Source organism: Carya illinoinensis, chromosome 4, assembly GCF_018687715.1.
Source record: "Carya illinoinensis cultivar Pawnee chromosome 4, C.illinoinensisPawnee_v1, whole genome shotgun sequence".
In the NCBI taxonomy this organism is placed as follows: domain Eukaryota; kingdom Viridiplantae; phylum Streptophyta; class Magnoliopsida; order Fagales; family Juglandaceae; genus Carya; species Carya illinoinensis.
The window spans coordinates 39,505,751-39,649,929 of NC_056755.1; the positions used below are offsets into that span (position 1 = coordinate 39,505,751).

General features: G+C 36.7%; 4 protein-coding genes, 3 long non-coding RNA genes and 1 pseudogene across 14 annotated transcripts; all 8 read left to right on the forward strand.

Moving 5' to 3' along the window:
* The first annotated feature begins 18,501 nt into the window (after positions 1-18,501).
* Positions 18,502-20,030, forward strand: LOC122306828. Its single transcript, XR_006241539.1, has 2 exons — positions 18,502-19,005; positions 19,111-20,030. It is a non-coding gene; the product is annotated as an uncharacterized LOC122306828 (long non-coding RNA).
* Positions 20,031-26,432: 6,402 nt separating this feature from the next.
* On the forward strand, positions 26,433-54,760 carry LOC122306496 (annotated as a pseudogene).
* Positions 54,761-66,286: 11,526 nt separating this feature from the next.
* On the forward strand, positions 66,287-68,164 carry LOC122306827. 5 transcript variants are annotated; one of them, XR_006241536.1, is made up of 5 exons: positions 66,287-66,434; positions 66,568-66,641; positions 66,829-67,093; positions 67,295-67,647; positions 67,753-68,164. It is a non-coding gene; the product is annotated as an uncharacterized LOC122306827 (long non-coding RNA). The 5 variants fall into 5 exon arrangements; XR_006241538.1 differs by having other exon boundaries at positions 66,850-67,093; XR_006241537.1 differs by having other exon boundaries at positions 66,291-66,641; positions 66,768-67,093.
* A 24,621-nt stretch (positions 68,165-92,785) lies between these two features.
* LOC122306497 (putative pentatricopeptide repeat-containing protein At5g59200, chloroplastic) lies at positions 92,786-95,027 on the forward strand. Its single transcript, XM_043118926.1, has 2 exons — positions 92,786-93,107; positions 94,459-95,027. The coding sequence occupies exons 1-2, from the start codon at positions 92,786-92,788 to the stop codon at positions 95,025-95,027; spliced, it is 891 nt and encodes a 296-aa protein (XP_042974860.1).
* A 14,729-nt stretch (positions 95,028-109,756) lies between these two features.
* LOC122308146 lies at positions 109,757-111,594 on the forward strand. The gene is made up of 2 exons (XR_006241934.1): positions 109,757-110,149; positions 110,994-111,594. It is a non-coding gene; the product is annotated as an uncharacterized LOC122308146 (long non-coding RNA).
* Positions 111,595-118,977: 7,383 nt separating this feature from the next.
* Positions 118,978-119,465, forward strand: LOC122306498 (pentatricopeptide repeat-containing protein At1g31920-like). The gene is made up of 2 exons (XM_043118927.1): positions 118,978-119,104; positions 119,161-119,465. The coding sequence occupies exons 1-2, from the start codon at positions 118,978-118,980 to the stop codon at positions 119,463-119,465; spliced, it is 432 nt and encodes a 143-aa protein (XP_042974861.1).
* Positions 119,466-120,665: 1,200 nt separating this feature from the next.
* LOC122306796 lies at positions 120,666-121,982 on the forward strand. Of its 2 annotated transcripts, none has more exons than XM_043119311.1 (3): positions 120,666-120,995; positions 121,271-121,619; positions 121,725-121,982. In XM_043119311.1, the coding sequence occupies exons 2-3, from the start codon at positions 121,294-121,296 to the stop codon at positions 121,777-121,779; spliced, it is 381 nt and encodes a 126-aa protein (XP_042975245.1). In that variant the 5' UTR covers positions 120,666-120,995; positions 121,271-121,293; the 3' UTR covers positions 121,780-121,982. The 2 variants fall into 2 exon arrangements, with proteins under 2 accessions (XP_042975245.1, XP_042975247.1); XM_043119313.1 differs by having other exon boundaries at positions 120,666-120,916.
* An 18,781-nt stretch (positions 121,983-140,763) lies between these two features.
* Positions 140,764-142,300, forward strand: LOC122306797. Of its 3 annotated transcripts, none has more exons than XR_006241525.1 (4): positions 140,764-140,925; positions 141,113-141,374; positions 141,578-141,926; positions 142,032-142,300. XR_006241525.1 is itself a non-coding variant. In XM_043119314.1 (3 exons), the coding sequence occupies exons 2-3, from the start codon at positions 141,601-141,603 to the stop codon at positions 142,084-142,086; spliced, it is 381 nt and encodes a 126-aa protein (XP_042975248.1). In that variant the 5' UTR covers positions 140,766-140,925; positions 141,578-141,600; the 3' UTR covers positions 142,087-142,300. The 3 variants fall into 3 exon arrangements, 1 of the variants encoding a protein (XP_042975248.1); XR_006241526.1 differs by having other exon boundaries at positions 140,765-140,925; positions 141,134-141,374; XM_043119314.1 differs by lacking the exon at positions 141,113-141,374 and having other exon boundaries at positions 140,766-140,925.
* Positions 142,301-144,179: the final 1,879 nt, after the last annotated feature.

Here is a 144,179-nt window from a genome sequence, read left to right on the forward strand (position 1 = left end):
CAAATACATACAAGACAAACCTGGAGTTCTTCTTCACAAATTTTAAGTTGTTCAGAGTAAGCTTTCCCTTTCAGTAAACATTTATACAGCTGCAGAATATTGACACAAGGCGACCATTCCCAAGCAACTGATATTTCCTAATAGCCAATTTAGAAACAAGGTAATTATATTGGTCAACTGCATTTGATCGTATGATGTGTCTTTCTTTAAAGCAATCAACGCATCCTCCAATTTCTACATTTATTAATCAAATTTAGAGTGAGGACATGAAGGGCATTAAAGGACTTGGAGTGGTGATAAGAGGAAAAATAATGGAACAATACTGGTGCTAAAATATAAGTGCTGTATGATTGAAACAAGTTAAATTTGATTTTTTCTATAAATCCATACAAGTTTCTGCTTCTCTTCTACCCTCTCCTCCATCTGGGAAATCAAACAAAACAAAGAATATCGTAGTTTCTTTTGCCAACAAAAATAGTGGTTTAAAGATAATACATAGAATGTTGCCAGACAAGCTTATGAGAAACCTCAGTTTGATGGTGATGGGCATGCTAATTGTGTGTCCCAGGTAAAGTAGACTTTTAGTCTTTTATTCACAAAAGTTTTGGTACACCTTAAAAAAAATTAGGAAGTATTGCTCATTAGCATCAGGCAACCAATTGTATGCACAACTTGGGTAACAATATCGATCAGTCAGTAAAAATATGGATGTGATTCTCATATTTCAGATCATAAAGAGATAAATAACCTTATCTTTCAGTTCATGATCAAGCCTATGAGTTGATCTCTCCAGTTGTTCCTTTACTTGAAAATGGCAATGAGACAGATGTAAGCTAAAAGTTTATTGACACATTATAAAACATCAACAATAAAATCTAAAATTCTGTGCTTTCTAGCTGGTTGTTGTAATCATCAATTGATTCGGGTGAAAGTTCCATGCCATACTTGACTTTAACATCAAAACTGCAGGGGAGAGTTGTGTTAGGGGGAGGAGATTGTTACAATGACATGAAGCTATTGCTATGCACAAAAGTTCAGTGGTTTATCATGAATTTCATCTAAATAGACGTAGAAGCTACTCAATAGGTGATCCAATAAAATTAATTCCATGTACGATATTTAGTTTCCAAATATATTCAAGCTTACCACCTAAGTATCAAGGTATGTTCAATCTAGACATAAAAATCAGCTACGTAGCCTACATACAGCCTATATTACCAATGTGTTCCTAGGATTATAATTAACAAAGTTGTGCTCCTAGGATTATAATTAAATATGGTTAACCAAGGTATACTTTATCGCTACAAGAAAAAGCGTTTTTTTTTTTTTTTTTTTTTTTCCAAGGAGGCTCTTCATGGAAACAAGTATGTTTTTTGTGGAAAAAATGCTGTTTCACAAATTTCTTTTGTGTGAATTTTATGGGATATAAGTCACCGCAAAAAGTATTATATCCCATGAAAATTTTAATTTATGGGGAATATATGCTTTTCTTCACGGTACATTCCGTGGCATGAGTCTTCCACCACTTGCGCCAAAAGCCAATTTAATTTCTTTATGATTTATGGGAATTATATGCTTCCCATGAGAGCAGTTTGTGGCTATTAGTATTACCTACTAAATATATCTGTGGGAAATTTGTTGTGATTGATGTTTGTGCTACATGTCGTATGGTCTTTTCCTTGCCGAGTTTATAGCTGGAAATGCACAATTGCTATGCACAAATCTTGGGGAAAATATTGCAAGCATGACTTTGGTTTCATTTTTCATCACCAACACACCATAAATGGAAAATATGTAATCTCCATGAACAGCTTTGGTCGGAAATTTGGCCTGAATATAAGATGACCTTATTTATTCCCAGAAATATTTGCTCCTAAGAAATAGTTAATTTACATGGAGGTATCTCGTGGCAAATAGGTTTAATTGAAGAATTTATATATTTTTCCATGAATGCTATTTTCTGGGTAAAATCAATTTTTGCCCATTAAGGTGGTCCCATAGATAATATTTTTTATTATGGACATTTCGCAACAATTTGTTTAGTAATTTACATAAAGACCTGTTTGACTTCCATTTGGTGATACATAGGGCAAATATAGTTCTAAAATTTTAAACTCAAAGAAACTATAACATAATGGATAATTCAATATTTACAACATTCCCACATGTTCCAATGTTCATTTTATAGATTGGAAATACATTCATATTATTGAATGGGAAGGACAAGAGGGCCATCGGCATGATTATGCACACTAGTTCCATAACCCATATAACATTTATATTTCTACATTTCAGTCATCTAACTTGGCTCCAAATAAAATCTGTGTTCATGAATATTCTTGAATTAGACAGCTCAACCTGATCTGCCTAGATGAACTTGTTGTAGCCTTTACATCCACACATTTTAGATATGGTTGACCTGAAAAGATAGCACAAAAAATTCATTACTCATCTATCAATAAGCCTAGATTCACATATATATATCTCCCTTAATATATACTACTCGTGGATTTACAATATTTGGACCTCATGTATGTATATGGTATTACATACATCAAGTTAAATCTATAAACCTGCTATAGATATATTATCCATGAGAACTCAGGAAAAAAAAACCCTTGTACTCCAGCCAATACATGTTTTCCCTAGAAAGGGTCAAATTGGCACATCCTGTTAGTCACCTCCTGATTAATAGTATACAATAAAGTACACCATAATGTCTTATGCCATATATAAGCTAGAAAGTTTTATCGATCACCCTCAAGGATTTTAACGCCTTGTGTAAAGGCCAACTTAAAACATATCATACTCAAAAGCATTTTACCAAGAATTTACAATTAACTATTGCAGGTGATAAGCTCTACCCCATATATATTCCAGTTTCATTGTCTGCATATCTATCTCAAAAGTCAACAACAAGTCAGATCAATAATGACCAACAATTCAATCTCATTTTTCCTGACATGTTTCTCCCTATAATCCTATGCTCATTTACAAGAGATTAATTGGATGACATCTCGGTAAATGCATGTAGTAACAAAAAATCTGGCAAGGCAGTGTCTAACACCATTTGTATGGCCTGCTGACCATATGGTTTCACAACATTTGCAATTGAACAATTATATCCCAACTCTCCAACAAATCAAAATCAAGTATGATTTATCACATCAAGATATATATTGTAATACAATTAATAATTTTGGTAGCTCCAATTATTGTAGATTTGGAACCAATATTCCTAACCCAAACATCTATATTAATCATCTTGCATATCCAATAAAATCACCATAGTAAGCATACCAATCCTCATTTTAACTTTTTGCATCAATTACTTAACTTCATGAAGTTTTAATTATTTTTTGTTTCAAACGCCTTTTGGTTCTACTAGACTCCAGATATTAAGATGTAAAACATGTTTGTTAATAACAACATTATAAAAATGCTACCAGCCAAGTGTTTTTAACAAAGATGGACATATTGACCAATAAAATTAGTGACTTTTATCCATCCAGCTATTTATTCTCCCAAATACACCAGTCAAGTATGGATCAATTCAGATATTATAAACAAACATTTTGGGTATTTTAAGATAGTTATAACAACATCGTGAGCTATGAACTTATGGAATAAACACTAGTTAGTTATCTGAAAGTAACTATTTACCGTCACAGGATCTTTTGCTCCTATCCAGTAATATTTGGTTTATTCTGTTAGTGGTTGCCATTTCATATTTCAACTGTGACCCTTCAGTGGCCTTCCATCACATAATTGGAGTTTGGAATACCCTAGTGAATGCAGCTACCTTAATGTTCAATCATGTATCCTTGTCAAAAAAAGAAAAAAGAAAAAAAAGAAAAGGACAAACAAACAACTTCAACTTGAGGGAAGTGAAATGACTCAGATAATGAATATATATGAAGAGCCCTACAAACCAGCATTATCATTGTATACTTTGAAGTTAGTGACAGACTCACATTATGAAAATTCAACCTGATGCTCAATATCACCAAACCTTTGTAACTACTTCCACGTTGATAGTGCATTATATATAGAGTAAATACAAAATATGCTGACATTTTACTATTACCACTCTTTTTTTTATCAAAACACCCTAATCTACCCACACCACCCAGCAAAACATTGGCATTTAACTTATTGGCATCTCCATAGGGGGAACAAAAAATTCAAAATATCCCTATAACTCCAAAAAACTAGCCACCAACAAGAGACGCCTAAGCATCTCCTTGAGTCTCTCGTTGAGACTCCTTACTTGATTCCAACTATGATGATATCGTGTTCAATTGTTTGTCATGCTCAGAAAACTGTCTATGCAGAGTAGCCATATCACCCAAAAGTGACTCTAGTTGAGTCTTGTAAATGTTTGCACAATTCTTGATCCTTTCATTCTCCTTGGCCACACGTATAAAAGACTTGTTCTTTTTCAGTGAAGGGCTAGGCTCAAGAATGACTGAGTGGGCCAACCCTTGTCTATAGCCTGATCTAAACCCTAAGACCTATTTGAAAACATCGGCAGCAGGTTCATCAACATCTTCTTTTGAGTCTTTCTCATTCAACATTTCTATCATAAGATTATGAAATTTCACAAAGATAAATATCATTTGAAAACCTATTAGTCATGAGGAATGATGGATTAAATAATTGAAAATCATCTCTAGATCAGCTAACTCACATAATTGTGTTCAACTGCTGCATTGATTCATTTCTTCTTCTCACTTGACCAATGTGTTTCTTTGTAAAATGCAATCATATTCATTGCCTCCTCACTCTTCAATTAAAATTTATGTTGCAATTAGGCTCAAAGTCCCCTTTAATGATTACACATTACCTATATTAATGAAAGCTTGTGTTACATTCTTTTCCAATATCCTGACAAATGAACAAATAATTTCCTTCTCCTCGTATGTTTCACCTTCTATTTTTTCCTATTATTTTTTTTGATAAGTAATATTAAAATTTATTGATGTAAAGAAGGCATAAGCCAGATACACTAAGAGTATACATGTGAATACACCGCTTTAAGAGATAGAAATTATTACAAGGAAATCATGGAAGTTGAGACCATTTAACTCTAAAGCCATGGCCCACAAAAACAAAGTCTTCCATAAAAAACTCCAAAATTCTTTTACAGGTCTTTCTTGATCCTCAAAGTGCCTATTGTTTCTTTCACTCCAGATTCACTATAAGATACATATGGGGGCCATTTTCCACAGTGCTACAATCTGTGTTGTCCCTGAGATCCCTCTCCAACTTGCCAATAACTCAGCTATCCTTCCTGACATTGTCCATGCTAACCTCATCCTGCTAAAAAAATGATTCCAAGTGTCCTTGGCAAATTCACAATGTAGGAGTAAATGATCTACTGTTTCCCCGCTCTTTTTACACATACAAAACCGATCCATCATTATAAGACCACGCATTTTTAAATTGTCAATGGTTAGGATCTTCCTTAAGGTTGCTGTCCAGACAAAGAATTCCGCCTTAGCAGGTGCTTTACTCCTCCATATGCTCTTCCACAGAAAGTTAGGCAAAGGTGGGGCTGTAATAGTCTCATAATAAGAACCTATTGAGAATTTCCTTTTCTGAGATAGACACCAAACCAACTTATCTTCAGTTGAAGCATAAAGGGAGATGTAATGGAGCAGGTTAAAAAACTCCACCAGCATACTCACTTCCCAGTCATGAGCCTTCCTAGTGAGATTTATGTTTCACACTTGGGCATCATGTGTAGTACCCCACAAGTTTGCCACCTTCGCATCTTTTTCCCCTGCAATGCTGAAAATAGTAGGGTAAGTCGCCTTAAGAGCCATATCACCCACCCACACATCATTCCAAAAGCTGATTCTCTAGCCATGCCCCATACATAGCCTGGTGTTGCTAGAAAATACCCCCAACCTTTTCTTATATGCTTTCATAACCCCACACCATATGCCCCCTTCCCTTATTAGAGTACCAACCTCCCCTTACACTCCCATACTTTGCATCAATTACCCCTTTCCATAGTGCTTCCTTCTCTTAATTATAACGTCACAACCATTTCCCTAGTAAGGCTTGATTAAAAAGCCTCACATTGTGAACCCCTAAACCACCTGCACGCAAAGGTGTGCACACCTTGTCCCATCCAACTAAATGAAATTTAAACTCATCTCCTATGCCACTCTACAAAAGGTCATATTGTAGTTTTTCAATCTTAGAGGTAATGCTAGCTGGAAGGGGGAATAGAGACAAGAAATAAGTGGGAAGGTTAGATAACGTGCTTTTAAAAAGTGTGAGCTCCCCCCTTGGATAAATACAATCTTTTCCACCCAGCCAACTTGCGTTTTAATTTTTCTAGCACCTCTACCCAAATTGTTTTAACTTTGAAAGATGCTCCCAAAGGGAGGCCAAGATAACTTAATTGGCAAAAAGGAAACCCCACACCCCAAAATGCTGGCCAACTCCCGAATATTACTTACATCCCCCACCGCCACCATTTCTGTCTTCGTAAGATTTATCTTTAAACAGGAAGCCGCTTCGAAACAATAGTAAAATGGCCTTCAAAGATTGAATATGCCCTACATTATCATCACAAAACAACAGCGTATCATTTGTAAATAATAGATGGGAAATGGTAATGGGCCTATGAAGATTTCCCACTGAGAATCCTGAAAAGAAACCACCTGCTATAGCGGCTCACAACATCCGACTTAGAGCCTCCATTACAATCACAAATAGTAGAAGTGATAGTGGATCTCCTTTTCAGTGAGCTATTAAAGAAACCCACAGGTTCACCATTTACCAATACTGAAAACCGAGTTGTAAATATATAATGACGCATCCATCCCTTCCATTTTTCCTATTATTAGTGTTTCTATGAGATTGCTCCTGAAATAATTCGAAATAAATTATTTTATGGACTTATACTTTTTGATCAATCCACAACACAATGTAAATTTTGCCTAGAATACTAGCTGCTATACCAGGAAAAATAATTCACCATATCATAATCCCCAACTTCCCCCCATTAACACAAGTCAGGCAGTACCTTGAATGAGCTGTTGGACCACCTTGAACATAGCCACTCCCAATCATGTGGCTCCATCGATGATTTCCAACCAGCTAGTGCCTATGCATGTGATGCATATTTTAGGTAGTGCTTATTAATTTGTAATGGTATGCATTGTACTTGTCAGCAAGTGCGTTTACCGCAGTTTTGTGATGGTTTTCCTTTGTCCAATCCAAAACAAAGTTTGCCTGCAAAGGCATTGCATCATAAACACATGAATTGTTGTCACTCTAAAAATCATAACAAGCAAAGAAAATTTTAATGTTGTTAAAAGTTTATTTGTTCAACCCTTACTCTAACACGATTGATGAGCTCGTGCTTCTCCTTATCGGGTATCACACTCCAGCTAGCATTCCTCATATCCGCATGTACTTTCACCATCCAACTCACTCAACTACTGAATACAATGGCATTTTTGCATGATGGACCATTGTGCCTATCCTTTATATTTAAAAGGATCTTACCCAACTTTCGTAGCCATTCAAAGGCAATACCCTTTGTAGGCCCTCTGCCTTATTTTTTTTTAATGTGTGGAGCTGTAATAAAAGTGTTATTAAGCTGTAGTTATTAATAAGAATTATTGGTTTGATATTATAAATATCAAAAACTTGTTACGACTTCCTTTCTACATAAGTATTGTAAATGCCAAACCTATGATGTCTCCCCCCTCATTTCCTTTTATTCTACAGCTTGTATTACGTTATTCACAACCACTTTTGGTACTGCTTCTGGTGCGGCATCAACTATGGGATCCTCTTCATCCATTAGGTCTCTTTTTGGAGGCAGCACATTTGGAACTTCGTCAATAGTGCTTGATATTTTGAGTGGACGTCGGACTCGTCCCCTCCATCCTCTTTTTACAGAGATCACCATTAGGTTATTTTCCAGTAATTACAAAAAATTATCATCAATGTAAGTTGTCTCATAACCACATATAACAGAAGTTATCACCACTATACCTAAATATGTGTTAGTTTTTTCTAAAATTTATCTATTCCTAATTGCAATGACGAAAAATTACATTAAAGTATAACTGACTGTCCATTATGTGCCTGAAAATAGTTATGAGTTATTTTTGGTAACAAAATATCCATATGATTCAACACTTTACCCTAGTTCTGTAACACATTTTCTCTAAAACAACAACATATAGTTCAATATTTTGGTGAACCTAGTTAACAGAATTGGAGATTAACTATTCTGACTACTTTAGTACATGATTCAAACATCATGCTATTTGAATGGCTAGATTTTAAAATCACAGCCACAGTGAAATTCATTAGAAGCTTGTTGGGATAATTTGAGAAGAGAAGTTTATTTTGGGGTAGGTGATGGCTCAAGCAGCAGGTTCTGGTTTGATGCTAATTTGGTGTGCTGAGACTGCACAGGTGATGGCTTAAGCAGCAGGTTCTGGTTTGATGCTAATTTGGTGTGGTGAGACTGCATAGGTCCTGAGGTTTTCCTGAATGTCTTCAGATTGGCTATTAATCAATCATGCTTCTATTTCTTCATTGATGAGTTTTTTCTAATGAAGAACTGCATTGGAATCTTTGCTTGTATTCGAACTGTTCAGGAATTGCCAAATCTTATAGGAGGTTACTGCTTTCTATGATATGTTTCCAAATGCTAGAATTACTGGGCAAAATGGCATTATTGATTCTTTTAATTATTTTTATCATCCCTTTCCCATTGACCGCATCCATTAATTCTATCTACATCTATGCTTTTGAGTAAACACAATGGTTGGAGGTGTTCATCATAGTGAAATGCCCATTTGGGAGGGGGGGTCCAAAAATGTTCTTAGTAGTGGAAGATTTATAAAGTTCAGATATTTAGACCAAAAATGTTCTTAGTAGTGGAAGATTTATAAAGCTCAGATTCATAAACATTATCTTGCATGTATCTTGTAGCTTTTTCCTACTTTGTTGCATGCTACCTTTTTTCTATGAATTTATTTTTCTTCCTTTCTTTCTTTGTCTTGTTTTTGTTTTTGTTTTTCTATTTTTTTGTGTGCTTCTTGTAAGAGTTTTGAGTGAATTTATAGTCCCGATTTAATCCATTAATTGTTGGACAGATTTCATTCATCCAATTGAACTAATGGTTTAAGGTTTTTCCTAAATATGCTTGCAATGTTTGGGGGGTCCAAAAATGTTCTCAGTAGTGTCAAGTTTTACAAAGTTCAGATTCATAAACACTGATACTTTATATTTCAACAGCTCCTGCTAAGCATAGATTTCACTTTTCATTTATCAGAATGCTTATTATGCATATTATAATTGAAGATGTCCTACCCTTTTGGCCTACTGGAACAATCATTTCTAAGTTAAGGGACAAATTGGAAGGGAAATGCCTTTTTCTGTTGAAAAGCAGCTTTCTACAAAATAATATTATTTTATCAACATCAATTTAACAAACATATATGTCAAGCCAAATGATAGAATTTTATGCAATGAAACAGATTCTCAAACCCCCATCCCCCACACCAATAGAGAACAGAAAATGCTATATACTACATCATCCATCCTATCTTACTGTGATAATTTGGCATTACCTAGCTATCAACCTTTAATTTGTTATATTAAAGGGATCGTGTGATAAAAGTGGAACAAGATGTGGCATCTAGCATAACTAAAAGAGAAAGGGACAAAGGAAGAAACGATTGTGTATGCAGGGCAACACTGTGTGTGAAATCAAAATTAGCATTAAACTAGCATTCCCAGGCCACATTCTTACAGTAATCTTACAAACATCACTAGATTAGGAAGGAGGAAGGGATATCTTAGGTAAAGTGAAAAAAAAATAAAATCATAGAATTCAAATCTTCAGGAATAAAAAGAAAACAAAATAAAAAAGATAAATATGTGTTTTTGTACCTTTTAAATCATTTGCTTTATCATGTTGCATCTATATACCACAGAGTTGATAGCATTCAAATGGTTACTAGGGCACAGGGAGGGTCGATGGCAATGAGGGTGCTGGGCAGAGGAAGGGTTGATGACGACTAGACAACTAGGTAGGGGATGGGCAATACGGGGGTGGGGGTGGGGGAGAGGATAGGCGACGCCCAGGGGGGAAGGAGAAGAGGATAGGTGCTGTAGTCAGCCTAGATCTGGTTGCTATAGTCTGCTACAAAATTTGGCAAAGGAGAAGTGACTTGATTTTCAAAAATAAATTTTGTGGCCCAAAAGCACTCATTAAAGTTGCGATATCTGATATTGCAGACTTCTCCTTGGCTAAGTCAGAGCCTATGGCAAGGCATGATGCAGAGTTGTCTCCAGTCGAAGGGATCTCCTGGAAACCTCCAGCTCCTACGTGGCTCAAGGTAAATTTTGATGCCAACTTCCTCAAACTAGAGCTAAAAATGAGGATGTGTGTTGTAATTCGAGATTTAGAAGGAGACCCACAAGTAATGTTGGCTACCAAAAAGTGTCTGTTTCCTCGACCTTCCTAGCTGAAGGTTATGCTCTCTTAAGAGCCTTTTGTCTATGTGCTAAACCGGGAATAGTTAAGGCTGAGTTTGAGGGGGATGCAAAGATGGTCATAGATGCAGTCAATGATCATACTCCAAATTCCTCATGGTCTAGGCAACTCATTGAAGACCTCAAGCAAGTGCTAGGGACACATTCAAGCTGGAAGCTATCTTTTTTCAACAGGGTGGGCAACAAAGTAGTACATGAATTAGCTAAACTAGCTTTTTATTCTATTACTGAAACTATCTAGATGGAGAAAGGGCCGCATGTGGTTGCACTGATCACTGATTTTAACAAATCTTGTAATAGTTGTTTATGAAATGTTAGAAGTTTCATTTAAAAAAAAAAAAAAAACAAAAAAACAAAAAAAAGGCCTATCTTGTCTTTGTGATCGAGTCATTTTCCTTGGCCAACAATTCATTTGTCCCATTTTTTTATATCTTATAATTGATACATTGTATTTATGTATATTTTAATTAAATAAATTATTTAATTAATTAAGATTATGGGCTTTCTTGTTTTAACATTTTGAAGATTTACGTGGCATTATTTAACTACTTTTAACTGTTAAATTTATTTTAATGTGTTTTCTTGTCATTAAATATTGTTGGTTTTTTTAAGTTGCTCTTTATTCTAAATTATTTTGTTGTTTTATTATTAGATTTTTATTTTTATTTTTTATTTAGTCATTGCGTTTAAATTATTTATTTAACTCGCCATTTTGAAATTATTTTCGTCAGATTAGTTTAAAGACCCAAATTAAAAAAACTGGATCTTATTTCTTTTTCTTCATTTTTGTTTTTTTCTTCTTTTTCTTTTCCCTTCTTCTCTTTTTCCTTCTTTCTTTTTATTCTTCCTTTTCCCTCTATTCCTCTCATGCGCGATGTCCCGTCTCTCTCATTTCTGTCTATTTTCTTTGTCACTTCCAGCTCGCCTCTTTGTGCCGGCGTGGCCAACACTACCCCACCCAATCTCTTCATTTCTAGCCAGTGACCCTTCCCTTCCAATCTCAGCCCCTCTTGTGCCACCATTAATTGCCACGAGTGAACCCAAGCCGCGACCAACTTTCATTCTAGCATCGCCGTCGTGCCACCGTTGGCCACTAGATTTTTACCATACCACCGTCGGCCCTCCAGCCATCCAAACCACCTTTCCTCACCTTCGATCCGCCACCATTGAAGCCCCTCTAGCTTAATCTCCAATTTGTGCTTTTTGGCCTTCAACCGTGGTCCACACTGCCACCCACGGCCGACCACCACTATGATTTGCTTCACCGACACCTCTAAACCCTTCCTTAGCCAACCCACGTCTTTGTTGGTCTCTGTTCAAAATTGGATATTTTGAGACCCACGTCAATAGTCCAAATTACACTGTTACATTGTTATGCTGCCACTTCTTGCACCTCCTTAGCGCTCTAAAAATTATATTTTATCACTGTAAGTAATTTTTCAAAAAATTTCTTGAGATTTAAATATATTTGTGTACTAACAAATTTTCTGCAGTCTAGTTGGTTATGTCGGACTAGGAGTCCGAGTAGTATGGGGGTTAGGTTGGATTTGAGGAAGGATTTGTTATTGAATTGAATTATGTTGTGTTTGTTGTCATGATTTTTATTGCACTATGGCATGCATATTCATGTGTTGTAAATGAAAACTGAGTTTTCATGTGAGAAAGGAATTTGAATAGATTTGTAATGAATGATTGGAAAGAATTGAGAGAGAGGAAAATGGACTGTAGGGATGGTGGTAAGCAGGGATGGTGGTAGAGTCCCGCCTACAACAATACTTTGATAGGTACCCCTTGTGTGGAAAGGAACTGTAGGGATGGTGATGAGTAGGGATGGTGGTAGAGTCATACCTCTGATTCTCGCCTACGGTACACACGGTGGGGATGGTGGTAGTCCTGCCTACAGTGAAAGCTATAGGGATGGTGATAAGCATGGATGGTGGTAGTCTCGTCTGTGATTCCTGCCTATGGTGCATGCGGTAGGGATGGTGGTAAGCATGGATAGTAGTAAAGTCTCGTTTGTGATTCCCGTTTATAGGGTTTGATAAATGGATATGCTGGGCCATTTTCTGAGAAAATGGCAGTTTATGGTTTAATGGATACGAGCACAATTTTTTGAAAAAATTGTGGATTTTATGATTGGGCTATTTTATGAAAAAATGGCGAGTTATTACATTTTAAAGGAATGGTTTTGGGTCGTATACGTGTTTCATCATGTACATGTATGGTTGTTGGATGTATTAAGGTATTTTTATCTCTTGGGTTGTTTGGTTGATTACTTGCTGAGAATTATAATCTCACGGTAATCGGTACCCTGCGGTATCTTTTTATGGTATTGTAGATTTTGATGCAGAAGAAAATGTTGAGTTTGAGGGATTGGCTCCACTGGAGGAGTGGCATGTGATCACTTTGGATCATAGGTTGTGTATCACATTTTGCCTATGTAAATATTGTTTTTTACTTTACATTCGATGGATAGTTGTATAATATTTGGAATACTTTTATTTTGATATGCGTGTATTTAAACTTCTGTTACTTAGTTGACTAAATGCAAATTACCCGCTACGACTTTTAGTGTACAATTTTTGCATCTTACACACACTTAGATCACTTATCGTTATGATATATGACCAGTATTGTCATCATCCCAACATTACAATTCTTGCATTTCCGTATGTGGGAATTAGGGGCATCACATTATACATTATATATTTTGCTATAGATTAAGTGCAAAAAGAAAATTATATATGAGATTTAAGAGCTAAAAGATATTTTCAACAACTATTAAAATTGTCATTGTGAAAAAAGCTGATAAAATAAAAACTAGGTTAAAGGAGACATAAAGTAAGATGAAGGGGAAAAGTCATAAAAATTTTGCAATTTCCATAAAAATTCCTTATTTTCTTTTCAAAATTTCAAATTCCTATTTCAAATTCACCTATTAGTTCTTTCTCTCCCTCACACTAAACCTCCTCAATTAGATCATTTTTCTGATAACCAGCATTTTGAATCAATTTCACCCGATCCTCTCTCAACTCCTTCATAAAATACCAATCAGTCCACCATCCCTCTTAGAAGATCTAATCGTGTTAGGAAACTTCCTTGATTTTTGCATGACTATCACTGTCAAGTAGTCACTAGCAGCCCTACTCAAGTATCATCTTTGTCTTCCACTAATCATCCACTTCATAAACACTTGTCCTACTCACATCATTCTCCATCACTAAAAATTTTTGCAGTTTCACTTTCCCTCTTGTATGGACCAAAAGCCTACAAAGAAGCTGTGATGTCTCAGCATTGGTTAGCAGCAGTATAGTTTGAATTAAAGGCTTTAGAAGAAAATGGAACATGGACAGTCATTGGTTTACCTTCTGGAAAGACCTCAGTTGGTTGTAGGTATGTTTTTAAGATCAAGCTCAATTCATATAGGTCTGTAGAGAGATATAAGGCCAGGATGGTGGCCAAGGGCTACACTCAAATTGAGGGATTCGATTATCAAGAAACATTTAGTCCCGTAGCTAAGCTTACTACTATTAGAATTTTTCTAGCCTTAGCTGCCATCCATAATTGGCATTTAAACAAGATGGAAGTATATAATACATTCCTCAATGGAGACCTTGATGAGCAAATACATATGGATCTACCTCTAGGTTATCAGATCAACTAGGAGAATCATGGTGAAAATGAAAGGTTAGTTTGTAGGCTGCACAAGTCATTGTATGGCCTTAAGCAGGCCTCTCCAAAATGGAATTCAAAATTTTCTTCTTTCATACTTTCTATTGGATTCCAACAATCTAAATCAGATTATTCTTTATTTACAAGGTTAGATGAGAATGGTTTTGTTGCTCTGTTGGTGTATGTAGATGACATACTTATTGGTAGTTCAAATATGTCAACTACCAATGCTGTCAAGGCACAATTGAACTCATAATTCAGGATCAAAGATCTGGGGTAGGTGAAATATTTCTTGGGTTTGGAAATTGCAAGATCGAGGTCTGGAATACATATATGTCAAAGGAAGTATACTCTTGAAATCCTTGGGGATTCTGATCTCTTGGGATGCAAACCTATCCACACTCCCATTGAGAATGTTGGTTGGGCGATTGATCTATTTAATAATCTATAGACCAGACATTACTTACACTGTCCATTTACTTAGCTAGTTTATGGACAAACCAGTAGAGGTACATTTGCAAACTGCTCATAGGGTATTAAGATACTTGAAAGGTTCTTTAGGGCAACATATTTTCTTCTCTGCTTTGTCAATTTTGCATTTGAAAGCCTTTAGTGACTCAGATTGTGTAGCTTGCCCAGAGACAAGAAGATCAGTTACTAGGTACTGCATATTCATTAGGGACTCTATGATTAGTTGGAGGTGTAAAGAGCAAGTAACAATTTCTAGATCCTCTACTGAAGTAGCGTATAGGGCATTAGCCCACACAAGTTGTGAAATTATTTGGATCATTTCTTTATTAAAAGACTTCCAAATTGATCATACTAAAGCTGCAACATTGTATTGTGATAGCCAATCTGCTCTACACCTCACAAAACTCAGTCTTTCATGAAAGGACTAGACACATAGAGCTAGATTGTCATTTTATTCACGAAAGGGTTTCAACAGGAATCATCATGCTAGTTTATTTGCCTTCCAAGTTTCAGTTAGTTGACTGTTTTACCCTTTTTTTTTGAAAGAACATACCTCTGTATCTTATATTCATTCATCTGTATTCATTACAGTTTTGTCCTTCATTACATAGTATTGAATACCTGCAGGACCCTCCTCTATCCATATTTGTTCCCCATTTACAGTTAAGGAAAATTTTGCAAGAAAATGAACTACTCTGTTACATTCTCTATATGTATGTATAACCTTCCACATTGGCTTGTTCCTCAATATATCCTTAACATCTTCTACCAGCTGACCATGCCATTCCCAATTAGACTCAGGATTATTAACAGCCTTAACTATGTTCAATGCATCTCCTTCAAACACTACCTCTGTCAAATTTAGATCTGCACAAATCCGCAAGGCACACCATAATGCTTGAAGCTCAGCTACCAAAGGGTTGCATACATTCTGCTTTTGAGAGCGCACAGATACCATAAGGTCCCCATTCTCATTTCTTATCACTACACCTGCTCCCATTCTCCCTTCTTCTAATTTTAATGCTGCATCCCAATTTGCTTTTATTTGGCCAGTTGTAGGAGCTGTCCATCGACACAGGTCTCTTTGCCTTGCTCCAACCATTTGGCACCTTGCATTTTGTTTCTGAGCTTGCTGAAACTCAGATAAACTGGCTGCAGCTTGCCTGAATATCACATCAGGCCCTTCAAATTTATTCTCAAAAACAAAGAAATTTCGCCTTAACCAAATCCTCCTCAACACTACAGCCATAAGCTCCAATTCCTCTTTCTGCAACTTTTCACGCCAGTCTGCCCATAACTCTTGCATATCTCTTTCAGTAGATGCCCACTTATGCACTGGGCTTGCTTTGTCTGCCCATACATCCATAGCCCCACCACAACTCCATAGAGCATGTGTAACTATTTCCTTCTGCAATTTGTATATTGGACAGAAATAATCCTTAACAACCTTCCTGCAAGCCAGATTCCACTTTGTTGGTAAGCAATTATTCAGTGCTTTCCATACAAACATCTTCACTACTCCAGGAATGTTCAATTTCCATATATTCTTCCAAATGTCTGTTACACCATTCGATACCTCCCCCTTTCCTCTATGCTTCCTACTCATCTCTAAGTGGTATGCACTTTTTACATTAAACTGTCCATTTTTTGTAGGGGCCCATATTAACTTATCTGGTTTACCAGAAGGACTAATTGGTAAACTGCAGACCAGTTTTGCCTCATCTTCATCAAGAATTTCCCTTATCATCTCCTCTCTCCATGTCTTAGTAACCCCATCAATTAGATATTTAACCTTTGCATCAACTGGTAAAGAGTGTCTGGGAGATTGAATTTTGAAAGTAGACAGCTTAGGTATCCACCTATCACCCCATATATTGATATTTTCCCCATCACCAACTCTCCACACCAATCCTTCCTTTAATAAATCCAAGGAACCCCATAAGCTTCTCCACATAGTTGAAGGCCTGTAACCCAAATTTGCATCTAGTAATTTTCCATGCCTGAAATACTTCTCTCTCAGTATCCTTGCAGCCAAAGATTGTGGATTCACTAGCACTCTCCAACATTGCTTGGCCAAGAGAGCCTTATTGAAACTCTCAAGCTCTTGGAATCCCAATCCACCACCATGTTTCTAGACCCCCATCTTAGACCAACTTCTCCATTGTATTTTATTATCCTCTTTCTTATAGCCCCACCAAAACTTTGCCATCTATGCTGCTATCTCCTTACATAACTTCTTTGGAAGTTTAAAAACATTCATGTAATAAGTGGGGATAGATTGTATAACTGCCTTAGCAATACTTCCTTCCCTGAGGGAGACAAGAATTGATTTTTCCAGTTTTGAAACTTCTTTCACACTTTGTCCTTGATGACTCTAAAAGAGTTATACTTCGATCTACTAACTGTAATTGGCAAACCTAAGTATTTTTCACAACAACTCTGCTGTCTAGCCCCCATCTCTCTTATAATTCCTTCCTTCATAGAAGCTTTGACTTTAGGACTAAAAAACACTATGGTTTTCTGTTTGTTGAGGCTCTGACCTGAAGCTGCTTCATAAGTCCCAAGAATATCCATTATCTTCCTCCATTCCACCCAACTAGCCTTCCAAAAAATGATGCAATCATCTGCAAATAACAGATGGATAACCCTTAAGCCTCCTCTAGCCACTGCCACACCTTTTAGTTCTGAACTACTTTCTGCCTTATTAAGCAAAGCACTTAGTCCTTCAGCACACAAAAGAAACAAATAAGGAAATAATGGATCCCCTTGTCTTAATCCTCTTGAAGGCACAATAGTCTCCCCTGGCTTGCCATTAACTAACACAACATATGTGACAGATGATATGCATTTCATTATCAACCCAATCCACCTTTCACCGAAACCCATCTTCCTCATTATTGCCTCAAGATAGCCCCATTCTACCCTATCATAGGCCTTAGCAATATCTAGTTTTAAAGCCATACTCCCACCCTTACTTCTTTGCCTTGAATTCATAGAATGAAGTACCTCATAGGCTGCAATCACATTATCTGAAATTAACCTCCCTGGTATGAAGGCACTTTGACTTTTTTACCCTGGCTTTACCTATTGCTATCTTGTATTTCTTGTTGTCCAAGATAGCTATTCTCAACATCTATGCCCATCTTAAAGGAGAGTCTCAAACTTCATCAAAAGGATTAGAGAAATTACTTGAGGATGCACTAACTCTACCGACAGCCCCACCACCGAGAAGACTTCCCACTTAGTATCAGGATAGTCTCTTGTTGCCACCAAAAGTTTGTTAGAATATTCCCTTTTTACCTGCTTCTAGAATTAGTCTGTTATTCTTCCTTTATCTGCAACTCCTCAGATTTCAACAGCATTTGGGAGTCCTATGGCTTCGAGAGGGAGTAACATAGTCTGCGTTTGAAAAATGTCCAATGCATATCCCGTAAACGATCCCAGTGCTCCCCACGAATAGGCTCTGTTGAACGAAGTCATTTTCAGGTAGCTAAAATGGGATTGGCTTTGCTGTTCATTCAAACCTTACTTAAGCTTATTGGAAAGATGCTTTTCAAACAGCATCTTATTTAATTAATAGGTTGCCGACAAAAATTTTACAAAATCAATCCCCTCAAAAAGGCTTAGAATATAAAACCTGATTGCGTACATATATGAGTGGGCACAACTTTTTTGACTTCTGCTGTTCGTCTGTGGGTCGACACAATCTTCTAGATATGGGAGGCACTACTGCCGTTCCAATCTTCTAGAACGAATTTTGCTCAATTTCCGCACCCCCCCCCCCCCCCCCCCCAATATAAATTTCTACAGCCGGTCCCTCGGAACCCAAGGCCCGTCTCCTCGCTCTCTCTCTAGCATGCTCTAGTTTTCCACTTCCTCTAACCTTTTGCAAAGCACTGCAGCGTTATCAACAATTATATATATTTTACCATTGATGAGTCCGATCTCATTTTTTGTTTTGCAGTTGTTTGTTTAATTTGTTGGAGATCCAATAGTGAAACCTTTCTCGAGAAACACCAAACTTGAGAACCATTCTGAGGAACCACTGAAGGTTGTTGTGGAAGTGGAATATGGCGACTTTCCAGGCAAAGTACTTCTAACAATCCCACCGGGTGAGCACAATTACATGCGCTACGCCGATTTGAGGATTGAATACAATGGTGGTCGTCTAGTAAAAGTGCATTTTTACTTCGGAGATCGGCAGACGGAACCGATATCGACATCGCAGATAAGGGATCATGCGAAAATCAGATTCTTTAAACGCGAGGATGGAGCCATCGCCTACAATCTTATCGAAGGGAGTATGATCCAGATGAACGGGTAATTCCCTTTATTTTATAACTTGTTCAGATGAGAAACCTAGTAAAATTATCGGGGATGGAATTTTGATTGAGAGATATTGTTCTGTTATGTTTTGAGTTACAGGATAGTTATCTCGATGAAAGGCACGGTGAAAAAGATCAAGTCACTACTGATGTAGTGTTAGGGACCTCACCAATGGCACGATGGAGGCCGGCGAGGGAGCTCTAGAAGATCTGGGTTGCTGCGAAGAGAAGGAAACCTGGTAAGGGATCGAACTGAAGTGAAGTGATCTGGAAGTGAAGCCTTGTGAAACTAGCCACGACGTCATTGAGAGTTCAAGGGACAGAACGCACCGTTTGAAGACGCTTGAGTAGCGTTTGAAGACGCTGGAGTAGCTTGAAGACCTGCGAATTAAACACTACGTTTCATTTATATGAAAAATTTGGGTGCTGTGACCCTTCCTTTGAGAGTAGAGCTAGAAACGGTCGGGTGTCTAACTCATATTCACACCGGCCAATAGGAACACAGCATGTGACAGGTGTATTTGTCTTACACACATCTTATTGTAAAAAACCTTGAGATTTTCCCTTGTCGCTCCTGATTCTTCCTATCTTTTGATTATCCTCTCCCCGATTCTACCTCTCTTTTTTCGTTCTGCTTTTCTATTTTTTTTTCCTGCTTTTCTGTTTCTTTTTTTTTTTCTTCTTTTTCATTCGGTTCTTCCGATTCCACACGTTTAAAGATCTAATCCATTTTCTGGACCATCAAAATCTTATACATTTTCTAGACCCTTCCGATTCTACCTCTCTTTTTTCGTTCTGCTTTTCTGTTTCTTCTTTTTTGTTCTTTTTCATTCGGTTCTTCCGATTCCACACGTTTAAAGATCTAATCCATTTTCTGGACAATCAAAATCTTATACATTTTCTAGACCCTTCCGAGTCCCTCCTCCATTGAAACACATACGTACGATGCATAATTTGTTCAAAAGTCTTATAATTGTCAAAATGTCTTATAATTGTCATTTTCTTTAATTAGATAATTGAGTACTGTTTTTGAATATCAGGCCGCGTAAATGCTTAGAAGAAATTTCAGAATTTTCTTCTATTTTGTTTATACCAATTCTTGCTGTGTATTCATTCCATGGTGATTTGTTATGAACCTGTGTAAATGCTTGTTATGATGAACCTAATAAATGATTACTGTGATGTAATAGTGAATGCTTGTTGTGATGTAATGAGGAAAGGTTGGATTGCTGGGTTGGTTTGTTGTATTCAGAAATGGGAATGGATGCAAGATGTTTGATAAAATGCTCAAATGAGCTGATTGTATGATCCTGATCAACCCCTGTGGAATAACCAACCCTCAGATTCTTCAGAAGCTACAGGGGATGAGGCCGAGGGACAAAGTTTTTTTTTTTTTTTTTTTCAGAAAGAGGGGGGGGGGGGGGGGGGGGGGGGGGAGAGAAAAGATAAAACTGGAGAAGAGAGGAGTTGTAGTCTCCGGCGCAGTCTGGAAAAGTACTGATCTGCAACATGCGGCTCTATTCACAATATTACATAAATTCATGTCTGGCATGTTGTTATTCGCTGGTGTAAAAAACCACTTGACACCCGACCAGCTCCAAGTGCTTCTCTTGCTTTTATCTTTACGCTACTTTTGATATTCAGTGTTGCTTTATCTTCATACGAAACAATTCTGTTACAATTCTAGCACTATATTTAGGGAAAAAGACAAACGAAGGCTAGTAGGCACAAACCAGAATCTTCATTTGGGAGGTTGGGTTGCCTCGAACAGACCCATGTAACATTAGTTTCTCATACTCCACGTAACATTAGTTTCCAGTCGACCCATGATTATCACGATGTGGACTTATAAACGGGTCTATTTTGTCCCAAAACTCAAATTTCAAATCTTAATCCGTAACTCTTTTCTCTTCATTACCTTTTGTTAGTGTTAGGGACTAAATTGGTTGGGCCTGACCCTTTAAAAACCTATCATTAATAATAAAAAAAGAGATAAAAGTAAGAGATAAAATATAGAAGAGATAAACTAAAAGAAATTGGTTTAGACTCCTAAAAAGAAAATGTTTCACAAGGTAAATTGAACTATATCACTTTAAGAAAGAAAACAGATCTCTATAAAAGGAGGAGGTAACAACAAATGAAGAGCACTCTCTACAAGCTCTATACGTGCGACTTCTCTATATCTAAACTAAAATTTTCGATTGTATTGAGCAACATGTGAGATCACGAGAGATTGTAAAATCATCAATCAATGTGGATTTTGTCTCAAAACAATCCGTAGATGTAGACTTTAATGCTGAACCACAAAACTCCAATGTTTTTCTTTATTTATTTTTATTTACTTATTTATTATTTATTTTATGCATGAATGTGAAGAGCATCTTATCAATGATGTCTGAATCAACATTGTAGGTTGGGGATAATTCTTTCCTCTATTCCAGTCTGTTATACAAACTTGATAAGTTTGACCCTTTGAAAACCTATCACTAATGATAACGGAAGAGATAAAGTATGGAAGAGATAAGCTAAGGAAGAGATAAACAAAAAAAGTCGACTTAGACTCTTAAAAGGAAAAAGTTTCGTAAGGCAAGTTGGACTTAATCATTTAAAGGAAAAAAAATAGATCTCTATAAAATGAGGATATCTCTACAAATGAAGGGGACTCTCCACAAGCTCCCTGTGCCACTTTTCTATGCCTAGACTAAATTCCTTCATTGTATTGAGTGACATGTGAGGCCATGAGAGATTGTAAAATTACTAATCATAGTGGATTTTGCCTCCAAATAGCCTGTGGACGTAGACTTTTATGCCGAACCACGTAAATCTCTATATTTTTTTATATACTTATTTATTATTTATTTTATGGATGAACGCAATGAGCACCATATCGACGACGTTCGAATCAACATCGTGGGTCGGAGATAATTCTTTCCTCCATTCTCGTCTGTTATTTGAATTTGATTGGGTTTGACCCTTTGAAAACCTATCATTAATAATAAGGAAAGAGATAAAGTCAAGAGATAAATGAGAGAAGAGATACGGTAATGAAGAGATAAACTAAAAGAAGTCAGCTCAGACTAGTCTCTCCATTGTATTGAGTGACATGTGAGGTCATGAGAGATTATAAAATTACCAATCATAGTGAATTTTCCCTCCAAACAATTCATTACGTATGCTTTTATGTTGAATCATGTAAATCTTTATATTTTTTTTATTTGCTTATTTATTATTTATTTCATGGACGAACATGAAGAATATCTTATTGACGACGTTTGAATCAACATCGTGGGTAGGGAATAATTCTTTCCTCCATTCCGGTCTAATATGCAGATTTTAGACATTAACACCTAGTTTTGCAATTCTTTTGACCAACTATAATCACTTAATTAATCAATCATGTCACTTTATTTCTAGAAATTTTACACACAGAATGACGTATGGTAAATGGTACTATCGATTACACTAATTACTTTTCTAACCAGATGAGAGCATTAGTATTGGTGTTATTGATCTCACACAGTCACAGTCACACTCACTACATACAGCACTAATTACAGGTCTTTCCACTCTTGACTATTTGCCTGGATCGCTCCAAATGTCACAGTCAAACAACTCTTTTAGGATATTGAAATTTGAATTAGTTGTACTTATATAATGTATTCAGCAATTTGTAATGTTGATACAATGTCATTTCGAAGCAGTTATTTGTAATGTTGATATAATATCCTTTGGACACTTTTATGTTTATAATTTTGTAATTGTTTAGCCTCTAATTTTATAATAGCTTATTTATTATTATTAATTTATCAGGTAATAGACTAGTAGTATGTAGTAGGACTTCATTAGTTCATTTGCTCTAAATTTTATATCATGTAAATTATTTTTATTCATATAAATTTAATTACAAACTTTTTTTAACATTTTTGTTGTTAATTTTTGGGCCTAAAAGGTTCTGGGCCATTTTGGACATATTTTAACTATTTCTAGGCCAGAAACAACATTTGGGCCAAAGGCACATTTTTTGTGTTTTTTTTGGAGTGCCGAGGGGGGGGGGGGGGTTTGTGGGCAAATGTACTCCTTCTCCTGCATCCTAATATCCTAGATATGGTACCCCACTCCTGCACTTCGGAGGCAGATGATGGGGAGAAAATCCTCACCCCCGCATGGGCAGGGGTGGAGTCCAGGAAGGGGCTACCCTACCCGATACCTAATTGCATGATGCTCATTTGCATATGGTCGTGACTAGTGTCCAATTGTCCACTGAGGACATACTATATATTCAAACGGTCAAATCTCACTCATTCACCGTAAATGGAGGTTAGATACAAGAGGGTTACTCATCATCCTACACCATACATTTTATATATTTTAATATGATTTTTTTTTAATAAATTTTTAGTTTTATTATTTATTTTATTTTATTTTATTATTGTTAAACTAATGGAGTTGTTATACTTATAATCCATACATCACATATTTGTTATAGAAAAAATTAAAAAAAAATTTAAATAGATATTGTATGTGGTGTGTGGGGTTGATAGGTAGAATGATTCTTGATACAAAAACGTTTTTAACTCATCTTATCTTATTTATTTAATTACTATAATTTTTTAAATTGACACATAAAATACGATAAATAATTTAATTTTTTAAATCTTAGAACAATAATAATATTAAAAAATAATATTCTAATAATATTTTATTTAATTCTCAACTTTTATCACAACTAATTTTAGAGCATCAGCATCCGGATGCCTATACCATTAAATTCTCTAAATTTTAGTAAAAAATTTTAACTTTTTGACAAAAACCCATCTCCATTAGGTTCCCTATTTTAGGGAAAGAGACTAGGATTTGATCAGTTGCTCCCTAAATATGGGGAGCTACTGTTCATTCATAATTTTTTTTTTTTAAATAAAGATTTTATTCTAGTCCATAAAACAAAATTTTCTTCCCATCATATATACTTTCTCTCATATTCAAATTTGTTATAGTCCAAATTTGAAAAACAAATGTCACCATTGAGATGATGAGTTTTTTTTTTTTTTTTAACCATTTGTGAAAATATGAAATTTTAAATATTATTTTTACAAAAGTACTAATTTTAAAAAATATTATCATTTAAATAGATAAGTAGTTAAAAAAAAAAGTCGTTAAAGATGAAAGATTGACAATATAGGTACAACAAATAATTAAATAATTATGAAAATATGAAAAAAAAGAGTTAAATTTTATTCCGCAGATTCCGCAAAAGGAAAAAAAAGAAAAAGAAAAAAAAAAAAGAGCTATTAAAGATGTACAAATGAACGAGTAGAAAAAAAAATAGAGAAAGATTATTTTAATATAATAGAAAAAGAATAGAAAGTGAAACGTAGAAGGTTTTGGAATGATGAGTAAAATTTAATAAAAAAATTTAGAAAAAATGATTTTTAGCTAAAATTTGAGGAAAAATCTATTCGGATGTGAATGTGTTCATCTCAACTCACTACCTAAATCTCCAAAAAATCAAAATTGACAATTTCTTTCATATATCCCAGGATTAAAGATCTTAGATGCTTAAGTTTAAATCAAGATTCTATATTTTATTTAATTAATTAAATATTTTATGCTTTGAATTTATTTTATTGAAGTGTAGTTTGAATTACACATGAGAAGTGCTAAAGATGTAAATCACAAAATTCATTCTTTACACCAATTTACGTTTTTTGGCATGTAATATTTTCACAAAAGGAATCAAGAACTAAGGTCTTAATGCTGTCCTAGTTTTATTTAAAAAAAAAAAATCCAAAAGTTTGAGTTAATTTGATATGTACAAGGAAACAATCACACGTGACTTACCTCTCAACCTGCCCAAGAAAAGGACCAAGCTCGGCTCTGAATAAGGTTGGACAGACTTGGGAATTCTAGCAAATAACCCCTGCCAATTATACGGAAATTCTCTGTTAAAAATGGCAATTCGATAATTTTTAATGAATGGCAATATATGTTGGACGAAATATAAAGCTACTTTTTCATTATTAATTTGAACTTGAATAATAATAAAAAATTTAAAATAAAAAAGAGCTGAATAGGGAGTTTGTGGTTGCGTCCCACTCCCACCATAACCCAACACACGAGTTTGTCTCTAGTGCCACCAGATGTAAAAGTATTTGGCTCTAGGCCACCCAAACTCACAAAATGGTTTTTTTTTTTTTTTTTTTTTCTTTCCTTTTTTTTGTTAATGCCAATACTCCTTGCCAAAATTTAGTCACTAGAATAAATTTGTACACAATTTCTGGGTTCAACAACAAAATGAATGCACATAGTTTCAATGATCAATAGAGAGCAAAAGAAGAAGGTAAAGGTAGAGTTCAGACAACCATGAAAATGGGAAATGCAGAAGTTCTGATATCAATTGATGAAACATTTAAAGTAAAATCATGTCTATCTATTATCATAGAATGCTTAAACCGAATAGAAGAAAAAATACCTCTTCCATGGTTAGAAGATGAGCTAGCCATCACTTTTGTGTATCCTGAATAATTTGATCATATTTGTTTGTTGAGAAGACTTTTACTCTCTTCTCTCTGCGATACAAATGGCTCTCATAGGGTTTAATGGGCCAACTCCATTTATAGATATATATAGAGTAAGAGTGAGGGCTTCCTCAAGTGCCTAGTAAATAGCCCAGCCCAGGGCTCACATTATGATTATGCTAGTCCACACATAAAATACAAGAAGCAAGCCACTAGACAGTATGCCTTACAAATATGAAAGCTTGCACTCAAAGTCTAAGCTTCTGCAACAATCAATTTTCAATTTAAGTATAGAATCTCATTGATTCAGCAAATCGATTACATTTATGTTAATTGTATCATTTGTTACATTGTATAGAAGAAGACAATCATGTGGATCTCTCAAAATTGCATCTTTCTATTTTTCAGTGACTTCTACCATATACATTATGAATACAAAATATACTTACTGGTTTGGTGTGTTAGCCAAAACCATTTCTCTACAATTTTGTTCTAAGTTTCACCTTTGAATTAAAGAGCTTTTAAAACTTTTGCTAATAATTTGGAAATTCTTATAAGATCAGACTAAAAGTAAAACCAATTTCTTCAAGATAGGAATCTCTTACACCATTTCTAAACTCCGTTTAAATATAACTCCTTAAACTACCACCTACTTTACAATCATGCATTTCAAATTATAAAAACTTATAATATGCCCATTTTTCTAGTTAATTAAAATGATAACATTATTTCATATCCCAAAATCTAAATAAATAAATAAATAAAGATTTGTAACAATGACAAAGAAGAGTACGTGGCTACGCAATAGTCGACGTTGAAAGCATGAAGCTCGATATGTTATTGGATAAAATAAACAGGGAAATGTGAACTTCCAAAACGGCAATACCCAACACCATACCCAGAAGCAATGGTTGCTCCTTCATCCCTCCACCGCCTCGGATTGCCCTTACTTACAGAAAATTCCCCCCTAAAGAAACCCACCTCCACCACCACCATTTCCACGATCGTCGCTGTAGAGATTTGAAAAACACAAGAGCAAGAAGATGAACTTTTGTATATTCTGCAATAATGAATTTGCTGTGTACAGTGATGAATTTATAGAGAGAATAACCTAACACCTTCTCCTAAAAGAATATTCGAGCACTTGTAGTGCACTATAGAGAATCATCTAATTGTGCAGAGTTAGTTACTGATAACATTTCAGATAAAGACACCTCAGCCATGCCTTAGCAAATCAAGCAACAATGCTCCAGCTCAACAACACACGAGGACATCAAGCCATCTTAGCTACAAGAACCTTCTGGAAATGCTTCTTTATAATTCTGTTTTGTGATTTTGTTAGAATATTTTTGGTTCTGCTCCCTGTTTGTAATGCATGCTTTCCGTTGCTAGCATTATTGGACAGCTAGCTGCGGGCAACCTGCACACCACCTGTTTGTTAGAATACCAACCTGCTGCATACGTGCTCTTCTTTATAAATAAGAGCACTGTGTAAACCTTCGATCAATGAGAAATGAACTTATCAATTCCTTTATTCTAACATGGCATCAGAGCCACTCTAGACAAATGTCTCCCATAGAGGAAAATACCTCCCCACCTAAAAACCCAGATCCGAACCCACCCTCACCTTCCTTTCTTCCTCACCTCTCTCATCTTGTCTCGGTTAAACTCACAAATGAAAACTCTCTGCTATGGCGAACTCAAATGGTTCCCTATCTAAAAGGCCAACGCCTTTTTCACTTCGTAGATGGGTCAGCCTCTCCCCCTTCTCAGTTCCTTCCAAGAACCACCACCCTCAACCCTGACTATCTCACCTGGACGCAAACAGATCAACTCATTTTAAGTGCCATCATTTCATCTCTTTCCGATAACCTCATTGCTCAGGTTGTTGGCTACCCCACTGCTCGAGCTGTCTGGTCAGCTCTTGACAACTTTTTGCTTCTCAATCTCATGCTCGAGTCACCCAACTTCGTTACCAGCTTGCCACCGTTTCAAAAGGTTCCACCTCCATCACTGAGTATTTCTGAAAAGTTAAACACCTCTCAGACACAATGAGTGCTGCTGGAAATCCCTTAGACTCTGCCCAATTTGTATCTTACTTACTCGTAGGTCTCAATAGTGATTATGATGCCTTTGTCACTTCCATTACCACTCGTATTGAACCTCTCGCTCCTGAAGAACTCTACAGCCTCCTACTCACACATGAAAGCAGATTATCTCATTCTACTCATCTTCCCACTTCTACAAATGTTTTAGCCAACTTCACCTCAAGTTCTCCTTCCTGTGGCCTTGGTTTCTATCATGGCAGCTACCGTGGAAATAATCGTGGCTGAGGAAGAGGTCGCACCAACACTTTCTCCTCTCGCTCTTCCTCTCATAATGCCTCCCCTCAATTCTCTTCTCTTCCCCACTTCAAACCCACTTGTCAACTCTGTGGGAAAGTTGGACACCTTGTAATCAGCTGCTATCACAGATTCGACCATGCTTACCAAAAAGATACACTGAAAAATCTTTTCGCCCACTACACAAGCTCTGCATCTTCTTCTGACCAATCCTGGTACCCTGATACCGCTGCCACAAATCATCTCACCTCTGATTTAGCCAATCTTAACATCCATTCCTCCCCTTATGGTGGTAATGAACAGATACGGGTTGGTGATGGCTCTGCTCTACCGATCTCCAATATTGGTGACTCTGTTTTCTCCTCTTCTTCTCATTCTTTTCTTCTTAAAAGTCTGTTACATGTGCCTAATATTACCAAAAATTTAATCTCGGTACAATAGTTTTGCCATGATAATTCTGTGTTTTTTGAGTTTCACAATTCTCATTTCATTGTGAAGGATTCCAAGACAGCGACACCTCTTCTCCATGGTCCCACGCATGATGGTCTTTATGCTTTTCCAGCTCATTCTTTCTCTCCTCAAGCACTTGTTGGCGAGCGCACCACCTTATCTCAGTGGCACTCACGACTTGGTCATCTATCTCTACAGCTTGTTCACAGAATCATTTCTCATAATTCCCTTCCTATCTCTACTCGTGACCCTCCATCACTCTGCTCAGCTTGCTGTCAGGCCAAGAGTTCTCAACAGCCTTTTCGAGATTCTCAGCAACACTCTACCAAACCTTTGCAACTTATTTATAGTGATGTATGGGGTCCTGCCCCTGTTCTTTCAAGAGATGGTTTTCGATATTATGTTGCTTTCTTAGATGATTTTACTCATTACACTTGGTGGTTTCCTTTAATTCAAAAATCTAATGTTCTTCAAGTCTTTACTCATTTCCAACGTCAAGTTGAATTATTTTTTAATTCAAAAATTTTGTCATTACAAAGTGATTGGGGAGGTGAATATCGATCCCTTCACACTCTTCTTAAATCAAAAGGAATTTCACATCGACTGTCATGTCCACGTACGCACCAACAAAATGGTGCTGTGGAAAGGAAATATTGCCATATCATTGAAACCGGACTCGCACTTATGGCTCATGCATCTTTAACTCAACCTTTTTGGGCTGATGCTTTTCACACTGCCGTTCACCTCATAAATCGTCTCCCTACTCCCATTCTTCATTATCAATCACCCTTTCAAAAATTATTTTCCAAACCACCTGATTATAAAATGCTAAAAGTTTTTGGAAGTGCTTGTTGGCCTCATCTTAGGCCATATAATCATCACAAACTCGACCTCCGCTCCACACAGTGTTTATTTGTTGGGTACAGTGACTCTCACAAAGGCTATCGCTGCCTTCATCTTCCTTCTGGCCTGGTATATGTTTCTCAGGATGTCATTTTTGATGAGCACCGGTTTCCACTTGCCAATAACACCACCTCCATTCCATCAAACCATAATCCCACACCTATACTAGCCCTACTCCCTTCTATTCTCGGCCCACTGCCCACATCTCTCATTCAAATCCCTCCAGCCCCGTACCCCTGTCCAGCATACCAAGTAGGCCCATTTCAGCAAGCCCATCCACTTCACATTACACGGCCTCTATTCCATCCTCTTCAGTATTGCGACCCACAACCCTAGCAAGTCCATCTTCCCCTTCATTCTCTCCAGAATCATCCCCTGTTCCATCCTCATCATCACAGTCACTACCTCCAGATCTAGCACAAATTCCAGAACCCATCATCACTAGATCACAGACGAACTCTCTTCGTCCTTGCCAATTTACAGATGGAACAGTGCCATGGCCTCCTCCCCGTAGCTTTCTTACCATTACTAGCTCCATTCCCAAATCCCCCACTTCATTTACAGAGGTAGCTAAATATCGACCATGGCGACAAGCCATGTCTGACGAATTTTAAGCTCTTTTGCAGACAAATACTTGGTCTCTCATTCCATCATCCGGCACCACAAATCTAGTTGGTTGCAAGTGGGTCTTCAGCACCAAACAACGCTCGAATGGCTTTGTCAAACGGTACAAGGCCCACTTGGTTGCTAAAGGATTTCATCAACAGGAAGGTATTGACTTTTCTGAAACTTTTAGTCCAGTTGTTAAGCCCACTACCATCCGCACCATACTCTCCATTACTGTGTCTAAAAATTGGTCCCTTTGTCAATTAGATATTAATAATGCTTTCCTTCATGGGGACCTCCAAGAACAAGTCCATATGTGTCAGCCTATTGGGTTTATCAACCCAGATTACCCAAATCACGTGTGTCACTTGAACAAAGCCATCTATGGCTTGAAACAAGCACCACGTGCTTGGTTCTCAAAGTTGAGTAACTGACTTCTTGAACTTGGATTTACATCATCCCTTGCTGACCTCTCCCTATTTATTTACAAACACGGCTTAGTCAAAATTTTTCTTCTGGTATACGTAGACGACATCATCCTCATTGGCTCCAGTTTGGATGCCATCTCGTTTGTCCTCACCTCACTCAATATGTCCTTCCCAGTCAAAGACTTAGGCCCACTGAAATTCTTCCTTGGTCTCGAAATAAATCCCTTACCCACTGGCCTCCACTTATCTCAAACAAAATACATCTGTGATCTTTTCCAGAAAACCAATATGGACCTTGCCAAACCTGTAAAATGCCCAATGGCAGCTTCTACTCATCTCTCACTTACTAATGGTCCAGCCTTTCCCGACCCCACTCTCTATAGAAGCATTGTTGGCAGCCTCCAATATTTGTCCCTCACACGACCTGACGTTGCCTTTTCTGTCAACAAAGTCTGTCAGTTCATGCATGCCCCAAAGCTTCCTCATTGACAGGCTGTGAAGAGAATACTGAGGTATCTCAAACTCACATCCCATTATGGCTTGCACATTCAACACTCTTCCTCTTCCCATCTACATGCATTCTAGGATGTGGATTTGGCGGGTTGCCTAGATGACCGCCGCTCCACAAGAGGTTATTGTGTCTTTTTTGGATCAAACCTAATCTCTTGGGGATCCAAGAAGCAACAAACAGTTGCTAGATCAAGTACTGAAGCCGAATACAAGGCTCTTGCCAATACCACTGCTGAATTACTTTGGTTGCAGTCACTACTCAAAGATCTTGGATTATTTCTCTCCAACCCCCCGACCCTTTGGTGTGACAATTTGGGGGCTACATATCTCTCAGCCAATCCGGTTCTCCACTCAAGAACAAAACATATGGAAATCGACTTCCACTTCGTGCGTGACCGAGTTGCATCCAAAACCTTACATGTCGCCTTCATTTCTTCCTGTGATCAGATTGCTGATGCGTTCACAAAACCACTCCTCTCATCTCAGTTTCCTCACATTAAGATCGAGTCTCACCTTGGTTCCAATGATGGACTCGTGGGAGGGTGATAACATTTCAGATAAAGACACCTCAGCCACGCCTCAGCACGTCAAGCAACAATGCTCCAGCTCAACAACACACGAGGACATCAAGCCATCTCAGCTACAAGAACCTTCTGGAAATGCTTCTTTATAATTCGGTTTTGTGATTCTGTTAGAATATTTTTGGTTATGCTCTCTGTTTGTAATGCATGCTTTCCGTTGCTAGCACTATTGGATAGCTAGCTGCAGGCAACCTGCACACCACCTGTTTGTTAGAACACCAACCTACTGCATACATGCTCTTCTCTATAAATAAGAGCACTGTGTAAACCTTCGATCAATGAGAAATAAACTTATCAATTCCTTTATTCTAACAGTTACAAAGTGTCGGCCATAATAATTCAAAAAATAGTACAGCAGCTATACCCAGAGGGTAGGCACCAAAACCTATTCTAGGTGATTCCAGAACAATCCTCTTGAGAATCATCAGCTGAGGCACTAGACATGGTTTCTCTGCTGGAGGCCAATGGTGTGCTGGATGAGGCATGCTCTGCAGTTGACGTGGTTGCTCTACTGGAACTTTTGGAAGCAATAGATAGTTCAATAGTGGCCACCAAGAATAGTAGCGTTAATGAAAACTCAACTCAACCACACCCATGTCTTGTCTCACTAGAAAATTGCTACAACATGTTCGAGCTCAATGTTTTCCATGCCCAAATGCTCAGGACCAGCCTTTTCTTCGACGAATACAATGCTAGCAAAGTCATTGCCTTTTGTGCTCTCCAAGACTCCGGAAGGCTCAGTTATGCCCTTTTGGCCTTTACCCAAATCCCCAATCCCATAATCTATACGTGTAATTCCATTATCTGAGGCTACACCAACAAGAACTCGCCCCGCCAGGCACTTCTATTTTACCAAGAAATGCTAACTAGAGGTCTGGCCCTTAATAGATTCACGTTCCCTTCCTGCTCAAATCGTGTTAGGATTTGCATGAGGGTGAACAGTTGCATTGTCATTCTAGGAAGCTTGGTTTTGCATTGTCAATGCGATTGCTTGGTTTCCACTCACAAGGTGTTTGAAAAAATGTTGGGGAAGAGTGTGGTGTCTTGGGCTACCATGATTAAAGTGTATGTGCTATGCGATCAACTAGATGAAGCTGTTAGGATTTTTGAGAGGATGGAATTTTGAGGATGTGAAACCTAATGAGGTTACTCTCGTTAATTTGTTGAGTGCATGTGCTAGAGTGAGGGATTTGGGAATGACAAGATGGGTTCACGAATACATTGATGATAATAGTTTTGGGTACCATGAGGTCCTAATCATAGCTGTTATGGAAGTTTATTGCAAGTGCGGTTGTCTGTCTCTTGCTCGAGAATTATTTGACAGCATGCCCATAAAAAAAGTTAGTTTCTTGGAACATAGTCATCAATGGACATGTTGAGGATAGCGATTTCGAGGAGCCTTAGAGCACTCACATCCGCATCTCCATAAGATGAAGTTCCCTATAATTTAATGAAAATTATGCGGTTTGGTTCAAAACCACACTCCATCCCAATCTGTAAAATGCGGTTGAAGTTTGCGGTGTGTATAGAAATGCCCCATATTTGGGGATCGACTGTACATCCCCAAATACGATTTCCACTTCCTATCCCGCATTTCTTTGTTCTGGACAGTTGGGTGCCCTCGTCCGATCATCCTCTCCCTCGCAACGTCTCCAATCTTCTACAAATCACAACAACTGTAAGTCACGGCCTCGTCTCTCTTGATTTGGGTTTCTTCTGCCATTTTGTAATATTTTCATGATCTTCAAATCCACCATTCCTCTCCATGTCAAAAATGTTGTCACTTTTCTATACTCAACTCTCTTACATTCTCGCTCTCTGACCCTATGCTTTGAGAGAAACCTACCATGCTGAATTTATTATCTCTGTATTCATATTCGTGCTGATTAGGAACTTTGATTATGGGTTTTGCGCTGTGAAATTAGGGTTTTTTTTTTTTTTTTTCCAGCTTTCTTTATATATGCTTGGTTGCTACGAAAATTTTTGTGATGTTGCAAATCGCAAGTGCGAAAATCTTGTTGTCCCGTGCTTGCTGTGTGATTTTCACTACCATTTTGAGACCTCTGTTTGGTTGCTGCGAAAATCTGAAGGGCATTTTGCTCTCTGGTTGCTACTCAAATCTTGAAAATGATGTTATGCTTGCTGTGTGATTTTCACTACCATTTTCTAACCCTTGTTTGGTTGCTCTGAAATTGTTTGTTAGTTTTTCTCTCTGGTTGCTGTGAAAAACCTGATAATGATGTTGTGCTTGCTATGTGATTTTCACTACCATTTCCTCACTCTTGTTTGGTTGCTGCGAAAGGCTTTGTGATTTTTCTCTTTGGTCACTGTGAAAATCTAGATATTTTTGTTGTGCTTGCTTTGTGATTTTCACTACCATTTTGTCACCCTTGTTTGGTTGCTGCGAAATTCTTTGTGATTTTGCATACTGTTTGCCATGAAAATCATGTGCAGTTGTGCTTGCTGGATTTTTTTTTTTTTGGTACCATTTTATCATCCTTGTTTGGTTGCATCGAAAATCATTGTGATTTTGCTCTCTGTTTGCTGCAAAAATCTTGTGCTGCTGTGTAATTTTATCTACCATTTTCTCACCCTTGTTTGGTTATTGCGAAAATCACAGTTATTTTGCTTTCTAGTGTAAATTGAAAATCTTGTTGACTTGTGCAGTTGTGGTAGTTTGGGTACCATATTGCTGCTTTTTTATCAATATTTTCACATTAGTTTTTTCAATTGAACATCCTTCCATTGCATTTATAAATCATCCTTGTGTTCCTTAGCAATTATACTCATTACATGAGGAGGACCCTCCTCCAACCATACATATTAATGTACTGATATATAAAGCCAAAATTGGCCATAAGATGTGCTGCACCATTCCCATCTCTAGGAGTAAACTGTAATTTCCTGCATGAGTTGTATCCCAGAGAAAAAAACAGCTTCAGATCTTTTATTTTTTGCCCATACCATGACTAGTTTTCGTATAACTACCCCACCTCCAATTCTCTTATGCTTCTCATCAAAAGCTGCATCCCAATATTTACATTAGTTCACTTTTAAATTGACTGAAAACAGCTTATAATTAAATATTCTTACAAATCAGCCAAGACTTGATAATTATATAAAGTATATGGCTATCCTCTCAATTTGAAACTAGCATTGCTCGATTAATTATACACATTATCATAAATTGCACACTTAACAATCATAAATACCACCAAGATCCCTTGGATCAATTGGTAACATCTTGATTTCTCACTAAGAGAACCAATGATCGAATCTCCCCTCCCTCATGTATTATAAAAAAAAAAAAAAAAAAAAAAAAAAAAAAAAAAAAAAAAAAAAAAAAATTCTCAATCATAAATACCATTTGTCTCTTGGATTTATCAAAATGAACAAAGATTCTTTCATTAACATCCTTACAATTTAAAGCATCTGAAATATTTAAGTAATTGGCCATTTCTTCATAAGGTGTAGTAATAAAAATATCTCATATTTTAAACTAAGTGAAGGTTATCCATTTCAATTGATATAGAGAATATTCTATTGTAGTGTTTTGGATCTCTTGAGGGAGGGGCTATTATTAGGCTGTGATGATGGTGTTGTAGTTGTCGTTAATTCAGAAGTGTTAATGGGACCCCATCGATATGGTAGGGTAATTCTCATCCGGATGACCATATTGCAGTTTGTGGTACTTTCCACAAGAGGCAATTGGGGTTTGGGTGGGGTTTTGTAGCCATTCAATGTTGGAGGAGTCATTACGCATGCTGTCAATATTTCCACTATTCTGAGCCTCATTTATCATTACATTCAATATAAAACAATCGGATGAGAGTGCTATTATATGCATTATTGTGATTTGCATGTTGTTTGGTTGTTGTTTTGTGTGAGTATGTGAATTGGTCAGTTTCGTTACATTGTTTTGTGTTGTGTCATTACTTTGTGTTTTAAAATGTGATAGAGAAGTTCATAGTCACTACAACCCCTTTGGCTGTGATGATGACAAAACCTGGTGGGGATACAAGAAATTTGATAGTCATTACCTCAATGGCTAGGTAACCCGGATGGCCAACAAACAAGTTGTTGTAACCATCAGAGGGTGGCCAAATTTCGTAGATGTCACCATTCAGTTCCTGAGCTGGCGAACCCTAAACCCCAAACTTCATCCTTTCTTGTCTAACATTTCAATGCTTTTTTAGCGATGGATTCATAAGACCCTGGACATATGTACTTCACTAACCTTCTAAATCAAGATCCTCAACTTGACCCCACTTACGATGGGCTAAGTGGAAACTCTCCTATGACTGTTGATGACTCTCACCTCTACCCTATAACGATCCTATCGGTATTAGGAAATTAGTCAAGGGGTGAACTTCACTTTCGAAGAAGACAAGTTACTTGTTTCTGCATGACTTAACTGTAGCCTTGATGCTTGGACGTATAGACCAAAAACACTCTCAACTTTGGGAAAAAAATTTTGAATACTTCCAGCAATTTAAAGAAACCACAAATGAAAAGACCATAAAGTATTTAATACATCGGTGTCAGTTATTCAAAAGGCAACAAACAAATTTTGTGCAAAACTAGCTTAGGTTGGAGGGTTGAATCAAAGTGGCATGACTGAGCAAGACAAGGTAAAGATTCCATACTCTTACTTGTTTTATGAATAATTTATTTTTTCCTACATTGGTTTAATATGGAATTTTTTGTTTATATACAAGTTTAACAAGGCCAAGGTTATGTACCAATTGCTAGAGAAATGCTCATTCCAGTTTGAGCATTGTTGGCACCTGTTGAAGGACACCTAAGTGGATTTGGCCTTCTACAAAGGAGGATCCAAAATGAAGGTAGACGATGTCCCCGTCCCTGACCCCAACTCGATGTTCTGGCACTACGGCTGATTCAGTTTTTGATCTCGATGCGGATAATGTGATAGAGAATGAAGTGATCGAATTAGACCGACCAATGGGAAGGAAAGCTGAGAAAGGAAAACGAAAGGCCCAAGGCAAGCAAGCAGGGGCAAATTTCCAATTCAGAAAGATGAAGTACACTCTTTTGGAGGAGTCATGCGCTCAGGAGAAAAAGTTTTATTGCCTTAAGGCTGAGAAGATGGAGTATGACAAGGAGAAAGAGGAAAAAAAATTCTGTCTTGATGATGAAAGACTGAGGTTGGAGGCTGAGAAAGTGGAGCTCGCGAAGAAGGAATCAGATTAGCACATTATGATGATGGACACAAGTGTCATGCCAGAATTATAGCGGTTATATTTCTAACGACTACAGAAGGAAATTATGGCAAGATGCGAAAGCAACTCAGATTAAATGTTGATTTGTATTTTTGTAAAAATTTTATCATTTGTTTATTATGTATCGGACAATGATAGATCAGTATATGGATTGACTAAACTTTTATATTTCAATGCTTTGTGGTGTTGTCAATATACTAGATGTAAGGAAATTGCCCATATGAATTTCAAAAACAATTACAAATTACCTCTAATATAATCATTATTAAAATCTGAGCCAACGAAATAAAATATGATTACTATTATAATAGTCACTACTAACATTAAGGAAATACAAACAAAGCATCGAAAATAAAAACATAGTCACTACTAATGTGAAGGAAATACAAACAAAGCAGAGATTAACTCAAATATAGTCACTACTAACGTGAAGGACATAGACTCTTATTAAGGTGACATGTATAATTTTGGGAATATAATAGTCATTAATGTTCAATTAGATCTGCTTGGAGCTGATGATGTGCCGAGTTGTCTCTAATATGATGATGACGCTAGTTGAATTCCGTAAGCTCAGTTGTATGATTGCCCTAAAGTTTAGAGAGTTCGTCATCAAGTTGATCGTATTCAATGTTGGACTCTCCCTATCATCACACTCTTCTTCAATGATCATATTATATAGAATAACACATACTTTCATTATATTTGTTAGATCCTTCACTTTGAACAATCGGGAAGGTCCACGAATGATAGCAAATCGTTGTTGAAGTACTCCAAACGCACGCTTGACATCTTTTCTTGCGGATTTTTGTGCTTTCACAAAATTTTTCTTCTTATTCCCTCGTGGTGATGGAATCGTCTTTACAAAAGTTCACCACTTGGGATAAATACCGTTCACAAGGTAATACCCCATAGTATAGTCATTACCATTGATTGTGTAATTGATTGGAGGAGCATGCCCTTGGACAAGTTCCTTGAAAATAAAAGATCTCTCTAGCACATTAATATCGTTATGTGAACTGGGCATACCAAAAAATGCATGCCATATCCAGAGATCCTATGAAACAACTGTTTCTAAAATAATAGTTAATTCATGGATGTGGCCGGAGAACATACATTTCCAGGCTACAGGACAATTTTTTCACTTCCAATACATGTAGTCAATGCTTCCCAATATTTATGGAAATCCCCGTTGTTCACCAACCACAAGCAATCGGGCAGTATCATTGGCATTTAGAGACCGCAGATATTCATCTGAAAAAATACTTACAATTGTCTCAGAGAATATTTTGAGGCTCTCCATTGCGGTGCTTTCACCAATATGTATGTATTCATCCATAAAATCTCCAGTAACCCCATACGCTAGCATTCTAAGTGCTACAGTTATTTTTTGTATAGAAGATAAACCAAGCCTTTCAGTATTATCTCTTCTCTGGATGAAGTACGGCTCATAAGACTCTACCCCATTTAGAATACGGAGAAATAGGGATAGCTCATTCGAAATCTCCTTTTAAATAGATTCAAGGGATATACTGGATTTTCTGTGAAATAATCGCGAAATAGGCATTCGTGCCCCTGAATATGATCACGCCGAATAAACTTACGACGTTGGCGATTGTCACGATGCCTCGATGACTGTCCATTGGCCTCCTCATTAAGAACATCGCTATCATTTACAGAGAATACATATGTCAATAATTTGCGAAAGAAAGTACGAGCCATTTGATAAAGCGAGTAGGAGATTAGAGGATACAATAGAATTTCGGTTCTATAGATGAAATGAGACTTGAGTTTGTGAGAATATGAATGCTAGCAATATGCGTATTTATGGAGGAAAAGGTTACCGTTACATATAAGACAAAAAATGTTACCGTTTGAAAGAAGACAAAAAAAGTTACCGTTGGAGAAAAGTCAAAAAATGTTACCTTTGAAAAAATGACAAAAAATATTATCGTTAAAAAATGACAAAATTTTATCATTAATACGTGACTACGGATCCCCATTAGCGAAACTGATAAAGAGTAATAAATAAAAAAAAAAGGCCCCATCATGTTAGAAAATGCACTAACTAAAAATAAAAAATTATTATTTTTATAATACGAATTTCTGTTTGAAAAAAAATATTATATTGGATAATCAAAATCATCTAAATATTTAGTAGAAAGTGATATTTAAAAAACAGATAATAAGACAAAAGAGTTAGAAGTTAAGATTGTAAATGGAAGAGAGAGAAAAAAGTAATAAAAAAATAATAGAGAAATATTATTTAATAGAATAGAGATAGGGATGGGGAATGAGATGTAGGGAATTTTTAGAAGATGAATAAAATTTAGAGATAAATTTGAAAAAATGTGATTTTGAGTTAAATTATAGGGATGTGAATGAGAAACCGGATGTGGATGCTCTTAGTAGCATTGGCATTGGATTGACTATCTCAATATTCAAAATTTGACTAATATGTAACTTTGTAACTTTTAGCTAAGATCTGGAAATGTGATAGCTGGGTCTAGTTTACAGAAGTTGGATCCAACAAGTTCCTGATTGAGTTTAACTTGGAGGAAGACATGAAACGAGTAACTGCAGGAAGACCCTGGTCCTTTGATAGATGGCTGATATGCCTGCAGCCCCTTGATAGCAGCAAGTCAATTGGAGAAACCACCTTCACTAAAAAGGAGTTCTAGATCCAAGTTTTCAACATGCCTTTTGGCTATATGACACGGGAGATTGGAATGCAGGTGGGCAATAATGTAGGAAAGGTGCTAAAAGTTCATGTTGACCAACGAGGCATTGGATGGGGGAAGTTCTTAAGGATAAGAGTTGAAATGGACATAACAAAGCCTCTTCTCAGGAGGATGTTCATATCAGTGGAAGGGAAGCAAACTTGGATCCAGTTGAGGTATGAGAGCATGGTTAAGGGCAGCTGCTCCTAGAGAGAGTGACTTGCTGTTTAAAAAGTATGGCAATGACATGAACCCAGAAGCTGAACTAGAGAGGCAGTCATGGAGGAAAGAAGAGGAGGTTAGGGATGAAGTCCAATCGAGGTAACACAGAAGTCAGAAGGTAGATCAGAAACTGACCAGGGAAGTCCGAGACCCACTTTTGGCTACTGCTACACCTACAGCCAAAGGACCAGAGCAGAGTAGACAGCAGAATGACAGGCTTCCGACCTCCCCAAAAGCAATCATCAAAAAGGAAAGTCTGACACCACCTCTCCAAGAGAGGCTGTCTACTACCAAAATAGTGAAGGAATAGAACCAAATGTTACTGCCACAGACAGTTGAAATAAAAAGCAAAAAGGATGGCTCAGCACCCTTTGTTGCTGTAACCTCGATGGACCTTAAGGCCCAAGCAGAAGCACTGAACCAGCTTATGACTGAACAAATTAAGGAGTTGGAACAAACTACAAAAAAATCCAGCTAGAAAAGAAGAGCTCAGGATAACTGTTTTGTAGGCCTCAAGTTAAGCCCAACAAAGATACATGCAGGCATCCCAAACCACAAGAAAAGGCCCATCAAATTGCTCCAGGGAAGACAAACTGGATCCATAGCCAAGAGAGCAAGAGGGGAGGAGAAGGTACCAACGGAAATACAACAAATAGATATGGTGGAGGCCGTTTTACAGCCCCACCAAGAGTTATGAAGTGACTAAGCTGGAACTGTCGTGGGCTTGGGAACCCACTGACAGTTCAACACTTGCACCAATTGGTGCAAACAAAGATCCCAACCTTTGTTTTCTTGATGGAAACAAAGGCTAGAAGGAGCAGTGTTGAAAGGCTCCAGAGGCAATTGCAATTTTCCAGCAGTTTTATAGTTGAAAGTAGGAGACTTAGTGGAGGTTTGGCCCTGTTCTGGAGTGAGGATGTGGTTACTGAAGTTTTGTCATACTCTCAGCACCATATATCTTTACTGATTCGTGGGGACTCAGGTGGTAGAGAGTGGACTCTTACAGGATTCTATGGAAATCCTGACACAGCAAAGAGAAGGGAGAGCTGGCAGTTACTACAAGCCCTCAAGCCTACCATGGAGATGGGATGGATGTGTATTGGTGATTTTAATAAGGTACTTCGCTCAGGAGACAAGAGTGGAGGTAGACAAAGACCTTTCAACCAGGTGGAAGCCTTCAGAGCAGCAATTGAGTCATGCTCTCTTTTTAATATGGGGTATGTTGGTAATAAGTTTACATGGACAAATGGCAGGTCAGGACAAGCTTTCATCAAAGAAAGGATTGATAGAGCTTTGTGTAATGTGGCATGGTCTGAACTATTTCCTTTTTCCAAGGTCTACAACCTTCCAATTTTAAGTTCAGATCACTGCCCCATCCTCGTTTCTGTGGAACAATTTGAACTTGACTCAACTAGAAAAGCCAGACCATTCAGGTATGAGGCGAGCTGGGCCTTGAAGGAAGATTTCTATGAAGTTCTGGAGAAGGCATGGACTACATCAAGAAGGGTTGATGGCAAGCTATGCCAAGTCATAGAAGGACTGAACAAGTGCAGATTGGAATTGTTAAGGTGGCACAAGCAGTATGCTAGTAATTATAGAGTTGAACTAAGGAAACTTTGGGATCAGGTGACTGAACTACAAAGGGATAATGAAGGCCACCTAACAGGAAAAATAAAGCAAGTGCAAAGTAAGATAGAGAAACTGCTTGAAGAAGATCACATCAGGTGGAAACAAAGGGCCAAACAAAAGTGGTTGAAAGAAGGGGATAGAAATACAAAGTTTTTTCATCAATGTGCCACACAAAGAAAGAAAGTAAACCAAATCAAGAGGCTAATAGATGATAGTGGGCAAGAAATCACATCAACAGCAGGGATATCTAATCTATTCCAAGAATATTATCAAGACTTGTTCTCCTCCTCTAACCCTGTGAATATTGCAGATTGTCTAGAACCAGTGGAGGCCACTGTCACAGAAGAACAAAATGGAATGCTGATGAGGCCTTACACTCAGCAGGAGGTAAAAACTGCTCTCTTTCAGATGGAAGGGCCTAGTTCACCTGGCCCTGATGGGTGTCCTGCAAACTTTTACCAAAAGCATTGGAACCTAGTGGGTGACCAACTCAGCACTGCAGTACTGCATGTCCTAAATGAAAATGGAAGCCTATCTAAAATAAACAGCACCTACATCACTCTTATTCCCAAGAAGAAAAACCTAGCCAAAGTCTCTGAATTCAGACCCATCTCACTGTGCAATGTCTTATACAAGTTGATCTCCAAAATCCTAGCCAATAGACTCAAAAAAATACTCCCCTCCGTGGTGTCCCCATCTCAATCAGCCTTTGTACCAAACAGACTAATCACAGATAATGTTATTGTTGCCTTTGAGGCTCTACACACAATGAAGGCTAAGATGAAAGGAAGGGAGGGTTATATGGCCTTAAAACTCGACATGAGTAAGGCATATGATAGAATAGAATGGGAATTCCTTAGAAAAATCATGCATAAGATGGGCTTTTGTCACCAATGGGTGGACCTAGTAATGAAGTGCATAGAAACTGTCTCTTATTCTATTATGGTAAATGGAATACCACAAGAAGCCTTTCAACCTTCAAGAGGGATTAGGCAAGGTGACCCCATCTCACCATACCTTTTTATCCTATGTGCAGAAGCACTTAGTAAGCTTATTGGCAGAGCTGAGGCAACTGGGGCAGTTCATGGAGTACCAATAGCAAGAGGCCCCCTTCGAGTGTCTCACCTCTTTTTTGCTGACGATAGTCTCTTGTTCTGCAAGGCCAATGCTTTTGAGTGGGGAAGGTTGATTAACCTACTGAGAATCTATGAAGAAGCTTCAGGGCAAAGGCTAAATATGGACAAGACATCCATAATGTTCAGTAGGAACACCTCTAGATTAACCCAACACTACATCCTCTCTGTTGCAGGAATGAGGACCTTTTTGACCTATGAAAAGTATCTCGGTTTGCCATCCATTGTGGGGAGAGCAAAGCTAGCTCTTTCAAAAACATTCTGGATGCAGTCAGAAGAAGGGTTAGTGGATACAAAGTGAAAAGTCTATCTCAAGCTGGGAAAGAAGTATTCATCAAAACAGTGGTCCAAGCACTTCCCACCTACACAATGAGTGTCTTCAAGTTGCCCAAGACCTCGCTGCAATCCATCAACAGTGTCATCAATAATTTTTGGTGGGGCCAAAGGGAAAGGGAACACAAAATCCATTGGATTTCATGGAAAAATATGGGAAAAGCAAAATCTGAAGGGGGAATGGGATTTAGGGACCTCGAGTGTTTTAATATGGCAATGCTATCTAAACAATGTTGGAGGATTCTACAGGAGCCTGACTCACTTGCAGCAAGAGTTTTGAAAGCTAAGTATTTTCAAAATAGCTCTTTCATGTCAGCCAAACTGGGGTCAAAACCATCCTTTCTGTGGAGAAGCTTCATGGCAGCAAGACAGGTGGTGAAAGCAGGAACTTGTTGGAGGATTGGCAATGGAAGAGAGGTCCAAATTTGGCAGGAAAGGTGGCTTGGCCATCCAGTGCCCAGGAAGGTTACAAGTCCAGTAGCATTACTTGACAGCAAGGCAATGGTCTCTGAACTAATTGACCAATCCTCAGCTCAGTGGAAGGAAACACTTGTGAGGGAGGTCTTTGAGGAGAGGGAACCAGGTTTAATACTACAAACCCCTCTAAGCTCAATGAATGCAAGGGATAGAGTAAGTTGGAAAGGGACAAAGGATGGCAGGTTTTCAGTGAGGAGTGCTTATCACATGGAAAAGGCACGGGAGCAAGAAGGGAAGGGTCAGGCATCTGGTAGCAACAGCCTCAGACAAGTGTGGAAGCAACTGTGGAAGCTAAGGGTACAACCAGGTGACAAGGTGTTTGTGTGGAGGGCATGCCTGGAGGCTCTCCCAACTCGAACCAACTTACATTAGAAAAGGGTAGTGGATAACCCACTATGCCCTATGTGCCATTAGGAGGAAGAGACAGTGGTGCATGCAGTTTGGAGCTGTGTTTCAGCTAGAGATGTCTGGAGCCTAGCCTCTAAGAAGCTTAAAAAAAGGAGTCAGTCCCCTGCTTTGTTTGTGGATCTCTTTGAATCTCTCTTGCAAGGGTTGGATGAGGTATCTATTCAAGAATTTGTTGTGGTGGCTAGGAGGCTTTGGTGGAGGAGAAGCTGTTTTATTTTCAATAATGATTTCAAACACCCCAAGTCAGTGATAAGGGAAGCTCATACTACTTTGGCCCTGCTATATGGAGAGAACAACAACATAACCACCAACCCCTCTCCGACCTGCCTGTCTCCTGCTGTATGGACTCATCCCCCACCAAATTGGTACAAAATCAATTGGGACAGCTCAGTGAATAAGCAGAAAAGCCAAGTAGGAGTGGGAGTGATTGTAAGAGATTGTAAGAGACATGTCATGGCAACCATGAGACACAACAAGCAAATGTTCCCTGACCCCTTACTTGCTGAGTCGTATGGAGCTCTTCAGGCTACTAAGTTTGGGGTGGATTTGGGCTTAAGACAGATCATCTTAGAGGGTGACTCTCCGCAGGTGATAAACACCCTTCATGAAGATAGAGAAGGCTTTAGTAGTGCGTTAATGTTCTTGTATGAGACAAAAGTCTTGCTAAAACAGTTTGCTAAATGGGAAATTTCTCATGTTAGGAGAAATGGCAATGTGTTGGCCCATGTTTTAGCAAAAGATTCTCTTTTCATTTCTGATTTAGTTGTAACAGTGGAGGATGTTCCTCAGTGTATCTTCCAATTAGTTCAATGAAATGGTACAAGAGTTTTCCCTTCAAAAAAAAAAAAAAATCTTGAAATCTACATTGAATTAGCTATCACATTCTCTATATTAATAAAATATTATTATTTTTTATTATATATATTTCTTTAATTAATTTTTATTTTTTAAATACTTTTTTGTTTTATTTTCATAATTTCCAATACCCTCCAACAATCATATTCATTTTCATTTTCACAATCCAACAATTTATAAAATAAAAATCTCTAGTTGACAGTTTTTATAGATGTTAACAAAAAATTGTAGTGTCTGGCAGTATATTCATGTATAATTGTACACTGCCTACTATAATTTGACAGTGCACATGCTAATGTTCCATTTTTTTTTTAAGAAGAGCCGGTAGCCACCCACATAGCGGTCTCGTCCCAATTTTATTAAAAAACCCTCACTTGTGGCGGAGGAATACTGTGGTAACATTAAAACACTTGGGGTGTACAAGAGAAGCGCTAAGAAACTAACTCAAAACCAAGTGTCCAAACAAACAACCCAAAAGACAAAAGGACCAAAAAAATCTAACAGGCCTAAACTCAACAAAAACAAAAACCAGAACCACAAACCAAAACACCTGCAAAAGGAACATTCAACATAAAAGAGTCAAGAAAACAAAAAAAGCGAGAAACGTACCAGGTACTACGCTTTACGCAAATAAGGGAGACCAATTCTGTCCAAACGAAGCAGACCACGAAGCTGTTCAGGTAAAGTATCGTTCAAAGACCAATCCATAGTTAAACCCCCAGCTCCCATTTTGGCTAAAAAATCAGCCACCGCATTACCTTCACAAAACACATGGTTCAAGCGATACTCCATACAACCCAAAAGACCCCTCAATTCCTCCAAAAAATCCTCTAGGTACCAAATAGTACACTGGCCCTTAGTACACCAACGGACAATCATATAGGAATCAATCTCAATCTCAACTCGACGAAAACCAAACTGGTGGCACCTTCTAACCCCTTCCAACAAACTTCTCAACTCAGCGAAATTATTAGACCCATGACCCAAGAAGACCGAATAAGCTGAGTGAATCCTACCAAGACTATCACGAATAACCCCTCTAGCACCAGTAGGCCCTAGGTTCCCTAAGCTACTACCATCAGAATTAGGTTTCATCCAATCTTGAGGTGGTCGCTTCCATCTGATCACACGAGGTTGCCGGAGCTTAGGATATAAAACCGGGATATCCAACCTTTCCAGAATATCAACATCATGGTTAGAAATCCTAGAAACTTTCATAAATAAAGCCATAATCCTCCGGATCCACAACTTAACAACATGCCAAACTGACTGAACTGATTCCACTTTATCCTCAACCCGAGCTTTACAACGCCTATTCCAAAGCTGCCAAGAAATAATAGAGGGGAAAATACCAAAGATAATCCTTAACTGAGAAAACTTACCAGCACGACGAAACCAAAAATTAATTTGCTCCTTCCAAGTATGGAAAACACCCATATGTACACCTAAATGGGTCACTGCCAACCGCCACATACGTCTGGCAAAATCTCCAGTACAAAGAACGTGATTTAAATCCTCCAAATGTCCCCTAGCACAGCAGTTACATTTAGACACAACAGTAATTCCAATCTTCTTGATCTTCTCATCCACACTCAAGCAATTATGGTAAGCCTTCCACATCATGACAGAAATTTTCTTGGGAACATGAATATGCCAAATCCAATGGACCCAAGGTAACAAAGGAGCTTTCACACGAATATAGTCCCAAGCACTTTTTGTATTAAAATTCCCATTATTATCCTTCATCCAAATTAGGATATCCTGACCCTCCTTCCTCGTAGCCAAGAACTGAAACAACTCAAGGGCTTTTTGTTGACCCACTAATCTTTCCAAAAGAGCAATATCCCACATATTATCAATCTGACACTCTTTGACTCTAAGCAAATGCCTCTTAATAATGGGAAACTGATCCCCAATAGGACCCCCATCCACCCAATTATCATACTAGAAAGAAACATTTCCCTCATTCACAAGCCACTTAGAATTATTTAAAACCTCCGGGATACAATGCACAATAGCTTTCCAAAATCTAGTTCCCTTAGTAGGGTTCAAGAGGGATAAATGATTACCTTGTACATACTTGCCTCTAAAGAAATCTGCCCATAAAGAATGACCCTGAAGAAGGCGCCAAGCAAATTTCATATGTAAGGCCCTCTAAACATCTTCAAAGTCCCGGATACCCAAACCGCCTTCTTCAGTAGGATGACAACTATGTTTCCAAGCCACCCACTTCCTCTTACCTTTCCCTTCAACATCACCCCAGAAAAAGGAACTCATAATCCTATTCAACACCCTATAAACACCATTAGGAACATGTAAAACTGCCATGAGATGAATTGCCATGCTCGATAAAATATGACGTAAAAGAATCACACGGCCCCCAGTAGATAACATTTTCATTTTCCACCCTGCAATTTTCTTATTAAAATTCACAATCAAATCACCAAAGTCACAAACCTTCAGACGACCCACCACAATAGGAATACCCAAATATTTAAAGGGAAAAGAACCTTCTGAAAAACCAGTCATACAGAGAATGGAGGACTTTCTAGTGTTAGAAATTTTGTTAGAAAACAAAATAGCACTTTTATTCTTATTAAGAACTTGACCTGTCCAATTCTCATATAGATTAAGAACCTCCATCAGCCCTCTCATAGACTTTTTCCCACCATTAGCAAAAATAACAATATCATCCGCATACATAAGGTGGGAAATAAGGGGAGTACCTCTGGCTTGAGAACCTACCAATATTACCATTATCAAAAGCTTTCTTAAGCAACCGAGATAACACCTCTTGCATAATGACAAATAAGTAAGGAAAGAGCGGGTCACCCTACCTCAGACCACGCTCACCTTTAAAGAAACCCAAAGAGGTACCATTCAACATAATAGAATACCAAGGAGAGGAGATACAAAGGTTAATCAGGTCACAAAACTGAGATAAAAAACCAAAAGCACCTAGAACGTGAATAAGAAATCTCCAATTCACTCTATCATAAGCCTTGGACATATCAAGCTTAACCAAAACATTTCCCCCATAGATAGTTTTATTAATAGAATGGACTATTTCTTGAGTAAGACTAATATTTTCAAAAATGCTGCGACCAGGGATAAAGGCCCCTTGCTCCTGGGAAATCATCTTAGGAAGCAAATTCGTAAGACGACTCACCAAAATCTTAGCACAAATCTTATAAACCACTGAACACAAACTGATAGGTCTAAACTTATCAAAACCCGTAGGAGAATCAACCTTAGAGATTAAAACAATAAAAGATGCAGAATAATACCTGGGAAGCAGCTGATGTTGAAAAAACTCAGAAACCGCCTCCAAAAGGTCTGCTTTAACAATATCCCAGCAGAACCTGAAGAAACTGGAACCAAAACCATCCAGACTTGGACTACTATCAATAGGAATACTGAACAATGCGTCCTTAATATCATCAATCGATGGGGTAGTGCAAAGCATCACATTCTCATCTGTAGTAATCACTGGGGAAATCAAATCTTGTAAACTAGGGAAATCACGAATACTGTTCTCACTCAAAAACTGGTTGAAATGTTCAGCTGCCGCTTTATGAATCTCAAGAGGGTTATTTAAATGAGTACCATCTGCAGGAACCATATCAATAACCCTCTTTTGCTTCTTAGCATTAAAATACGCATGGAAAAACTTAGAATTATTATCCCCATCTTTAAGCCATCTATTCTTAGCCATATGAGAAAGGCGAATATCTTCTCGACCCTTCCAAGTTAGGAGTTCTAAGTTAGCAGCCAAGAGATCATTATCATCCTCAATAGAATAAGAATTCTGAAGGCTATTATCAATGCGATCTATACGATGCTCAAGCTCCTTGATAATCACATCCGTCCTCCCAAAAACACGCTGGTTCCAATCCCTCAGTCTTTTTAGCTTGAAGGATAACTTAAAAAGACCAGCACCAAAACCAGCTTGATTCCAAATCCCCTCCACGAAGTTAAGGAAATCTGCATGGTCAGTCCACATAAATTGGAAACGAAAAGGGCTAGGCCCATACCTAAAAGGATCTTCACCCATTTGAATCACTAAGGGAGCATGATCAGACGTAGTGCGAGGCAATACCTGAGAGAAAACGTTAGGAAAACAATTAAGAAAATTAGAATTAAGGAAGCAGCGATCTAACCTTGCCCAACTACGACACAGGCCGCTTTGACCATTGCACCAAGTCATCGACGCGCCTTGTGATCTCATGTCCATCACATCGCAGTTTTGAATGCAAATATTAAAATCTCCCATAGCAGTGAAAGGTCGAGGGTGTCCCCCCCGTCGTTCTGAGTCCTCTCTGATAATGTTAAAATCGCTGCAAAGCATCCACGAAAGATCTCCATTACTCATCTCAACCAGATCATCCCAAAGATGCTTCCTTTCGACAGGGTTACATTTAGCATAAACTATAGTAAGAATAAAGACGAACCCATTCTCCTCAACTTTCACAGAAACAAATTGGTTCGACCCCTGCAACCACTATATAGAAATCTCAGAATTCCATAACAACCAAATTTTCCCACTATGCACCTCATTAGTGACAAAACTAGTACAATTATACTTCCCCAAAAGGGCTGAAATTTTATCTTTCCTCAAAAAAGGCTCAGCCAAAGCTATGATATTAGGTTTGAATTGTTTAAGAATTTTCCACAGCCTTAACTTGGAAGAGCAAACTCCCCGTACGTTCAAAAAGAAGATTGGACTAATCATAAATTAAGTTTATTAGGACGAATAACAGCCCGTGTGGAATTTCTTTTCGGAAGCTTACTGACTTTTTTGGTCATGCCTTCCGAGTCTGTGCAATAATCCTTTTGCATATCCTCTTTCATACTAATTTTCTCAACTTCATGATCCGATTGTGTTTCTTCAACCAACTCTTTGTTACCTTCCTCATCTCCTCCTACAGGAGTCAGGCGTTCCACTTGCTCTCCAATGGAATCCGGTATGATCATCAGCTCGTCATTCAAACTAGACCCGTCCTCCAGTAGTTCTGTGACTCGAAAAGCAGGAAAATCATTATTCGGGCCTTCCCTATCTTTCAGACCCAAAGACAAAATTGCACCCTTCTCCACACACATCTCACTAATCAAATGCATACCACCCTCGTTCTCTTGACCCGAGATGCCATTAGAAGAACTTGGATCCCCTGCACAAACCTGGTCTAGTGACTGTCGTGTGAGCTTAGGAGACATACCAGAAAATTCCCTCGGCACCTCCAGTCTAGCTACTTGCCTAGCTTTATTTTCATCCTCCAGAAATCCCTTCCCATCAATATCAGGATGCTCAACAACTGCATCATCCACATGAGGAGCCAAACACTCCAGTTGCACGTCTGTCTTGGGATTACCCAAAGTTGTTGGGTCGGCCACTACCACCCTTTCTTCCGTTGGCTTCACATCCACTTTTACCCATCTCTTAGCTTCTCTCATCGGTTTCTTTTGGTCTATTCCCCTGCGGCATGTTTGGGCATTATGTCCGTGCACTTGCATGTAGAACTGTATGCTAGAAGTGTTTCAAATATTATTTCTTGCCTTCTACTTCTTGGAACCCCTGGCTTACCTATCCGGAAATCATTAATCGGTGCTTTTGAGGAATCAACTTCAAGACAAACCCGAGCACCATCTGTACGCGTTGCACATGCAGTGGAGTTATCACATTGTATGAACCTGCCGATCGGGGCTGTGAGCATCTTTAACACTGAAGGCTGGTAAAAACTTGGTCGAAGTCCAAGGAGAAACACCCAAACAGGTACACACGGTGGCTCATAATTTTCATCAAAGTCTGGTGTCCATGCAAAAGGCCTGTAAAACGTGCCATTAACCTCACATGATTCTTTGGATAGGGCCTTGTTAAAGTCCATCTCATTAGCCATTCTCACAAAAACATGTCGAGGACGCTGCATCGTCGGCACCATAGGCATACTTGACAACCCCAACGGCTGCAAATGAAAGATCTCACCGCATCCAATGAGGGCCTTTGTTTAAGGAATTTCAGAACAATGGAATAACGAAACGATTGGGCAAGCTTTTCAATCTCCTCCACTGAAAATGTAAACACCAACTCTTCATCAATGGATTTTGGCTGACAGAAAGAGACCTCCATCTCCGTCAATGGTTGAGGCACGACAGAGACTAGATCGGCGAAAGACCTATCCAGTACTGCCATGGGCGGCGGGCCATCAGGGGCCGCCATGCATCCGAATGGACAAACCTAGCAAGCCAAAGCGAAACCCTAGTAGAGCCTTATCACGTATATGGAAAGTTTTTTTAGGCAACTGTAATAATGTTCATTTGTCAACCAGTATTTTTATATAATTTTTATGCACATTCACAATCCCATATGCATAAATCACATGATCAAACCCTATAACATCAGCATATAGATGAACTAGGTAAAAAAAAGAAAAAAAAAACAAACAGGTTGCAGTACGTTGGTAATGTGGCCAAACATAGAATCCATATTGTCTTTTATGGATGCAGTACAAGTTGCAATATAGATTCAAATTCATAAGACTAGTATAGAGGGTGCAAATGATAGGAATCCTCTAGACACGGAAGAGGCATGGGCATTGCCTCACAATTTAATCCAAATTTGTGTTGGGATGCTTTGATTTTCACAGGAAACTGAAACAACTTATAAACTGCATTTAACAGAATATTGTTGCCAAGATCCTACACACGACAATGATGCAAAAGTTATTTCCCGAGCATCAGCGATAACTTGGTGTAAAATTAAGGCGTGGCCATCACAATATGTTTTCAGGTATTGGGAGATACAAACCAACAGCACGCCATAGAAATCCTCTATGTGACTGAAGAGCATCACACATGAAAATATTGTTGGAAATGAAGTACACATTAGAACCCGTGTCTAACAAATTTTCTCTCTTCTCACAACCCTCCTTAGAACAAGTCTATTATGAAAACATACCAGGATTTGTAGCAAGATGCTAGCTGAAAACATAAAAGCAAACCCAACAAGCCTGCATGGGGGAGGAAAACAATAGGTTTATTTAACTAAACTTGCAGACGGAGCAGAGATCACAAGAGTTAACATTTCCAACTTGTATAGAACATAAATATTTGGCAATGCCAACATATCCATGCACCGCAAGAAGAAATTATTAGAGCCATACCAATAGATGCATACCCAAATATAATTAGTACCGGCAAAATTTTTAGGAAAGATTACGTTGGCAACTTGTATCGAAACTCAAATTCATTAACTATCTCAATCTACATTAGCCTTTCATACTGTCACTGTCCAGGTCCCATATATATAATATTAGAAAGGATTAGTGATAATTTGTGGCATAACCAAATGTTGTACAAATTTTACAAATTGAAACAATAAAAAATGTAGTAGAACGAATCGAAATAAGAGGAAAAAGGGATAGTCGGAGTAGGAATTGCACCTTCAATGGACATCACCATAGTTGGAAGGGGGTAGCTCTCTCATTTACCGAGAGAGGAAAAAGGGAGTGTGAAGAGGAATGCAAAAGCGTAAAGAGTTCTCAACTTCTCATTTCTCAGGAGGCCACCAATCCAAAGGTTGCACAAACAAAATCATCATCAATCCTCTAAACCTACTATAGAATGGGTTTGTTATACAGTCCAATTCGAGTTTCATAGGAAAAATGTTCTACATTCTCTCCATCCAAAATTTATCGATCTAGCTTACAAAAAAATTCGAAAGCTAACAGAAAGTCAAAACCGAGAAACGGAATCAAAGGGTTTCGGATCTTACTGTGTTATTGGTATATGATTTGGAGAGAGGCTTTGAGCAACTGCTGTAAGGAGATGGTCATGCGAAGAAGGATATGTGCAGGAAAAGGAAAAGGAAAATAAAAGGAAAAGGAAAAGAAGAAGATGTTTGTGCAAAGAAGGAGATGTGCAGGACAGAAAGGAGAAGGAATCATTCGAAGAAGGAGATGGTCGCAGGAAGGAAAAGGAAATCAGGCGTGAGATAGACTAACAGGAAGGAAAAGAGAAACGACCATGGGATAAATAAAAAATAAAATATATATATATGAAAAAGCTACAGTACATTTCATATATGAAATGTGGGATAAATTTACTATAGCTAAAATTTCAGATGAAATATGTTTAGCTAATTCAACGTGGGTTCAATTTAGTGAATATTCTCTAAAATATGAAGAGCACTGGCATTTGGCTAATCCAATGATAGTGCTTTTAATGCAACTCAAGGGCCTCAAGGGGGATAAAGTGACTATGGTTAGCTTATTGATTGCTTGTACCCATTTGGGTGCTCTTGAGCTTGGTAAATGGTTGCATGCCTGTATTGAAAAGGAGGGCATAGAGGTGCATGTTGCCTTAGGAACAACACTTGTTGACATGTATGCGAAGTGTGGGAGCATAGCCATTGCAATGAGTGTATTCCAAGAACTGCCTGAGAAAGATGTTATGACTTAGACAGCCTTGATTGTAGGTCTTGCAATGTGTGGTCAAGGAGAGAAGGCATTGGTGTATTTCTTTGAGATGCAGATTGCCAAAGTGAAACCATGGATGGAATTACGTTTGTAGGGGTCTTGGCAGCTTGTAGTCATACTGGATTTATGGATGAAGGGATTTCATATTTTAACTCAATGTCTAAGACATTTGGCATTCAGCCTAGGGGTGTAACCGGTCCGGTTCAGTCCAGTTTTGAACAAAATCTAAGACCGAATCGGTAGGTACCAATTTTATATTTTTTAAAATTGATTACGCACAAGTTACCCTCCTAAACCGGTACTCCGGTTTTACCGATTTTCAGTCCAGTTTTTCGGTTTTACTAAAATAAAAATTTATCATTAAAAATATGTTTATAAAAAAAATTGTTATGTTAAAAAATTCTACTATAAAAAAAACTGCTACATAAAAAAACTTCTATGTAAAAAAAAAAAAAAAAAAATATGTTGTGTATTAGTATTAGTGTATAACTATTAACTACAGTCTATATATTAGTATTTGTTAATTGTTATAGTGAGTTTAGTTTATTATAACTACATTATTGATAGACTATATTGATAGTATTAGTATAATAATTTAGTATTAGGATTACTATATTATTATTTTATATGTGATCATTTAGTATAATGATTTATATACTAATTTATACATAGACTTAAAGTATAATACTAATAGTAATGTAGTATTAGACTATTAGTATTTAGTATTAGGTCATAAAATGTAAATTGTATTAATATAAATTATATACTAATATATATAATTTATATTTTTCTACTAATGTCTTATATACTTATCAGAAAAAATATAGAGAGTTTTAAGTTTATTAGGCTATCAAAATTTAGTAATAATATTTGAGTGATTTTCTTTCTTTTTTGGTTCTTACTTCTTATGAATCTATGATAAAATGTTATTAATAAATAATATATATATAAGATTATATATTTAAAGCATATGATCAATTAAATTTTCATGTTTAAGATTAAACTTTTATTTTATAAATTATAATAACATTATATATAATTATAATTTATATTATTATATATATATTACGTATAAAAATAATATATAATATAAAACATATTATATATAATATTAAAAAAAATAAATAAAAATATATTAAACAGTATCGGTCTGGTCCGGTCTAAAAATGACCGTGAACGAAAAACTGGATCGATCCAAAACCGGCACAACCGGTTCAGGACAGTCCGGTCCAGTCTGGTTTTCGGTTAAAATTTAGGCCAAGCTAGCCGCATGGCTGAAGCAGAGGAGCTGATACCGAACATGGCAGTGGCACCAGATCATATTGTTTTGGGAGGACTTCTTGGTGCCTGTAGAATCCATGGCAACCTTGAAGCTGCAGAAAGGGCAGCTCAAAAGCTTATGGAGCTTGACCCAAACCATGGAGGAACATATGTGCTTTTATAAAAAAATATATAGCTCATCAAGGAAGTGGGAGGAAGCTAAAAAAGTCAGGGAACTCATGGTAGAAAGAAACATAAAGAAGCAGCTAGGTTGCAGTTTGATTGAAGTTGATGGTGTAGTTCATGAATTTGTAGGTGCCTCAACACATCCGCAATCTTCACTGATCTATGAAACGTTGGAGGACATGATTAACCGATTAAAGAAAGAGGGTTATGTTCCTTATAAATCAGAAGCGTTGTTTGATATGGATGAAGAAGGAAAGGAGACTGCTCTTAGCCACCATAGCGAGAAGCTGGCAATTGCATTTGGGCTTTAAGTACCGTCCCTGGGACCCCGATTCGAGTTGTGAAAAACATTTACATGTGCCATGATTACCATACTACAACCAAACTCATTTCCAGGGTTTACGAAAGAGAAATACTAGTGCGGGATAGTAATCGGTTTCACCATTTCAAGGGTGGAGTTTGTTCGCGTTGGGATTTCTGGTGATGCAAGACTCGTCCAATACTCGAGAGCTTTCACAATTTTTCTGCATTCTGTGCCACATTCACATTGATAACTTTCTTTTTCCGACCCTCGTATCCCATTTATCTTTGTGCATTAGTTATATTTTCATGTTCATGTCTGTGCCCAAGCTTGCTTATTTGAAATATAAATTGGTCATAGTGACGGAAAATCTAGGGAATTTTGTCCCAGATTATGTTTATAGCCTGAATAACCTTGTGATGAGGCCTTGGTAAGTAGCTCATGCTGCCTGCTGAACTTACCCCTCAAACTTCTCCAGTTAATACCATCCACGAAATTCCCTCAAACTACCATCCAACTTGTAATCACTCAAGAAGCTATCGAGTTCAACAATTACCCCTCAAATTATCAAAAACTTGTAAAAGCACCCTAGAGAAACTATGCAAATGGCAAGCAAGAAGATAAATTTGGAAACTATTTTTCCACTCGTCTCAGTTCTCACGCATCACCAATAAGCTGAACTGAACTCTTCACGGTTAAAATTAAACAGCAAGAGTCCCAACACTTTGCCGTTACAGACAATTTGCTCAGGGACACAAAGTAAGATTTCATCCTTATTATAGAAGGCAAAGACTTGAACTACCCTATTTTGTTCTTGGAGATGACTACATGTATTCGTTATAACAAGAGCAGAACATTTTTTAACGTCTGCGAATAATCTGATGTAAATTGCAATGAGGTTTCCCTTACAGAGAGAAGAAACAACCAAAGGTTCCACAATCAACAAGCTTACTCAACTACTTTGAGTGATACCACTACAAGGTGCATGAATGGTCCTCAGTTCAGTTGGGTAAAAACATGACTTTCGTTTTCAATAAATAAAAGCTTAATAACACAAGAAGAGGGAAGGGTGACCGTAGAAAGAAGTACATGCAAAGATTACGCCATAAAATCAATAAGAAAGCACCATAAAATCGTAAAAGATAACAAAAATCACAATCATTTGCCCCTGTTGAAACATGCCCGGAAAGCTAACAGAAGTACAATTCTAATGACCATAATAAATTGATCTCATACAGAAAGTTTCTTAAATCATGGAAAAAAGAATATACTTGACACCAAACTTCAAGCACCCACTTATCCTCATCTGCAATGGACGACAAAAAAAAACATAGATCATAGAAATTCTCATACAGAAGCAAGTTTACCAGACAGGCCCTATACTTGATTCTCATCTCTAAAATCATCATCGTCATTCTCCCTATGAGTTTGCTTCGATGCTGTTGACTCACGCTGTGCTGGAGCACAGCCAGCTCCAGAAACTGGCTGCTGATAAAGAACTCCACCGGCAAGTCTGATTGAAACAAGTTACATTTGATTTTTTCTGTAAATCCATACAAGTTTCTGCTTCTCTTCTACCCTCTCCTCCATCTGGGAAATCAAACAAAACAAAGAATCTTAGTCTCTTTAGCCAACAAAAATAGTGGTTTAAAGGTAATAAATAGAATGTTGCCAGACAAGCTTATGGAAAGCCTCGGTTGGATGGTGATGGCCGGCATGGCAAGTGTGTGTCCCAGTTAAAGCAGGCTTTTAGCCTTTTCTTCACAGAAGTTTTGGTTCACCTTACAAAAAAGCGACTGCTCATTAGCATCAGGCAACCAATTGGATGCACAACTTGGGTATGATCGATCAGTCAGTAAAAATATGGACGTGATTCTCGTATTTCAGGTCATAAAGAGATAACTACCCTGATCTTTCAGTTCATCATGCCTATGAGTTGATCTCTCCAAACATAGTTCTTTTACCTGAACTTGGCAACGAGACAGATGTAAGATAAAGTTTACTGACTCATTATAAAACATCAACAAGAAAATTTAAAATTCTGTTCTTACCTGGTTGTTGTAATCATCAATTGATTCGGGTAAAAGTTCCGTACCATACTTGGCATTAACATCAAAACAGCAGGGGAGAATTGTGTTAGGGGGAGGAGACTATAATGACATGAAGCTATTGCTGTGCACAAAAGTTCAGTGGCTCATCATGAATTTCATCCGAATAGACGTAGATTTACTCAACAGGTGATACAATAAAATCAATGCCATGTACGATATTTAGTTTCCAAAAATATTCAAGGTTACTACCTAAGTATCAAGGTATGTTCTAGACATAAAAATCAGCTACAGCCTATATTATCAATGTGTTCCTAGGATTATGATTAAAAATGGTTTGCCCCTAGGATTATAATTAAACATGGTTAACCAAGGTATACTTTATCAGGAGCCAACAAAATATTGGTTCTCAAAGAGTCAATTCATGACTGTTTAATAGCCAAATGAATGGCAATTACAAGGACATACAAAGTTTAGAAGTATAATCAGCTTATCAAAGCTATCTAGCTCCACCAGCTTTATAGTTTCCATGTCTAAACGTTTCTAAACCAAATCAATGATTGGGAGAGACAAAACAATCACAAAGAATCTATCAGCCTTAATGATTCCCCCTCCATATCATGTTCTGGTCACTAATTAACAGAAAATTTCTACCAAACTAGTACCACTCTCTCATTGAGCAAGTACCTTTTTTTTTATTATTATTATTATTTTTTATTGGCACAGGGTGTCTGAGAACAAAATCACAACTAATCCTGGCCATGTGCATGCCCTCGACAAAGATTTTTTCTCAAGTGCACCTCGGGTAATTCAAGGGAAAGTTCTCCTAAGCCGATGGCCATAAAAAATTGTTTGCACTCAAGAAGATTTAGACCTTAGGCCTAGAGTGTGCATACAACCAAGACCAAGGCCCTTACAACGTGAGCCAACCCCTAGGGATTCTCAGTTGAGCAAGTACTTGAGGCTTTTGGGTTTTCATTCGTACATTTTCTGAAAAATTACACTTTGCACTCTCAAGTTATCAAGACTTCTGCATTTGGCAGCCCCAACTATAAAAGACATTGCACCCTTCAACTACCAAAACTTATAATTTACATTCTCGTCCAATTTTGACAGTCAAGATAAATGAAAAATAAGTGTTGTGGCATAATCTTAACGGCCAGATCTAAATTGAGGGTGCAAAGTGTCAGTTTTGGTAAATTGAGGGTGTAATGTGTTAGACTCGGTAATTTATGGTGCAGCGTAAAACTCTTGGTTGTCTGAGGGGGCAAAGTCTAGTGCACTTTAATTTCCAAGATTTTCTCTATAGTCTTTCAGGTGTAAAAACTAAACATGAATACGAGATGAAATTCACACAAGCTCAGTCTCTCTTTCCTTTTGTAAAGAGGGACAATTCAGAAGATTCATATAAGTAGTTGCCTTTTTCCTTTTCTTTCTTTGGTTAAGTGATATTTGTACAGAAAACATGATAAAAACATGTTCTGAGCGCATCCATAAAACATTGATTAAAACAAAAAATAATGCCAAGATTTTGACTTTACAGATGAAAAATAATGCACACTATGAATCAATTCTCTTGATCTTGAACTTGGATAATAGCGACGAATTAAATTAAAAAAGGATTGATTATACCCATTCTATCTCTTTGATTGTGGATCCATATATATATGCATTGCTGAAAATTTTATCATGAGCATTGGTTCAGTCCCACTCCCTTTCCAGATCCAAATCTTGGTCTCTTTCTCAATCCCCTTAATTCATGGTTTCTGCTGTGTTCTTGGCCATTATTCACCATATCCCTGCATGTCTTGATCTCTATCTCCAGTAAGGAAAGGGTTCCAGCTTACTCGGTCATGACCACCTACATGATCATGGTCATAAAATCGATCATGCTCTCTAGAACAATTACTGTTTTGATCCCGATACTGGTTCCTGTCATGATCATAATCCCTTTCTTGATTTTTAACTCTATCCCATGCAGTTGATGCCTCTCTTTGCGTTGAAAGCTCTCTATTAAAATTCGATCTTCCACCCCGTTTCCTCATTCAATTCGCTTAATTACTTTAACAACCCGCCCATCAATTGTCTAAATTAAAGTTACATAATGTTAAAGGTTTAAAAATCTCAAGCCAATGATAAGAAGAAGAAGAAATAGATCTTTTTATTTTTATTTTTATGGAAAATAATATTACAGTTAAAGCAAATAACTGAGAACATTACAATGCCCTGCCATTCATGTCATTGATGGCATCAATTGCTGATCGAGGATTTGCAAAAGTAACAAAGCCAAATTATTTTCCTCGTGTACTATATATGGTCATTAATAATCGGCAGGGAAAACGAGTTAACAAAAGTTGACAATTATCAATCATTTGCAACAAATAATGTGCTTATACAAGCATATATATATATATACTAGGTGGGAGTAACGTGCAAAGCACGTTTGTCTAATTTTATGAAATGATTATTTGTAAAAAATAATATATATTTTATAAAAATTATTGATGTCACTTAATAATTTAAGGCATATTGGAGAAAATAAAAAAATTAGTTCAAAGTATCATATAATCCAATACATGTTTATAACATCTATAATTTTAGCAAAGATATATACGAAAAATTTAATAAAAGTCTAACACAAACGGTAGTTTAAAATATGTGTCGTTTGATGTTTGTATTATAATTCATCAATTTATGTCATCCTGTAGACAATCAATAGAGACAACATTGAAATTCTTATTTTGCTGTTGGTTGAGTCGATCAGGGACAACATAAAGTTAAAACATAATCTTTTTATAAAATTTGTGGTATAATATTTTCTATATATAGCATATATATAAATCATAAAATATATTTTGAAATTGTTGGCCGAATTTACTCTTTCTTGATTAGTTCAAGGATCACGGCCTTTGTCACGTGCCTATCATAGCAAGCCCACGTATGGAATATGACTTAGCGGAAGCTACGTCCTACTACCATGGAAAAAAAAACACTTTGATTAAACACACTTATATTATATATTATATGAGATTTTTAAATTTGGAATACTCAATAATCTGAATTAATGAAATGTATAATACACATATATTATACTTAGGGATTCACGTCTTATGCACCTAATACACGTGTATATGTTAAGGAAAAAGAGAAAAATATAATAACTAATCTTTAATTACTTATTATTATATAAACTATTAAGTATTATAATTATTGAGATTAATAAATCATATAACAACATTGAATGCTATCTCTCTCAACATTTATGTCTTCATTTTATGTGCCAAACCGTTAAAACAAACGGTGTTAACTTTAACGGAAAAACAAGAAAAACTGTTAAAACAAGATTTTCCGTTTCATACACACTTTTTATATATAGAAGATATATAGTGCAAACAAAGTAATGTGCAACAAACTACGTTTTCTTCCTATTGATCAACAAGAATAAAAAACAAGAAAAATTCTAATTGCCATCGATCCCCTACACTATACATTAATACGTGGTTTGTCATTTTTGTTATTTTTTTTAAACACACACATATTGATACGTAAATATATATGTTTAAATATAAAGACAAAAATGACAAATCACATGTTGGTGTGTAGTGTGAGGATAATAAGTAGAATGACATGCATGGATAGACAAGAGTTGGAATGATTTAGAAGAAAGATCATTCTTCATCCCCACATATTTTCATTCAAGGATGGAAATGTATTTTCCAACAAGCTAGTTGTGCAGATTCAAATGATTAGGGAATCGCAATATGAGCCCCCAAAAGTTCTCATCTTTGAGGCACCCATGCCTCTATAAGAATTCAGTAATACTAGAACACTCTCGTGTGTTTTACAGCGAGAGATCTGAGTTTATATATTAGTTAATGTGCTAAGAATACAATGCAAGAATCTCTTTACAGTCTGTCCAAGATCCTAACATCTATCGCATAGCATAATTATAGGGAAGTTATAAAGAAGGAAATAATAGAGGTACTATACAAGGAATGAAAATATTTTAGACATTGCAAATCATGGTCCATCTTGGCTGTCAATGTTGTTGGTGCTTATTTCCTTAATACGCCCTCGCAAGCTCATTGGGAAGGGATGCACGTTGAGCTTGGTCCGAAGAAGTGCAAATCTAGTTGAGACTAATGGTCTAGTGAGGCCATCAGCTAGCTGATCCTTACTGGAAATGAAGCAAACTTTCAGTGACTTTTGTTGGACTTTTTTCCTGACAAAGTGCTAGTCTATTTCAATGTGTTCAGTACGTGTATGAAAGACTGGGTTGGCTGTGAGATATGTGGCTCCAATGTTGTCACACCATAAATTGGTCACTTAGATATGACAATTCCAATTTCATGCATTAAGGATTGTAGCCAGAGAGACTCAACTGTGGCATGCGCTATCGAGCAGTACTCACTAAGGCAAAAACCAAAGGTGGACTTGCGATCATTCAGGCATCCTACTCAAATAGCATCGGAGTAGATAGACAGTTGAGTAGATTTACTTGGTCAAATGAGAAGATCAAAGTTGATCATAAATTTGAGGTACCAAAGGATCCGTTTCAATGCTGTTCAGTGTTCCTCAGTGGGCTTGTGCATGAATTGGTAGACCTTGTTGACTGTAAAGGAGATGTCCAGACGAGTCAGTGATAGGTACTGCAATGCTCCAACTACACTACGGTAATGGGAGGTATCTAGGTAAGAAGCACCTGAGAACAAAGAAAGCTTTTGGGAGGATGACATTGGTAACGACACAGGTTTAACTTCAAGCATGTTCTTATGTCTCAAAATGTTGTAGACATACCGGCTTTGTGAGAGCAAAAGTCCTTCAGCAACTGTCTTTGCTTCAATGCCCAGAAAATAACTAAGTCCCCCCAAATCCTTGATTGCAAACTCATGGCTAAGATCAGTAATCAGTTGTGCGATAGCCAACGGACTCGACCCAGTTATTAAAATGTCATCAATATACACCAAGAGAAATAGTGAAGTCAAAACTTGTCTGCAAATGAAGAGAGAGGTGTTTAAGCTCGAGTTTATAAAATTGAGAGAGAAAAGATGTTCTTGTGGCCAATGGTACCAGGCCCTTGGGGCTTGTTTCAGTCCATAAAGTGCCTTGTGCAGGCAGCATATGTGATTTAGGAAGTTCGGATGCACATAACCAAGAGGTTGATGCATATATACCTCTTCAGATAAGTTCCCGTGAAGAAATGAATTTTGAATGCCTATTTGATGGATTGGCTAATGATTGGAGAGAGCATAACTGAGCACGAGCCGGATGGTGGTAGGCTTAACCACTAGACTGAAGGTGTAATCGAAGTTGATTCGTTATTGTTGGTGGTATCCTTTGGCAACCAGACGAGCCTTTCGCAGTTCAAGAGAGCCATCAGACTTATGCTTGGACTTGAAGATCCACATGGAACCAACGACATTTAGGCTGGGTTTGGCAAGAACTAGAGACCAAGTTCTATTTTTCATCAAAGCAGTGAATTCTTCATCCATGGCTACATGCCAATCACTGTGTTTGCTTGCTTCCATGTAGCAAGATGGCGTCTTTGGAACAGTACCTGCAGCAAGAAAAGCTTGTGGCAATGGATACCGAATGGTTTCATCAGTGAAGTGCTTTGGCTTCACGATGTTGTTCTGAGAGTGTGTTATCATTTGATGAGAGCGAAGATCGGGGGGTGCTGCGGTAGTGGCAGGTGCTTTAGACACTTGGGATGGTAACGTATTTTGTGGGGAGATAAGAAAGGTGTCTGAAGATGTTGTGGGAAAAATATCTGAAGAAGAAGAAGAAGACACTGTACTGGTCAAGGAAGAAGATGCTTGGAGGGGTTGGTCAATTGGTGTTGTTGGATTTAATTGGCTTGAGAAATGTGACAGGTCGTTGGGAGATACTGAAGGTATGGATGGGTTTTGGGGTATGTTGTTTTATATAAGGGGGAGCGGAAGGTGTGTAAATGTGCTGGACGTGGAGTGAGCCATGATTGATTGTGGGTTTGGGCTTGTGAATGGAAAGGAGTTTTCATCAAAACTTACATGCTGCAATATAAAAGTTTTTCCGTTTGAAATATCAAGGCATTTGAAGCCACGATGTAAGTTGCTGAAGCCAATAAAAACACATCGTTTGGACCTAAAGTCAAGTTTGTGATGATTAAACGGGCGAAGATATGGAAAACATGCACACCCGAATATTTTTAAAGATGAAAAGTCAGGAGCATGTTTATGAAGTTTTTCAAAAGGCGAAATGCCAAGAGGAGTAGTGGGAAGTCTATTGATGAGATATGTGGCCATGAGAAAAGCATCATCCCAGTAGGTGTGGGGAACACTACTGTGAGACAAGAGGGAGAGACCCGTATCAACGATGTGACGGTGTTTCCAATCAATGGATCTGTTTTGCTGGGATGTATGAGGACAAGTAATGCAGTGTTGGGTACCAATGTTTGCAATGTATGTGTGAAGAGATCTATATTCTCAACCCCAATCAGTTTGCACAGATTTTATTTTGCAATTAAATTGACGTTCAACAAGTTTTTGAAACAAGCAAAATATTTTCATGACATTCGATTTGTTGGGGATTGGAAATAACCAAGTAAATTTGCTAAAATGATCAACAAAGGACACATTGTATTTATTTCCATTTGTTGACATAATAGGAGAAGGACCCCAAACATCGAAGAAAATTAATTCAAGAGGAGAATTTGAAATTGACTGAGAATGTGAAAAAGGAAGGCGATGGCTTTTCCCTTGTTGACATGTAGAACATACACCCATGATTTTATTGGACGAAACCGGTAAAGAAAACTTAGAAATGAGATGGCGGACTGTTGGGTAAGATGGGTGTCCCATCCGGCAATGCCACACATCGATAGGAGCCTGTTGAGATAGGTAGGATTGAGGAGAACATGAGGGAGACACGAATGAAGGAAATGTGTAGAGACCATCTTTAGGTGTGCCGTGCAGCAATACTTTCCCTATTGCCTCGTCCTTCACCAAAAAGGAAGATGAGTGAAACTCAAGATATACATTATTATCACTTGTAAATTGACTCAGAAATTAAATTTTTCTTAATCTGAGGTACATGCAGCAACCGATTTAAATAAAATGAATGAGTCGGTGTTGAGATAGTAGCAAAACCAATATTTTGGATAGGCAAACATGCCCCGTCGCCGACATGAATTTGATCATTGCCAGTATATGGTTCGGATTGTAGTGTCAAATTGCACAAATCATTGGTGAGGTGATTTTTTGAACCTGTATTAGGGTACCAGTTGGCATTTGGTGGTAAAGAAGGTGATGTCAAATAAGCTGCCATATTAGGTGGGGGGTGCCTTGGTATGCATGATCAAAACGGTGATAGCATTGTACAACCGTATGACCATGTTTACGACTGACTTGGCACAGCGGTCTCGGATCAGAGGAGGAGGAGTTTTGAGGTTGACCACCTCTCCCGCGATTGCCACAGCCTCATCCTCTGTAGTTGGAGTTTGAACCATAAGAAAATTGATTCGGTGAGGAACGCTGCTGTTGAGGATTTTTGCCACCACGAGACGGAGAGCCATTGCGAGTGGCCATGTTCACTGAGCAACCGAGGTCTCGAGAGCAGTTTGTTGCTGCTCAAGCCTTAACTCAAAGGCAAGAAGATGATTGAACATAGCTTCAGACGACATTTTTTCAATTTGAGTGGAGATGGAAGTGACGATCTCATAAGACGTATCAAGATCACCGAGTAGATATGCTGTGAATTCATGGTTTTGAAGAGGCTGACCAATTGCAACCAAATTGTCCGATAAGGATTTCATTTTCTGGAAATAATCGAAAATTGACAAGTTTCCTCTTTTGGTGGAAGTCAGAAACTGTCGAGTCTGTATGGCTCGAGCAAAAGAGTGAGAGGCAAACATTCGCACAAGGGCAACCTAGACTTCTCTTGAAGTAGAGAGCCCGACCATTTGGGCTGGGATGTTTTCGGACAATGAAGACACCAAGGTAGATAGAACAATCTGATCCTGATCATACCAGGAAATATATTTTGGGTTGGTAATGTCGGAGGGTGCAGATTGAGAGGTGGCTGCTTCAGAATTGGGAATGGTTGGGCAGGGAGGAGATATAGTTCCATCATCAAAGCAAAAAAGATGCTGACCATGGAGGTAAGAGACGATTTGTGTTTTCTAGAGGAGATAATTATCCTGTGTGAGCTTGATAGTAACGAGGCTATAGATGTTTATGGGAGAGACAAAGTTGGAAGGAGGTGAAGAGATAGTGTTAGATCGGCAGAGAAAAAAAACCAGAAGTTATGTTTAAGCTCTTGATACCGTATAAGAATTCAATAATACTGGAAAACTCTCGTGTGTTTTACAACGAGAGGTTTGAGTTTATATATTAGTCAATGTGCCAAGAATATAATGCAAGTATCTCTTTAAAATCATAGCAGAATTACAAGGAAGTTATAAAGAAGGAAATACTAGAGGTTCTATACAAGGAATGAAAATATTTTAGACATCTGCGAATCATGGTCCATGTTAGCTGTCAACATTGTTGGTGCTTATTTTCTCTAACTACCATTAAATTTACAATATTTTTACATATTTTAATATTTACAATATCTCTCCATATATAATATTATATAATTTTATCATATTTCTATATTCATTTAAAATTAGTTTGAAGAGGCATTAGCAGTGGATTATATGCACTAGCAAGAATGCCACTAGTTGGACTAGTGGGCCTGGGAGAGAGAAAGTAGCGGATAAAAAGTTAAGACGGGGTGAAAAAATAATTAAAAATATTTTAAAAGTGGTGAACATGATTTTTTACATCTAGAAGATTATTATAGTAAAATGTAAAATAAATGAAAATATAAAATTCATTAAAAAATATTTTTGATTAATTTTGTTTATATTTTATTTTCTGTATTTTAGAAGTGGGAGTGCTCTACCAGACAAATTTATATGGACACATGCAGTAGGTCCAGCTATTTTGAACTTGGATAATCTAAGGTAGGTCCTTTTTAAGCCACATCGGCAATATTTTGACCACAATTCACTGCCAAATTGTCAATGTTCTAAGAAGATTTGTCTTTAAAAAAATATTTTAAGATTATTTTCTTGTTCCTTTTGTTTTTCTCCTTTTTATTTTGATTAAGTGTTATTTGGTCGGAAAAGCTGGGAATTAAAAGTTTAAAATGGTCTCCTTATAATTGTATCATTATTGATCTCACTCGCAATTAAATTATATCTCATGTATAGATGATCAAGTTTTTTATTTTATCATATATATATTAAAATAAATTAAAGATATAATAAAAATTCAATTATTTCCCACTTTAGCCGCCTTAACTTTCATGGTCACATTACTATTATTACACAATCTTCTAGATATGAATTATTTTTCTCTCTCTTCACCCATTTTTGACTACCACAGCTTACTAGCAGTCACACCACCTGTAGTCAAACCCAATCGTTCATAAAACCTCCTCTCGATCCCTTCGCAAGGTATTTCGACATATTCACACACATTCTTCAAAGGAAAAATATAATTATAAATATAATTGTATATTAATATAATATGATTGATTAAAAAATAATTTTTATTTAAAATAATATTAATTTAAATTTTAAATATAAATAAATCAGTATTTGATATAAATTAATACGCGACTAAAACGCATCTTAAAATACCACCACAGCTTCCGTGGCAGCCAGACCAATCGCTTATAAAACCTCCTTCCCTTTTGATTTCGAAAACGATTCCTCTGCTTCGTGAAATCACTTGGCAGTCAGACCCAATTGCTTATAAAACCTCCTCTCGATCCCTTCCATGGTATTTCGTGCATACTGTCTCTGAATATCCGATTCCCTTTTGATTTCGAAAACGATTCCTCTGCTTCGTGAAAGACTTGCTATCTGTTTTCTTCTTCATTCGGATTTCAGTTTTTTTTTTCCTGCTGTTCTAGGTGTTCGTTGATGGTCATCCAAAAAAGTTTCGTTCCTTGAGCGACTCGTACCGAGGTTTCTGAAACTTACCAAGGTAATGTATTTTCCACGATTGGATTCTTTGTTAATACAACGGGTTTGTTGGCTTTTGTCTACGTTTTCTTGGAATTCATGCTCTGGTTGCTGATTTGCCTATAAATTTACATTATTTCTTCCTCAGCTTCTTATTTTTTCACTCCGGTCTCTCTCGTGTCTTCTTTGTTTCTGGCCCCCCCTCTCAGTTTACTTTTCTATCGATTCAGTGACCCGATCAAGTGAGGGTTTATCATCCTCAAAGAATTTACAGTCGGAACCAAGAGAGCTCCGTCACCCACCAAATTACCGCAGATCCAGTCTGATCTTGAACCGGATCCAAGCCGGAGATTCAACCTTAACAACAAGCAACGGGCGATATTTGCAAACCATTGGAAGTCCCTGTGGTCTTGTCTGGGTAGCCAAATACTTTTTAAGGCCAGAACCATCGGAAGTCTCTGTGGCCTTGTGACGGTAGTTTCTTTTATCCTTTTCCAATTCAATTCTTGATTCATCTCGGTCCCTCGGAGCCCCATGCCCCGTCTCCTCGCTCGCTCTCTCTCTAGCATGCTCTGGTTTTCCTCTTCCTCTAACCTTTTGCAAAGCACTGCAACGTTATCAATAATTATATATATTTTACCATTGATGAGTACGATCTCATTTTTTGTTTTGTAGTTGTTTGTTTAATTTGTTGGGGATCCAATGGTGAAACCTTTCTCGAGAAACACCAGACTTGAGAACCGTTCTAAGGAACCACTGAAGGTTGTTAAGGAAGTGGAATATGGCGAATTTCCAGAAACGGTACTAACAATCCCACCGGGTGAGCACAGTTACATGTGCTACGACACTTTGGGGATTGAATACAATGGCGGACGTCTAGTAAAAGTGCTTTTTTACATGGGAGACCAGCAGACGAAACGTATATCGACATCGCAGATAAGGGATCATGAGAAAATCATATTCTTCAAACATAAGGATGGAACAATCGACCACAATCTTATCAAGGGGAGTATGATCCAGATGAACGGGTAATTCTCTTTATATTATAAATTGTTCAGATGGAACACCTAATAAAATTATTGGAGATGGAATTTTGATTGAGAGAGATTGCTCTGTCATGTTTTGAGTTACAGGATAGTTATCTCGATGAAAGGCGCGTTGAAAAAGATCAAGTCATTGCTGAAGTAGATTGGTTTCGAATATCCACGTTGGTGTGATTGAACATGACGACGACAAGCATTCTACGTGAGTTCTTTAGCTTCATGGACTCGTTTGTAACTAGTCTGTGTTTGTACCAGATTCATGGGAAGAGTAAGTAAAAAAAGAAAAAGAAAAAGGGTGGTCAAATCCGGTTTGCTGAAATGTCCTCTCCACCCTCCCGTACGTTTGGATTATGTTTTTATATAATTTTAAATTGGTCGTATGACTCATATTAGCAATCTAATGTGAACATAAGAAATTCTGATGCCCAAACGTTACATCTTACAACGTATTTACAATTACAGACATTTATTAATAATTAATAATGATTTAGATTATCATCCATCCATGAGATCCATCATCTATGAAAAGAAAGGTTAAAAAGCTCAAAAACAATACTTGTACAAATCATCGTCGGAAATCTCTGGGGCCTCGTGACGGTGGTTTCTGTTCTCCTTTTTCAATTCAATTCTTGAATCTTCTCGGTCCATCTGGGAGCCCCATGCTCTCTGTCTGTGTGCTTGTTACGAGCTCTCTAATATAAAATACAACTTGTAAAGATTATATAAACAAATACAATATGTAATGAGAAAATGGTGTTATTGTTTATAGGGTTGAAAAACCAAAAAAATAAAATATCATACTCTCCAATTACCCAACGGCCAACAAAATTATTCATTTTCATCAAATTTATACCAAATGGTCTCATTCAAACTATAAAATTTTCCAAAACTGCAAGTGAGGTTCCAAAAAAATGACCAACCCCACGTGAAAAAATCAAACAACATAACTTAAACAACCGCAAAATCAGTGTGCATTTTATAGCTTCGCAAAATAGTCAACCGAAATTCTTGCAAAAATAAATAGTCAACAATTAGGGAATAAATAAATAAAGAATACAAAGCCAACAATTATCAGTAGGCGGCATACAACAAGAAAAACTTTTTCAACCAGCAACTAGTAAATATCATTATTAAATGATACTGTGCTTTTTTTTAAAAAATATTTGAAAATATAAAAAAAATTTCATAATCTATTATGTGGTCACCATATGTAATTTTAACGTGGCTGTAGTAGTATTTAAGATAGATTTAATGAGTAGAACAAAATATAAACTTTTTACCTTATTGTGTTATAATAATTTTTTAAAATTTTAATATAAAATATAATAAATAATTTAATTTTTAAAAATTTTAAAATAATAATAATTTTAAAAAATAATATTTTATATTTTTATTTAAAATAAAAAAATTTCATCTCTCTCAACCTACACTACAAGATACATCATCACTTACGGTTTCCTATCGTTGACCAAACGACAATTTGACGACTGTCGTGATCCGCTCAATCCACCGTCCAAAAAATAATGTCCCTTGGTACTTGCAGGTCAATGCAGGTGGGCCATGCCTACACACATTATTCTTCCAGTGCATGTGGAGCCTGGAGCCGTCGTCGTCCTAGTACGGTTCATGAGTTGACGTGAGAGCATCAGCCAAAGTTTCTGAATACGTAGACCGTATCGATCAAATCACTTAAGTAAAATAATTTGATATTGCTATCATTTCCTTGCTGTGTGGTGATAGGTTACTGTCCATTTACTGCCTCCACTAGATGGTACTGTCAAGATAAATGTTGATAGGGCAGTCTTTCCTAACATGAGAAAAGTTAGAGTTGAGGTTGTTTTGCGAAATAAAAATGGAGCAATTATGATGACAGCAACTAAGACTGAACTAGAGGTGAACGAGGCAGACACAATTGAAGTCATTGTTGTGTTGAGAGGGATTTAACTTTGCCTTCCATTAAGCATTCCAAAATTGATCATTAAAACTGATTATCTTAGTGTGGTTTAGGAGCTTCAAGCCACGGGAGCCTCTTATGCTAGTGCTAGGAATTTGCTCAATGAGAATAAGACCTTGCTACTACGTTTCCAGGAAGCACAAGTTCTGCATGTCAACATGATGGAAAATGGGGTAGCTCATGCCTTAGATATGCTTGGAATGTTGTTGATATTAATGTTTGGTGGGAGCAGCTCCCTTCTCTTGTTCACCATGCTTTATGGTTTGATAACAATTGATGTATTGATGTTATTTCAGTTGAATGAAGTTCTGGTTCTCCAAGAAAAAAAAAAAAAAACAACCATGTTACATTAACAATGGCAAAACCAATATTGCCGTTTGGCCATCTCTGTACTTGAATGTTGATCCAATTCTCATTAGAGACATGTCTATCACATCCACTACTGATCTAGTTAAAACATTATATCCAATAAAAATGATATTTGCAGTCGTAGATTGTGTAAGCGCTGTGCAGTTGCTTTAAAAAAAGTGAATTAATACAGGATCCACATGAAAAAAAAAAATTAACTTTTAATCGTGAACTACATTTTTTTTCAAAATAATTGTGTGGCATTTGTGCACTCTACGATTGTATGTAACATTACTCATAAAAATAATACCTAATTTCTGCACATCAAAGACATGTGCATGGATCCATTTGTTTAACATACAATCAACTCTATATAACATCAAACATCATCTTCACAATTACAACACAAACTATATTATTTGGTCTCATGGTCCAACACATATTTAACAACTACAAAGTTAACCATAAATAAAAAATTGTTATAAACTGATTTATAAGACCATATTTAGCCATCAATTATGACTTAACTTATACATAAAACCCTTTGTACTCCTATATATATGGGTATCATTCACTTGTATATAATCAAGTTTTGTATTAAATAATAAAGCTTTCTCTTGCAATATCATTTCTCTTTTATTTTCATAACACGTTATCAGCACGAAAGTTCTGTTGATTTGAAGCTAGTAGTTTTCTACTTCAATAAATGTCAAATCTTCTAAATTGGAATTTGTTGCTCTTTACATTTCTAGAAAAAATTATTTATCTTGGATCGTCGATACTAAGATCCATCTGGATGCGATGAACCTGAAAGATACAATTAAAGAAGGAAATCAAGGGTCTCGGCAGGACCGCGCTAAGACAATGATTTTCCTTTGACACCATCTTCATGAAGAATTAAAATTTAAATATCTCACGGTAAAAGATTATTGCGCCTCTGGTATGTTTAAAATCACACAAGACGATACTTAAGTGATTCAGCAAATTACCTACATCCTCTGTGTGAGGTGAGTGAATGTCATGCGCCGAGCCTTCCTAGGGCACATGGAGGAGCATTGGCGCATGCCTTGCATGCACTTGCAACCTGGCACACGCGTGGGGGCACATGAGAGCATGTCTGTTGCATGTCTTCTTCCTCTGCCGCGAGTGGGGCGCATGGGAGCGTGTTACTCCTCGTCTTCTTGCTCTGGTGTGACTGAGGCGCGTCTGTGCACTCTTTAACTTCTAGGAGCGCGTACAGGCTCCTCTGGCATTCCTTTTTTATGCTGTTTACGGCAATGGATTTGTATTAATGCGAGGAACATCATTGTGTGATCAAAAGTTACTTTCGATCAATTTATTTTTCTAGACAGTACGAAACCAAAGCTTTGATACCAATTGTTATGCCTCTGACCTGTCCAAAATCATACAAGACGATATTTAAGTGGTTCAGCAAATTGCCTACGTCCACTAGAGCCAAAATTCATAGAATTTGTATGAGATTACAACACTCAACAATTTCTCTCTTATGTCCACTATCTCTCTGTTTTGTCCACTGTTCTCGATTTTTCCAGAACCTACATTTTGCCCTTAGCCTTCTGCCTTGATCACTCACCTCAGTAAGGATTGTTTACACCATTGCAGAGTATATCCTTTTATAGGAGAAGCCTACCTAACGTAGCCACCATAGTTGACAACCAAGAAATTTCGAGCAGCTATCCTTGACTGTTAAGGGGCTGCTGAAGCCGTGTAGGACTAGTGGAAAGCTTCTCTTGGACAGTGGGAGACTACATGTTCACCTCGGCAATTCACACTTGTGGTTTCCAACAATCACCCCTTCCACCCAAGTGTGCCAAACTAGAATGCTACAAATGGTTGCATCCTTCAAATGATTGCACTCTCTTATTAGAATGCTTGTTAGTCAAGAGAGATTTTCGCTATCAAATGCATCTGCAGGTATGTTTTCAAATGGATGTCTAAATACCTCTTCAAATGTATCTTCAAATGCATCAAGATCGTCTATATCTATGGAGCTTGTAAGAGATTTTCTTTAGAAGAGATTTACAAGTACTCAACTGCACAATATCAACTCTCTAGGATTCTTCTTTCGCTCAAGTCTATGAGTCCACACTCATGCACACCTTGAGCAAACTGAACTTCACTCGAGCCACAACCGAGTGAACAATCTATTTGGTGCCTTTACAGCTTTCAAACCAGGATCCATAATCCTACAATCACACCAATCTCCAACTTGGAGACTGGTTCTCAACATGCTAGTCTCTATCTCCAACATGAACCCTTATCATCTATACAATTTTATAGCTCATATCTTCAAGTTAGAAGACTAACTAAAGTGGTGCATAACTTTAGTTCATCTCGTACAGTGCTCTTAATCAACAGACTTATATAGGGCAACACATCTCCCACTGCATAGAGAATCAATGGTCTCGCACGGACCTTGACACATATTAGAGAACCTGTTGCTGAGGTCTCCATCTCTGATTTGGGCCACTGACTCCTTATCCTGCTGCTAACATATCCTATCTTCAATCGAAGTGCCTATCTTGTGTGCAGTCTCTGCTAACTTTGACTTGCATAATTTCCATTCTTGCAAAATTTTCTTCATACCGTAGTTCATTACCTTTTGCTTAGCAGGATATAGTTTAAGGTAGTAACCACCATTGAGGTATAATCGTCCTGGCAGTCATGTGAACATCAACTTTAGGTGTAGACATCTCTGAAACATCTGACGTTTTGTTCTCATCTCTAACACCTTTGTTTCATGTCGTGGTCTGGGGAGATTTCATCAGGTTTAGATGAGGAAAAGTAAAACTAACTTCCCTTTAGTTCCTTACCTAAATCGCACGACCATTACCACGAGCCAAGACTAATGAATCATTTGTGACTTTCCACGCCTTTTTGAGAAAACACTACTGAATGATTATTGTCTTTAAGCTGTCTTTAATAGCATTGTGTACTGTAAGAAATATGACGTCACGGATTTCTTCAATCACTATATTCACAGGATCATTCTCAATTTTCTCCTGATTTTAGTAATCTCTTGTGGCCTGTCTTGTCACAAATCCTAGCGAGTCATCTGCTGTCTAGATATTGACTTGCCTCTGCCTTTATTCCTAGATTTTGACTAATCCAAGCTTTTGCCTTGATTATCATCATTCAGGACCAACAAACTTGAGATTTTGCCAGAATCTCTTTTACGCATTTTCTCATCTAGGATAAAATCTTTTACATTATGAAATTTTAACTTCGACTTCTTTGCAAAATTACTCATTGTCATTCTCATGACCTTTCAACTTTTTGACCACAAAGCCAAATACTATTGGGCAACAAAATCACCTTCTGCCTTTTCTTGAAGTTGAACAATTTCTTCATTAGGACTTTATTATTTGCAACTGACTTTTCAAAGAAAGTCATAATGAGATTCGTTGCGTTCTCCTCTTAATAACATTGTGCTCCATGAGTTTTATGATTCCCAAAACATTCCAATATAACAAGTTAATGAGTATCATCCAATGATCTGAAGTTTACTCTTCAAATTTTACGATCTCAACTGGCTTAAATCAAGCCTAAAAGAACTGAGTATGTCTGAATTGGACTCCAATTAGCTGACATTAAGTTAAAAAAAAATGAGTCTGGGACAACTTCAACTGGCTGCTATCAAGCCCAAAACAAATGAGTCTGGTATGACTCCAACTGGCTAAGATCAAGCCCAAAACAAATGAGTCTATCACGAATCCAACTGGTTAAGATTAAGCCCACAACTGATCTAAAGTCTAAATGGTCTAGATCATTAGTACTGATGGCAAATCTCAATATTTCCATCATACGGATGAGTCTAGAATGATCCAAATAGTTTGCTAGCACTATTTGATCATCACAATTGGACTGCAAATGGCGTAAATCAAGCTCAAAATGATCTGTAACTTATGGACGGTTCAGATCAAAAGTACCGATAGCTAATCTCAACATTCACACTATACAGATGAGTCCATAATGATCCAAATAGTTAAAAAATACTATTTGATCGTTGAAATCGGACTCCGAATGACTTAGATCTAGCTCAATAAAGATTTGGAGACAACGAACAGTTCAGATCATTTGGTGCGTGAGATACATGCACTAAGGCATTGCGTTTGGGGCGTGTGAGGCTAGTGAGTGTCATACGCCGAGCCTTCCTAGGGCACGTGGATGTGCTTGATGCGTGCTTTGCACTCGCTTGCAACCTGGCATGCGCGTGGGGACACGTGAGAGCGTGTTACCCACTCATCTTCTTCCTTTGGTGTGACTGAAGTGCGTTTGTGCCCTCTCGAACTTCTAGGAACGCATATAGGCTAGGGGTGGGCAGCGGGGCCCCGGAACCCACTGTCCCGCCCCTTTTGCCCTGTACCCGCATATGCGGGGTAGGCCATCCGCACCGCAAAGGCGGGGGGTGGGGCCCACCGCCCGTATGAAGCTAGCAGAGGCAGGGGACGAAAACGGCCTCCCCTCGGTTCGTTTTTCCCCCGCCTCGGTTATTATATATATATAATATATAATATATATTATATTATATATATATTAATAAGTATGCTTATATGAATCGACACCGTTTTGTCCATCACAAAACGGTGCCGTTTCGTTTAGTGGGTTAACCCTAAGTCCCCATCCCCCCCCCCGGGTCCCCTCCCTTCCCGAGTCCCTTCGCAGTTCGCACATCCAAAACCCAAAAACCCACTCTCGTCGCCCCTGTGTTCCCTCCTCCCTCTTGCAACCAGTCGGTCCGCCGCATGCCGTGTTCCCTCCTCCCTCTCTCTCACACGACGCACGACGTCGGACGCACTCCGCACTGTACACAGTAAGTTAAATTTTCTCCTCCTCTTTTGATTTTCTCCATTGATTTTTATTTTATTTTTATTTTTTTTAGTTTTGATCGGAGATTGGAGGAAGGATGGGGTTGAATCGGAGATAGAGGATGAGATTTGTGAATTGTGTACTGTGGATTCGTGTGATTGTTTCGAATTTTTTTGGATTCATTGGATTGTTTTTTTTTTTTGTAAATTTTATTGAAACCCTAACCCCTAAATTGATTTAGGGGTATCATGATACCCCTAAATCAATTTAGGGGTTAGGGTTTCGGATTGGAACCCTAAATTAAATTAGGGTTCCAATCCGAAACCCGAATGTTTTTTAGGGGTTTCATGGATTGAAACCCCTAATTTGATTTAGGGTTTCAGATTGAAACCCCTAATGGGTGAGGTCTTCTCCTTCTAGATTGGAGAAATTTTAAGTTGCTGCAAATGCTGCAGGCATTATATCGAAGAAGGGTCTTTGTACTGATGTTCCTACCAGATGAAACTCAACCTTCTTGATGTTGGAGGCGGCCCAAGAATATAAAACAGCCTTTCAATTATTGGGTGATGAAGACATCCAATATGTCAAATATTTTGATGAACACGGGGGTTCACGAAAGCCTAATGATGATGATTGGGTGGTAGTTTCTACTTTCGTTGATTTTCTTGGATTATTTTATGATATCACATTGAATATATCTGATTCTTTATATCCTACATCCCATGGGTTTTGTCAACAAATATGTAGGGTAAAAGAAGAATTAGAAGATATGCGTAGGGGTTCCAATGAAAGGATGAGGGGGATGACATTGACTATGATGCTAAAATATGACAAGTATTGGGGAGATTTGACTAGAATGAATATTTTCTTATATGTGGCTGTTATTCTTAATCCCCGTCTGAAAGTTTCAGGCTTGTTATATGGGTTGGGACTTGTTCACGATCAGGTATAAACTGAACTTATTGGTGAATTGGCCTGAGATACCCTGAAAAAATTGTATGATCAGTTTAATACAATTAAGGGTGGTACTACTTCGAAGACACATACACCGACCCCAACGCCTTTTACAGACACCATGACTGGGCCTCTTACAAAGAAGCGCAGAATGCTGTAGACTAAGACCCTCGCACAGAATCCCACACTAGTCCATCAATCTATGGAGGTCGTTTTTTAGTTAGATAACTATTTGTCAGTGGATATGTTCCAAGATGATGATGATCGTTTCGATATATTAGGATGGTGGAAGAATGCCTCAAAGAAATATCCCATCATTTCTGAGATTGCTTGCTGTATTTTGGCCATCCCTATTAGCACCGTTGCCTCAGAGTCAGCCTTTAGTACCGGAGGTCGTATATTGGATCCTTTCCGTAGTTTATTGTCTCTTACAACTGTAGAGGCATTGATATGTACACAGAGTTGGACGATAGGAAAGGATATTCATGTTCCGGATATTTTAGATTTTAAGGAGACCGATGAGGGTGGTGATCAGTCTGGATTTGGACCATCTGATAATTATTTTTTATTTTATTATTTTAATTTATTTATATTCATTTACATTTCATCGTTATTAATTTTAATATTAATTTTTGTAGTAACACATGAGATGTCTAGCACCTCTGCAACATAAAAATGTATTCAAGCCCGAGTCGCCCCAACTTTCACACCCCTTGACTCAAAGACAAGTCACAGTTGGCAAGCCTCTTTAGAATATTCAGTTTTTAATTATTTGTTCAAATTTTGTTTTCAATGATTTGTAATGTTGATACAATATCCCTTGGACACTTTTATGAAGTTTGTAATTGTTTAGCCTTTCAATTTTGTAATAGCTTAGTTGTTATTATTAGTTTATTACGTATTAGACTTTTAGACTAGTAACTTTTATTAGCCATAAAATCAATTACCATTCATAACACTTTTTTTTTTTAATTTGGTTTTTAATTTTTTTTTCCTTTTTACTTAAAATTTTATGGGCTGAAAAATGAAAATGGCCTACAAGCTTTTTTTGGGCCAAAAATACAACCTTGTGGGCCATTTTTGGCCCATTGCTGAGGTTTCTGGGCCCAAAATTCTGGGTCATTTTCGGCCCAGAAAATGCTTCTGGGCCCAAGGTTCAAAAGGGGGGGCGAACGAATTGCCCCCCCCCCCACACCGTACCCCGTCATACAGTAAAAACTATAGAAATGAAAGTCCTAGAAGCGATCACACTAAAAGGGATAATTATAGATATACACCGTACTACCAGAAGTGGTTCAATTCAGAGAAAGGTAAAAGTTTTCAGAACAAATTTTTAAAAAAAGATGAATATGGATGCCATAGATGTGGTTTGACTGGACATTAGTCTCGTACTTGTCGTACAACTAAACACTTGATTGACTTATACCAAGTTTTTATAAAAGAGAAAATAATAAAATTTGAAACAAATTTTGCTGAACCATCATATGCTTTAGTTTCTATAGGTGGAAAAAATATTACCAACCTTGATGTTTTTGATTTCTTTGAGGATTCTAGTAATAGAATCAATCATTTGATTGATGATGGAAGTGTTCCTTTTTAATTGTTGTATTTTCTTTATCTTATATTAAAACCTTTTTATATTTTGTAATGTTTTGTAGTAATGAAAATTTTATATATTTTGTAAAATCATGAATCTTATTGAGAAACTTTTTATCTCTGTGATAAATAATAGAGATGTATGTCTGGCTGACAGTGCTACAACTCGTAGAATTCTTAAGAATAAAAAATATTTTCAAAATCTAACATTAAGTAAAGCCTAAGTCCATATCATATCTAGTTCATCGAATCTAATTGAAGGCTTCGAAAGAGTTTATATTGTATTGCCTAATAGCATCAAATTTTGTATTGATGGTACTTTTTTTTCTTCACGATCCAAAATAAATTTATTGAGTTTTAAGGATATAAGTCGTAATGGTTGTCATATTGAAACCACCAACAAAGGCAGTAAAGAGCATTTTCTCATTAATAAAATAATTTCAAGACAAAAGCTCGTATTAGAAAAACTGTCTGCTCTCTTATCTGAATTGTATTATACAAAAATGAGAATAATCAAATAAATATATAGTAATGCACCAGAAGTACATTGACCTCAAATTATTTATGATTTGACATGATCGTTTGGATATCCGGGATCAATAATGATGAGACGAATAATTAATAATTTGTATAGGCATCCCCTAAAGAATCAAAAGATTATCTTACCCAATGAATATCCGTGCTCTGCATATTTTCAAGGTAAATTGATTATCAAACCATCTCTCTCAAATGTTGTTTTTGAATCTCCGTCATTTTTACAAAAAATTCATGGAAATATATGTGAGCCTATTCAACCATCAAGTGGACCGTTTAGATATTTTGTGGTTTTAATTGATGCATTAAGTAGATGGTTACATGTTTATCTACTTTTCACTAAAAATATTGTATTTGCTAAATTTCTTGCCTAAATAATTAAACTACGAGCATAATTCACTGACTATCTAATTAAAACTATTCAATTGGATAATGTAGGTGAATTTACATTTCAAGTTTCTGATAACTATTGCATATCAATAGGATTAGATTTTGAACATTCAGTTCCCACACACACACTTAAAATAGTTTAGTTGAATCATTAATTAAAAAATTTCAGCTAATTGCTATACCTTTATTTATGAAATAAAAACTTTTTATTTCTACCTGGGGACATGCTATATTTCATGTAGCATCGTTGATTCAAGTTGGACCATCAACATATCGTAAATATCCTACATTATAGCTTCCATTTGATTAACAACTAAATATTTCTCATTTTCGTATTTTTTAATGTATGGTATATGTTCCAATTACACCTCCACAATATACAAAAATGGGCCATCAATATAGACTTGTGATATATATTGGGTTTGATTCTCCATCTATTATTAGATATCTTGAATCTCATACAGGCTATATGTTTAAGGTATGTTTTGAGGATTATCATTTTGATGAATCCATTTTTTTAACATTGAGTAATGAGAAGTCGGTGCCTGAAGTATGATATGAAATTACTTGAGAAAATAAGTCATTTCCCAACTTGATCCTCATACAAATAAATATAAACTAGAGGTTCAAAAGATTATAAATGAATGTAAATTAGAGGTTCAAAAGATTATTAATTTGCAAAGTGTTGCTAATCAATTACTGAATATATTTACTGACACTAAAGATGTGGTAAAATCATATATTCCTGCTGTTAATATTTCAACAAGGATTACAGTCCCTGAATGACAAGTTGCTAAAATAGTAATATTTTCAACAGTTATTAAAATTGTCATTGTGAAAAAAAAAAAAAAAAGCTGATAAAGAAAAAAAATAGGTTAAAGGAGACTAAGTTATGCTTGGGTAGTGGGAAGTGTTGAGAAGAGTTATGAATAGTAATAAAAAAAATAGATAAAAAGTAATAATAAAATAATGAATAATAAAAAAAATAAGTAAAAAATAATTAATAGTAAAAAAAATATGTAAAAAATAATAATAAAATAATAAATAGTAAGATGCAGGAAAAGAGTCATAAAAATTTTATAATTTTCATAAAAATTCCTTATTTTCTTTTCAAAACTTACTTCTTATGGAAGCCGAAGAGATTGATCCAGACAACTCTTTTAGCCTCTGAGCAGTCAAAACCTATATTGACATCGCAGGTAAGGGATCATGACTCACGAGAAAATTATATCCTTCACATGCGAGGAGGATGGAACCACGCCACGATCTTATCAAGGGATGTATGATCTAGATGAATGGGTAATGCCCTTTATTTAATTATGACTTGTTCAGATCGATGTAATGTCCAATAAAATTATCAGAGAGAATTTTGATTGAGAGATTAGATATTTTATATTGATCCTTTTCATTGGTTACTTGCTCTATTATGTTTCGAGTTACAGGATAGTTATCTGGATTTCAGGCGCGGTAAAAAAATCAGTCATTGCTTACGTAGATTCAGTCTAGATTGGGTGCCATTGTACACGACGACCAGCTGCATTCGAACAATGTCCATTGAATAAACTACAAAGTCTGCGTCTGAACAATGTCCATTGAATATCCCGTATAAGATTGCAATGCCCCCCACTAACTGCTTTCTTCTTTTCCTTTCACTGCTTTTTATGCACTGGGCTAGTAGCCTGCTTGTTCAAACGTTCGAGAACCTCTTTGAAAAAAGCGTCCCAGAACTTGAGAGTTTGGTCAGTGAAAAATGTTGTTATTTATTTAAAGTTTTATTATTTTATTAATATTATATTATTTTTCAAGTAATATTATTATCTTTTAAATGAAAATATAGAGGTAGTCTCGAGATATTTTTTTATTTCACAATTTTTTTATTTAGTAATATAGAAATTAGTTTTTATTAATATTATGAATTTTTTAAAAAATATTTAAAGTAATAAAAAAATATATGAAAAAGAAAGTATCAAAATGACATTCTCAGAAGAATTTCTCAAACTAGACCTTACTTTGGTTGTAGCATAATATTTTATAAATATTTGCATGTATCATGCATGTGCCATCCTGGGACAGGCAGAGAATCAGAATCTGTCAATCCTTATAGAGAAAAACTTCCCACCGATCTGTCTAGTACTCCCCAAATAATAGCCTCCGAAAGAGAAAATGCCACGTATACGTCTCATTTTATCTCTACTATAATCGCACCAGACTATAACTGCACCATAGACAGGCTTCACAAAAAATTAATAAAAAAGCGGCCCCACCAAGAAAGTATGATTTTTACCTTTTGTGTCCGCTGAACTTGATGCAGTCCCCTCCGTGTATTAGCTCTTTCCTCCACACCCAAAAGCCACCGTCAACGGCGATAAAACGAGACGGGTCACTGTCACCGACGAACGATGATATGGCAAAGCCATAGATTTGGAGCACCAAGGCTACTAATGGTTGTTTCATGGAACAACAACGAGAACAAAAACTACGGCAAAAAAAAAAAAAAAAAAAACCCGATTTTTTCTTGGATTAGGAATTACATAGCCTTGTTCCATCTGGGCCTAATCCCAAATGACTAAAATTCCACTTATTCAGCTCTCAATCCAGAGCCTTGATTACCAAAGGGCTAAGGACTAAACGTTGAAATTGTTTTTTGAGTCTCGGTCAGTAAGATTTTGTGTCACAAAATCAACCAAATGAGTAAAATGGATTTGGTCCCAAGTGGTTGATTTCTTGTATCGAAGGATTTAGAAAAACTGACCAAATGGGTCTGGTCCTAAATGGCGTATTTATGAACCAAATTTGGGCAATTCATGAGACTAGGGACATGAAGGAACCAGAATTGGGTTTGAATCTAAGCGTTTGCAATTTTTCTTTTTCTTGTTTGTTTTGAGGAATTAGTAGAATCAGTCAAGTGGAGGGTTGAGAAAGGTATTGATTGAATGGAACTAATAAAAAAGTAGTAGCATTGAGGAGTTTTCTTCTTTACCTTCCCATGGGGAGTTTGGGTGCAGATGAGAGCTTTGAGACGGGACGTGTTCCTCAAGAGTGCCAGAGAGAGCGACAGAGAGCTTGAGGAGAGAGACAACTTAAGAGCAAGTGAGAGTTTCAAATTCAGCTTAGAGAGGCAATGGAACTAGGTGTGGTGGTGGCTGGACTGGTCTGGCACTGGTGATGGAACTAGTTTGACAAATAGCAGAGGAATTTTGGACGATAGAACGAAGAACAAAGATGATAAATGAAATCTTGAAATTATCGAGTTTGATAATCTTACGTTCATTTGTGTAAAATTGCTAAGGTGGTAACCTTTGATTGGAGGTTGTTAAATGTCGTATATCGGCCTGATCGTTCCGAAGAGGAACTCATCCATATAACGTATCCAACCTTTTTTATTTTGAGAAATAATATTTGTAATGGTTAATACGTAAACGTTGCATAATTATTTAAAAATAAAAATAAATTTAGGATCCACATGAAAAAAAATTAATTTTTTAATAATAAATTATATTTTTTCAAAATAATTATAGGATATTTATACATTTCATGACTATATATAATATTATTCTTTTATTTTTTGACATCCATTGTTATCACATACGTGTACATTTTCTTTTTCCACAGTGTGTTATATAAGAGGCAACGGAGTTGGAGAAGAAAATGGCAAAAGAACATTACTCAACTATATATTTGTTTTCGCTACCCAGATTACAGTTGTCACACACCACCTTCAACTCAGCTACATCATCGTAGTTCAGCTCCTAGTCGCGCCGCTATGTTTCTCTCAGTAAGCTACGTTGGAACTTGCCCCCATGGCCTCCTCTTTGGGTAAGCTGCTACAGGATTCTCCTTCTCTGTATGAACTGCCGCACAAACTGTTGTTCTTAGATGGTGTTTGGGGGGCTGTTTTGTGCTGGGGGAAGGGGAGGGGTTTTGTTTTGTGCAGGGGAAGAGGGTTTGTGTAGTTGATGATTCCATGTAGTGTGATTCACACTAATTGTAGTGAAAAGCTTACGTGTCTAAAAACTAATGGCAGACTGTTATATAGGAAAAATTAGCCAGACCGGCTTGAAGGTATTCTCTATTTGAACCGATTAAATCAAATCGATTACACTCTTACGTGAAACGTACTCACAACTGTTACAACTTATTTAAAATTATTATAAATATTTATTAATAATTTGAAACATTGATAGGCATTTATAATCATGAATTAGAACATATCCATGAGATCGATAATCTAGTTTCAAGCATTATGACAACCAATAATATTTTGAGAACCTATTTTAATAAGGTAACTTAACGATCTATTTTCATGTCCAATTTTCATTTACGAGCTAAAAGATATTTTCAACGGTTAATAAAATTGTCATTGTGGAAAAAAAAACTTATAAAAGTAAAAAATTCATCAAAGGAGACCTAAAGTAAGATGGGGGAAAGCCATAAAAGATTTTACAACTTTCATAAAAATTCCTTACTTATATTCTAGAATTTTACTTCCTATGGAAGCTGTAGAGGTTATTTTGGACAATTCTTTTGATTGTTTGGATATTAAAAATATCTCAAAATATCTACAAATAGTAACGAAATATGTTGTGTAGAACTTGCAAAGATGTCGGCTGAGAGTTGGGCATGAAGAATGTAATATTGTGGGGAGAGTGGGAGTTTACAATGGAAATCTTGGCACGTAAGTCGGCAATTTGATTGATGCAATCTTCCAGACTAAGAAATCACCAGAAGATTACAAGATTATCAAAATCTTTTGGATCAAGAAATCACCTTAAGACGGTTTAAAGGGTAACAAAACTTATCATAAGAAAATCACACTTTAGAAATATATATATATATATATATAATTTTGTTAACACAACTACTACTACTATTACTGCTACTACTACTACTAATAATAATAATTGTTAATATTGTGTTTTATATGCCTAAATAAGGTTCTAGCAATTCAAGACGAGATCTTTACCAGCTAACACAAAGAAGAAGGTGGGTTCGAGGTGGTCCGGGGAACCTCCGATGCCTAAGTTGGTCTCGCTTATTTAGAGTATTATCTTTTTTAATAATTGAGTTTAGAGAGAGTTCTTTTGTACCTAGGATGTGTTGTTTACACAAGGTTTTGGGAGAAACATTCTATACCCAGAATCAGGGTCTCAACATCCCGCCTATAGCTATTTTAGCTTGTGTATTTAATATGCTGTGGTGCTCTAAGATAAGGCTTTCAATGCGGTATGACTTCTGAGGCAGCGCTTTTAATGCGGTATGGCTTCTTAAGTGTGTCTCAACGGTGGGTAAGCAGTGTGGTCACTTTTGGTTCCCCTTGTTAGATAATGGAGGGATACTTGGGTCCTCCGTTCACTTGCTAGTGCAAGTTCTTTAGTGCTTAGTGTCGTAGGGGATGTCAGGGTCGGCACATCCCATTTGTTCCCCTTCTTCTGGTTTCTTGCACGATGGATCCTTCACCGTCTGATGTAACCAGAGGCCCAGGTTGCCCTGGGTCTTATGGGCTAGGTGGGAAATATCCCTCACAACAACAATAACAACAACAACAACAACAATAATAATAATAATTAAAGTTATAAAACAAAATTCTAAGTTCCTAGTATCAGTAGGTTGGATTATTACACATCCCTACTTGCTTCATTGCTCGTATGAAACTCAAGACATCAAGTATTCTCGCCCTTGTTGATGCTCTCTCAAAACTTTGGCATCAAATTCAAGTACTCCAAAATTTTGTAGTTGTTCACATAGAGCTTGAGATATGAAGCATCTCATGCTTTATTGTTATTGCTTATATCTTGAATATTATTAGCTTCAAATGGCCATGAATTGTATATATGTTAGATATCTTATATGTTACTTATTTAATTCAAGTATCTTAAAGAGTCCATGATCGTCGCTACGTCGCCTGAAATCGATATAGAAATAATTTTCTCCTCAGAAGCCATCAACGTATGTGGCGAGGGGTTCCTGGCTATAGAGGAACAAGCATTGGCAAGTGATTATGAAGAGAGCTTTGACCTTGGTGAAGGGAGGGTCTCTATCCTTGAGTCCCCTTTTGAGTATCCTTCCGAGCAAGAGATTGCCTCGATGGAAGCGAGTCGTGTTGCGGGACTCAAACTTGAAGCCTTGGTGGTAGAGAGGGGCAAATTCATTAGGATGGGGAAGCTAGAGCAGGGATGGCGCCAGCGAGTGACCATGAGAATTGGTTCATCTCGCTTAAGCTCAGGGCAGGGGTAATGTTGGTTGGCGTCTGGCTCTAGCGAGTGAATAGGAGAATTTGGTTGTCTTGCCTGAGCCTGGTGGAGGGGTAATGTTGGTTGGCGTTGAAGTCCCGCCTACCCTGTCGGAGGCTGATGTCGAGATGGGTTCAATGGTAGCTAATGAGGATTTAGTGGTTGCGCTCGAGTTTGTGGCCGGGATGTGTTCAATGGAGGTTATTGAAGCCTCGCACACCCTACCTAAGACTGAGATTGTGATGTCAAGCTCAAGTGGGAATAAATTTCCCACTAGCAAGGACTTGGAGCGGGTGTCGAACCAAGTCTCATCCGCTAGTCTAGATGAACACACGATATTTCTTTCTTTTCCCAGTCTAGATGAAGGTTGAATGTTAGCCATAGAAGTAAAATCATAAATGAGTAATGAGGTCAAAGTAAGACCTTGTTTGTATAACAAGGTATTCTAACATATTCTTTGATATTTTTTTCCTAAATATCACTTAAATACAAAATACTTTTAATTCAAATATTCAAATTTTTTATCTAATCATTAATCAAACATAAAACTCAATACAATTTTTTTCAACTTTTAAACAAAACGCAAAAGTAATATAATTTTTTCAAATTTTAAGACAAAAATAATACTAAAAAATTATTTCAAACTTTTTTTTATATATTTTATAATATTTATATTTAATTTTTAATTTCTCATTTTCTAAAACTTAATAAAACATCTTAATTCAAATCATTTTATTACTATTAACATATATTATAAAATATTTTTAAGTGACCAAACTAGACCTAAATATATGCTCTAGGTATGCACCTAGGTTGTAGTAAGCCAATGAAGAAGAGTCTTGATGCGTAATTGGATCTATGATAACGGCGCATGTCGAGAAGGATCACCTGACACTTAGGTGTTGAAGCCAATGGAGATCGGGCGTTGTCCCTTGGCTTCAATATCTCTATTCCCGTCGGCGAATAGGACGATTTGGATGGAGCTGAGTTTCGATGGAACAAAGGCATGGGTTTGAGGTGTTTGGATGGCTAAAAAGTTGGATTTCTATCTGCTTTATACGGGCATGTAGCTGACCGTCCCTCGCACCGGCTTGGTTGGGGACCAAGTTTTCAATCCTGCCACTTAGCTCCTTTCATCCAGACGGATGGGCGGATTGGCCTATGCCTATCCGACCACTACATGTGGTGAAAGTGAGTGAGACCAAGAGACTAGTGACGGTAACATTGAGAGAGAGAGAGAGAGAGGGTCGAGAGAGAATGTTTTACCTTAAACAATACCTTAAATAAAATGACATAATTTCTTGAGAATAGGGTGTCATATTTGCCGCGAAAGGGTGTCACAATGTAGAGGGTTAACTGGGAAGGTTTGGTATTGAAAAAGAAATATATGTTTGGCTATGGTAGAATATTGGTCAAAGACGGCATTTTCTAGTCACTCTCTCCTCCCAATGGTCTAGATTAGAGCTTGTTTATTTTACGGCACGAGGTGAACGTCGAGAGAGGGTCAAAGCTCAGAAAACAAAACAAAAAAATATTAAACAGGTAATAATTAATATTGAATAAAAAAAAAAACTACTTTCTTTGACTCTTTTCTGCTGTTCGTTTGTGAGACCCACAAATAAATCAATTTAAATAATCACATTAATATTTTAACACAATCTTCTAGATATATGCCTTTCCACTGTATTGATTAATTCGGGAAGTCTACAAACTTGATCAACACGTTTGCTCTCACAAATTTACTACCCAACCAAACTCTACTCTCCATTTTTTTTTTTTTAATAACTAATAAACTTACATGTCAACCTAACTCTACTCTACTAATAAGGCCAGGTTTAGATCATGTTAAGGCAATGATATGTAAATAATAATAAAAATAATAATAAATAAAAATAAAATTAGTGAAAAGTTATGGAGTTGTCTGTATGGGGTGATCTCATTTCACTAATCTAGATAGCTTATAAATTTACAATCTTTCTTCCTCTTTATATCATTTTTTCTCTCCGGTCTCTCTCTTGTTTCTTCTTTGCTTCTGCCCCCCCCCCCCTCTCAGTTTACTTTTCTATCGATTTATTAACCCAATCAAGTGAGGGTTTATCATCCTCAAAGAAATTACAGTCAGAACCAAGAGAGCTCCGTCACCCACAAAGTTACCGCAGATCCGGTCTGATCTTCAACCTGATCTAAGCCGAAGATTCAACCTTAACAACAAGCAACGGGCAACATTCGCAAACCATTGGAAGTCCTTGTGGTTTCGTCTGGGCTAGGGGTGAACATTTAAGCCGGCCGAATGGCTTGACCCGATATTCCGACCCGAACCGACAAATAATAACGGGTCCGAAGCGACACAAAGCGGAAGCGGGTATTTTTGTTTCCTGACCGTTTGGTGCCGGTTCGGTTCGGGTAATTAACCGTTAACCAAATCAGCTTCATTTGATTAATGCACTTGTCTCTGCGTGGCTTTTCCTTCTCTGCAACCAAAATTTTAGTAACCCAGAAAATCTTCGAAGCCCTCCGTGCGTTGAGGTATCTTCCCTCCGATCGCTTCCTCATTTTCGAAAATTCCATACCTACAGGTTCCTCCAGAGACGATTGAGTCTGCTACACAAATCATGGTGCTGTTCGACGTCACAAAGGTAACTAAGAAAAATCACCAAGCATGCATAGTTAGATGTATGCTAAAACCCAGCACGTGTACACACGCTTAATAGTACATATATACGTAGATAAAAACAATAGAGAGGCATAGACACTAGTGAAATTCATAAACGATCACCAACGATCCTTCAAAAACAAATTAGACTACGACTTTACTGATCTCATGATCATCAAGAATGACAGTAGAGTTTTTGCATCGCCAAAACTATGAACCTAGACCCAGTTAGTCACCTATCAACTTATATATAGACATAAATGTATACTTATATGTTAAAAAAAGGACCTTGTAATGAAGAGGAGCCACAATGTTGGGACCAATGCCCTTCTCGCCAGTGAAAAGAGCCCTGAAGTTCTCAACGGTTCCCGGCACCACATCGTTGTAAAGCTCCACCACAATCCTCCCTTCCATCTAGTGTGGACATAACCTAGCAGAGGTCGAACGTAGACGTGGAAATTCGTGAAGAAACCTCGAATTCTAACGTATAAGGTTGTCATGTTTGCTACGCTCTTGTCCATCTTATTAACTCAAACAAAGAAAGACAAAACTTGGATGATGTTTCTGCATGTAGTGTTGGTGATGCAATATATTTAAAGATATTGTGCTTTAAGTATGATCGATTATGTGAAAGAAGCGTTGGCTCAGCTTCTGATGCTAGCTTCTAAGTGAAACTTGTTGATAGTGCCTAATGACTATAATTAACTATACATTATAGCTAACGCTTTCGCGGAAATAACAGTGAAAATGCAGAAGAAATTTCTTTGTTTTTTAAAATGTACGTATTTTCAAATTAAAAGTCTATGTACGTTTAATAGATTGATTGTAGTTTTTTGTAAAAAAAAAAATGGGCTGATTGTGATTTTACTAATGGTACGTAAGTAGTTACGAACTCGTTTACTTCCAATGAACAAGCTCCATATCATAAAGAATGTCGTACTGAAGCATGGGAACATGAGAAATTATGGCCGAAGGTGAGCAGTAGGCCAGGAAGCATATCTTTTATGTTGCTTTTTGTCTTTTTCTAAACCTATCTCTTTTATGGGTTCTTTTGGAAAGTTTCCAATGAAAGAGAAGGCGGTGAGTTGGTGACCGAGTACAATGAAATATTGATGATTAGATTGGCAGAAAGGTACTGTTCAATGTTCATTAGATTGGAGAAGGCCTTGAAGAAAAAGACTTATCGGAAACAACACGTTTAAAGCTAAGGAGGTCTTTCTTGTTATCCCCGGCCACGGCCAATCCCATTCCTTGGAGGCGTTCATTGATGGAACCGGGTGTAGCCATCCAGATATCATAGTTGAGAGGAGTAGCAGGGTCGGAGATGATCGAGTTTCTAAATTTGGCAGAGCGAAGAGAAGAGTTAGCAGAGGCGAAGGATGTATGAGTTTCGAAGGCTTCGTCATCGTCATAGGAGGAGGAGGCAAGGTCGAGGGAAAAGGCAGAGGAAATGCGATCATTGGACTCAAGGAAGCGGTCGGCGTCTTCGTCAACGTCGTCGCCGAGGCCATCCCAGTTCATCGTCATGGTTCGTTTGCGTTCCATTTTTGGTGCATTCATAAAATGGTAAGTCTGCATGAATGTGAGGAAAGGAGAAGGAATTGCGACTTAGCTCTAGGAGGAAGCATGGAAAAGAGGAAAAGAAACAGTCAAAAGAGTCTGCTTCATTTTAATCTCTGTGTCTCTCTTTCTGGAATCCTCTCTGACTGAGCTTTGAGACTTGCCACGATAAGTTCAAGCGCCTCATGTTCTTCCTCCTCGAGTTCCATCGCGATCACGTCATACCCGAGTTTCATTCCAGCTACGCGGAGCTCTCCAATGGTCGTCCCCACCTTGGTCCCAGACAACCACCATAGAGACGTGGAGCATTGTTTATTATTTATTCCAAGATCAATTCAGAATAACCGCTTCCGCCTAAATAAGCTTCGGGTTCGGTTAATCGGGTAACGGTGAAAAGCCGTTGAGCCTCGTTTCGGAAGTAGAAGATTTCGGGTCAGGTCGGAACACAACATATCGGGCCGGGTGAACAGTCCTAGTCTGGGCTACCAAATACTTTTTTCAAGGCCAGAACCATCGGAAGTCTTTGTGTAGTCTCTTTTATCCTTTTCCAATTCAATTCTTGAATCTTCTTGGTCCCTCGGTGCCCCATGCTCCGTCTCCTCGCTCGCTCTCTCTCTCTCTCTAGCACGCTCTGGTTTTCCTTTTATTCTAAACTTTTGCAAAGCGCTGCAACGTTATCAATGATTATATATGTTGTGCACTCCGGCTTGTCCAAAAATCACACAAAACGATATAGAGACAATATTTAAGTGGTTCGGCAACTTGCCTATGTCCACTGAAGCGGAAACTCAGTATTTTCAATATGTTTGTACAAAATTATAAACACTCATAAACAGCCTCTCTATCTCTCAAATGGCCTTTATTCTGGATTTTCCCAGAACCTAAATTTTGCACAGCCCTCTGCCTTGATCTCTCACTGCAGTGAGGATGATTTTAATCTTCAGCAAATGATCTCCTTTTATAGGAGAAGTCATGGGGGACAAGCTCCCACACTTCTTGACCAAGAGGGAGCCTTCTTTCGGTGCAGCAGCTTTGGTCAATATTTGCTGCTAGTGACTTTCAGTAGATGGGTGGGTGGCTGCAAATTCAAATGGGAATTCACACTTGGGGGGTTTCCAACAATCACCCCCTCCACCCAAGTGTGCCATACTAGGATGCTACAAATGGTTGCATCGTTCAAATGATTACACTCCTTTATTGGAATGCTTGTTAGCCATGAAAGATTTCTACTATCAAATGCATCTGCAGGTACATCTTCAAATAGATGTCTAGATGTCTCTCCAAATGCATATTCAAATGCATCAGCATCATCTATATCCACGAAGCTTGTAAGAGATTTTCTTCAAAGGAGATTTACTAGTGCTTTACTGCACAATCTCAACTCTCTAGGATTCTTCTTTTGCTCGAGTCCATGAGTCTGCACTCATGTACACCTTGAGCAAACAGAGCTTCGCTCGAGCCACATCCGAGACAACAATCTGCCTAGTGCCTTTACAGCTTTCTAAACCAGGCTCCATAATCCTACAATCACACGAATCTCCAACTAGGAAACTGGTTCTCAACATGCTAGCCTCTATCTCCAACATGATCCCTTATCATTTCTGTAATTTTACAGCTCATGTCTTCAAGTTAGAAGACTAACTAAAGTGATGTATAACTTTAGTTCATCATGTACAATGCCCTTAATCAACACATCTATATAGGGTAACACATCTCCCACTGCACTAGGAATCAATGGTCTTGCACAGACCTTGACACATATAAGAGAATCTATTGCTAAGGTCTCCATCTCTGATCTGGGCGACTGAATCCTCATCCTGCTGCTAACATATCATTTCTTTAGTCGATGTGCCCATCTTCTGTGTAGTCTCTACTAACTTTGACTTGCATAATCTCCATTCTTCCAAAATTTTCTTTATACCGTAATCCACTACTTTCATTCAACAGGATATAGTTTAATGTAGTAACCACCATGGAGGTCTGATCGTCTTGGCAGTCATGCGATCATCAACTTTAGGTGTAGATATCTCTGAAACATTTAACGTTTTGTTCACATCTCTCACACCTTTGCTTCACGTTGTGGTCTAGGGAGATTTTTTCAGGTTTAGATGAGGAAAAGTAAAACTGAGTTCCTTTAACTTCCTCATCTAATTCACACGACCATTACCATGAGCCAAGACCAATGAATTATTCGTGACCTTTCACGCCTTTTTGAGAAAACACACCTGAATGACTGTTGTCTGCAAGCTGTCTTTAATAGCATTGTGCACTGCAAGAAATACGACGTCATGTATTTATTTAGTCACCATATTCACAATATCATTCTCAGTTTTCTCCTAATTTTAGTGGTCTCTTGTGGCCTGTCTTGCCACAATTCCTAACGAGTCATCTGTTGTTCAGATCTTGACTTGCCTCTGTCTTTACTATCAATATTCAAGACCAACAATTCGAGATCTTTCCAGAATCTCTTCTGCGCACTTCTTCATCTAGGGTAAGATATCTTACATTAAGAAACTTCAAATTCTTTACAGAATTACTGATAACCATTCTCATGACCTCCCAACTTTTTGATCACAAAGCCAAATACTATTGGGCAACAATAGTATCTTCTGCATTTTCTGAAGTTGAATTGTTTCTTCAGCTACACTTTATTATTTGCAGCTGGCTTTTCAAAGAAAGCCACAATGAGATCTGTTGCGGTTCTCCTCTTAATAATATTATGCTCCATAAGTTTGTATGACTACCAAAACCTGCTGATATAACAAGTTAATCAGCATCGTCCTATGATCTGAAATTTGCTCCTCAAACTTCATGATCCCAACTAGTTTAAATCAAGCCCAAACGATCTGAGTTCGGCAACATTGGACTCCAACTGGCTAACATCAAGCCCAAAACCAATGAGTCCGGCATGACTCCAACTGGTTGCGATCAAGTCCTAAACAAATCAATCCATCACGACTCCAACTGGCTGTGATCAAACCCTAAACAAATGAGTCTGTCACGACTCCGACTAGCCACGATCAAGCCTACAACTGATCTGAAGTATGAAAGGTCTAGGTCATTAGTACTGATGGCCAATTTCAACATTCTCATCGTACGGATGAGTCCATAATTATCTAAATAATTTGTCAGCACTATTTAATCATTGCAATTGAACTCCAACTGGCGTAGATCTAGCCTAAAATGATCTGTAACTTATAGACAGTTCAGATCGAAAGTACTGATGACGAATTTTAACATTTTCACCATATAGATGAGTTCAGAATGATCCAAATAGTTTATCATCACTATTTAATTATCACAATTGAACTTCCACTGGTATAAATCTAATCCAAAATAGTATATCGTCACTATTTGATCATCCTCTTTCAAAAAAGAATCCAAAAGTGTCAATAACAAAGAAAAACTGCGTGGCAGTCAAGGATCTTTCTAGAATAAGCAAAGAGAATATTCTTGAAGAAATGAAAGTGATTTTGTGATACACGTGGCACGGTATTAATAGATGGTGATATAGATACCGTTAGTGGCTCCCGCTGGAGTCACTGTTAGGTAAAAAAAAATTTTGTTTTTTTGTTTTCTTTTTCAAATTATGTTTTAATATTTTTAAATATTTTAAAACAATATAATAATATTATAATAATATTAAAAAAAATTCTAAATCATTAAGAAAAAGAAAAGATTAAAAAAAAATGGCCGGCCTTGGTGTTTTCCATGAAGGAAAGTGTAGAAAACAATTTCAGAATAGAGAAAGCCCTTTGAGGCATTTCAGCAAACGCTTTCTGTGCATGTTTACTTTACAATTTATCATCGCATCCGGAGCACAGTAACGACCTTCGTCCTTATCGATGCTCTCTGTCTTCTTTTTTTTTTTCAATGGCTTCTTCCATCTCCTTAGATACAAATACCTAGAGCACACCCGCCCAAATCACTTTACATAATCTCAACTCCGCTAGTCATTTTGTTACAATTAAACTTACCATTGACAATTATCTATTGTGGAAAGCTCAGATAGTGCCTTACGTCAAGGGCAATCAGTTGTTCTATCATGTGGATGGCACTTCAGTGCCTTCTCTCATGGTTGATGGAGTTACAAATACTGACTATCTGAAATGGTCTCAGCTCGACCAACTGATTTTGTCGGCTCTTAATTCTTCTTTGTTAGAATCTGTTTTGGCACAGGTGATTGAATGCACCTCTGCGCATGATATCTGGAAAACTTTGGAGTCAATGTTCACCGCCCAGTCCTCAGCCCACCTCATGCAAACTCATCTTCAGCTAGCCACTCTCAAAAAGGGGCCTGAGTCAGTCACAAACTATTACAATAAAGCTCGCACACTTGCAGCTTCTCTTGCCGCTGCTGGTCAGCCATTGTCAGCACTGAATTTTCTGTTGATCTGTTAGCTGGTCTTGGAAACGATTATGACTGTTTGGTAACATCTTTGTCTAGTCGAGCTGATCCACTCACCTCTCACCAAATTTTTAGGCATTTACTTAACCTCACACTCAACTTGCTGCCAATCCCATGGCCGCGCACCTCACTCATACTAAACCCAACTCTTCTTCCAATTTTAGAGGCAGAGGTCGTGGGCCTCGCCGTGAACGAGGTGGGCATACACACTCATCTTCCTTTTCTAACCGACCCACTTGCAAGGTCTGTCATGAGCCAGGCCATTCTGCATTAAGTACCGAATAGAAATATTTCAATAATGTTCCATTTTGAAATTAATTATATATTATATATAAATATTTATATATATATATATATAAACTAACAAGTAATAATATATATATATATATATATATATATGTATATATATATATAAGTGTGTATAATGTATATATGTATGTATATGAACGAATTGAAGATTTATAAAATGAATATATATTAAAAAAATTATAATATTGAGTTGAGACACAAAAACCAAAAATAAAAATAAAAATAAAATAAAAGAATAGATAAATTATTAAAAATAATGATATTTAAAAAAAGAATGATAGGACATATTTAAAGTTAAAAAATTAAAATTATAAAAATATATTTTATATTTTAGAATTAATTAAATACCATATGAATTTAAAATTTATAAAAATATTATCTAAGTACAAGAAAATTATACGAACAATTTGAAACAGAATGGAAATCAAAACGGAACATGATGGTATATTATACCAGATACTACAATAAAATAGAAAATTTTGATCATACTAGTTGATACGGAATGAAATTCATAACATTACCATTCGCAACATTACTAAGGACACGCTGATGAGCAAATTGAAATAACAAAGTAGCACTACATTTATAATTTTTAAAGTAAAAAAGTCTGTAAAAATATGCTATGCCATGCCATTGCTATTGACTTAGAGCATCTCCATTCGGATGCTTATAATTCTGTTCTCTCCAAAATTTTGAGAAAAATATAGGAAGGATGAGAAAAATGCCCTCCCATTCGGATTCCTATTTTAGGATTTTATTTTTGGGGTGCTATAGTGGTTCCCTATATTTGAAAAATCACTGTACATCTCCAATCCCTTTCCTCATCCCTTTCAACTGTTGGTCACGCATTATCCCTCTCTCTCAATGTCACCATTGAGATGATCAAATTTTATTTTTCACCATTTGGACAGCCTTGATTGTAGGTCTTGCAATGTGTGGTCAAGGAGAGAAGGCATTGGTGTATTTCTCTGAGATGCAAATTGCAGGGGTGAAACCGGATGAAATTGCCTTTGTAGCCTACAAATTGTAGGGTTCTTGGCAGCCTGTAGTCATACTGGATTTGTGGATGAAGGGATTTCACATTTTAACTCAATGTCTAAGACATTTGGCATTCAGCCTAACATTGAACACTACGGTTGTATGGTTGACATATTAGGTCGAGCTGGCCGCATAGCTGAGGTAGAGGAGCTGATACAAAGCATGCCAATGGCACCAGATCATTTTGTTTTGGGAGGACTTCTTGGTGCCTGCAGAATCCATGGCAACCTTGAGGCTGCAGAAAGGGCAGCTCGAAAGCTTATTGAGCTTGACCCAAAACCATGGAGGAACATATGTGCTTCTATAAAAAAAATATATAGCTCGTCAAGGAAGTGGGAGGAAGCTAAAAAATTCAGGGAACTTAAGGGAGAAAGAAACATAAAGAAGCTGTCAGGTTGCAGTTTGATTGAAGTTGATGGTGTAGTTCATGAATTTGTAAAAGGTGACTCAACACATCCGCAATCTTCACTGATCTATGAAACATTAAGAGGACATGATAAACAGATTAAAGAAAGAGGGTTAGTTCCTTCAATCTGGTTATCACTTATCCCTTCAGTTTAATTCTTAGAACATTGACAATTTGGCAATGGATTGTTGTTAAAATATTGCTGATGTGGCTTAAAAATGACATTGGATTATCCAAATTAAAGTTCAAAATAGCTGGACCTATTGCGTCCATATGAATTTATCTGGTAGTGTTGATTATCAACCCAACAGAACAAGGATTCTCTCTCTCTCTCTCTCTCTCTCTCTCTCTCTCTCTCTCTCTCTCTCTCTCTCTCTCTCTTATCTATTGCCGAACTCTATTATTGTTAAAAGAGAAATTATTTGTACAAATTTTAAATAGACAAATTTTGTACAAGTTTTTATAAAAAAAAGTGGAGCACTCCACTTTTAAAAAATGTAAAAAATATATTTTTTATTAATAAAATTCACTTTTTCTTATAAAAGTTGTTATGAAATTGGTGTATTTAGAATTTGTACACAGAACTTGGCAAAATCTAACTCCGGCATGAAATACTTGCACGAACAAACTGCACCTTGAAATGGTGAAACCGATTCCTATCACACACTAGTATTTCTCTTTTGGAAATCTTGGAAATAGGCTTTATTTGATTATACAGATGAGATGAGAAATATATGAATAGTAGTAAAATAATTTGTAAATAATAATAAAATAGTTTGTATTAAAATTTTTTATGGAGTTTTGAAAAATGAGAGAAAAAAAGTTAAATAAAAATATTATAAAGTTAAAATATTGTTAGAATATAATTTTTTAATATAATTTTTGTTTTAAAAATTAAAAAAGTTAAATTATTTTTTATTTTTTTTCAGTTTGAGAAAATTATAATGATTAGGTAATGATCAGATAAAAAAGTTGAAGATTTAAAAATTTTAAATTAAAAGTATTTATTTTTTAATGATATTTAGATGTTGAGATGTAATAAGATGATATTACTTAAGAAACCAAGCGGATCCTAGATTTGTCTATATTTATCTACCATCCTGAAGCTAACCCATAAACTTGTAGTAAGTGCTTCAATCTTTCATTTTGGGAATGAGTAGCTAGGTAAAATAATAAACTATTATCTGCAAAATAATAATAATAATAATAAGTAAAAATAGGAGCTCTTAGACAAATTCTAACACCCTCCATCAATTTTCTGTGTTTAGCACTATGAAGAAGAGAAAATAACCCTTAGCATGAGAACAAACAAATAAAGAGATAATGGATAAAATGTGTGTATATATAAATAATCATTTTTTATTATTTATATAATGGTCATATTTATTTTATATAATAGTTTTCTATCCTCAGTAATTTTTCTAACAATAATTTTAATTTATAGAATATTTTTATCTAACAGTAGTGCTAATCTTTAAAAAATTAATAAAGGTAAGTGCGAAGTAAACTAGAAGGATGGTGATCGAAATGCAGTGTGTAATGACTGAAACTTCAGTGCTCAATAAAAGGAATGAATATGGCTCAAGTCCCAATATTATTACCGTACTGATCAATTCTCATTAGAGACATGTCTAGCTCATCCACAATTGATCCGGCGAAAACCAACCACCATTGCAACCAATAAAAATAATACCAAATTTCTACACATCAAAGACACGTGAATGGATCCATTTGTTTAACATACAACTCCATATAACATAAAACATCATCTTCAAAATTGCAACACAAACTCATGGTCTCTTGGTCCAACACATATTGAACAACTACAAGGTCAACCACAAATAAAACATCAAATATTTCATATTATCTTTACAAATCTTTGTTGCCATAGTTCCATTACAATTGCAAATACTAGAATAAATACAATTCCTAATGATATTTCCACAACAGTGCATGTACAACAACGGGCCATAAGCAAATTAATCTCTTTTTGATCATTTCACCAATTGTGCAAATATTGCTATCTAATTCGCCAATGTTAAATTAAAATTGCAAGAAATAAAAGAAATTGGGGAAAATATTGCTTACCATATAAATAGTAATAAATAAAAATATAATAAAAACTAAAAAAAATCAATTATGAGCTATTCTTTAATTTAAAAAATGAGTAAAGCAAACATGAGAAATTAAAACTAAAATTTCTTGAAAAACAGGTAGAAATAAAAATGAAAAAACAAATACAAAATTAAGATTTCGTTTAATTACGCAGTTTAAATGAGGAATAAGAGATTTTGAATAATAATGAAAATTTTAAATTAAGATAATATGAGATAATTTGTTAAAAATATGTGTTTGAATAATAAGATAAAATAAGATAATTTTAATTTTTAAAGTGGGTTTTACTGTTTGGATAGAAATTATGGGATTACTGTTTTATACTATTTATTTACTAGAAGTGTACAGTTGAGAAAGATATAGATCAACGATCAACTGAGACATCAACGATCAACTGAGACAGCATATAAAGGATCCCATTGATGGCTATGAGGTAATTCGACGAGTTGGGAAGAACCCTTTTTTATGGCATGATCATTGACCCATAAAAGACTATGGCAGGGTCTTCGGCTGGCTTTGTTTTGGTCGATGAGATGGCAAAAGATGCAGACAAATGAAGCCGATAAGATAGCAAAAATAATAATTTGAAAAATGAAAAGTAGTCAAATCCCGATGCCGTTTTGTTTGGATTTTGTTTTTATTTATTTTTAAATTGGTAGTATGACTAATATTAGCAATCTAATGTGAACATAAGGATTCTCATGCACAACCATTACATCATCTTCCAACTTATTTAGAATTTCATATATTTATTAAACATCGATATCCAGGTCAAAGCCTATCTTGTATTTGTGAACGTGTCATTTTCCTTGCCAACAGTGCGTTTGTCCACTTTTTTTAACCTTATACATTATATATCAAATTTACTATAGATTCAATGCAAATATATATATATGAGATTTAAGAGCTAAAACATATTTTCAACAGTTATTAAAATTGTTGTGACGCCTCCAAATTCTATATACGCACACGTGGAAATCGAAACGTATAGATGATGACAACATGGATTACCACCTTATCGCCAAGTGTTAAGTGTGTGTACATACAACAAGTATGCAAATAAAAATACGTAGTGGATAACAAAGTCTTATAACTAAGTACCAGAATTTTTCTTTATTTAATACAAACCCGTTCAAAACATACATAATAAAATATTACAAGTCTCAAATATTGTTTTAAACCACAATACAAGCCATAAAACTGATAGAGATAATTTTTAAACATCAAAGACTTTAAATCAAAACTCCGGCGGAGCCGCCTCCTCGGGCTCAGCCTCTTCCTCTTCCTTCACATTTGCATCAAAGTCTACGGTACCAAAATGGTGCCGCAGGTAAGTAAAAATCTAAATGCCACAAGATAAAAACATATTAAACTCAAACAATATGCATGAAAGAATACCAAATACACATAATTTATAAATCCATATTTTTTCCACGCACGCCAAAAAATCTCATTTTGGCTCAAAAACATATCCTTTAAAACTAGTCCTTGCCATTATCCCAGATAATGGCTCAAATCAAGGAAACCACAATTTTTCTAGAAAATAGATCACAAAACCTCAAGCAAAACCTCGTCATTTTTTCAGAAAATCACCCGTATCCAAAATCCAAACCCGTTCCAATTATTGCATGCACTATGATCTCCCCTAGGGATCATCCGCACACTCTGGCTCCTGTGCCACACCATAGGTAACGACTACACGTGTAACACCTAAATGAGCGATGCCCAGTCTCGCGCCTAGCGCGTACCTGGACCAAGACATCCTCTAGTCCCCGTCAGCTTAGGAACCACGGAGTCGACATGACAGCGTTACCGTATCGTGCGATCCGGTCGTCGCCCAGCAACAACCAAGGGGATGTCACTCAGTATTATCCACTCCTGAGTGACCAAAGGAGCTCCACCGAGGTAATACCTCATCCCGGCTTGGGGTTGTGATACACACGCACCCGAAAATCCATTTACAGAAATAAAACTAGTTTTTTTCGATTTAATACATGCACATGAATGCACCATGCAATAGGGGTGCTACCCGCATCATGCGGGGCGGGTGCACCCCTTCCCCGCACCCGCATGATGCGGGGGATGAATATTTCATCCGCACCCCGACCCCGTGAGGCGGGGGCGGGGCCCCCCGCTCCGGTGTCGGGGGGGCGGGGCGAACACCCCATCCGCCCCACCCCTCGCCCACTTCAAGAATCCCATATTTCAATGGGTTTAAAAAAATTTTTGTGTCTAAAAATATTATTTTTAGACCCAAATTATTATATAATTAAATCTTAAATTAAAATTTATATATATAATAATAATTTAAAAACTAATAACATAAAAATTATGTTACTAATTTTTAAATTTGTTAAACTTGTTCACAAGAATCACAAGAGAGTGAGACTTGTTCATCACAAGCTTGCATATGCCATGGGCACCCTAGGCCTCATTTATATAGAACTCTAAGGCCATACGAGAGTCTTACTTGAGCAATGTGGGACTTACTTACTTGAGCAATGTGGGACTTAACAGTAAGTCCCACATTGCTCAAGTAAGACTCTCGTATGGCCTTAGAGTTCTATATAAATGAGGCTTAGGGTGCCCATGGCATAAGTCCCACATTGCTCAAGTAAGACTCTCGTATGGCCTTAGAGTTCTATATAAATGAGGCGTAGGGTGCCCATGGCATATGCAAGCTTGTGATGAACAAGTCTCACTCTCTTGTGATTCTTGTGAACAAGTTTAACAAATTGTAATATATTATATATATACAATTTGTAAAATAAAAATATATATTTATAAATATAAAATATATATATTTATAAATATAAATATAAAATGCGGGGTGGGGTTGAGCTCTGCCCGCCCCCCGCCCCCGCTTAGTGTTTTTCATGCGGGGCGGGGTCCCCCGCCCCGGCATGTGCGGTGAGGGGCAGACGGGGGTGGGCCCCCGCTGCCCACCCCTACCATGCAATGCACACCTCAAGACACAATTAACCTATCAATCACAATATCAACAAAACCAAACAACTCCGTCCTCAATCCATCAGACCCCCGACTCCTCGGACTCAGTCCGAAATTAACCAACCAATCAATAAATTTATTGTAAAAGCAATAATGTATTTAAATCTAAAATAGAGCTTGAAAAATATTTACAGCGCTATAAGATAATTTTCGAAGGATCACGACGTTGCAAACAATGGAGAAAAAGCAACGTAATAGTGTAAAATACACTTTGGCCGTGGGTTGTAACATACCCACTTTCGAACATGGACAAACCAAGACTTGAAATTTATAGGAATGGCTTAGAGATGTTTATGAAGCTAATGGAAGTGAGTTTTGGTCGTGGGTGGCGGTGGAAGTGAAAAAACGGCAAATCGAAGTTGAGTTCATGGGAGCTGCTCTGGCAACGGATCGGGGCCGGAAATGGGTGGTTTAGGACGGCAAGAGGTAGGTGATGAAGTGGTGAAGAGATGGTGGTCGAAGGTGGAATGACGGCAGCGGAAATGCACAAAAAATGTGCGGCTTAGATGGGCTCTCAGCGGCAAACGGCTGTTTGGATGGAGGTGAAACTTGGTGGGGTGGTTCACCGGCCGGAGGGGGAAGTTTCTGGGTGGGTGGTGTCGGCCACGTCACCGACGAGCGGCGGTGCTGGGCGGTAGAAGCTAAACGGCGATAGTGAGGAAAGAGAAAGGAATTGCAGCGCGCGGGGAGAAAACAGAAAAAGAATAGAAAGAAGAAAAGAAAGAAAGAAGAAAAGAAGGAAAAGAGAAAGAAAAAAAAGGGGCAAAAGAAAAAAAGAAAAGAAAAGATAGAGAAAAGAAATGAGGTTCAATCCTCACCTCCGAAGTCCAAAAACTGATCCGACGAAAACAAATATAAAAACTATAAAACGACTAAAATAATTTAAACACTACATCAAACTAAAATAAATCTAATTAAAATATATTAAATTAAAATAAAAGAACTAATATAATAATTAAATTAAAATACTCCTTCAGTGAAAATACACGTAAAAACAGGGTATCGCATCCTCTCCCCTTAAAACAAATTTTGTCTTCGAAATTTGAAAGATCAAACACTAACTTGAAGCAAGCCACATGATTCTACTGAGACCAAGTTTAAGAAACATACCGTCATTTACTCAAACAAATAGGGGTACTGCTCTCTCATGTCTGCTACTTTCTCCTAAGAGAAATCTTGAGCTAATGGATCTCTCCATGCCACCTTTATCAGAGGTATCATCTTGGATCTCAACTGTTGCTCTTTCCAATGCATAATCTGTGAAGGAACAACCTCATAAGTAAGGTTCAGTTGCAACTGAATACGCTCTGGGTCGACAAAGCGCGGTTCTTGTTGTCCAAAACTCTTCTTCAAGGATGATATATGAAAAACATCGTGAATTTTTTCAAAATATTCTGGCAAAGCAATTCTATAAGCGACAAACCCTACCTTCTCCAAAATCTGAAAAGGGTCAACATATCTCGGATCCAGTTTTCTACTTTTACCAAAACGCTTAACTCCTTTCATGGAAAAAACTTTGAGATAAACCCAATCACCTTCTTCAAAAGATAACTCTCTCCTCCTTGTATCTGCGTAGCTTTTCTGACGACATTGAGCTGCCACCATTTTATCCTTTATAATCCGAACTTGACTTTGCATCTCTTGAATTATTTCGGACCCAACTATTTTATTCTCTCTGACTTCATCCCAACACAATGGCGATCTGCACTTTCTCTCATAAAGAGTTTCATAAAGAGCCATATGAATGGATGCATAGAAGCTATTATTATAAGCAAATTCTATGAGTGGCAAGTGATTTTTTCAACTTCCTTGAAATTCCATAACACATGCTCGCAACATATCTTCAAGGGTCTGAATAGTGCGCTCTGATTGGCCATCCGTCTGAGGGTGATATGCAGTACTAAAATTTAACTTAGTACCCAATGCTGCCTGTAAACTTTTCCAAAACTGAGATGTGAACCTTGGATCCCGATCTGATACAATACTCTTCGGTATACCGTGCAACTGTACTATCTCTCTTACATACAAACGAGTCAACTTACCTAAACCGAGTTCTTTCCACTAGGAGTCCTCAGTAAGCCCACTACAAAATCTATCGTGATGTCGTCCCATTTCCACTCAGGAATAGGGAGGGGTTAGAACATATCAGCGGGTCTTTGATGTTCGGCCTTGACTTGACGGCATGTGTGACATCTCTCAATATATAAGGCAATATCCTTCTTCATTCCTTCCCACCAATAATTTTTCTTCAAGTCTCGATACATCTTCGTATTGCCAGGATGAACTGAATAAGAAGTCGCATGAGCTTCTGCCATAATTCGCTCCTTGAATTCTGAATCTTTGGGGACCACTCTACGATCTCGGAACCGAAGAATTCCATCTTTATCCATACTATAATACAATGGTCCTCTAGATTTTCTAACTCTTTTTCTGATATCCAATAGCTTCGGGTCCTTCCTTTGAAGAGTCTTCATTTTTTCAAAATCAACTACTCGAATATCAAGAATTGAAGATAACACTTCCTCTTGCTGTGAACTTTCAATAAGAAGTCTTCTCATCCCGCAAAGTAAAGAATCCAATCCTGACGATTCAGTTTCATCTTCCAAGTGCGACTTTTGACTCAAAGCATCTGCAACTATATTTGCCTTCTCTGGATGATACTTGATCTCGTACTGGTAATCACTGATTAACTCTAGCCATCGCCTCTGCCTCATGTTCAGATTCTTCTGAGAAAAAAAGTGCTTCAAACTCTTATGATCAGTGTATACTTCACAAACTTCTCCATACAAATAATGCCACAAGATCTTAAGAGCAAACACAATTGCAGTCAATTCTAAATCGTGCGTCGGATAATTCTTCTCATGATCCTTTAGCTGACGAGATGCATAAGCAACAACTCGTCACTCCTGCATAAGGACACATCTCAATCCAAATTTAGACGCATCGCTGAAAACTACAAATGGCTGTGTGGTTCTGGAAGTGCCAATATTGGTACAGTTGTTAATCTCTTCTTCACTTCTTGGAAACTTCTCTCGCACTTGTCTGACCAAATAAATTCTGCATTCTTTCTAGTCAAATCAATGAGAGGTCCGGATAAGCGAGAAAATTCCTCCACAAATCTTCGATAATATCCAGCAAGTCCCAAGAAACTCTGAATCTCACGCACGGTCGTCAGACGTTGCCATAACAAAATAGTTTCCACCTTGTTAGGATCAACAGCCACCTCGTCTAGGGAAATCACGTGCCCAATAAATCTGACTTCCTCCAACCAAAATTCACATTTGCTGAGTTTTGCATATAACTGGTGTTCTCTTAATTTTTCAAGAACTAAACGAAGATGATAAATATGCTCTTCAAAATCTCGAGAATAAATTAAAATATCATTAATGAAAACTACCACAAAGGAATCTAAATAAGGTCGAAATACCCGATTCATTAAATCCATAAAAGCTGCAGGGGCATTAGCTAACCCAAAAGGCATTACCTTAAATTCATAATGCCCATATCTCGATCTAAAAGCAATTTTGGGTATATCCTGATCTCAAATCAATCTTCAAGAACACAGCTGCTCCATGAAGCTGATTAAACAAATCATCGATCCGTGGAAGAGGATACTTATTCTTGATGGTCACCTTATTTAGTTCTCGATAATCAATGCACATTCTGAGGATACCATCTTTCTTTTTAACAAACAGCATTGGGGCACCCCATGGCGAAGTACTTGGCTGAATAAACCTCTTATCTACCAATTCTTGCAACTGAACCTTCAACTCTTTTAATTCAGCTGGTGCCATACGTTAAGGGGCTTTATGTATAGGAGCCGCTCTAGATTCCAAGTCAATAACAAACTCCAATTCATGAACAGGGGGTAGTCCAGGCAAGTCATCCACAAATATGTCAGGAAATTCTTCCACAACTGGGATATCTACCAATGACTTCTTCTCAGACGGCGTATATACCATTTCGACTAAGAAGGCATCCGCTCCATAAGCAATCTCTCTTCTCGCTTGAATTGCCGATATAACTATCGGCTTTTCTTTTAGTTTACTCCCTGCAAATTCCAAATAATCACCATCTGGGAGCTGAAAGCTAATTAATTGACTTCTACAATTAATACTCGCAGAAGATCGATATAGCCAATCCATCCCAAGGATAATTATCAAATCTCAGCAGCTTAAATATAACCAAATCTGCATCCAGAAACCTTCCACCAAAATTCAAAGGACAACCCAAAGCAACTTTGGAACACCACACCACTTCACCATTTGGTAGAGCCACTACCAATGACTTTGGCAAAGGTCCCGTAATCAGATTACATATCCGAGCGAAAGTAGAATATACAAACGATTGAAATGCACCCGAATCAAACAAAGTGCAAGCATAAAATTCATATAAACGGACTCTCCCTGAACCAATCACATTAACCAATGAAATCCAAATACAAAGAAGAAACCAAATCACACCAAAAATCAAATCAAAAATTAAATTAGATCCATACCTGTAATCACTCCAGCATCATGGGTCGCTGGTGCCTCATCATCAACATCTCCGGGTGTAACAACATAAACCCGATCTTGCACTATTTGCCTCTGATTTATTCTTCCACCACATCTACCTCCACGGTTTCTTTGAACTGACCTAGGACACTCACGAGCAAAGTGTCCCTGCTGGCCACAATTATAGCATCGAGCCCTACCCGAAGGGCACTCACCCACATGGGCTCTATTACAACTTCTGCAAACTGGCACCTGTCCTTCCATACGTACACCTGAGGCCGCTTGTGTTCAAGTCCCGGTTCACTGAACAAACTTCTGAGAAGAACACAGTGAACCAGAGCTGCTTCCTTCGCTAGTAAAACTCCGTCTCTTTTGTCCTAGAGGAGAGCCCATACTCAAATTAATCTCTCGCTCTGCAAGAGTAGCCAAGTCAACTAAATCCTGAAAAGTGGAAATCCAGTGGCAAACTACCATTCTGCGTATATCAGGACGCAGACCATCCTGGAAACGCTCAGCCTGCATCTCCTCTGTGGCGATGAGGTTGGTAGAAAATCGCCCAAGCTCTATAAATCTTTGGGCGTACTGTTCCACAATCATACTCCCTTGGACCAAGCTTGTGAACTCTCTTGCTTTTTACCGCCTCATAGAAGTGGGAAAGAATCGGTCATTAAATTCTTTTTTAAAGCGCTGTCAGGACACAGCGGCAAAAAACCTCAATTCTGACTCCAACATTACTCGTTTTGTATCCCACCATTCAAAAGCAGTGCCTTATAACAGATAACTAGCATAAAGTACTTGGTGATCCTCAGTGCAACCACATACTTCAAACGTTCTTTCTAAATCTCTAACCCACTTTCCAGCCCGAAGTGGATCCTCTTCTCCCGTGAAGGGTGGAGTTCTATGTGATAGAAAGCACTTATAGGTGCATCAAGCTTGCACCACTCCACTAGGCCTTTCTTGTTGTGGCCTAAAATTATGCTGCATGAACTCAGTCATTTGCCTTAGCACTTGAGCTATGGCATCGTCTCTCGGCGTATCGTCCCGAGGCTATTGAGTAGACTTTCTTGGCCTATCCATTTTCCTGCCACAACACAACCTTTGACCCCCTTTAAAAAAAATGAATAAAACCAACAATATAAAACCAAAATCAAAACCACATAACAAGAAAATAAAATATACTAGCATGCAATAACATAACTAAATAAATAAATACAAACAAGCTAACTCAAATAAATTCAAATCAAATAAAACAAATCAAATAGCAAACTTTAATTAAAATAAATTTTGAAACACAACTTTAAAAACTTTCTAGTACTACACTTATGGGACATGTAGTTTTTTACCCAGAGCCAAACTGTTCTGATACCACCTGTGATGCCCCCAAATCCCACATACGGAAACTTGAAAATCGAGATGTCGGGATGATGATAACACGGGTCACCACCCTATCGCCAAGTGCCAAGTGTGTGTACATGCAACAAGTGTGCAAATAAAAACACGCAGCGGATAACAAAGTCTTATAACTAAGTACCAGAATTTTTTTTTGTTTAATACAAACCCGTTCAAAATATACATAATAAAATATTACAAGTCTCAAATATTGTTTCAAACCACAATACAAGCCATAAAACTGATAGAGATAATTTTTAAATATCTAAAACTTCAAATCAAAACTCCTGCGGAGCCGCCTCCTCGGGCTCAGCCTCCTCCTCTTCCTCCACATTTGCATCAAAGTCTACGTTACCAAAATGGTGCCATAGGTAAGTAAAAATTCAAACGCCACAAGATAAAAACATATTAAACTCAAATAATATGCATGAAAGACTGTCAAATGCACATAATTTATAAATCCACATTTTTCTCACGCACGCCAAAAAATCTCATTTTAGCCCAAAAACATATCCTTTAAAACCAGTCCTTGCCATTATCCCAAATAATGACCCAAATCAATAAAACCACCACTTTTTTAGAAAATGGATCACAAAACCCCAATCAAAATCTCGCCATTTTCCTAGAAAATGGCCCGTATCCAATATCCAAAACCTGCTCCAATTATCGCATTCACCATGATCTCTTCTAGGGATCATCCGCATACTCTGGCTCCTGTGCTACACCACAGGTAACGACCACGCGTGTGACACCTAAACGAGCGATGCCTAGTCTCACGCCCAGCGCGTACCTGGAACAGGCCATCCTCTAGTCCCCACCAGCCTAGGAACCACAGAGTCGACACGACAATGTTACCGTATCATGCGATCCGGTCGTCACTCAGCGACAACTCAGGGATGTCACTCAGTATTATCCCCTCCCGAGTGACTAGAGAAGCTCCACCGAGATAATACCCCATCCTACCTTGGGGTCGTGATCCACACGCACCCAAAAATCTATTTATGCAAATAAAACCAGTTTTTCTTGATTTAATACATGCACATGAATGCACCATGCAATGCACACCTCAAGACACAATTAACCAACCAATCACAATATCAACAAAACCAAACAACTCCGTCCTCAATCCATCCGACCCCCGACTCCTCGGACTCAGTCCGAAATTAACCAACCAGTCAATGAATTTATTGTAAAAGTAATAATATATTTAAATCTAAAATAGAGTTTGAAAAATACTTACAGCGCTATAAGATAATTGTCGAAGGATCACGACGTTGCAAACGACGGAGAAAAAGTAACGTAACAGTGTAAAATACACTGTGATCGTGGGTTGTAAAGTACCCACTTTCGAACAGAGACAAATCAAGACCTGAAATTGATAGGTAATGGCCTAGAGATGTTTATGAAACTAATGGAAGTGAGTTTTGGCCGTGGGTGGCGGTGAAAATGACGGTGGAAGTGAAAAAATGGCAAATTAGAGTTGAGCTCGTGTGAGCTGCTCCGGCAATGGATCGGGGCCAAAAATGGGTGGTTTAGGACGGCAAGAGATAGGTGATGAAGTGGTGAAGAGATGATGGCCGGAGGTGGAACGACGGCGGCGGAAATGCACAAAAACCGTGCGGCTTAAATGGGCTCTCGACTGCAAACGGCGACTCGGATTGAGGTGAAACTTGGTGGGGTGGTTCACCAGCCGGAGGGGGAAGTTTCTGGGTGGGTGGTGTTGGCCACGTCGCCGGCGAGCGGTCGTGCTGGGCTGTAGAAGCTGGACAGCGATAGTGAGGAGAGAGAGAGAGAGGACGTGCAGCGTGCGGGAAGAAAATGGAAAAAGAAGAAGAAGAAAAGAAAGAAAGAAGAAAAGAGGAAAAGAGAATGGAAAAAAAAAGGAAAAAGAAAAAGAAAACAGAAAATATGGAGAAAAGAAATGAGGTCCAATCCTCACCCCCGAAGTCCAAAAACTGATCCGACAAAAATAAATATAAAAACTATAAAACGACTAAAATAATTTAAACATCACATCAAACTAAAATAAATCCAATTAAAATACAATAAATTAAAATAAAAGAACTAATATAATAATTAAATTAAAATACTTCTTCAGTAAAAATACATGTAAAAACGGAATATCATAATTGTCATTGTGAAAAAAGTAAAAATAAAAAAGCTCATAAAATAAAATAAAAAAATAGGTTAAGGAGACATAAAGTAAGATGTAGGGAAAAAGTCATAAAATTTTTACAATTTTCATAAAATTTCCTTATTTTCTTTTCAAAATTTACTTCTTATGAAAGTCGAGGAGGTTGTTCGAAACAACTCTTTTAGATAAGAGCAGACGAAACCTATATTGACATCGTAGATAAGGGATCACAAGAAAATCATATTCTTCACATGCGAGGATGGAACCACCCGCGGCCACGATCTTATCAAGGGAAGTATGATCCAGATCATGAGCCGGTAATTCCCTTTTATCTTATGCTTTGAATTTATTTATTGAAGTGTAGTTTGAATTACACATGAGAAGTGCTAAAAGATATAAAGCATAAAATTTATTCTTTGCACCAATTTAATTTTTTGGCATTTAATATTTTCACAAAATGAATCAATAACTAAGGTCTTAATGCTTTCCTAGTTTTATTTAAAAAAAAAAAATCCAAAAGTTTGAGCTAATTTGATATTTACAAGAAAATAATCACACGTGACCTACCTCTAAACCTGCCCAAGAAAGGAACCAAGCTGTTTCGGCTCCGACTAAAGTTGAACAGGCTTACGAATTCTAGCAAATAACACTTACCAATTATACAGAAATTCCCAATTTAAAATGGCAAGTCTATAATTTTTAGTAAATGACAATATATGTTGGATGAAATATAAAGCTTCTTTTTCATAAATAATTTGAATTTGAATAATAAACGAAAATTAATAAATAAAAAATAGCTAGATATGATGTTTGTGGTTGTGTCCCACTCCCACCACAACCCAACACAGGCATTTGTCTTTAGCGCCACCAGTTGTCAAAGTATTTGGTTCGCCACCCCCGCTCATAAAAGAGTTTTGTTATATATAAGCAAAGTCGTACACTAATCTGTATATCAATATTGATTTATTCATACTTAAAATTTAAATTAACATTGTTTTTAATAAAATCTAATTTTTGACCAATCACATCATATTGACGCACGGATTAGTGCACAATTATGTTTGCAATTATATTTTTCCCTCACAAAATGGGTTTTTTCTTCAACATACTATCATCAATTTGAGTTTCTCCATGAACAAGATAAAGAGGGACACAGATCTTGGCCTTTGACCTCCATCACCCCTCCCCTCCCGTTACCTTCCTTTTTTATTTCTTTTTGGTTAATGCCAAGACTCCTTTCTGAAATTCAGTCACTAAAATAAATTTGTACACAACTTATGCGTTCAACAACAAAATGAATGCACACAATCACATAGTTTCAACAACCAATAGAGAGAGAAAAAAAGGGTAAAGATAGAGTTCACACAGCCAAACAAATGAGACAAGAACTCTTATACCAATATATGAGATATTTAAAATAAAATCGTATCTGTCTATTATTATAGCATGCTTAAACTGAATAGAAGAAAACATACCTCCTCCATGGTTATAAGATGAACTAGCCATCAATTTTGTGTGTAACCCGAATAATCTGGTATTTGTAATTTGTGTGTTGAGGAGACTTAACTCTTGCTCTATGTGACACAAATGGCTTTCAAGGAGTCTAAGGGGCCAACACCATTTATATATAAATATATATATATATATATTTTTGGACTAAGAGTAAGGGCTTCCTCAAATGTTCACTAAATAACCCAATCCATCATGGGCTCACATTATCCACTAGGAAAACTCATCTTGCAAGCAAGCAGCGGACCGAATTGTGCACCAACGCTGACGTGGATTAAATAAAACGGCACGTTTCGTCTGGAACGGGAAGGGAATTTAAATGAGATAAGGAACTGAAACGCACCGTTTAGTCCAATCACCCATTCTCGTTTGTTCCTCCTCTTCGCATTCCTTCACTCTCTCTCCATTCTCCTCCATTCTCTTCACTTCTCCCCTGTTGATTCTCGTTCTCTCCTCCGTCAAAATCCATCCCGATTGTATTCTTTTGTTATGAACCCTAACCTAAGCTGATGTCCTCTTCTTATGTCATTTAATCCCCATTTTTTGTTCCAAACCCTAATCCCTGCAAATCCCTCTTCTCCGTGAAAAGCTCGTTGAGAGCAACGTTTATTCTTCTCAACCACAGGTATCTCTCTCTCTCTCTCTCTCTCTCTCTCTCTCTCTCTCTCTCTCTCTCTCTCTCTCTCTCTCTCTCTCTCTCTCTCTCTCTCTCTCTCTCTCTCAGCAGAAGTTTCAATAACTGATTAATTTTGTGTTGTGGCTATATTTTCATTTTTTGGTTATCAAAAGTTAGGTTTCGAATTTAGGTTTTTGATCTGGTATGTATTTACTTAGGTTTTTAATTTCAATTTTGTATTGTGTATATATTTTGATTTTGTGGTTTTCAAAAGTTAGGTTTTTCGTAAGGTTGACAGAAAATAAGAAATTTCCTTTGACGAATTATTGATTTTTCTTAACACTGAAAAGGTTGACAGAAAATCAAATAGATGAGAAACAGCTTACCAGTATCCCATTCATGAAACGTGCAAGAATACTTTGTACAATTGCGTATGCAGCTAGATCCAGTTCATTAACATGGCCAACAAAAAGCTGTTTCGACACATACATTCCAAAGTCAACTGGTTCATTGAATCAACGCTTTTAGTTTGTTTTTCTTGTTTTGGAAGCATGGACTTTGATACCAACTATGTCCCAAGACCCCATCCATGACCCAAACTCTAGCTCAGTCGATGCGCTGTCCATTTTCATGACCATTAATTAGAAGCCCCTTTCTGAATTAATCCACCAAGTTATAAATAAAATATAAGCACTCATTTGGTTTTCTGTCATATATACCTTCAATAAGCACTCATTTGTGAAGCGACTTGAAAATAAAATATACATGCATCTAGTTGCTAGTTGAAGTTTCAGCTTGATAGTTATTTACTTGTTATCTTCACTAATAAATGCATTATTTTGATGTTGATTAGAATCGCTATTGGTGATCTATATAACTTGGTCTATTCAGCTGAATGGTTGTTGGTGGTGCTTAAAACAATCCATACTTGTTTGGAGCTGCAAAAAAGAATCTTTTCTTTAATCTTCTATATGCTGAAGGCAGTAGCTCAATGTTGCAGTTATGATGAGGATGCGCAACATATAGCAATGGATGTACCAATAAGAAGTGATTTGATTCGAGTTTGAAGCACTATATGAACAAGGGAAGGTAAAAGAGAATTAGGATTGAGGCCACTAGAGATGACATAGTGATCTGTAATGTTAAGGAAGATGTGACCATTTTTTAGGAAGCTGCCAATAAGCTATTGGTTTACCAGAGTTTTTGGTAAGTTTAGATTATTAGAGGAGTTTTGGTTCTTCTTCCATTTAGGTCCTGACTTTTTGGAAGCTGTTTGATGTATCATTCGAGTAGTTCTTATGTTGTAATTTAGGAAAGCGGTGTGATCTTTTGACATGTTTCTTTTCTCATATTGTTGTGAACTGTAACTTACAAAAATAATTGTTATAATTACGAACTTTGAGGCGAATGAAGAAATTTTTTGTCCTGGTGGGATGGACTTTTTCTTTGCCAAATTTGAATGCTCCTTTACTTGTGTTTTGACCCCAAGAACAAGATGTGGCCTTGGACATTTTGGATAAAAGTTAAATCTTGCTGTCATTGTCGCTCGTTTTCCACATTGCTCCAAACAAAAGTTATCCAAAAAGCAGAAAAATTTGTACACAAGCTAACATGGAAAAAGTTGGGAGTGTCGACATAGTGATTCTTCTTTTTCCCTTTTGCACTGATAATTGTTAGTTTGCAAATTGTCTACGGTCTTATGCAAAAAATCAACGACTGGGTTTCTTCACAAATTAATTATGTCTCTAGCTATATACGGTCTCATGCAAAAAGTCGATAAGTAAATTATAATTTATTAACATTAAAAAAAAAGTATTTAACATCAGTACAATATTCCTCGATCTAACATCAGTACAATATTCCTCAAACAGATTTTTTCCATGTACATTGACTTATAGCGATGGTTGTGTCCCAGTCAAGCTATCTAGTTGGGTTCCATCCACTCCAAATTGCATCTGTGAACATAATATAATAGTTAAAAACTCATTCACATGTAACAAAATCAATCAGTTTAGAGAGAGTGACGAAGTTAAACAAAAACCATCACACTTTCTTGAGTCTCAATCTCGGCAAAGCAAAACTAGGTTCCACTAAGGCCCAACACTTTGGTAGTACTTTGGGGCAGCTAAAAAAAAAAAAAAAAAAGTAGATCAATTTAAAGGATGAAATAAGCAAGTCAAACACCATGAGATCTCTTACAAGAAACACAAGGGTATGTAATATCTCAGTAGCTCAAAACTTATCTTTATTGAGAGGTATGCAATATATTCTAACCTTCATTTTAATAATCTCTTGCTTTTAGATCTTTGTATAAAAAGTATCTCTCTCTCTCTCTCTCTCTCTCTCTCTCTCTCTCTCTCTCTCTCTCTCTCTCTCTCTCTCTCTCTCTCTCTCTCTCTCTCTCTCTCTCTCTCAACACATCCACCAAGAAATTATGATCTGGAAAATCTGGGTGGGTTCCCCGATAGCATTATCAAAAATGTCAACCCAAGCACATTCAAGCCAACAGTAATCTCTTCTGAACTGAAAGAAATAACAACACTTTGTTCTTCTCAAATAGCTTTGGTGTATATGTACCCTGCATGTGAAGGAAGATATTGTAATGCCAGAATAGACTTTTTTGAAAATATATATTCACATAGAGAGGTGAGAATCTAGTGGGATCTAAATTGTTTCTCTGCTATGATATTTCCTTCAACTATGCAATCTTTATATATTTGTTACGCACGAGGCAATTGAAGGACTTCAAGGAGTAACCATCAAGGACTTCTCAATATGGCAAGAAAATAAATTAATTTTGATGGATCAGCTATCAAATAATTATTAAGAGATTAATTTTTCCATAAACTTTTTGGCATGATCTCCTAATTTTTTATGGACAACATAAAGGAATTTATCGATTTGACAGTGTCTTATGATTAGTCTAATTACCAAATGTTTTCAAGAAAGTTCCTTTACTTCATTATATGTTCTTTAATTCAATCAAAGAGTAATGTGATATAAATTGATGGAATTGTTATTTCCTTCACAAAAGCAACATTTTGTAGGAAGTATACCCATTTTGACTGGCCAAAAATATGGTAAAAGATCCAGTAGACCAGTAGAACTTGCAGCTATAATTTCTTTTCTCCACAAAAAAGTGTGCAAGGAAAATGAGTGATCTACTTGGTTTGCATACTAATTAGCATGAGCAGTGGTTCATCGAGGGTCAAATTGCAGGGTGAGTACTTCTAGAATTCAACTGGGTTCTTTAACATTAGCAAGTAAAGTTCATGAATGATCACTACAGGTTGACGTACGTGACTCTAAAGGTAAGGGAATGTTTGATTTCTCATCCTTATTTATTAGAATGTTGTCATGATTATGAAGAAATTACAATTAATCAATTGAAAAACTACATATGTATATACAGGGTGCATGTCACACTGCTTTAGAATACAAGCAACCTAGTGTGCCTTGCCATGGTCGTACCGTTGCAGTGGTTCATGTCGAAACTGATTCCAAACATTTTGATAGGAAGAAACCCAGAACAATAAAATATCAGGCATTAGAATAAATGGCTCAAAAACTTACCGTTGGCAGATCCATTAGAGAGGCACAGTGATGACTGTGAGATAGAGGCTATCCAAATGGAGACCCCGTGAAGGGGGCGGCATCAATCTGAGAGATTGAAATCTAGAGAACAAGATACAAATTGTTGACAGAGGCTTGCGAGAAAGGGAGACCGACGAAGAGAACTATGAGAGGCTTACTTAGGTGGTGGTCGCGGAGGAGATCTGCCAATCTGCAGCGGAGATGAAAATGGAGAAAATAGAGCTACACCTGGGACCTTAGTTGAGGAGGAGCAGGAGGGGAAAAGCCACCTAAGATTCCTGTGGAGGAGTAGAAGCCATGGAGGGGAGACGGAGGGAAGATATGAAAATGGCAGACCTTTCTTTCTTCTTCGTATTTAACATGGAAAACTCTTCTTGTAGGCGCTTAGCGTACCAAATCGACCAGAGGAAGTGGTCGCGCAGAGGAGGTGGTGCGGATGAGTTGGTCGCGCGGAGGAACTGAGGAACTAGTCGCTTGGAGGAGCTGAGGGACTGGTCGCGCAGAGCAGGTTGAAGAAGAGCTGGGAGGGAAAAATGGCAAAAAGAAGCGTGCGGAAGAGATTTCATTTGCCGCTTTTTTGTTTTTTATAATAATATTTCTGCTGCTACGTCATCAATGGTGCGCATTTTCGTCCGCGGGCTGCTTGCATATAGAAGAACTCACGTGGATATGCCAAAATTGATCTTTATATTTTTCAGTGACTTGTGCCATCTACATTATGAATACACAATATACTTACTGGTTTGGTGTGTTAGCCAAAACTATTTCTCTACAATTTTGTTTTAAGTTTCACCTCGGAATTAAAGAGCTTTAAAACTTTTGCTAATAAAAAACTTATAATATGCCCATTTTTCTAGTTAATAAAAATGATAATTGTTTAGCACATGTTTCACACCACCAATCACACACATGACCTGCAACGAATAAAGGGGCATCATTGATTGTCTTGAAAATACTCTGATGCCAAAGTTAGAATAATATGAGGGTAAATATACCTAAAAAAATAAAGTAAATCAAGTTAAGTATTTGTTACCTCCTATAAGTTATTTATAGAGTCATTAGAGGAAAATATAACATTTTTTCATAAATAAAGATAACCATCTTCCATGAGCGAAGATAATCATTTCCCACACGTAAATCCTCAACGGTATTTGTTGTTAGATGTAGTAATTCCTTCCTTACCTAACTGCAGTGTTTATCTAGTTAATGCCCTCTGCCTAGGCATAGGCTATTGGGCTTAAGGGTGTTAGAAGCTCAGACATGCGTTGGGCTCATATATACCAAATATCCCGTCCAATAATATTATTTATCAAAATCTAAATAAAATAACATTTATGGTATTATTGTGGTAGTATTTTTAAATTATTTGATATCATCTTACGAGATGATTAAGGGATAATGAAAAACGATATTTAGCAATATTATATTTGGCAATTCATTTGATCAAATTGAATAATTCTAATTTTTGAGGTATTTGTAATTTCTTATATAAAAATCACTAATTCCCTATTGAGCACTCGTAAATATCACGTAACATGAAATTGTATTTATAAGGAGGAATGCCCCAATAGAATAGATCATTGGATGCATGCAACTAGTGATTATCTATCGTGTTTTACAAGCTGCTAGCTGAAAAAACATTCATAAAATTATTATTATTATTATTATTATTATTATTATTATTGCGCCGGAAAATAAAATTATCTCTAAATTTTATGAAACCAATAAAGGCTGTTGAATCGTTGATAGATTGGGATAATTTGATAATTTATTTTTAACTAATGTTGGAAATAAATAACTGTAAATATTAGCAAGTAGGCATTTGTTAATTTGAATAAAAAAAAAAAAAGAGTTTTGCTACATACAAGCATATCGCGCACTAATCTGTGTACCAATACTGATTTATTCATACTTAAAATTTGAATTAACACTGTTTTCAATAAAATCTACTTTTTGACCAATCACATCACATTAGTATACAGATTAGTGTACAATTGTGCTTGCAACTATATTTTTCCTAAAAAAAATAAGGAAAAGTATAGTTATAAGCACAATTGTGCACTAATCTATACACCAATATAATGTGATTGGTCAAAAAGTAGATTTTATTGAAAACAATGTTAATTTAAATTTTAAGTATGAATAAATCAGTATTGGTACATAGATTAGTGCGCGACTGTGCTTGTATGTAGCAAAACTTAAAAAATAAAAATTTCTAACAATAATAAAGAAGAGTATGTGGCTACGCGACTTTGGATGTTGAAAGCTTGAAGCTCGATATGTTATTAGATAGGAAAACTCTTGAGTCAGGCTAATTTGCGGACCGATTGCACGCCAAACGCTGATGGGAAAAATGAAATGGAGTGTTTCATTGAATAGAAATTTTGGGGCATTTGGAGTGGGAAGAAATTTTCAATCTCTTGCCGAAGTATTTTTCAGTGAACCTTGCTTGCGCACTTACATATCATCTCTCCACTTTCTCCCCACTTATTCATCTTCTTCATCCAGCATATATTCCTCATCCTCCTCAGCGTCCTCTTCGTCATCAACCTGATAATCCTCATCTGCATCTTCTTGATCTTCATCGTACATAATTCTTCTCGATCCTCTTTCTCACCATTTTTGCCCCAACTTTCTGCTGACCTAAAATACTCCTTTGCACTTTTGATCTAACCTTTGATGTAACACCCTTCCTCTCTCCTCCTCTTCTTCTTCCTCCACCTCAACGAAACTACCAAAACTCTCTTATGATGCATACCCATCTACAGAAGAGCAACGATCCTCTTCCTAACCATATAATACCTCATTTTCTTCATATGAAAACACATAATCCTCATCTAAAGCATCCGAACCCTTATCTTTGGACCCTTCTGTTGAAATTTTTCTTGCAACCAACATTCCCTCCCCTCACCAGCTGTTCTTGCACCTAAAAAACAAAAATTTGCAAAACCCCAATTACTTAAATCCAATCACACAAACATTATCAAGATTCATGAATTCCACCAATTGATATCAAATCGAATTCCCTATAGAAATCAATAAAAAGATTCTTTGACTATAAGTTTTTCCATTTCTAGCTTATGGTATACCATTCAAATGGGGTGGCAAAAATTTCTTACTATCGATATTGTTTTAGCGAAGAAATCAAAAACATGAAAGAGCCCAAAAAAAAAAAAACAACAAATCTCAAACTTGCTCTATAACTTATTCAAAACAAGTTAGAATTAAACCAAAAAAAAGTAATGAAATAAATAGTTACAAAAATCATCCGTTGGATGAATAACATTTTATTTGAATTCCAGTTTTTCATAAAACTCAAAAAATAAAAATAAAAAATAACACCTATAGATTTTGAGACAGAAATCTACAATTTACACCAGAAAATTTACAAAGCAATATTTCAAAGAATTTCAAAAACTAAAACTCATAAAGAAATAGGAAAAATATATACTTCACACATATAAATATATATATATATATATATATATATATATATATATATAATATTCTTTGAAAGTTATAAATACATCACATAGAGAGAGGGAGGAGGGGACTTTAGTACCTGGGAAGAGGAAGAAAGAATTGGAAAACAATGAAAATGTTTTGTTTTTATATTTCTGCTTGTATATATATATATATATGGGAAAATCTTCTAACCAGCCCATCTGGTTAACCCAAAAAATCAGCCCACCAATCATATTGCGACACATCATCTAATTTGAATCTCAACTATACAGCCCACTACACCCGAATAAACCCACTTTCTTCCTAAATCTACCTAAATCGCTTTCTTCCTATCCCAATAGACACCAGACGGATGCGTTAGTCTTTATTCCCAATCCACACCTGACGACGGGGAAGGCCTTCCCAACCCAAAATTGAAATCCATCCCAACCCAAACTCGACGGAAGAGAACCAAAAACTGCCTCCCCAAAGTAGCTCGCACTCAGTGGCACCCCACTCATCCCGACAGCAGTAGCTTGCAATCCCTTCCAGTAATTTGTGTATACTTTGAACTTTTATTGCTTAACAGAACTTATATTGGATTTTTTGTATTGGATTTAAATCTCATTTCAATCTGATTCTAATCTGGGCAATGTAAATTATATTTACATATGAATTATAACTCATCTAACTCCATGAATACTAATTGTTTGTAAAAAAGTCTCAAAGGACCCTTGGCCACGGCAGTAGCTTGCAATCTCTGAAAATAATCTCATCTCTCTCTCTTTTTTTCTTTTTTCTTTTTTTTTTTCTCTCCTCCTTTCCCATGTCCACTTTTTCCTAATCTTCTGTACTGAGAAATTTAGCCGCATTTATCCGTTTGTTATTAACAATTGATCACACTGTTTTGAGTGCAAGACGGGAAACTCTAGTGGGCGACGACCAGTGTAGTGGTTGACGGCAAGATAGAAGTGGGGTCTCCGTTTGGTGGCGGCAACGGCGATATCTCAGTGGCTGTTGGTCATTCAACAGCTGAGAAGAGTTTATTCGGGTCTACGTTAGTTTCAGCAGAACATTAGTTTCAGCAGGGGTAAATTTGATTTTTCAGCTCTTTGTTTTCAATCTTAATCTCCTGTATTTTGGTCCATGGTATTAATTTCCAATATGCTGATGTGTCACAATCTGATTGGTGGGCTGGTATTATGAGATAAACAGATGGACTGTTTAGAAGCGTCTCTATATATATATATATATATATGCACACAGAGCTGTAGGGACAGTTTGTTTCTGCAACAACGTTTACCCTTTACCTAGGCAGATCTTCCTGAGCGGATTGCGTGTGCCTAGTTCTCAGCCCATCTGCAGTGGAGAGATTGGATGAAAATGGTTGGGGATTTCTCCTTTGCGAATTCGTATTTTGGATGGAAATGGTTGGGGCTTCTACCCTGCGAATTCGTACTTTTCTATTCTTTTCGTTCTTTTTTTTTTTTTCAAATAAAAAAATATGTAAAACCACGTCATGGTTCGATGCTCAATCGGTACCCGGGCTTGCTTGTACCTACAAGAACCGGATTGGATAAAATAATCCGAAAAATGTGAACTTACAAAACTACAATACCCAACACCGTACCGAAAAGCAATGGCTGCCTCAGACTACCCTTATTTACGGAAAATTCCCCCCAAACAAACCCATCTCCACCACTACCATTTCCACAATCGTCACCACCGAGAATAGCAGCGTTAATGAAAACTCAACTTAGGCGCACCCATGTCTTGTTCCACTGGAAGAGTGCTCTAACATGTCAGAGCTCAAGGTTATCCACGCCCAAATTTTTAGGATTGGCCTCTTCTTCGATGAATACAATGCTAGCAAAGTCGTTGTCTTTTGTGCTCTCCAAGACTCTGGAAGCCTCCGTTGCTCGTTTGGTCTTTACCCAAGTCCCCAATCCTACAACCTATACGTGTAATTCCATTATCTGAAGGCTACACCAACAAGAACTCGCCCTATCAGGCACTTCTGTTTTACCAAGAAATGCTAACTAGAGCTCTGGCCCCTGATAGATTCACGTTCCCTTCTTTGCTCAAATCGTGTCAGGATTTGCGTGAGGGCGAACAGTTGCATTGTCACTCTAGGAAGCTTGGTTTTGCTTTGGATGCTTACATTCAGAACTCATTGATGTATGCGTACTCCCAATTCGGGTGCTTGGTTTTTGCTCGCAAGGTGTTTGAAAAAATGGGGGAGAAGAGTGTGGTGTCTTGGGCGACCATGATTAAAGTGTGTAAGTGAAATACACAATAATATAATAAAAAACTACAAAGAAATTAATATTTAAACAAAATCCGTTTAGACTGAGGCACGAAAATCTTATTCCTTTTAAGAAGATTCAAACCTTTTGCGGTATGTAAAGTTTCAATTAAACATGTGTAATAGATCTCCTCTTGACTTATCTCATCTCGAATATATCAGTCTAACTAATCTTCGTATATCTTGAATTAACTCTACACAAATTGTTAAGTCCAAAACTCTATCAAAAGAACAACTCTTTTGTTAGAAAAAATTACTCTAAAAAATATCTACATAACTTTGGTTTTTCTATCAATTTTTCTCTATTTCATACGGAAAGAAACACACCAAAAGAAGAAGAAGAAGAAGGAGACTTGAGTGGTTTGGTATTGAAAAAGAAATATATATCTTTGGATATGGTAGAATATTGGTCAAAGACGACATTTTCTAATTTCTAGCCACTCTCTCCTACTGGTGGTCTAGATTAGAGCTTGTTTATTTTACACCACGAATTTAGTATTTATTCTGGAAGTCCACAAACTTGAGCAACAAGTTTGCTCTCACAAATTTACAGCCCATCCTAACTCTGCTCTCTGTCTCTCTCTGTTTTTTTTTTCTTTTAACTAGTAAATTTACAAATTCAATTTAACTCTATTCAACCAATAAGGTTATATTTGAATCTTAAGGTGATCACAAATTCTCTGTAAATAACAATAAAAATAGTAAATAGTTATAAAGTAGTATGAGATAATTTCACCAATCAAACATAATCTAAATTTACAAGTTTTTATTAATTACGTAATATGCACATAATTTTAAATAAATCTCATAAGAACTACCTCATAAATTAATATGATTAGATGTAGAAGATCATATTATAAAGTTTATTTTACAATAAATTAATTTGAATTAATATATTAAATCATGTCAATTTATAAACTTATTTTTATATTCATTTGGTAAAACTAAACTCTAAAAATATATGGTTAATATATAATCAAATGATAAATGTCAAATTTTAAAACTTTTTGAACAAATTTCCTCAATTTTCCTGTTATAAATATTTTACTCACAATCTCTTGCTCTCTCTGTAAAGTGTGATTGTCATTGTATCCCTCTCACTCCATTCTCTTTCTTCCTCTGCTTCTTAGTTCTTATTTTTCTCTCCGGTCGCCCTCGCTTCTTCTTTGCTTCTGCGCCGCCCCCCCCCCCCCCCCCCCCCCCCGGTTCAGTTTACTTTTCTATCGTGAATGACTATCCTCTTCCATCTTAACATAAAACCAATTCAGCAACCCAATCAAAGCGAGGATTTACCATCTTCAAAGAGTTTACAGTCGGAAGCAAGAGAGCTCCGTCACCCACAAAATTAAAGCAGATCTGGTCTGATCTTCAACCGGATCTAAGCCGAGGATTCAACCTTAACAACAAGCAACGGGCAATATTTGCAAACCATCGTAAGTCCCTGTGGTGTTGTCTGGGCAACCAAATATTTTTAAGGCCAGAACCATCGGAAGTCTCTGTGGCCTTGTCTCGGTAGTTACTTTTATCCTTTTCCAAATCAATTCCTGAATCCTCTCGGTCCCTCGGAGCCCCATACACCGTCACCTCGCTCTCTCTCTCTCTCTCTCTCTCTCTCTCTCTCTCTCTCTCTCTCTCTCTCTCTCTCTCTCTCTCTCTCTCTCTCTCTCTCATTCTCTAGCATGCTCTGGTTTTCCGCTTCCTCTAACCTTTTGCAAAGCACTGCAACGTTATCAATAATTATATATATTTTACCATTGATGAGTACGGTCTCATTTTTTGTTTTGCAGTTGTTTGTCTTGTCGCGGATCTAATGGTGAACTATTTCTCGAGAAACACCAGACTCGAAAACCATTCTGACGAACCACTGAAGGTTACTGCAACAGTGGGTTATGTATTTCAATTGTTGGATGACATGATAATCCAACCGGGTGAGCACAGTTACATTAGCTATGGCGATTTGGGGATTGATTACAATGGTGGACGTCCAGTAGAAGTGCTTTTTTACCTCGGAGAACGGCAGACGGAACCTATATGGACATCGCAGATAAGGGATCATGCGAAAATCATATTCTTCAAACGCGAGGATGGAACCATCGACCACAATCTTATCAAGGGGAGTATGATCCAGATGAACGGGTAATTCCATTTATTTTATAACTTGTTCAGATGGGACACCTAATAAAATTATCGGAGATGGAATTTTGATTGAGAGAGATTGCTCTGTTATGTTTTGAGTTACAGGATAGTTATCTCGATGAAAGGCGCGGTGAAAAAGATGAAGTCATTTCTGAAGTAGATTGGTTTCGAATACGCGTTGGTGTGATCGAACATGACGACGACAAGCATTCTACGTGAGTCGTTTAGCTTCGCGAGGGACTAACTAGTCTGTGTTTTTGTACCAGATTCATGGGAAGAGTGATAGTCATCGAATGTTTCGTGTATTGTTGGTCAACAGTATGTACAGTAAGAAATTGAGAAATAAAAATAAACTTTCGTAAATATAACTCATAAATTTATTTTTATAAAATCACTTTATATTACTTTTCAAATATCTTTATCTATATCTACTAGGATACTTAAGCTTGACCGAGGCCAATCGACCTTTTGTTTCTATTTTAAATCCAGAGTTTATCAGTGGGAAAAGAGAATGACAAAAGAACATGTACACGTGGGCTAATAAACTTCTACTTACTCATAAACTAAAATAAACTAAACCTAAGTAAACTTAATATGGACTATCGTAATAGATGTACACTCTAAATTGTGACAATTAACACGTCTAACAAGATTCATACAACGTAAAAATATTCTTTAATGGTACGATTGGTAAGAAATACCCAACTTATGACAGTGGGATTTAGTCTTTACTTACTAGTTAGTTTGGGATTCTTTTGTTATTTCTAGACTGTTTATTGCAACAGGTATTTTTCTGCCGCAACTAATCGTGATTAATTCAACTCTGTTTCTAAAACATGAATAATTTCTCATACTCAATTTCTTTCTTGCTTTAAGTAGAACCTCCCCCACATAACATTAGTTTCAGTCAATCCATGATTCTCACTATATGTACGTATGATAGCGTCTATTTTTGACCCAAACCTCAAATTTCAAATCCTAATCCGTAACTCTTTTCTCTTCATTACCTTTGGTTCTAGTTTTTCAGTTCTTTTGACCAACTAAAATCATTGAATTAATCCCTACATATATATATATAATCATTTCATTAATCAATCACGTCACTTTGTTTCTAGAAATTTTACACACTGAGGTGATAAGGCAAGTGCATCCTCTTTCGAGAAAGAATCCAAAAGTGTCAATAACAAAGAAAAAATGCGTGGCAGTCAAGGATCTTTCCAGAATAAGCAAGGAGAATATTCTTGAAGAAATGAAAGTGATTCTGTGATACACGTGGCATGGTATTATTGGACAGTTTGAACATTCTGTTATGTATAAAGTAGTATAAATACATGTACTCGGGTATGATACATGTACTCGGGTATGAAAGAAAGTGTAGAAAACGATTTCAGAATAGAGAAAGCCCTTTGAGGCATTTCAGCAAACGCTTGCTGTGCATGTTTACTATACAATTTATCATCGTATCCAGAGCACAGTAACGACTTTCGTCCTTATCAAAACTTTCTGTTTTCCTTTTTTTTCTTCTTCTTTTTTTTTCAATGGCTTCTTCCATCTCCTTAGATACAAATACCTAGAGCACACCCGCCCAAATCACTTCACCTAATCTCAACTCTACTAGTCATTTTGTTACAATTAAACTTACCATTCACAATTGTCTCGTGGGAGGCTCAGGTAGTGCCTTTCCTCAAGGGTAATCAGTTGTTTCATCATGTGGATGGCACTTCAGTGCCTTCTCCCATGGTTGATGGGTTTGCAAATACTGAGTATCTGAAATGGTCTCAGCTCGACCAACTGATTATGTCGGCTCTTAATTCTTCTTTGTCTGAATCTATTTTGGCGCAGGTGATTGAATGCACCTCTGCGCATAATATCTGGAAAACTTTGGTATAGATCAACTGAGACGGCATATAAAGGATCCCATTGATGGCTATGAGGTAATTCGAGTAGAGTTGGGAAGAACCCTTTTTTATGGCATGATCATTGGCCCATAAAACTTAAAAGACTATGGCAGGGTCTTCGGCTGGCTTTGTTTTGGTCGATAGGATGGCTAAAGATGCAGACAAATGAAGCCGACAAGATAGCAAAAATAATAATTGAAAAATGAAAAGTAGTCAAATCCGGATGACGGTCTGTTTGGATTTTGTTTTTATTTATTTTTAAATTGGTAGTATGACTAATATTAGCAATATATTCGTTTATGTTATACCTCATAAATAGATCAACATTTTATATGAAATTATGTTTTTATAAAATTTATTTGTGACTATAATATTTTTGGGATGAATTCGTCTATTGCATATCAATCTTGTCAAAGATCTCCAGCCGCTCTCATTTTCTTTATCTACTAGGTTACTTAAGTTTGAACGAGGCGTATCGACCTTTTGTTTTTATTTCAAATCCAGAATTATCAGAGTGGGAAAAGAAATGACAAAAGAACACGTACATATTTAATCATGATTAATTCAACTCTGTTTCTAAAACATGAGATTTCTGTTACGGGCCTTTTAGATGGGCTGGAGTCTGGATTGGTCTTGCTGGGTATGGGGCTAGATTATGTGGCTATGGGCCGGGAAGTATTAGCTGATGTTAACTTCATGTTCATTTGGTTTATGTTTTAGTTGTTTCTGGTTGTTTCCTTATAAGTCGTGTCGATCGGTAGGAGTAGTGGTTAAGTTCGTATGTGGGGTTTGGACTGAGTCCTTGGTTACTTATCGTTTAATTATCTATTATTAATTATCAGTTGCTGTCGTGCCTATAGTTGTGGAGTCTGGACGTGGTTAGTGGAGTCGGTAATGGGCACTTGTTTTATTGTATTTAAGTCAGGAATATCAATGAAAATGGCATGAGAAATTCAGTACAATTTTTATCCCTCGAAGTGGTTACAATTTCATTCCAGTACTAGAGATACATAACAATTTATTTCTTGCTTTAAGTCGAACTTCATCCACACAACATTAATTTCCAGTCAACCCATGCTTCTCACTATATGTACGTATAATCGGGTCTATTTTTGTTCTAAACCTCAAATTTCCTATCCTAATCGTAACTCTTCTCTCTTCATTACTTTTTGTCCTAGTTTTTCAGTTCTTTTGACCGACTAAAATCATTTCATTAATCAATCACGTCACATTGTTTCTAGAAATTTTACACAGCCCATGGTCATGAATATTATAGATTACACTAATTACCTTTCTAACTAGATGAAAGCATACTTTTTACCTTTTTAGGCAAATTTTTGATAAAATTTCACTTTTGACCTTTTGTTTATTCATAATAATTTTATATTTCATACATATCACTAGTTATAATAATAAAATATTAATTTTTTTAAGAATTTTTTATCTACACTGTAATAAAGCAGAGGCGTCCTTAGTGGGTGTGCCCTTACCTCTTTCCTTATTAGGATGCTAGGCATTACTCTAGGCATTATGTCTGGAGTCAATGGCTGTAACATTGGCTGACCATAAACGGTTACCATAAGAAACAATGCAATCTTTCATACCTTGACAGAACACATATCTCTTGGAATCATCTTTTTGTTATGTGTGTGAGTGAAAACTCTTAGGTTGTGGGTAGTTTAATTGTATATTTAGATTTATCTATGTAGCACATTCACACACAGAATAAAGGAGAAATTGCTTTGAGCACTAGATTCACTTGCGGAACATTTTTTTTTTTTTTTTTTGCTGATTCCTTTGTTTATTTATTTACCAATGGTGCAATTTTTTTTTTTTTGCTTCATTTGTTTATTTATTTACCAATGGTGTAGTTTTTATTTTTTATTTTTTCTACTTCCTCTTTTTTTTTAGCCATTTGGTCAATTTTTTTTTACTGCTTCCTTTATTTATTTATTTACCAATAATGCAATTTTTTTCTACTTTTTTTTTAACCATTTGGTCTTTTTTTTTTTTTGCTGCTTCCTTTATTTATTTACCTTATGTGTAAATATTTTTTCTTTTAATCAAATATGTTGTTACACGTTAGGTACAATTTTTACTTTTTTTGCAGTGTGTATTCATGTCAATATATTGTTTATTTAAAATATATTATTAGAGTGAAAAATATTAAAATAAGGTGAGATCCAGAGAGATGAAAATTTGAGAAAAAACTTAAGATCTTTTGAGATAAAAACTGATATATCAAAATATGTGTTTGTTTTTGTAAAGAAAATTTTGAGAAGATGATTGAGACGTTAGAATGCAGTCGCAAATTCCACTGAATTCCTGAATTCGCCAGCTGCAAGATGACCTGAAAATTATTCCACTGCTTAGTAATCTTGAAATCCAACTGGATATATACAATTGTATGATGGGATCCAGTTTTTTCTTTTTGTTTTTCAAAAATTAAGCCGGTTGCGTTGATATCACGTCAATAAATCCACCTTTTGCTTTTTATTTTTATTATTTTAAATTTTGGTTGGTGAATGGAGCCAAATAGAGGTTATATTAAAAGAATATAATACAAATAATTAAATATAATTTTTCTTATCAATTCAAATAATTAGTGATGATTTCATATAATATCAAAACTAAATTTTAAATTCAAAATCTGACTCTACATTCTATTTCATTTAATTAAATCTTCCGTTGGGCTATTCATTGAGTAGGGATAGGGGTGCTACCCGCATCATACGGTGCGGGGTAGCTCCCTCCCCGCACCCCGCCCCGCACCATGCGGGGGTGGGGTTTTCCTCCCCGCCACCCGCCCCCGCATCCCCGGGGCACCCCGCCCCGCTAGGCGGGGTGCGGGGCGGATACTCAATCCGCCCAGCTTTATTTTCATTTCAAATATTAACTATATTTTATTATTTTAAAAAATTATTTCTAGATCTGAAAGTGATAAAAAATATACGTTTAGATCTAAATTGTAAATTTAAATTTTGTAAATATGACTATAATTTAAAAATTATGTCATTTTTAAATTTACTAATGCATATTTTGTGTAAGTTGTAGTGTAGTAGTTTTTAAACTATATAGTTTTTTAAATTTGCTAATGCATAATTTGTGAACAAGTCTAACAAATTATAATATATATATTTATATATACACAATTTGTAAAATATAAATATATATTTATATATATAAACATATATTTATGTTTTTGTAAATATAAATATTTATGTTTATATATATATAATATATATATAGATAAGGGCGGGGCGGGGGAAATGCGGGGCTGGGTTGGGCTCTCCCCGCCCCCCGCCCCCGCTAGGGGGACTAGATGCGGGGCGAGGGCCCCCGCCCCGGCCCATGCGGGGCGGTGTACCCCGCCCCGTCGTGCGGGGGCGGGGCAAACGGGGGCGGGGTAGCGGGGTGCGGGGCCCCGTTGCCCACCCCTAAGTAGGGATGTTTAAGACAAATATAAATAATTAAATCTTCTATCTTTTCATCATTTTAAATTTGACTTCTTAGATATTTAAGACAAATAGTGATTTCACGTAGGACTTCAAAGAGCATTGTGTACAACTCTGTAAATGCCACCAAAAGGTAGATTTTTGGTATCTTAATTAATTTATTACACTAAAAGAAAATTCCATAATCAATTTCTGTTTACGGAACGCATTTTAAGAAATGACTGGAGCGAGCAACTACAAACAATCACATGATTAAATAGTTGATAAGGTTGAGAGGGGTTTCTGCTAAAGACATACGATTAAGAAAAAGAATCAAAGAATTTAGAATTTATAAATAGGCTACGCTAGTATAGCTTAGGAGATCCTAAATGATCGATTATCATCAAGTCCTTGTATGGATAGGTGGATTTGGGACAAAGAAGTAACTCGAAAGTTCACCGTTAAAAGTGCATACAAGCTAATTCATAACACTGAGGCTAGTGGAGATGGGGAAACATCCTTACAAATGCAAGATAGGAATCTTTGGAGGAAAATATGGAACATGAAAGTCCCTAGGAAGATTAAAACGTTTGCTTGAAAAGCTTGTAAGGATATTTTGCCAACTCTTATGAACCTTAGGAGGAAAAAAGGTGGAGGTGGAATCTCAATGCTGTTTTTACATGGATAATGAGAAAGATATTACTCGTACTTTGTTAACTTGTCCTACTAATCAGATTGTTTGGCAGAAATTTTTTCCATTGTTCAAACTTTTTCACTCTTCTTTCATTTTATTCAAACTGTACGAAGGATTCTGATGCAAGGTAGTGTTGTAGAGTTAACTTTGTTCTTTGTCCTCTGTTGGAGTTCATGGTACAGAAGAAATCAAAGGCAAATGGAATAAAATTTGATACAACCTGTACAAGCGGCTGAGCATGCTATATCAATTTGCAAAGCATTCAATGATGTGCAAGCCATTACAAGGTAGCAACTACAACAGATAACTAAGTGAAAAGCTCTAATAGATGGGTTTCTTAAAGTGAATGTGGACGGGGCAGCTTTTGCGAATCCAAGGAAAGCTGGTGTTGGGGTTGTTTTGCAAGAAAAAAATGGAGCAATTGTGATGAACCGAGATAGAGGTGGATGAGGCAGCAACGATTAAAGCCATTGATGTGTTGAGAGGTGTACAACATTGCATTCCACTGGGCATTCCAAAATTAATTATTGAAACAGACTGTCTTATTGTGCTTCAGGAGCTACAATCCACAGGAGCCTCATATGCTAGTGCTGGAAATTTTCTTGATGAGATCAAACATTTATTTCTACATTTTTAGAAAGTTCAAGTGGTACATGTCAATAGAATGGGCAATGAGGTAGCTCATTCATTACCTAGGTATGGTTGGAACATTGTTGATATTAATGTTTCGTGGGAGCAAATCCCTTCTTTTGTTCACCATTTTTTATGGTTTGGCAACAATTAATGTATTGGTACTATTTTAGTTGAATGACTGATTTAAAAAAATAAAAATAAAAAATAAAAAAATAAAAAAGTTGTACTATCATGATAAATGTGCTCTAAAAATCCTGATGATTAACACGACTAACAAGATTCAGTGTAAAATTCTACTGAGTCTTATAGTTAGATCTTCACAAATTATTATACAATATTACACTCTTACGTAAAACTCACATCTTTCGCAACTTATTTAAAATTATAAATATTTATTAATAATGTGAAACATCGATAGGCATTTGTAATCATTAATTAGATCATCCATGAGATCGATACTCTAGTTTCAAGCATTATGACAACCAATAAGATTTTGAGAACCCATTTTAATAAGCGAACTTAACGATATACTTTCATGTCCAATTTTCATTTAAGAGCTAAAATATATTTTCAACAGTTAAAAAGATTGTCATTATGATAAAAATAAACTGATAAAAATAAAAAATACGTTAAAGGAGACCTAAAGTAAGATGGGGAAAAGTCTTAAAAAATTTTACAACTTTCATAAAAATTCCTTATTTATATTTTAAAATTTTACTTCCTATGGAAGCCGAAGAGGTTATTCCGGACAATTCTTGGAACTCGTTTAGATATTAAAAATATCTCAAAATATCTATAAATAGTAATAAGATATGTTGCAGAAAATTTGCAAAGATGTTGGCTGAGACTTGGGCATGAAAAATGTAATATTGTGGGGGGAGTGGGAGTTTATAATATTGGGGATTTTGGCGTGTAAGTCAGCAATCTAGCTAATTGGCGCAATCTTTTAGACTAAGAAATCATCAGAAGATTACAAGATCGACGAAATCTTTTGGATCAAGAAATCGAAATAACCTTAAAGACGGTTTAAAGGGTGAAAGACTAATAATAAAATCACACTTTAGAAATATATATATATATATATATATATATATATATATATATATATAATTTTTTTTTTTTTTTAACACAACCACCACTACTACTAATAATAATAATAATTGTTAATATTATGTTTTGTATGCCTGAGCCTGAATAAGGTTCTAACAATTCAGGACGAGATCTTTACCTACTAACACAAAGAAAAAGGTGGGCTCAAGGTGATCTGGAGAACTTTTGATGCCTAAGTTGGTTTTGCGTATTTACAGTATTTTCTTTTTTAATAATTGAGTTTAGAAAAAGTTCTTTGTACCTTGGATGTGTCGTTTACTTGAGGTTTCAAGGGGAATATTCTATACCTGGTGTAGGGTCTCACCATCCCACCCATAGTTGTTTTAGCTTGTATATTTATTGCGATATAGTGTTCTAAGGTAGGGCTTTCAATGCGGTGTGGCTTCTTAAGTGTATCTCGACAGTGGGTAAGTGACGTCATCACTTTTGATCCCCTTCATCAAATAATGGAGAGCTACTCGAGTCCTCCGTTCACTTGCCAGTGTCCTTTAATGCTTGATATCGTAGGAGATGTCAAGATTGGCCCATATGTCTCCATTCTTCTGGTTTCATGCATGTTGGACCCTTCGCTATTTGATATAACCGAAGGCCTCGGTTCTTTTGGTGACTCTGGGGCCGCTGGAGAGTAAGGTGTTATTGTTTTGCCCAAGCCCAACTATATTGGGCTGGGTTGGAAATACCCCTTACAATAATAATAATTATAAATATAAAAATTATAAAACAAAATTCTAAATCCCTAATATCATTGGGTCAGATTGTTACACTTATTACACGTCCCTACTTGCGTCACTACTCGTACAAAACTCATGACATGATGCTCTCTCAGAACTTTGGTCATCAAATTCATACTGAACTTATCAAAATTTACTTGTGGGAATTTCAAAGATCCTCGAGTTGCTTTCCAGCCAATAACAGTGGGCCACGTATGCATACATTGGAATTGATTGCTTGGGAGAGATCAACTGTGCTATTTTGACCAGGAAACTTATTTGAGAAGGCATCGCAAGTTGGCAATGCGCCGCCTGTGTGTGTAGATATATATTATAATTCCATTTTTAATTTAGAGTGATCATGTAAAAATTTAAATTAAAATAAAATAATTTTTGCTACTTGAAAGGTCGTGTATCAATGGATTCAATGCACGCATCACTCATCTTGGAACCATTATAATTATGAAAAATTAAAACATCAATATATATATATTTTTCATTTGTAGGTTCTACTTTAGTAGTATACTATATATATTAAGTCTTGCAATTATATTTTTTTTAAAATTATTTATTTTGATAAAGTGACACCATTCCATTGATTGATTTAAAAAGGAATGTTATGAACGTCATTAGTTTTAGTAAAATTAAAAAAGGGCATACATCTAATATTAAAAAAAAAACAATTAAACAGGTAATAATTAATATTGAATAAATAAATAGAAGATTTTGCTTGTGATTAATAAATAAAAAGATCATATCCATTCGTTTTTTAGTCGTATATATTTTGGTGATTTTTTTTTACTAAGTTTTAATCAATTTGTAAAATGTACTGAATATAATTAAACTCAATTTCTAAAACATGAATTAGTTTCCAACTCAGCTTTTTTTAGGGGTGTAATTGGTCAAGTCTGGTTCGGTTTTACATTTTTCAAAACCGATTACGCACCAGTTACCCTCCAAAACTAATACTCTGGTTTAATCGATTTCCAGTCCGATCCGGTCTGATTTTCTAATTTTAATGTATTATATTATATATTATATAATATAGTATATTATAATATATAATACTATAGTGATAATATGTTATAGTATATTATAATATATATTATAATTGTATATAGACAATAGTGATATACTATAATATATAATATGGTGATATATTATAATATATAATGATATTGTATTAGTATAACTATTAATATGTACTATATAATATCAGTATAACTATTAATACAATAAATAAAATGGTATAAGATTTTACAATTTAATATTATATTAGTTAGTAATTTATTATATAATCTAAAATTATTTTATATATAATTATATATTATATATAAAAATTATATGCAATATAAAAAATTAAAATATATATATATATAAACCGGTCCAATCCAGTTTTCAAAAAAGAAAAATTGGAACCAGATCAATTTTGACCGGTTTTAAGAAAATTAAAATCAGTACCGGACCGATCCCACTGGTTTGGTTCAGTCTGGTCTAGTTTACCAGTTCATCGGTTTTTTTTACACTCCTAACTTTTTTCACTTTAGCCAACTCATTAAATAATTTTTTAATAATAATAAAGAATTATAAATTTATTAAAAAAGTTTTACTTAATTATTAAATAAAAAAATAAAAATAAAAATTGACCACCAACCACCTTCTACAGAAGCATGTCTTTTTTTTTTTTTTTTTGTTGGAAATGTCTCGTCTGGATGAGTTGGGAATCGGCACTACTTATTTTTGACTCCTCTGCTGTCGTTTGTGAGAGCCGCAAATCCATCACACAACCTTCTATAGGCGGTTCAGCTCATTTTATGAAGTCCACAAGCTTGGCTGCTTGACTTCTATACGCGGTTCAGCTCATTTTTTATTTTACAGCCCAACCTAACTCTATTCTCTCTTTTATTTTTTATTTTATTTTTGTACCTAATAAATTTACAAGCCAATTTAACTCTATTCAACTAATAAGGCTATACTTAAATGTTAAAGGTGATCCTAGATTATCTCTAAATAATAGTAAAACATAATAAATAATAATAAAAATAGTGAATAGTTTTGAAGTAGTATGAGGTAATTTCATTAACCAAATATACCCTAAATTTACAAATTTCTATAAATCACGTAATATGCACATAATTTTAAAAATATCCCAAATAAATCTCATAAAAACTACCTCATAAATTAATATGATTAGATGGAATAGATCATCTTATAAAATTTATTTTACAATAAATTAATTTGAATTAATATATTAAATCACCTCAATTTATAAACTATTTTTTTATATTCATTTTGTAAAACTAAGCTCTAAAAATACATGGTTATTATATAATCAAATGATAAATGTCAAATTTTAAAACTTTTTGAACGAATTTTCTCAATTTTCCTATTATAAATATTTTACTCACCATCTCTTGCTCTCTCTATAAAGTGTGATTGCATCCCTCTCACTCCATTTTCTTTCTTCCTTTGCTTCTTGGTTCTTATTTTTCTCTTCGGTCTCTCTCGCTTCTTCTTTGCTTTTGCCCCCGCCCCCCCCCGCCCTCCCCGGGTTTACTTTTCTATCGTGAATGACTATCCTCTTCCATCTTACATAAAACCAATTCAGCAACCTGATCAAAGTGAGGGTTCACCTAGATGACAGACATAGCACTACTGGCTATGGGGTATTTCTTGGCAATAATCTCATTTCCTGAAGTAGTAAAAAGCAAGAAGTTGTCTCTAGGTCAAGCACTGAGGCTGAATACAGAAACACGGCTCATACAACTGCTAAGTTTTATTGGCTTCGTATGATTTTTCAGGATTTAAAAATATCAGTTGCCTACTGCCTCGAGTTTGTGGTGTGACAACATAGGTGCCATTGCTTTAGCTTCTAATCCCCTTTTTTATGTATGTACAAAGCACATAGAGATTGATTACCATTTCATTAGGGAGAAGGCAGTTAATCGTGATATCCAAGTTAAGCACATTTTAACACAAGACCAGATTGCTAATATTTTTACAAAAGGTCATACTGCCACTCGATTTACAATTCTGAGAAATAAACTGTGTACGTTTCCTCCCCAACAGTTTGAAGGGGGGTGTTAGAGTATTAGCTAGCATAACATCCACCGAAAGATTAGGAGAGGATCTTAAAGATACTGCAAAGCATTCTGCATAAACAGTTTAGTTATTTTTTGAATGAGAACTGTTACAGACACAAAAAGATTATACAAAATAAACCCACAGACTGATGTGATTTCATAAAATTCGTTAGATATACTTTATAATAAAAGTAATTTTACAATTTAACATACTACATCAAGCCACATTAATTTGTAGATTTATTTTTGTATAATCTCTTTTTAGATAAAGTATTTTCCTTTCTGAATTTCAAATGACTTGTAATCCCCATTTTATTCTCCTTCTGTTACTCAATTAGTTGTATGTAAATCTCTATATATACGAGTGAATACAAAGTAAACGGCATCAAGCCATTCTCTTCAAATGTATATCTGCAGAAATATATATCTTTTTATAGTTTTACACTATCCCCTACACAATATACTAATATGTGATTTGTCATTTTTGTTATTCTTTTTAAACACACATATATTGACATGTAAATTTATGTGTTTAAATATGATGATAAAACTGACAAATCATGTATCGGTTTGTAATGTGTAGATGATAAATAGAATGATATGTATGGACAGACAAGAGTTGCTATGATTTAGAAGAAAGATCATTTTTCATCCCCACATATTTTCATTCAAGGATGGAAACATATTTTCCAACAAGCTAGTTGTGCATATTCAAATGACTAGGGAATCGTAATATGAATCCCCAAAAGTTCTCGTCTTTGAGGCACCCATGTCTCAGTGCAATTTTGGTAGCTACAGAGATACTTTGTAAGCTTCCCGTGAAGCCACATATAATTTTTCATTTCAATTTACTTGGTCTCAATACAGGGGGGCGCCCCCTACAAATTTGAAAAAAAAAAATATACATGTGTTAATTTTGTTGATTTAATAAAATAATATTAATTTATCATGTATTGGCCCCTCCTCTAAAAATTATTTTGGTCCTTCTATAAAATTTAATCTGATATAAAAATAAAATAAATAAAACACATCTCATATAAAATAAAATACATAATTTTTATTATAAATAAACAAAAATTCTAATTATAACTAGTAGTATTTCTAACATCTTTCCATTGTCTATATTGAAAGAGAAATAGTTAAGAATTTTGATTTAGATTCAATACTTGATGATTTTGTTTGTTTAAGATAACGCAAGTTACAAGTTTAGACACTATGTACTTTTTTTTTTTGTTTAATATATTTGTATGAATATTTTTATATTATTTTAATAATATATTGTTCTTGACATATCAAATATTTTTTTAATATATAAGTTGTATTAAACGTCTTTTTTCTTATTGTAAATCTTTCTATCAGGTTATTATATATCGTAAAAAAATTATATAAAAATAAAATAAAAAATATTTTATGTATATTATTTTAGTTTTATTTGGCCGCCTTAGAATAAATTTCTGGCTCCGCCACTGTTAATACAAAAGCTAGAGTTCACTTGGGAAATATAAAAAAATCTTGGTTAAATGGATAGAATTTTGTTCTAAATTTTAAATTTTCTTTCCGCCGATTAGAGTTTGAGTATGGGTGTTGAGCTTATAAATTCAATATATTATATTATTACCGTACTGAACCCTGAATTGGAATTCGCCAATAGATGAGAGTGGAGAGAGAGAAAAAAAAAAAAAAACTTATTGTATTGGGTTGATAATCTACTCTAGCACTTTCAATAGATTCTGGATCTTAATTTTTAAAATATATCACTAAAATTTATTTATTTTTATTTAACATACTGACTTTTACAATATGTCATCTATTAGCTTATCTATTTTTTCTTTATATCATTTAAATATTTTTTATTCATTTTAAATATTTTCTTTAACTACCATTAAATTTACAATATTTTCATATTTTTTAATATTTACAATATCTTCTTATACAATATTATATAATTATATCATATTTTTAAATTAAAGCTATTAATAGGACTGTTCATACAGACCGGGTTTCACCTGGCCTAGTCCGAAATCCGGATAAACCGGATTCCGGTTCCGGGTTTCAGCCGAAATCTGGATTTAGAAAACCATATGGATCCGGTCCGGGTACCGGATTTTAAATCTGGGTCCCGGGTTTAAAACCCAGTATCCAGGTTGTATAAAATGAAAAAGGTTGCCCTAGCCGTCAAGCCCCCACACCCCCCTCCCCCAACCCGTTTCGTCTTCGCCCAGATTCCCAGAATTCCCTCGTCCCCCAGTTTCTTTTCTCTCATTTACTCTCTCTCTCTCTGTTCCTACTTAGGCTGTGCCCAGAAGGCAAATTGACGGCACTCTTTCTACTCCTATTTTTGCTAAATTGTTGAGACGGAGCTGCTCCTGCCAGCAGATTGCTAAATGCTTTTCTCCTGTCGTTCCTGACGATCTCTACGTCGTTGGAGTTCGTCTGCAGATGAGCTCCTCTCCCTCTCCGCTTCTCATTTTCCCCCCTTATTCCAGCACGTTTAAGCAATGTTTTATTATCCGAATGCAAAGAAAACTTACATATATATATATATATATATATATAGAACTTGGCTGGATTCGCAGAAAAGTCAGAGGATTGCGATTTGAACGACGGAGATCGGAAAAGTAGAAGAAGATGCAATTGATGTTTTCAACTGAAGCTTAAGAAAAAAAAAAACCCCGATTTCGACCCGGAACTCGGAATCTGGGTTTTTAAAAACCTGGATTCATTCGGATTTTGGCCCGGATTAATCCGGTCCGGATTTAAAATCCAGGTTCCGGTTTGTGTAAATCCAGATTTTCGAGTTGGAACCTGGATGAACAGCCCTAGCTATTAAATTAATTTTTAAATGATCATTCAAAGTTGATTCTATGGTATTGGCGGAGGCTGATAGTCAGCCCCGCCAAGTGTTATGAAAATATTAAGTTGGAACTGCTGGGGGCTTGGGAACCCTCGGACAGTTCAGGATCTTCACCTTCTGGTGAAAGAAAAGGGACCTGATATAGTCTTTCTTATTGAGACTAAAATGCTGGCCAAGAATTTTGAAGGAATCAAAAGGAGAATGATGTGGGATGGGTGCTTTGTTGTTGAAGCAATGGGAAGGAGAGAGGGGTTGGCACTTTTATGGAAAGATGAAGGAGAGGTGGATATAGTTAACTATTCACAACATCATATTAGTGCCTATGTTGGCAAGGAGGAAAGGTGGTTGTTGACTGGGTTCTATGGTTATCCAGAGGTAAATAAGAGAGGGGATACGTGGAAATTGTTGTCACTAATAAAGCCATCTGATCAGGTACCATGGTGTACAATTGGTGATTTCAATGAAGTGTGCTGTCAAGATGAGAAGGTGGGGGGTAGGCCTAGACCCGAAAACCAGATGAGAGAATTCAGGCATGCATTGGATGAAAACTGTTTGTTTGATCTCGGGTGGAAGGGGTGTAAGTTTACTTGGATTAACAAACATGAAGACCAAACTTTTACGAAGGAAAGGCTTGATAGGGTAGTGTCTAACTGTAGATGGGTAGAGCTATTTAAAAATAGGGAGGTGGCCGGAGGTCTTGACAACAAGGCAGTCCGATCATAAAGCACTCTTGTTGAGTATGGATAAGGGGGTTGGCTTGAATATGAGGACGAGAAGACTATTTAGATTTGAGGCTAAGTGGACTCTTGAGGAAGATGGAGGGGCTGTTATTGAAGATGTATGGAAAAGAAGAGATAGTGTGCAAAATCAAATGGGACGAGTGCAGCAAAAACTCTCCAGGTGTCAGAAAGAATTACTTAAATGGAGCTTTCAGAAGAGGCAAGATGCTGAGAAACAAATAAAAGAAAAAACATAAAGATTAAAGGAGGAACAAGAAGATGAGGGCCCTCACAATGCTCTGATCATCAAATCTCTGTAAAGGGATTTGGGTTTACTATTAACACAGGAAGATATAAAATGGAAGCAGAGAGCTAATTGGAATTGATATCAAAATGAGGACAAGAACACAGTTTTTCCATTCATGTGCAAATCAGAGGAGAATTAAGAATCGGGTAAAGGAAATAAAGGATGTTAATGGTCAAGTGGGGACTGAACAAGGTGAAATGGAGAGGGTTTTCTTCTTGTACTTTCAGAAATTGTTTGCTTCTACTAATCCCACCATGGAGGCCATTGATGAATGTTTGAAAGGCATTAGGCCGAGGGTAACACCTGCGATGAATGAAGATCTGCAGAGACCTTATGTTGAGGAAGAAGTCAGGATTGCTTTAAAGCAAATGGCGTCACTGAAATCCCCGGGGCCTGACGGATATGGGGCTTGTTTCTATCAAGCATATTGGGATACAATAAGGGAAGAGGTGTGCAAGACTGTCCTATGTTTCTTGAATGGTGAACAAGGGTTGGGAAGTGGGATGAACTACACATACATAGCGCTGATTTCGAAGGTTAAGAACCCATCATTGGCTAGTGAATTTAGGCCAATTAGCCTATGTAACGTCATTTATAAGCTGATTTCAAAGGTCTTGGCCAATAAACTCAAGAAAGTGCTTCCTTTACTGATTTCCAACAATCAAAGTGTTTTCATCCCAGGGAGATTGATAACTGATAACGTGATGATTGCATATGAATCTTTGCATACAATGAAGACAAGGCAAAAGGGGAAGGTGGGAAGTATGGCCTTAAAGCTAGACATGGCAAAAGCATATGATAAGCTTGAGTGGAGGTTTGTGGAGAGTATTATGAGGAAGATGGGTTTCAGGGAAAGGTGGATTGGACTGGTAATGCAGTCTGTTTCTTCTATTACCTATTTGGTTTTGGTAAATGGACAGCTTGGTAGGGTGATAAAACCTACACTAGGTATTAGACAAGGGGATCCAATTCCCCATGATCTATTCATTCTTTGTGCTGAGGGACTTAGTAATCTGATTAATGAGGCTGAAATCAGACGTGAGATTCAAGGGGTTGCTATTGCAAAAGGTGGAACAAGGGTAAGTCATTTGCTATTTGCAGACGACTGTGTTATTTTTGGAAGAGCAAGAATGGCTGAATGGCATAAAATACATGGATTGCTAGAAAAGTATGGACAGGCTTCAGGGCAGCAACTTAACTTGCAGAAGACAACAATCTTTTTCAGCTCCAACACTGCAGAATATGTGAGACAAGGTATACAAAAAGCAGAGAGATAACCTGTGTGTGGATCTTATGAGAAATATCTTGGCCTACCTGCTTTGGTTGGTAGATCAAAGTATAACTCTTTCAGAATTCTTAAAGAAAGGGTTTGGGCAAAGTTACATAATTGGAAGAATCACTTTCTCACACAAGCAAGGAAAGAAGTTCTCTTGAAAGCTGTGGTCCAGGCTATCCCTACCTTCACTATGAGTGTTTTTAAGCTTCCAAGAAGAATTTGCCAAGAGATTTCTTCACTTATGGCTAAATTTTGGTGGGGGCACAAGCAGGAGGGGAATAAAGTGCAATGGAAAAGTTGAAAGAAAATGGGGGATTCAAAAAGGGATGGGGGCTTGGGATTTAGGGATATTGAAATTTTCAATGTGGCAATGCTAGCGAAGCAATGTTGGAGAATGTTTAATTCTCCTTCCCTATTGGTGGTGCAGATAATGAGAGAGAAGTATTTTCGAGGGCTACCATTAATTGAAGCACAACTGGGGTAGGCTCCTTCTTATGTTTGGAGGAGTTTATGGTCGGCCATAGATCTTCTAAAAGAAGGTATATTTTAGAGGGTAGGGGATTGTAAGAAGATAAAAATATGGAAAGATAGGTGGTTACCCACTCCTAGCTCTTTCATGGTTCAATCCCCAGGAAAGATTCTGCATAATGAGGCCTGTGTAGATCAACTCATTGAGGCTGGTACTGTCTCCTGGGATAGGTCTTTGATCTATTATATTTTTGATAAGGTGGAAGCTGATATGATTTGTAATATACCTTTAAGTAGGTGGGGGGTGGAGGATAAAATGGTCTGGGGCCTAGCAAAAAATGGTAGATTCTCAGTAAAATCTACATATTATCTTGGCAAATAAAGGGTGAAGAGGATAGAAGGGGAAGCATCGGGCAGAAATAAAGGGGTTGGCATATGGAGGCAGGTGTGGAACATGAAGGTGCAAGACGTTGTTAGGTTCTTTTAATGGAAAGCTGCACATGAAATATTACCAACCAAGGTAAATTTGTTCAAAAAACAGATCATTGATTCCAAGGTGTGCCCCATTTGTGAGAATGAAGATGAAACAGTTATTCATGCTCTATGTAGGTGCCTTGCTGTTGCGAATGTGTGGGCTGAAGAGGGTAGCCCAGTTAAAAAATGGAATAATAATGTGAATAATTTTGCTGAGCTATGGGGTGATATGCAACAAAAGCTGGGAAGGGATGAGGTGGAAGCAGTAGCCTACATCTTAAGAAGGATCTGGATAAGGCAGAACCATTGGATCTTTGAAAACAAGTTTGAAGAGCCAAAACAAGTAATAAGAGCTGCTAAGCAAGTGAAGGTTGAATATGAAGAAGCAAATCAGAGATGTTTACAGGAGCGGGTACATTGCAGCAAGTCGAAAAGGGAGTCTACAAGATGGGAGAAGCCTTTAAGGGAGGAAATCAAAGTAAACTGGGATGCAGCAATAGATGAAAAAATGAAGACAATTGGGATTGAGGTTGTAGCAAGGGATGATCAAGGGGAAATTCTGGCTTGTTTATATTATGTTGTGAAAAATCAGAGTGCGGTCTGCATGGCATAGATAGCCTCTCAGAAGAGCTGCAATATTGTGTTTGGAACTAAGTTTTGGAAAGGTTTTGCTGGAGGGTGATTCGCAAGTAGTGGTGGCGGCAGTGAATGGTGATGAGGTAGTACTGACAGACTATAGAGTTTTGATAGAAGACACAAAGAAGATACTTGTTGATAAAACAGATTGAGTGTTAAGTTTGTTTCTAGGGAAGTTAATAATCTAGCACATATACTTACAAAGTTAGCATTAACAGGTGTAGAGGAAAAGGTCTAGATAGAAGAAGGCCCTATACAGGTAATGAATACGGTCCTTAAGCAGAAGTATTGTAACGATTAATTGTTTTTATGATGTTTTCAATAAAGATATACATGTTTCCATTCAAAAAAAAAAAAAAAAAAGATCATTCAGAGAAATACACTTAGAACGGCACAGTAAATTTAGTAAAAAAAATACCGCAAATAGTTTAAGGTCGAAACGTCAAATCAAGAAAAACTCCACAACCTCGCATCTGCAAATTTTCCAATGTGAACAAGGGAAGAAACGTCTAAGAACCCCAACCTCACTCGTTTATTAGACCACTCGCTTATAAAACCTCTTTCCCTTTTTTTTTAATTTTTTTTATTTATTTCAAATATTTTCTCTAACTATTATTAAATTTGCAATATTTTTATATTTTTAATATTTATAATATCTCCATATACAATATTATATAATTATATCATATTTCTAGATTAAATCTATTAAATTAATTTTTAAATGATTTTGCAAGAAAAACTCAACGACCTCACGTATGCAAATTTTCCAATGTGAACGAGGGAAGAAACGTCAAAGAGTCCAAACCCCACTCGTGTATTGGTCTATAAAACCTCCCCTTTTGATTTCGAAAACAATTCCTCTGCTTCGTGAAAGACTTGCTATCTGTTTTCTTCGGCATTCGGATTTCAGTTTTTTTTTTTTCCTGCCGTTCTAGGTGTTCGTTGATGGTCATCCAAAAAAACTTCGTTCCTTGAGGGGCTCGTAACCGAGGTTTCCGAAACTCACCCAGGTAATGTATTTTCCACGATTGGATTCTTTGTTAATACAACGGGTTTGTTGGCTTTTGTCTACGTTTTCTTGGAATTCATGCTCTGGTTGCTGATTTGCGTATAAATTTACATTCTTTCTTCCTCTGCTTCTTATTTTTTCTCTCCGGTCTCTCTCGTGTCTTCTTTGCTTCTGGCCCCCCCTCTCAGTTTACTTCTCTATCGATTCAGTGACCCAATCAAGTGTGGGTTTATCATCCTCAAAGAAATTTCAGTCGGAACCAAGAGATCCGTCACCCACAAAGTTACCGCAGATCCAGTCTGATCTTCAACCGGATCTAAGCCGAAGATTCAACCTTAACAACAAGCAACGGGCATTATTTGCAAACCATTGGAAGTCCCTGTGGTGTTGCCCGGGCAACCAAATATTTTTAAGGCCAGAACCATCGGAAGTCTCTGTGGCCTTGTCTCGGTAGTTTCTTTTATCCTTTTCCAATTCAATTCCTGAATCCTCTCGGTCCCTCGGAGCCCCATGCCCCGTCTCCTCTCTCTCTCTCTCTCTCTAGCATGCTCTGGTTTTCCTCTTCCTGTAACCTTTCGCAAAGCACTGCAACGTTATCAATAATTATATATATTTTATCGTCGATGAGTACGGTCTTATTTTTTGTTTTGCAGTTGTTTGTTTTGTCGCGGATCTAATGGTGAACTATTTCTCGAGAAACACCAGACTCGAAAATTATTCTGACGAACCACTGAAGGTTACTGCGACAGTGGATCGCATGTTTCAATTGTTGGATGACATAATAATCCAACCGGGTGAGCACAGTTACATTAGCTACGCCGATTTGGGGATTGATTACAATGGTGGACGTCTAGTAGAAGTGCTTTTTTACCTCGGAGACCGGCAGACGGAACCTATATTGACATCGCAGATAAGGGACCATGAGAAAATCATATTCTTCAAACGCGAGGATGGAACCATCGCCCACAATCTGATCCAGGGGAGTATGATCCAGATGAACGGGTAATTCCCTTTAAATTATAACTTGTTCAGATGGGACACCTAATAAAATTATCGGAGATGGAATTTTGATTGAGAGAGATTGCTCTGTTATGTTTTGAGTTACAGGATAGTTATATCGATGAAAGGCGCGGTGAAAAAGATGAAGTCATTTCTGAAGTAGATTGGTTTCGAATACCCGTTGGTGTGATTGAAAATGACGACGACAAGCATTCTACGTGAGTCCAATAGTTTTTGTACCAGATTCTTGGGTATTCATCGAATGTTTAGGGTATTTGTTGGTTACATTCTAAATTTACTTGTATCGAAGACTAGATATATATTATATGAAATCATGTTATTTTATATGTTTATTTTTATAAAATCTATTTGTGGCATATCAATCTTGTCAAAGATACCCAGCCCTACTCATTTTCTTCATCTACTCGGTTACTTAAGTTTGAACGAGGCGTATCGACCTTTTGTTTTTATTTCAAATCCAGAGTTATCAGAGTGGGAAAAGAAAATGACAAGAGAACAAAAGAACACGTACAAGTGGGCTAATAATAAACTAACTAGTCATCCCATCAAAAAAAAAAAAAAAACTAATTAGTCATCAACTAAAATAAACTTAACCTAAGTAAACTTAATTTGGAGTATCGTAATAAAATAGACTAATTTGGACTAATTAGTCTAACAAGGTTCGTACAGCGTAAATACCCTGCGTATGACACTGGGAGTGGGAGATTGTCTTTTCTTCTGCCGCCATTAATCATGATTAATTCAACTCTGTTTCTAAAACATGAGATTTCTGTTACGGGCCTTTTAGATGGGCTGGAGTCTGGATTGGCCTTGCTAGGAATGGGGCTAGATTATTTGGCTATGGGCCGGGAAGTATTAGCTGATGTTTAACTTCATGTTTGTTCGGTTTATGTTTTAGTTGTTTCCTTAAGTCGTGTCGATCAGTAGAGTAGTGGTTAAGTTCGTATGTGGGGCTTGACCAAGTCCTTAGTTACTTATCGTTTAATTATCTGTTATTAATTATCAGTTGCTGTCGTGCCTATAGTTGTGGAGTCTGGACGTGGTTAGTGGAGACTGTAATGGGCACTTGTTTTATTGTATTTAAGTCAGGAATATCAATGAAAATGGCATGAGATATTCAGTACAATTTTTATCCCTCGAAGTGGTTACAATTTCATTCCAGTACTAGAGATACATACATAACAATTTCTTTCTTGCTTTAAGTCGAACCTCATCCACATAACATTAATTTCCAGTCAACCCATGATTCTCACTATATGTACGTATAATCGGGTCTATTTTTGTTCTAAACCTCAAATTTCCTATCCTAATTCGTAACTCTTCTCTCTTCTTTACTTTTTGTCCTAGTTTTTCAGTTCTTTTGACCGACTAAAATCATTTCATTAATCAATCACGTCACTTTGTTTATAGAAATTTTACACGCCGAGGGCCCATGGTTATGAATACTCGATTACACTAATTACCTTTTCTAACCAGATGAAAGCATACTTTTTACCTTTTTTAGAAAATTTTTGATAAAATTTCACTTTTTACCTTTTGTTTATTCATAATAATTTTATATTTCATACATATCACTAGTTATAATAATAAAATATTAAATTTTTTAGAATTTTTTTATCTACACTGTAATAAAGCAATGTCACCCTTAGTGGGCATGTCGCTGCCCTTTCCCTTATTAAGATGCGAGGCATTACTCTAGGCGTTATGTCTAGAATCAATAGCTGTAACATTGGTTGACTACAAACGGTTACCATATGAAATGATACGGTCTTTCATCCCTTGCCAGAACCCATATTTCTTGGAATCATCTTTTTGTTCTGTGAGTGAAAACTCTTAGACTATAGGCAGTTTGATTGTGTCTTTAGCTTATCTATGTAGCACATTCACATATTGAGTGAAGGAAAAATCGCTATGACCACTAGATTCACTCGTGGAATAACTACACATATTATCTTTGAGTAATTTATTTCATTGTGTATATTTACATAAATTCTAATATTGGTATCAGAGCCTTACGTTAGTTGTTCCCAATGAAATATGCCTCTGTTTCTTGTTTATGTAATACGCATATATTTTTCTTACGAAACTAATCATGTTCATATATATTTGGTTAAGTCTCTGTTTATAAAAATATTTTTGTCCTAGCTTTTCAGTTCTTTTGACCGACTAAAATCATTTCATTAATCAATCACGTCACCTTGTTTCTAGAAATTTTACAAACTGAGGGCCCATGGT

Excerpts from the sequence above, each read along its gene's own strand:
- LOC122306497 (XM_043118926.1), top strand. The coding sequence starts at position 92,786 with ATGGTTGATGGAGTTACAAATACTGACTATCTGAAATGGTCTCAGCTC. Across the intron at positions 93,108-94,458 it reads ACTGAATTTTCTGTTGATCT|GGTTCTTGGCAGCCTGTAGT; the intron begins GTTAGCTGGTCT and ends TACAAATTGTAG.
- LOC122306498 (XM_043118927.1), top strand. The coding sequence starts at position 118,978 with ATGTCAGAGCTCAAGGTTATCCACGCCCAAATTTTTAGGATTGGCCTC. Across the intron at positions 119,105-119,160 it reads AAGCCTCCGTTGCTCGTTTG|GCTACACCAACAAGAACTCG; the intron begins GTCTTTACCCAA and ends CATTATCTGAAG.
- LOC122306796 (XM_043119311.1), top strand. The coding sequence starts at position 121,294 with ATGGTGAACTATTTCTCGAGAAACACCAGACTCGAAAACCATTCTGAC. Across the intron at positions 121,620-121,724 it reads AGTATGATCCAGATGAACGG|GATAGTTATCTCGATGAAAG; the intron begins GTAATTCCATTT and ends TTTGAGTTACAG.
- LOC122306797 (XM_043119314.1), top strand. The coding sequence starts at position 141,601 with ATGGTGAACTATTTCTCGAGAAACACCAGACTCGAAAATTATTCTGAC. Across the intron at positions 141,927-142,031 it reads AGTATGATCCAGATGAACGG|GATAGTTATATCGATGAAAG; the intron begins GTAATTCCCTTT and ends TTTGAGTTACAG.